General features: G+C 43.0%; 4 protein-coding genes across 8 annotated transcripts in view; 3 read left to right on the plus strand and 1 right to left on the minus strand.

Annotated features, from left to right (window-relative positions):
• The first annotated feature begins 7,443 nt into the window (after nt 1-7,443).
• On the plus strand, nt 7,444-113,646 carry LOC308112483 (low-density lipoprotein receptor-related protein 8-like). 2 transcript variants are annotated; one of them, XM_080468036.1, is made up of 18 exons: nt 7,444-7,611; nt 8,263-8,379; nt 57,360-57,482; nt 68,349-68,477; nt 83,025-83,414; nt 86,194-86,316; nt 87,967-88,089; nt 92,371-92,490; nt 93,451-93,576; nt 99,295-99,466; nt 101,595-101,822; nt 104,043-104,161; nt 104,581-104,720; nt 106,920-107,061; nt 107,735-107,887; nt 109,423-109,713; nt 110,593-110,661; nt 112,366-113,646. In XM_080468036.1, the coding sequence occupies exons 1-18, from the start codon at nt 7,545-7,547 to the stop codon at nt 112,704-112,706; spliced, it is 2,973 nt and encodes a 990-aa protein (XP_080324162.1). In that variant the 5' UTR covers nt 7,444-7,544; the 3' UTR covers nt 112,707-113,646. The 2 variants fall into 2 exon arrangements, with proteins under 2 accessions (XP_080324162.1, XP_080324163.1); XM_080468037.1 differs by having other exon boundaries at nt 112,384-113,646.
• Nucleotides 113,647-118,300: 4,654 nt separating this feature from the next.
• LOC308111055 (KN motif and ankyrin repeat domain-containing protein 4-like) lies at nt 118,301-130,578 on the minus strand. Of its 4 annotated transcripts, none has more exons than XM_080465776.1 (11): nt 130,118-130,321; nt 125,173-125,251; nt 123,860-125,092; nt 123,647-123,778; nt 122,709-122,784; nt 121,698-122,030; nt 121,470-121,554; nt 120,745-120,964; nt 120,514-120,656; nt 119,777-119,977; nt 118,348-118,901 (listed from the first exon to the last, which is right to left on the minus strand). In XM_080465776.1, exons 2-11 carry the CDS (start codon nt 125,189-125,191, stop codon nt 118,809-118,811), a joined length of 2,535 nt encoding a protein of 844 aa, XP_080321902.1. In that variant the 5' UTR covers nt 125,192-125,251; nt 130,118-130,321; the 3' UTR covers nt 118,348-118,808. The 4 variants fall into 4 exon arrangements, with proteins under 4 accessions (XP_080321899.1, XP_080321902.1, XP_080321901.1 ...); XM_080465775.1 differs by having other exon boundaries at nt 123,620-123,778; XM_080465773.1 differs by having other exon boundaries at nt 118,301-118,901; nt 123,620-125,092; nt 130,118-130,578.
• A 5,195-nt stretch (nt 130,579-135,773) lies between these two features.
• Nucleotides 135,774-141,182, plus strand: LOC308106532 (angiopoietin-related protein 3-like). The gene is made up of 7 exons (XM_080458340.1): nt 135,774-136,360; nt 136,562-136,672; nt 137,286-137,394; nt 137,736-137,849; nt 138,381-138,476; nt 138,621-138,893; nt 138,989-141,182. Exons 1-7 carry the CDS (start codon nt 135,854-135,856, stop codon nt 139,207-139,209), a joined length of 1,431 nt encoding a protein of 476 aa, XP_080314466.1. The 5' UTR covers nt 135,774-135,853; the 3' UTR covers nt 139,210-141,182.
• A 710-nt stretch (nt 141,183-141,892) lies between these two features.
• LOC308108218 (phosphoglucomutase-1-like) overlaps nt 141,893-144,179 on the plus strand; it is a 6,827-nt gene continuing 4,540 nt past the window's right edge. The window contains exons 1-2 of the mRNA XM_080461009.1: nt 141,893-142,234; nt 143,952-144,114. Coding sequence (XP_080317135.1) covers nt 141,977-142,234; nt 143,952-144,114 — 421 coding nt within the window. The 5' untranslated portion in view covers nt 141,893-141,976. The remainder of the gene's footprint in view (nt 142,235-143,951; nt 144,115-144,179) is intronic.

A 144,179-nucleotide genomic window follows, 5' to 3' on the forward strand; every position in this document is an offset into this window, starting at 1 on the left:
TAGTTACAGAAAGTCTGAAAGATCCCATAGCTTGTTTTGCTTCCTCATTTTGTAGAAGAGATCAAATTAGTCCAGTTTGTGGGAAAAACAATCAAACAACAAAAAAATTATTCCAATTAAAAAGTTGTACAACTCCACTACTGTAGTTAGCAGAAGTATCTTCACTCAGACTGGAGGCAGAAAAAGAGCAAGGCAGGGTCTCCCTCAGAGTCCCACTGGTGGGAAGCAGAGAAGTGATGACGTTGTTGACGTAGCCTTGTGCAAGCATCTTTTTTTTCCACGCCTTCATCACCACATTGACAGTGCTGGTGTCACAGGTTGACCCTCTTTGCAATCTCTACCCCAGTGCCAGGCAGAACAGATACTCCGCCCTGCTCTTCTCATCCCTCGGGAACGCCATCTTATCTGGTAGAGCGGGAAAACCACAGGGCACAATGGCAGCTTTAGATCACGGTTCGGAAAGAGATTGGTGACATTGTTCACCGTGTTCCAACTCAGACAATGGGATGACCAATAAACACAATGACTGTGCTACAGAAGGCGGGTGGTGGTGTGCTGAGAGGACTTGGAGGTTTGTTACATTGCTGCCTTGGAGGGCTGAGTGATGTCAGTGTGCACTGATAAAGGAGTTTCTGTGACCCTCCGGATGGCGTCATTCACTCAGTGAGCAGGCCTCAAACGATTGGCCACAACAGAGACTGGATCTACTCAGTGAGACTCACATGAGGAGGCCATGTCAGAAACAAGCCTGCAAATGCTGTCATTAAAGAAAACAAACAAACAAAAAGAAAACATGACCAATTTGATGTGCTTGAATGGATATATGTATTCATTGTGTTGAAGATGTTACTTTTTTATAACAAAACAAATACCTATTAAACCTCCAAGATGTGGATTTAACACTTTATGAGGCAACTGATCAGACTGTAACATGTTTCACATTTTTCATTCCATAAGCGCACATGGATGTATGTCAGTTTTCATGGATTAAGTCTTGATGTAGCTTTCAATAATATTCTAACGTTTTAGTTTTCTATTTTAGACTATTTTCATGAGAGTTGTGGCTGCTTTGAACTACACTAGAATGAACAATTTGGAAGCCGTGTGTAAAACTCCTTTTTTTCCTTGAAAAGAAAATGATAAGGAAATATAAATTTTTGACTAATTGCCAATATGTTTTGTATTATTTTGTATATTATTGTCAAGACGCACACTCCCATTGTACATATACATATTTTGAAGATATTTCTTGGCTGAAAGTGCGAGTAAGACGCCTGATAACTAACTTTTAAGTGCGGCTTTCAGTGAAGAACTCTTTTACTCGTAAGTCAACTCTTAGCAGGGTTCTTAGGAGTAATTCTAAGAAGCTTGATGAATACGGGCCCTGATGTAATAGTTTACCTATGTGACCAGTGCAGGGCTGATTATTTACACTTCTCGTGTCTCCTCCAACGTCAATGTCCACATCAGTGTGAGTCCTCCACAAGCTGGTGTTTACTGCTGCACAATCACTCAAACGAAAGCCCCGGGGCAGGACACATTGACTTACAAAAATCCCTATAATCATTGACTACTTTTTGATGCACCATAAATACAGGGCAGAGCTTTTTATTTTCCAGTCAAACACAAACTATTCGTCATGATTGCTGTGAACTAAAAATGTTGCAGGGAAACAGCAAAAAAAGCAATTGAGACAGTGTGGACCAATTATTGTGACAAGCTGTATGTGTTTTTGTGAGATTTCTCTTTTCTTGTGTGGTCTGCTGGTGATTGTGTGAAATCATCTGGCTGTAAGACTTTGAGACACAACAGAAAGCCATTTACCTTTCCTTCTGGGAAAATGTTCAAAAAAATACATCAGAATTAGAAGAAATGCTGAAACCTCATTGACAAATGAGTTTGTAGAAGGGAAAATCATCTTGGTTGTATTATTTGGTTCCGCTTTTTTGTGTGAGTTTACAAAAAGAAACTGTGGACATTCAGTGTGTTGTTCATCTGAGTTTTTGCATTTAACACCACTGCACCAATATAAGCTGCACCAAAGAGTAGGTCTATTTCCATACATATTCAGAGAAGACATTTTATGATTAAAAGAAAACTGTTAAAGTGTGGACTTTTATTTTATGTATACTTCAGGAGTCCCACACTATGTAATAGGTTGACTGTCTTTTGAGAGTCTACACAATTAGTTTAAATTATTCATAATCTGAGAGCCAGTTCTATAAAAATGTAATAAAAAAAAGAAAAAAAAGAAAGAAAGAAAAAAAGCAATCCGCCTGCAGAGGGCAGCAGCCTCTAAGTTTAGAAAACGGCTGGAAAAATATTTTAAATGTAGAGGTAAAAGAAGCGCCCACGCCTTTTTAATGTATTTGTTCTTGTGACATAGAATTTCGTTACAATAAAAGTCTTGACATCAAAATTGTCCTTACATTTTTTTTTTTTAATAACTATCATGATCTCTAAATGTCTGTATAAATCTTGGCTGCTGTGAGCCTCATATTATCATATATTTATATAGGCCGTCTTCTGTCGTCTTCTATTTATTCTTTTTGTAACATACCATTTGTTGCCGGACCCCATGTTCTTAAAGATATGACTTTGCTCCAGGTCACTTTAATGCTGCATAATGAGTCTCAAATCAGTCTCTGATGATATTGATGATGATTGGTGAGGGCATCTGATGATCACCTTTAAAACATATTTCATTTTAACCTTAGCTAGAAAATCCTTACATCATTACAAATGACTATTAAGAGCTATGTTGATTTTACAACTTCCATCATAAACAAGAGTGTAAACAAGTTGTAGCCCTCTTACTTCACGTAGAGAGTATATCACGTTCGAGCTTAGAGTTTGCATGTTCTCCCTGTGAGGGAACATGTTTTGCTTGAGTACGCTGTCTCGCTCCCACATTCCAAACACATGCATTTGAAAGAAATTGTCAACATGTGATGGATGTCTGTGTGCCTGTTTGCAGGATACATCCTTCACCCAGCCTCAGCTGGATAGAGCAGAGGAGACGATGGATGGTCTGAAACATGGAAATTGTTCTATTAATGAGGACAATTACTATAATTGTGCGGGGAGAAGAGTGATCACTGTTTACAGGATTAGAGGAGGGATACGCTATGAATGTTAGAGAGCAACCATGATGTCCAACCTGCATCAGTATGTGACTCCAAACCAGTGGATGTCCAAACAGAAATGTTCCCGTTCATATTCGACTTGCCAGGTGCTGACTTAACTCACCGGTGCAACTTCAGCCAGACAGGATGAACTAATCTCACAGTTGCAGACCAGTGGATTAAACAAACAGGGTGTGTGACCAGAGCATTGCTGCTCCCTGCACCTGCTGGTGAAAGGTGGAGAGAAATACTAGCAAATGCAGCTCTCAGTCAGTGGATTGTCACACTATTACTATATATAACTATGAAGCCACAAACAGGAACCACTCCAATTAAAACAAAAACCTCACTAAAGGCTAATGTCCCCGAGCGGTAACTTAACATAACACATGACCAAAGTCACACTATTTACAAAAGAAAAAAACATTCACACAAAGCACAGTAGATGTTTTTCTTTTTCTTTTTTTTTTAAATGCAGTGGTCCAGTGTGAGGATGATGGAGGTTTCACTTGAATTAATGTCGTTTCAGTGATGGGGTACATCATCCTGACTGGCTGCTGTGACAGATGTAAATGGAATGCTGTCAGTTCTCTGTCAACCTGTGACAAACCATCAAACTCAGCCAAACCAAACTTGGGGTTTCGTACCACTCGCTTACTTATGGACCTTGGCACCGAGATAATGTTGACAGTCGCAGCACGAATAATCCTGGGAGATGAAGGTTGACATCCCTGATCTTTAGATGATAAACTGCAGAAGCTTTTGTTATCCACATGTCACATTTTGTAAACTTGTTCATCTTGTAACAAACACTTTAAAAAAAAAATAAAAAAAATTATGAAGTGATGAAGATGAAACAAAATTTTAAATACGAATAAAAGAAAAAGGAAAGAATATCAGAATTATCAAGTCATAATTACTATTTGCAACTGTGGTATGTCCAGTCACATGAAGACAAACCAACTGTGACGTCAGTTTGAGTGGCAAACAAAGCAAAGACTGTAGAAAAAGAGGCCCGGACATTAGAATCAACATGATGTGTGCTAAGATATGGAAATGCTGCACTCTGGTATTCTCATATTAGTCCTGATTGACAATCTCTCTCTCTCTCTCTCTCTCTCTCTCTCTCTCTCTCTCTCTCTCTCTCTCTCTCTCTCTCTCTCTCTCTCTCTCTCTCTCTCTCTCTCTCTCTCTCGCATGCACACATGGATATGCCCAGCCTCCAGCTTAATCCTCAGTCTGCTAAAAGCATTTTCATTTAGTCATGACTCACTCCTTCCAGCAAATTGACTGTAGACTCAATTTAGCCTTGCGCCATCTCTGATGCGTGTGAATCAGATTTGCAACTAATCCAAAAGTATGTCTCTTGTGTTTCAGTGCTGCCCATCGTCTTAATTTCTTCTCAAGCATAGCAGAGTATTACAGTACATACCAAACTACACGCCAGTTATAATAGGTGTGTGTGTGTGTGTGTGTGTGTGTGAGAGAGAAAGAGGGAGAGCAACTATCAATAATTTTGAAAACAAATGTGTTTGTTTCGGTCAGTTCTCATGTTTGAGGAAAATCGACACTTTATGCCTCGAAGTTGCAGAAGCAATCCTGAAACTGGAAGTTTACTGGTTGGAGTCACGCTGCTTAACATCAAGATGCTTCGGTCACAACATGATGCAGTGACCCTGGAAAGGAGCAGTGGAAATAGGAAGTCATTTATATTTCAATTATGGTCATTGTATAAGATTGATTCAAAACTAATAGGATGTATTCCTGGGTTGCAAGGAACCACTGCATACAGTATAAAGGTACTTTAAAGTGTGGCTGTATAAATGCCCCAGGCAGGAGCAATAAAATCCTTAAGTCACAAGCTGAGAACAACACGATCTGTGAAATATGCGGACGATGAAGAGGTGAAAATTATCCACAAATCACCAGATTTTTTGTTTTTTTTCTCTGAAAACAGCATATTTTTTGTATCAGCAATGGCTTTAGTATAAAAGTAAACATCTTACTGTATTGCACATCACTACTGCCCCCAGAGAATATTAAAAGTTCAACTTTTTTTTGTTTTGTGATTTCTGAATGACAGAAAACTCGAGCTACGTCGTGGGTTCATATATGTTTACAGAGACCAGGAAAGAACCAGTGCTGCCCTGGCCAGCATTGGTTCTAAAAGATTGGGACACCTGTTGATCGCCGACCATCTGAGTTCCATTCACTCTGCTCCTGGTGCTCCATCCTTACTAGAGAGTTGCTGTGCAACCATGACAACAGGCCCCAAGTGCTGTGATTTGCTCCTCAGGGCTGTGATTTTTATTGACCATGAATACCACTACTTGTACAAATATGTGTGCCAATGTCTCTTGTGCATTAACTATATATTTCGAGGATAGGAGGGATTAAGTTATCCTTCAGCTTATCTCCATTTAAAATGATTACGCTGCCAGCAATGGTCCTGGCCTATATTTGAAAGACAGCCCGTGTTTGATCTGGCCGGCAGCCACCAGACCTTGTAAATACCAGTGGAGCACTTTTATCTTCGGATGAGTATTACCTCATTGTGTTTAGTCAGAGTAATAACGCTGCAGTTTGGTTAATGAAAGAGGTACGGGGGGGCCTTTCCTGCTGTTGCTGCCATTGAGAAACCGTATAGCCTGCAGTTCACCCTAACATTCACATAATTTGCATATAGATGAGTCTCATATCACATTATTGCTTAGAGGGAATATTAATAATAGGGATGTTGAACAAGATACCGTACTGTACAAGAGAATCTAGTAAATAGTGAAACAGGTGGGGCCCAGAGCCGGGAGTTCTGAATCAGTGGCTTCACATTATTCCACACTTTTCACCTCCCTCTGCTTTCCATCATACATATCTTGTTTACTTCACCTCATTGTTTATGTTTGGAAGGGTTTTTAGTATTTGGTGAATCTTGTGTTACATTCATGAGCTTTGGGGGGATGCTCATGTGGCTGAAAAGCGCATATAAGTGAAATTAATTTACCATTTACCATGAGTATCAGTAGGGCTCATACTGCCTGAAACTCAACACAAAAAACATCACATTCAATTGATTGACCTCCCAACACCCTCCTATGTGCTTCTGCAAGCTGCTACCGCTGTATCACCATTACCTGTCCGTCACACTCTAAAATTGATTCCGCTGGCTCAGTGGGTGTGATATCAACAACTTGCAGACAACTCTCTTTCTCACTCTGTCTCATACTATCGTGATTAGTACTGACACTCAAAGGAAACACATCAGTGCTGCCTCAATAAACACATACTGGTTTCATCTTATGACATCTAATTCTCCTCAAATAGTTTTTTTTTGTTTACAATGTGAATTAAAAACCAAATGCAATCATTGAAGTTATGTCAGTCCAAGAATAGCTTAGAATGGTGAAAGGGTAAGTGATGAATTGCCAGAGATTAGGAAAGGTAAGCTTACTCAAGACAGAAATATTATGTACTTTTCAGAATTTTACCAAAAGGCCTTTCTCAGGAGACAAGAAATGTGTTTAAAACTTGAAGCTGTTCTGCAGCAACGGAGGCTGATCAGGCCTTGAAAGTTATTGCCACTAATTGACACAAAAATGTGAGGCCCTGGTGTATCTTGTCTTCACCATGGTTGAATGAGAAAGTGCTGAGGGTATTTTCTAGATATTGTTTCAGGCAGTCTAAGCAACTGGCAGCCAACTACCACAAATTCAGAAAAAGTTTTCACACGTAATGTTTAGGGTCAAGGTAATTTAAACTGCTGTCGGGTCTGAGGATGATCCAATGTCCAGGGCAATAATTCATCAAAATAAACCCAGTGCAATACTTTTCAGTGCAACCCTCAGTGCGGTATTAGGATGTATCTTGGCACTTCATCACTGTTTAATTTGTAAGTTTTTATACATTTTTGCTGTGTTTTTGTACTTTTTATTATTTTTTGTTTTTAGACACTTTTACAGCTTTGATGTTGGCAAAGTAATTTCGTTCACGTCTGCTCCTATGTTGTATATTTCTGAATGGCAATGAAGACCTATCTATCGAAACACACATCAATCGTGTATAAATTAAAAGTGCTATTGTAAAGTATATTTTAAGGGTAAAAGAAAATGAAATGCATGAGTCAATGACTATAGTTAGAGACATACAATTAATTATTTTCATTCAATTTGGTACATTAATTCTCATACATGGTCATAATTTGTCACTCTGGTCCGAGTAATCCTATTCTATTCTATTCTATTCTATTCTATTCTATTCTCTCGTGCTGGCCCCGCCCCCACGCCGGGCAGCCACTCAGGCGGAGGGGGGGGGGGGGGGGTTCAGGCGGTGAGGGAGGCAGCAGCAGCGTCGCAGAGCCACGAGCGGAGCGGCTCTCGGGCTTTGTTTTGTGGATGTGAATGAGCTCCGTCACCTCCTCCAGAAATGTATCCGGATTTAAGGACATTATCACTTTTCTGTTTCCTCGTCCTCAGGCTTCATTTTTCGAAAGGTCAGTAGGAGCGTTGCGTTTGTCTTTACTCCCCCAACAAAATGTAATATAATCAATAAGGTGTGAGGTGGGATGGAGCGCTCCTGGTACCCAACGCGTTCGTGTGTGCGCGTGGATGTATGTATGCATGTGTGTGTGTGTGCGCGCGCGCGCCTTTGATGCCATGAGACTAAAAACAGAAAATAATTTTGATAATCATTAATGCACATGTGATTTCAGTCACTGTGACTGTGTGTTTTCTGAACGCGTTTTTTGTAGATCCGGGATGGAGAAAAAATATATAAAAAATGCTTGTGCGTGTCATGTGTTTCCCGGCTGTGAGCATCCATACTGCATCGGGGGTAGTAAAATGTAGTAACCCACACTGGCTGACTGAATCTTTTTGTCCTCACCTCCCGTGCTACAGTCCTACCCCACACACTGTTAAATATCCCACATAAAGTAGATCAGTAACTGAAAGAGAAACACTGAGCCCCTCTGCGCCTCAGCCAATTGACCTGAATGAATGCTGAATATCAATGAGGCATTCATTTGCAAATGACAGTTGAACTACTAGTGGGTACTACCCCACCATGTCCGATTGTTGCGCGTCCATCTGGACTGTGATCTCCACTCATGTTGTTGTTTTTTTTCTTTTCTTGTTCCTTTCAGCCACTGAGGAGTGTGAGGATGGACAGTTTCAGTGCAACAACAAAAGGTGTATACCGACGATTTGGAGGTGTGACGACGATGACGACTGCTCAGACAACAGTGATGAAGAAAACTGTCGTAAGTCTTCAGGTCATGGCAGAAATTAAGACGAATCTAATCTGCTTGGTTCAGAAGAATGGGCGAGGTTGAGGAGATAAAAGAAAATCGATTAATTCCACGTGTAAAGAAATAAAAACAGGACAAAATCATTACTCCTATAATCATCATAATTAGATCTTATTTACACTTGGCTGCCCATCCAGCACAATACACTGTGGGAACATGCACAAAATAAAAAGAAAGAAGTTAGTACTTTTCTATCCAATACACCAGAAAACTCCACATTTATTATTTGGATTATTCTTATGCTGAAATCTTGGAACTGCTCCAGCCACATGTCAGAGCTTGACATAGTGCCCTGATCATTTCTGTAATGTGTGTTGCAGCACCTGTATCTCAATGAGCTCAATTTCCTCATAATACTTCTACTATTCGGACTGAAATGCACCCACGTCTCCTCTCACTCGCCTCATAATATGCTGTCACTTTTTATTTGCTATGTTATTAGCATTTTATGAGTTTTTTTCTACTCCATTTGCCTATTGTTTCTCTGTGATTCAAAATTTTTAGAGCAATAGAGTTTACACAGAGACTCAAATAACATCATGCTTTGACCGTAGATGTGAGTGTGTTCTTGCCTCCGGCTCAGCATGCATGCAGGTGATCCACCCCCCCCCCCCCCCCCCCCCCCCCCATGCTCCTATATATAGAAAGCTCAACAAGCAGTGCTTTCTATAAAATGTGCATTGATTGGGTGGAACCCTTTTCCAATCATCTTCAAATGAAAAGCTGTCCTGGTGAGAGACACATATGCGTGGTGCGTCGGTCTGCCGCTCAGAGCTCTGACAGGTACCTTGGATGTGTTGTTTCTGTTTGGAATAAATAGAATCCCAGTTTCCTTTTTGACTGTGAGCCAGTGGCCTATATTTTGAAAGAAGGCTTGTGCAGAAATCAGTGAAGTTGTGCCAGAGCTGAAGCCAAGCTCTGCATGTTTGCTGTGCTGCTACGTTCTTTTGTGTCTGGGTTAATTGTGGCTTGGGAGGAATTTCGGCACCTTCCCCATACACATGCATGCTCTCTTTTCTCTTTCCTCCTCATACCTGCTCCTGTCTTTGTTTCTGTCTTTCTATTGTGCGAACTCCCACACAAACACATACACAGACCTGTTGTATACAACTACAATCCGGTTCATGGGTGTCTGGAGGTTGTGCACGTCGTTTTCTCTGTGTCTGAGACCATCAGGAAGTGTCCTCGGGCATGCAAAAAAGAAAGCAGGTCATTTGGAACTTCTTTTCTCCTAAAATATTCATGTGTCATACAAGCGAAGACATGCAAACCCTGATGTTTGTAGAGCTCTATTTCCCTGTCAGGCTTCATTTCCTCTGTATTTTTTTCATGAATCAAATAGAACATTGTTAGTGGGGTTTGATTACCACCTGTGAGTTCTCCACCAGACAGAGCTTCTGCCACATTTAGGGTCTGAATGAAAACACGACTCCTGGAAGCCATTTAAGCTGTGACTTGCTGTCAGTTTCACAATTTCATGATAAAGACAGTCAAGTGTTGCTCGCAACCATATTAGGCTGGCCTCCAGACATTGTCCGCTTCCCTTCCTTGTGTGAGTAGATGGATGCAGAGGCTCTACTCTGGCGTCTGTGTAGCTGAAACAGGTTAAATATATCGGTGGGTAAACTCTAACTCTTGCAGACTCTTGTAATTCATTGAGACTCACTTATGTAGAAGAAAACAAAAGTAGTTCAAGAGTTTGTGTAAAGAAAAATCAATTCTTTTAATCTTATAAAATAATGACAAAAACAATGTGTTTTTGTGGTCCTCCACTTTTTGATCATTTAGATTTGACATTTTCGAGTATTTTTCAATTCTGTAATAGATCTCTATTGCACAAATTGCTCCTGCTATGGTTGAAAAGTAAGGAATGTTGATACCTTTATAAATGTGTAAAAGCTTGTTTTATGCTCACATTTTTCCTCTGTATACATAAATCACACACACACACACACACAAATTGCAATTTTGTCCTCTTTCACCTCACGAGTCTGTCATTGCCCCATTACTCACAATTTGATGAATAAATCATCTCAGAGTATGTCTACTAAAACCCTCATTTAGACCCATTGTATCTAAAGTGTGAAGTGTATGTTTTCAGTAGGAGGCTGTGATTACTGCTCTAAAATATGAAATAACATGTTACATGTTGACGTGATGTTTTCAGCTCAAAAAGGGCCCGTGAGTGTGACGAAGTGAGCAATTTTTTAAAATCTTGCTTTCTCCGCTGTGCACCTATGGGAATTATTGTAACAGGTGCTTGTGTTTGAAGACTCTCTTTCTCGGTCTATGAGCTTTCAAAGCCTGCTGTTGTGTCCTTGCTCAGCAGGACCTATGTACTACTAGCACATTGGTGCTGTACATTTCTATTTAAAATTGTCCCGATATCAGGATCATTCTCACAAGTTGCTTTTTTAAGCCTCTTTTCTGTGCCCATTTGTAAAAGACAGTGTAGCGCAGTGAAGTGCAAACCTGGGTGTCCATATGCTGCTCAGGGGGAGACGGTGGCGAGGATTTAACTTGTACACACAGCAAATCCTTAGCAGCAATGACACACTTAGTTTTCTTTTGTTGATGTTGAAGTGGTCGTGCTTTTTAAATTAAAGTTTCTGAATGGCTGAGTGAATAGGCTGCCTTCTTTTTTTTTTTTTTGTCCACAATACATTATTTGCCACAATGCCAAGCCACAGAATCCACTGACTGAATGTGTGCAACAGACCATGGTTGTGAAATATGCTGACAGGAAGAAACCTTTGCCGCAGCTCCTTATTTGTCATGCCAGTGCCACCTTCCCCCCCCCCCCCCCCCCCCAACCTGACTGGTGGTGGTAGTGGAGCCTCACGGAGCACTTGTTAAGCCCTTTATAACCAATATCCTTCATGCTAACATTGTATGCTTGATGCACTGTGATCTCCGTCCTCCACCCCGTCTCCATCGACCCCATCCCCCACCGGTCCACCCCCAGACTGCACTCCCATCTCCACATCCACCCCACCATCCCCCATCATCAAACTCTATCCCCCAATGACCAGTCAGTAGCCGCACGGGCCCAAACATTCATACACGCATCATTAGACTCATGAGTGTGGACCTGATGCGCACCAGCATCGCTGCATGCATACAAAGAGCACAGGTACAGTAACTGTTTGTATCCTGACGCTCCAGTTTTGAAGCAAAGAAGCTGATTCCACATAAACCATAACAGATGTGTTAAATATTGCTTACTGGTTGCATACGTTTTCAATGGCGATGCGAGTCAAAGCCACCCCTGGCACCCACCTCATCCCGAGTCGAGAGCAGTTGAGACAACAAAAGAGCTCTGCCTCCAATTCTCAGTCAGATTTGTGCCAACTCTGACACAGAGCAGCAGTTTAATCCTCATCCTGATTATAGCACCGTATCACCCAGTTTCAATCTACCCACATTACCTTCAAAGTCCAGAGTGTCCGCTTGACTTTCTTCTCAGCCTTGAATGTGATAAGGATCTGTTTCATCCTGCTTCATGAATTTAACATTTATACCTGCAGGGAGACATTTCACATTTCCACGAAGAGCTCAAAGTCTTCTTTTGTTTCCCCCTCGTGATGCCGAGTCAGCAACAAGCTGCGTGTCTCCTCTCTCTGTTCTTTTTACCTCAGAAATTTGTGCAATTTCAACTCCTTTAAACACAAACTGACTTTGCTGGTGCTCCTTGACTCCTGGTATAGTCATTACTTATTTCTTATGCCTTTTAGGTGTGCGCAGCCTCATCTGCTGCAGTGTTCAAACCTATAAAAAGACTCCCTACATCCTCAAATCTATAATTATTTATTATTCCAGCAAGGCTTCTGGTTGCTTCTGACAGCCAATGTAAAACTGTTTTGTCTCACAATCTGTCTGTTGCTCCGAGGTTAGAATTTGTGTTGCACGATACTAATTAAGCATTTTATACGTGATCATTTTGTTATTGCGGCATGCGGAAGTATATGATGTTAAAATCATTGTGCTTTGGGATTTATATTTATTTGTTTATAACAGTGCTCTTTCTCTTCTTGAGCCCAACTTTAACCAGACACTGCAACGCAGCATTTGTTTTTCACATACAGGGTTCATCAGTTCAATAATTTCATCTGCTTCAGATTTGTTATCACAAACTTAGTAATGCCTTGGATCTTTGCTTGACCCAGTCTTGGCCCAGTTACCATTAACAGCACATCTTCTTTCCAGCACTTGAAAAGCAGAACCAGATAAAACAGCTTAATCATGTGATACGTTGAAACTTGCATCTCCTGGCACCGATGGGTGGCTGCAGGCGAACTTCCACTTACTGGTGGCTGTGGTTTGATTACTCCAGCAGTGTATACGCCACCTACCCAGGCAAGTTGACAGCCATCTTTTGAAAATATAAATTATTCCAACTTGTTATAGATGAGGAGACACTCTTTTTCCCCGAGCCGAGATCGACTTGTAAGTACAGAAGAAAGTTTTAGCAAGAAGGGAAAAATGCATCGTGTTCCTTCACTTATCAGTGTTTAAAGCACATCTCCGTTTGTGTGTGAGTTTTTCCCCCCGCAGTCTCTCCGCATCTCTGCAGTCTGGAGCAATGTGGTTGACAGCACCGATGATGTTTGTCAGCGTTGTTGATGATCTGGAACAACAAAAGACATTCGGGTGAAAATGAATGAAGTTGAAGCGAAAAAGAAAATGGGGAGGGACGTTGATGTCCTGTGGGGTGAGTCGGGAAAGTTGTTTGTGTTCGCATCAAATTCTCTTCATAATCTCTCTGGCTGTTGACAGCCGCACACAGCGTGGAGAGGATTACGCTGTTATCCCTCTGCACGACGAGGATTGTTTTATGTTTGCGTCTGTGGTCAATTTGTTGTCTGTTGCTTGGAGTTCACAGGTGTCAAAGAGTCTTAATTAATCTTAACAATTTTTGATTGCTCTGATTAGGACAACTTTGTTTTGCAAAAATTGATGAGCTATAAAACCTACAGTAGTAGTTCAGCAAACACAATCGACGAGTTCACTATTATTTTGCCCTTTTCTCTGTTTTCCTTTAGACAGGGAATGGAAAGCCTGTTTCCAATGCATTAAAGGTTTATAGCATCTAACAGGTTGTTCAAAACAAGTTCAGACCTCTTTAATAAAAACGCTATCATTCGGTGAATAATCAGCGGGTTTTATTTGGTGAATAAAGTTTTGTATTTTGTGACAATGTGAGAAACTGGGCCTGGATCCAGGACAGTGGAGCCAGGATGTAGTCGAGGTATCATTCCTGTATTGTTCTAATTGTAGACTATCTCTCATGTCAGTTGGTGCTCAAACCTCAAGATCTCCACCTCAGGTGGCAAAGAGGGGAGTGGTAGAGACCCTTTGACCCCTCTTTGGCCTGATTTGGTGACTCCACCCAATTCCTCCTCTACAAGTGAAGGGCTAGAAGGAGTTTTAATCATTTGTCCCCTTTCACAAGCATATTCATCAGAAGGGGAATACGTCGACTCATCACCCGAGAAAATTACACCCTGGTGGGCTACTTCACATGAGTGTTAAAATCTGAGTGGCTGCATGAAAAACGGCTTAATACAATTGCGCTGGCTAAATAGATGACTTAGTAAACATTAATTTGCACGCTTGGCAGCATTACCAAGTATAATTCCACTCTCTGTAAGATGTACAATAAACAATCCCCCAAAACTCTGAACGCATGATAATTTGACAATGTTGTGAACATGTGGTTGCATGTAATCAGCTGCTGAGGTCTGCCGGACTGTTTTTATGTGACCTCTGCGTCTGTTGCCATGTGACACATTTCCAGCTAATGATGCTTTGCGGAGGGTGAGATATGAGGGATGTTTGTGTGGGAACAATGAGGATGATTGGCTTCGTGGTCAGTTAAGCCCACCCCGTGAGACGGTTTGTCAGTACTGATGGTGGGCACATTGTGAGCTGGGTCTGGATGTAGGATCCTATCATACATGGAGTGACTCTATCCGACGACAGAGAAACAATAGCCTTGTGGGAAAGGTGTGCAAGACACTCCTTCAATATTTGATCGTTTTCAGTCTCTGGTGTGATAAGCCGAGATTTCCCACCTGGCAACACCGGTGCTTGTAGATCTTTTTAGAGACATTTTATTTAGGGAGACTGAAGTTAATTATTTTCAGAATGATTATCATCAGTGGAGGTGCAATGGATGACAAGCCTCCTGATGCTTTCAAGGTTTTGAGTCATAGATGGCATCATTATCGGCAACAACAATGCGAGTCCAGATTTCTTTTCATGCAAATGTTCCTCACAGGGCTGTAATGAGTTCACCTCCCGTTCTTGGCTTATTGTGATGCACATAAAACCAAGCTCCGGCTGCCTGGTGTGCGAATTTTAACATCCGTGGCCCACCTGCAACTGAGATGTGACTGATGCACAAGGTGTAGGTTATCATCGGTGTGTATGTACTCGTGGTACTCCTGCTGTGCCCGTTCACACAGTCACATAGAAACCCCACCGAGCAGCCACCCTCGAATAAGATCTCAGAGCTTAGGCTCAAGCTGGTCTGGAGTGCTCATTCAGTTGGAAACAAATGCAGGAATGACTTTCTTAATCCGTAGCCGTAAGTGTCACAGTTCGGTGTTTATTGCAATGCGTGGTATTTGTTTCCTCTGCAGGGATTACAAATTGCTCAAAGAATAGCAAAGAAAAAAAAGCATTTGAAGCAAGTAAAGTGGATGTGTTGCATCAAACCGACAGGTCAGCAGGTCAACAGGTCTCCACATCTGATTTTAAATGAACTGCTCGTTATTAAGCCTTGCATTTATTTGAATCGGGTGTTGCAGCAGGGGAACATCCATGGCATGCAGGTCAGACATAAATTTGACATTTTCTTCAACTACAGTTGTCAATTTGTAGAATTCAGCCTCATCCATGTGTGTTTTATGTGCCACTGTGTTTGTTTGTTTGCTTGCTGGTCCTACTGGCCCCACTGCCCTGTGTCTGCATGTCTCAAAGCCTGCTTGCCCTAAGTGATCATTAAGAAGTCTGCGGCTGCAATTGAGCTATTATCTCAGATTAGTGTGTGCTGTTGCACAAAGTTGCACAGAGGAAGAGAGAAAGGGGGGGAGGAGGCGGATTAATCTGGGGATATAAAACATCACTTAGCCTCATCCTTATGCCATCATCTGCCATGTATTTATCTCCCACTCCACTCCGCTTTTTAATGCTCGATCCCTAAAAGAGAGGGGAAAAAAAAAAAAATGTTTGCAACATTTTAAAGATCACACCTCCCAGAAATCTCACTTCATTTCAAAGGATAAAAAGCACATATTTCTCCGGGGACGCTCTGAGCCGTGTGTTTTGCCTCGTGAAAAATACAGTTTCAGTTCAGTGGAACTATTGAAATACAGCGGAGGAATTAAAACAACAGAGTGAGATGAAGTTTGAGCAATGATGGTCTTTAAATGAAATTATTATTTCTTTGGTCCTATAATCAAATTTGAGTTTTTAAAGCTATGGAGACATAATTTTGCTGTTTTTTCTGAATAATGTCCTCATGATCTCGGCTGGGTTTAGATGCAGGGCTTGAATGGATCTGTCATATTTCTCTTGTATAATAAACCTTCTTTGCACAATTACAGCATTTTTGTTATCAAACAATCCATGAGAAAATTTCCTCAAAACACTACAAGGCACTCAACGCACTGTTGAAAATGTCAAGTTAAAAATGGAAGTCGTGGGTGTGGGCTTGTGGACAGGTGAAATCGTGAGCAGTCTGTTCGCAGTGGAGGATTTATTTTTTCATTGTTTTAGGCTGCTTTCGAGGTATAACTGTCCAGTTTACACAGAGATCTTCCAGATGAAATGATTGCTGCTAGACATCACTTTAGCTTTCGTCGAAGTGATTCAAGTTGTAGCGGTGAACCCAGGTTAGTTTGAAGATCGATAAGACACATGCTGCATGTTGGAGAGCGGCTGCCTGCTCTGTGAACTCAGGCCTTGAGGGGCCTCTGGCATCCAGGCAGACAGCGCCTTTCATCCAGAATCACTGTCAGGGAAAAACAAACCCGCGAGGAAGGCGGCTGGCACGCTTTGAGAGAACTGTGGCCCTTTGCAACTTGTGACTCATTTTGGTGAAAAATGCCACTTCATGTGAGTCAACGGACACGCGTGTGAATCTTCACCGACAGCTCTGGGGACGTGGAGATTGGCTGAGCGTGGCTGCGAGTGTCACTTTATTTTGATTTATTTGTTTGTGGATGAGTACACACACTCATCACAAAAGTACAGAGGACGTTCTGCCTCCCTGAAGTCAAGCCAGAGCAACAGTGAGCATCAGCCGTGTGCGTGGTAGTGAATTGGAGTGATGAGCAAATGGCTGTGACACAGCGACCAAAGCCCTCAGTCGCTTTCTTTTTATTTTTTACCTATTGATGATTCATTGCAGCCAGATGAATTATTAGTGTCACCTCGGCTCACACGGGCATCCTTGGCTTTTCCTCTTGCACAGCCATGTATTGACTCATAACACCGCCACCATCCCAGTGTTAGAGTGTCACGTGCAGCCTGTCACAGCCGCAGCATCGTCCCACCTGCAGACACGTCTCTACGTTCAGCGTGCCGGTCAGATTATTAATTTACTTTAAACTGTGGTGGTACAGAGATTAAAGGCATAGCATGGATTCGGTGGCACGGCGCTTATGTAAGAGCACAGCACTGTCTGAATTAAATCCTTTGAAAGTGCGGAACAGTGTGAAAATCTCACCAGCAAAACGTAATAAAAGTGCCAGAATAAGTACTCGTTTCTTTTTCTTCTTCTTTTTCTCTGTGGCTGTTAATTAAATTATGATATTATTTCAATGACGGTCATTGTGTAAGCAGCGTGTTACTGTATTAGCTGCTGGAGAAGGAGCTAATTGAACTGCTTCATTTCCTGTGAGCTATAGCTTCGTCCGATGGTTACCAGCCAAGGGCTCAGTCCCTTCCAGTCTTCAGACAGAAGTGGTGGCCCATTAAGTGGTTAACAGAAGCGGAAAGAAGGAAAAAACAGACCTTTTCTGTTTCATATTCTATGTATTTCCTTGTTTTTTTCTAATTGGACAATTTAAATATGAATCCACTCAGTCTATGTTGCCGGATGGATTGAAGGTTTCATTTTGTCTCGCTCGCATGGTGACGTAGTGGGAAGCACTTTACGCACAGTGAGAAGACACCGTTTCTATTCTTCAATTTAATACAGTCACTGTAAAAACCATGATATCTATTAATTCCATTATGTCGCTTATCTTCTCCTGTAATCTCACTCTTTAGTTTTTTTTTTCCTTCAGTTTATCCACTGATGATTTTCTTAAATATGTAATCATGCTCATACAATGTCAGAATATTGATTTAAAAATCTCCCTGCAGGTTTTTAAAAAAACAGCAAGGTCTCAGGATATCTTGTGTTGCTGGACCTTTTTTTTTTCTTTCTTCTTCCTAAGCAGTGATTTGCGAATTATTGTCTGCACAAATGCAGCATTTATGGGCTAAACCAAAGTTAAAAGGGGATTTAATAGTGTCAAGCATTGCATTACCTGAGCAATGATGGCAAATAAGAATCCGCCTTAAACCAATTTACTCAACAGTTGAGCCTTCAGTGTGAGAAGCCTTGAAGTCTTGAATCCGGCCTGATGGGGGCTTTCAAGTAGTTTCTTTACAAAGCCGGCTTTCCATTTACCAGCAGACCAATTTTACATGTGCTAATCAAATGTTTAGGCTACAGACTCATGGGGCTTCTTGTGGTGCAGACACAAATGGGACACGCTTCGACTCGAGGAGTTTAACATACCAGACTGACAACGTTTAAGAACAGAACTTAACTTTGGTATATGAAAGTGGATTTTTCCTTCTCGCATAAACTAGATTTTTTTTTTTTTACTTTAGCAGCGACAGTTTATTTTTTTAGTTTCCTTTAATTAGTGCTGTTATATATAAATGCTTGTATGCAGAGTTGCTGCTCTCTTCCCATAGTTTGATATGGATATGATTTTGCAAAAACACATAATGCTCCTGAATACATCACTTCTTTGTATGCTTTAATAGATTTTTTCAAATAAAAATTAGATCCCTTCTCAAAAAGGGTTATCCTGTTATACTTTTTAAGCTTAAATTTAAATCACTGACTGTATGAGAAATTAATGTTTTTGTACGATTCACACTTGCTGTGTGTTACCAACAAAGTTGCAAAGTTTTCCCTGGAAGCGGCTGGATATATAAGATGGGTAGTTGGAAACGTCCCCAAGCAGATTGTTTGCCTGTGTCGTGCCTGACGTTATGTGCTTTTGGAGAGACACAATATGATCAAAGCTCAGCAGCCAAGCTCTGCCTAGAGATAGATATATTTTAAATGCACAGCTATGGCCACGTACACACGCACACAAATAACCCCCCCCCCCCGCAACTCTGAAAGCCACACACAGTTAACGTGACTGTATGTGGACTGCTTGTGCGTACCTATTGTGCGTTGAAAATGGTCTAATCTCTTTTGACATGGATCACTAGAGAGAAAAAGAACAGGGAAGGTTGTGAGTGGGGGGAAAATAAAAGGGTGAAAAGAGAGGAGTGAGCGAGGAGGCGAGCTGAGGAGCGTGTTGGAGAGAGGGAGAGGGGGGGGGGGATGGAGAGTGCTGCAGTCTCATTGATTCAAGACTGCTTGTTTTGCCGTGTTATTGTTGTGATGTAGATCAGACAAAGTGCAGTTAGATAAGAAAGATGTCCGTTTTTTTTTGTTTTTTTTGAGTTTGAGGTTGTGTTTCCTGTCCCAACGCTGGGTAAATGTGCGCCGCAGGGTGTCGCCATGTTTGGTGTGAAGGCAGAAAACGGGACAGGAGCTGGCACAGCAGCAGAAACTAGTGAACAGGATGAGCAATAAGAACGGTGAAACTCTTGCTCGAGCCAGAACGCAGGCATGACTGCAATGGCGTCTTGGTTGGGTTTGAGTGAAAACAAGCGGCGCATCTCTGCGGAGGCTGCAACTCGCAGCAGAACATCTGCTCGTCCGATCAGACAGCCGGGCTGCCGGGAACACCTGGCACGTGTGCTGCTCTACTTACAGTGCCGTTTGAAGCTCATTTTCTGGGTTTACCTGTCAAACAGCATGGCTAAGCAGGCTTCTGCTTAGGAAGAAAAAAACTGTTGAAGAAACCAGTTATACAAACTAACATGAACTGTTTATGCATGTTTAATGTAATGAAACGACTTTGGTGAACTCAGGCCACTGAATCGTAACAGAGCTGAATGTACTGCACAGAGGCGTCATGGTATATTGCGCCTCTATTTATAAAGCTGACCTGCAATAACGAGTCAAAAACATTGTGTTTCTATTAGTTTATTCTTGTGTTTTTACAATTCGGGTTCAGCAGACAGTGAGGGGTGTTCCTAATTATCAACAGCTCTGTAATCACAATAATATATTCTTCGGTGGAAGTCTTCCTGATGATCTCAAGCAAAGCTGAGAAATAGCACACGATCACCTTTGTAAAGGAAGAACTTATGGCGGAGCTGTTGTACTGTATCACCTTGGATTGAAGAAGCGTACCCACCGGGTGATTTTGGTATGTGTGATTGGAGCAATTCCACAGTTGTGCAATGATTTTCTGACATTATTTGAAATTCGTCTGCCACCTGCAGCGACTCGCCAAACAATCAAAATATGACACAATGACAGAAGCTTCGTTTGCGCAATGTTTCATCCAGCTCCAATCATGACCGCCATATTATGGTGCTGCCATGTCATTGTCCTTCCATATCGAGCCATTCAGCCCGTTTCACTAGTTGTCTGAGGACATCAACGGAGGCAGACACCGTGCAGTGAACATGCTGTCGTACCCAAAAATTATGAAACTAGTGCTGCGCAGTGCGTTAAGTGGCGAGAGTGTATGTTGACGTTCTATTGTCACCCAGATTTTCCTAATTCTGGTTCAGTGTGTGTTAAACTTCCTATTCTTATTGCAATTCTGTTCACGTATTATCACAAATTTTATTGCTGTGTTCATTTAGACATGGTGGCTTTGCTTTAACTCAGATATAAATGAAAATACCTATATGGGCATCAGTTTTTCTAGCTTTTTTTCCTCATGTCTCGCTCACATCAGTTGTATTTTTATCTACAATAATGGTCATTTAAAGATTAATGACTTATTGTACAACCGCTCTTACGAACTGTCTTTGGCTCACGCTGCTATTCAAATTTGTCTTTAAGTACTGTTTTGTCTGAGAGACTCCAAGTGGCAGAAAAAACCCCCATAAAGTGCACTTATTGTACATTTCTTGTATGTAGCAGTCGGCAAGGTTAACTCTAAAGACGTCTGTCTTCACATATCCAGAGCCGCACTTTTGCATAAAGTATGACTCCACGTCCTACTTTGAATCTCAACACCACATATCTTACTAGGGGACAATAAAAAAGGGAAAAATGCCCCAGAGAAAGAAAAAAAAAAAAGAAAAGCTTTCATTAAATTTCTTCATGCAACTCAAAACTGCTATTGCGTCTTAGAGTTCCAACTCGTTTGTACGGTGCGGTGGAAAAAAAAAATGTCATGTTGACATTAATGTGCGAGCTTGCTTTAGTTTTGTGCTAGGGGCTTGTGATAGTAGCTTTGACTGTACTCATTTGAATAATGTTGTAGGACTTCCATCTGCTTCTCACTGAGTCCCTCACATTTTTTAATGTCGGTCGGTGTCAAACAAACCTCATGTTTGATTCTAAATCAGTGAGCTCTCTTGATTAGGCCAATCATTGCTGCATGAAAACAGTTTTGCGTTGTGACATTTTCTTCTTGAGGAACGCAGACCAATGCCGCAAAGATGTTCCCCAACCCATTAAAGCTTAAGTAAGATTTGATGAAAACAGCCAATGAATCACCGCTCTCATATTAGTTTAAACGAGGCCAACTGAAATGCTACATCTCTGATGTGTATCAAATGTACCATGCTTTTAATGGAGTCGTCTGAGCGCGCCATCCATGAAAGAAATTGCATTAAAGAGCCGTCACCTTCCGCTTTGACAAAGATACTGAAAATGTGGTGCATTTGCTGTTTGTCACAGATGCAGATATGGATTCTTGCATAAGGCGGAAGACAGACGTTCAGCTTTCCGACAGAAATATGTGGTGGTTGGATTTGACTATTAAATATTCATCCAGAGTCTTCACAACTCCAACTCATTTTATGTGCTGGGTTGCAAGCATCCAGACCTCATATCCCCTCATGATCCTCGGGGCTTCAAGGTGGATCCGGTCCTCATTGCATTTAAAGCGTTGCACAGTTGGTATGATATGCCTACCCTGTAGAGAAGCCGCTACTTTGCTAACATTGAACAGCTCTGGTGGGGAGAGGGAAGCGTTTAGTCACAGTTTGAGTAATCTGTTCGTGTGGTGGGTTGCTGCTGGATTCTTTGATTAGACAGTGTGTATGTGTTGGGCCCGCGTCGCAAAAATATCAACCCTCCTGGAGTCCATCAATGGCTGTCTGCGACTTGTTCCTTCTCCTGTGTGACTTGTGTTTGCTTTTTTGGGTTTGTGTGTGCGAGAAGAATAAAAACAACGCGACTGAAAGCTGAGACTTTTAAACTGGGAACAGAAGACCTCGTTGCACTTGTGCAGAAATGGGGGGAAAAGTGCATGTGCATGCGCGAGTGCTTGCGTGTTACTGTCGGGTTATGTTCAAACAGCAGCTGGGACTAAAATATGAGCGTGTTTTAATTACGCGCTGTTCTTGCTTGGGGCAGTTTTTTCTAGAACAAGAAACCTGACCTTAGGCAGTGTTACAGTTATGTTAATTCTCATCTGCACTGGGAAATGTAAAATGTGCTCTCAATGACTGGTCACAGCAAATCCAAGGTCTTCGTCCACAGGCCTGTGAGATTGCTCCTGAACATTTGGTCTACTGCACCATTGGTATAAATGTCTGCGTGAGAAAAAGACAGAAGAATTGAAAGGAAGGCGATTTAGCTCATTCTCAGCATAGCCTACAAGACTAATCTCCCAATTCCAATTACAGCTTCTCAGTTAGAAGACAGACACAATAATCCAGTGTGGCGTACATTTCCGTATACAGGAGTGAGTGCATTGTATGCTTTCCTGATGCGTTTGGCTACCGTGACTCAGAATGGCAGAACCGTTTTTAACAATTATTCCCATACCCACATCCATTGTAAACTGAAAATGCATAACACAAGGTTACTTCTGAGTAATGGGAGCAGACAACACAACGTCTGAAGGCTTTTAGAGACGTTCTGAAACTGGATTATAATGATATGCACTGCCCCGGAGCACTCACATAGATTAATTTATACAGTAGTGTTTAAGAACGGCAGTCACAACGTGAAACACCGCTCATAGCAGGGAGGTCTCTAACCTTTTTTTAAACAACTCATGTCGGTATAAAACCATGGTTATTACAGCACATGTCACAAACGCATTCGGTATAGTCAATTCTACATTTGTTGTTTTAATGTTTTTTAATGTTAACGTGATATGTGGTACAAGGTTGACATCTTCTCTAATGCTTTAAAATCAGTAGTTTCAAGTCCTTTGTTTAATCTTTGATCTGTTTGGAGTTAAAAACATCGTGCCAGCCGCATTGTGCTGTCAGGTTTGCATAGTTGGGTTATCATGCTCGAGACTAAAATGTTTTAAAATGTGGCCAAAATTATAGTATACTTGTCACAACCAAAATAACAATCCTGCTGTTGCGTGACAGTGAACTACAGTCGGTGTATGTGTTTGATAGTATCCTGCAGACGCCTACATCTTTACCAACACATAGCGAATCCACAGTACATCAGCAGCCAAAACCCCACAGACCTGTGTCAGTAGATACAGTACCTCATTGACAGCAGCTGTCTGTTTGAGCTGACGATCTAGTTTGGATGAGTACCGTCCAGTGCATCAATTCTATTAAACATTTAGAATTTACTGTTTGAACATTTGGAATAGCCATATCTCGCTGAATAATCAACTGATTCTTTTAACAAATGGTTGACATATCGATAATTATAGCAAAAAGTTAGAAGTTCCTCACCATAATTTGTCGCTTGATTAAGACAATATACTAACAAAACGTTACACAGTGTAACAGGACCGCGATGGATGGTTTATTTAGCCACTTGTTTCACGTCGGAGTCTTTGTTACTGACTGTCTCCACAAATCGCTCTGACCTGGTTACACTTTGAAGGAGTAAGATTATGTGTGAAAGTGGGGGAGTTGGGAGGATTCACACCTTTTCAATATCTGCCAAGAAAGTGTGTCATTTTCACCTTAGATGTTTTACCCAAACCTCTCTGGCCCAAGGGATGACAGAGCCACTTTATCTTTTCGTCGGACGCGTTTCCTCAAATGTCTGTTGAAACATTCATCCTCTGAGGGGCTATATACAGCTCATGTTGCTCTCTAAGATAATAAGGTACCACTAATGACTCCAAATATCTTCCTTTAGTTTTAATTTGTTACATCCTGAAATGTTTAAAGAACTACTTTTTACAAAAACTTCAAAGTTTTGATCTGCCAGAATTTTTAACCAGATTAATGGTGCCTATTTCTGCAGCCTTCAAAGATGGTCTTTGATTATAATGCTATTTTGCTGGCTCACATTGCTGTGTTAATAGGGGCATGGCTGCCATTCATCTCAGTTCTGGGTCTCACTGGTGCGTTATGTCCCTTTGCACTACTTTTGTAAATACTTATTCATTCCTCCTAGGCTTCGTTTTTAATATTTCATACTGTGCATTTTTATTGCTGTTACTGAGGTTGCTGTTACATTTCACGACTTTCACTGTTTTAACATGGCTACAGATAGACAATGAAAGATCATTCTATTCTATTCTATTCTATTCTATTCTATTCTATTCTATTCTATTCACCCAGTGGGCTGGAAACCGTTTTACTGAAAAATTGCAGATAATATTGTCTTTGTAGCTTTTGCAATATGCAAGGAACAGATTTGACCTTCACGCAGGCCGGTTTGTCAAAAATATGACACACGAGTCGTGTATCACATTTTTTGACGTCCATGATATAGCAGGTAATGGATGATTGCCGTGCGGGCTGTGATCAACAACTGTTAGCTCTGGCTGTGTGAGCATCCTAGCAGGATAGCATGTAAATATAAATTTTTCATACGTACAACTCCACAGAGCTTTGGTCATGCAGACTTGGGTTATGAAATCTTTCCATCACCTAAACTGTCTTACAGTGATAAGCCTGTGCAGCTATTGCATTGTGTCACACTTTATGGATTATGCCAGTCAGGTCTTAATAGAGAATGATGACATTTGGTCCAGGAGTTGTAATTACTTTTGACAGATGGATAATGATTGTTTAAAAGGGTGTCTCCTGTGTTTCGGCTACATTGGAGCACAGAGAGGAGGTTGTTAAAGTGAAAAGAGAGTTCGCCGTAGGATTCCCTTTTATTAATTTTGATTCATCTGATCTCTCAGCAGTGCAGAAATTCATTCGTGTTATACTTTCTTTCAAATCGCTATAAAAGGGGGATTCAGTCGTTTTATCGACGCTGTAAAAGCTGATAGATGAATGGAGAGGAGTGTGTGTGCCAAAAATCCAGTTTTTGCTGTGTGCTGCAGCTTGCACACACTTGAGATGTTGTTTGTAAACTCCGAGATTTGGATTATTGTGCTTAATATAATTGTGATTTCCGCTTCGAAAACTTCTAACAAAGTGCTGAGAACTCTGCTTTTACTGCATGCATTTTCCACATGGTCATTAAAGGTTTGCTTTGAAAATTCAAGCTCAACATAATAAGCTGTGATTTTGGATATCTGCTATCTGAAGGAGAAAATGTGATAAGCTGCTCTTCTCTTTTCGGAGGTATCTTTGAACCTCAAGCTAAGCAACTTGCTGTCGTGCCATTAGTTGCTGATAGTTAAAGAGTGTGTTGTTTTGCTGAACACCGTCTGGGTGAAGCTGCCGTGACTCCATGCAGTACGTGAAGAGGACCTTTGTAGTGGATGGGCACGTGTGTGTTACGTGCAGGCAATCGTTCCCAAACCATTAAAGGATAAAAACAGCAAGGCTGATCAATGCATCTCTGAGGAAAAGGTCTTGGAAGTGTGCAATGATTGCACTGAGAATTACAAGACCCCATGACTCAAAAATAAAACACCAAACAGAGCTGAAGCGTGTAAAATGTGCAAAAATATCAGCGGTCTGTTTTTCAGGACCTTACTTTGAACTCTGCACTGCAGACTGCCGTTCCAGGCTATAAGGAAGGAGCATCTGGCTCTTACTTTGATTTGACTTCATTTCCACTGAGGCGTGCAGGAGAGGCTCTGGAGGGAAGAGCAGTGGTTAAGGTGGCACCCCCACACTGTGTGTCTTATGTTGTCAAGGCCAGGATAGTTTTTATTTTACCAAAAGGTGTGAGGCAGGTGACAAACTGTACTGCCTTTCATTTGAAAGGTCCTCATTGGGAAAGTTTCAGATTCTAGATCTGATTTACATTTTGAGTTGAACAAAACATTGCTTTTGTTTAATTCTGCAAGTTGATGTTTTTTTTTTGTTTTATTTTATCAAACAGTCAAAAAATTATCCATCTGATCACAATCAAGCTGTTAATGTTTTATGTTAGCATCAAAGGCCTTTCTTTGTCTTTAAGAGGATTGATTTTATTTAGAAGGTTCCTGTTTTTGTGTTATTTTCTGATAAATGCTGAATTTTGGGTTGTATTTATCCCTTCCAACTGTGAAAAAAAAGAGCACACTATCTGACCCTTGTCATGGATTTAGAAACAGCGGCAAGGACGAGATCCTGGAAACAGCTCCTCTTTAAAACCTTGCCTGTTTCCGCCACTGTCCACTGGAATTGTATTTTGTTGCTGAATAGCTTAATATCACTTCAAATACAGGTTTGGCAATAAAAGGTTCAGTAAATGCTTTGGCTCTTTATTGCAGCTGCTTTGAATGTTTCCTAAAAGGCTCTGCCTTTTTTTTTGCAGGTGAATCACAGAGATGCTGATCCTGTTAAGGCAGGACACATTAGCCATTGCTGTCACATTAACCACACTTTCAGCTGATGTAATGCAAAATCACATCCAACACATGAAACAAAGCCGTTCATCTAAGGTGCGCCCCCGTGGTTTCTACCTGATATGCAGCTCAGGACTTTTCATTCCCTCCATCACACATTCCCCCTGTGTGGCTCCTGCCATCTGTATCTTGCGGCATTCGTCTTGAAGCCATGTTTTCTGTATTGATCTATCACCGATGTCTGCTGGGCCCTGTGGGTGTGATTGTTCTTCCCCCCGAATGATTAGCTGGTTGCAGAAATTCATACAAGAAAGGGGGAGCCTGATAGCAGAACCCGAACCACCAAATATGAGCGTTTAACCACTTCGACAATTATCTTAACTCTGTAATGAGATGCAAACTTCCTGGCTGAATCTGGGTTGCACTTTCCAGTAGAAGGGGTAATTACATAGCACTGAATGACATTACAGCTGGGTTTCATCGCCGGTACAGCTTTAGAATCATTGTGTGTGACCTGTAAAGGAGGTACAGTACATTCTCTATCCAGAATCACCTTTGGCTGTTTTCCTCTCTATTCAGACGTGAATCTCTATTAACCCAGAATGTATATATTCAGGTGGGTCCTATATCTGGACGACTGGGTAACTCATTCTAGTATTAATCTCCTTCTGCACACTGACATTATTAAAAAAAAAAAAAAAAAAAAAGAAAAGTTACATAATTTTAATGCCCGTTACGTTCAGTGGCTTTGTGCTGGATTGAGAGTTGAGCATGGTTAAAGAAGCAGCTGGAGTGGAATTAAACTTACTATTGTCAGCTAATATAGGTCAGGTTCATTATCTGACTGGCAACACTCTCACTCAGCAGCCTATCATTCATATGCAAACCCTTATGCAGTCCCATGCAAAGAAAGACAATGCCACTACTTTTGTCCTTTTCGTCATGCTTAAGTTACACCTGCCTGATTAATGTCTTCCGTGCCACCACATCAGCTCTGAACCATCGAGTCACAGACTCCATAAAGCCTGGCACCTTTGGTAACAAGAACCAATTTCAAACTAAAAGTTGTGATTTGTTCCTTAGTGGATGTACACGGAGGCCATATGTGGCCCATGAATCACAATTGATTTGGGGAACTTTATTTGCAGCATTGCAGTTCACTGTCATGCTTTATTATAAGATATGTCAAAGAGGAATAGTGTTTAACAGTTAATGTTACAGTGAAATCTTTGTGGGATGAAAACAAATGGCTCATTCTTTGGTCTTCTCAGTCCTGCTGCTCATGGTGCTTTGGCAGTCCTTCTTCTGATCACTTTCTGGACTAACTGCTGCATTAATTTTAGCTCAGCTTACACTGCAATTTCAATAGAAGCTTCTGTGGACAGAAGTCTGTCTTATTTTGTGTGATTATGAATAAATCACACAGGATGAATGTGTGACGTGACATCAGCTCAACTGCTGTTACTTACATTTCTCAAAGCATTACAAATCGTGACACGTTCAACTGGAGTGTAAAACTGGAGGAATGTGCTACCGGTACAGAATGCAGTTAAAATGTACGACACACATAATCTAAATTTTAGGTCGAGCTTGGTTGTTTAGGATATACAGTATGTTCAGTTCCCTGTAGATCTGTCCTTCCCTGTGGCTGCTTTAATGGTACAGTGTGTTGCAGTGAAGATGCCAAGTTACACGATGAAAATGTAGACATATGGCTTCAGTGAAACATATTGTGCTTCTCTAAAGCAGGAATCACTGGAATAACGGGAGTGGAACAGAAGGTCAGGCACATGGAGAAGGCAACATGCAGAGAAGTGCAGGGATGTGTGTGTGCGTGTGTGTGTGTGTGTGTGTGTGTGTGTGTGTGTGTGTGCACACATTCAGAGCTTAGACGAGCTTTTCTTGCAAGCAATGTCTATTTTTCATGAAGAGTTTGATTTCAGCGCTCAGTGGTTGCCATGTATTCTTTGTATCCACTCCTATGAATCGCCCCTATGATCATGTACCATAGAGCAAAAGTGTAAGTCAACGATCAAAACAGTCCAAATGATAAAAAATAAAAAATAGAGAAATACAGTCCAGCTTACAAACTTCTTGATAAACCAAGAATCAAGCGAGATATGGCTTTGTCCTTCTGCTGCCTGAGCAATGTCTGTACACCCTGGTTTGACTTTACAGGCTTCAACGTAAACCACTGGGGATTTAGCCAAACGCAACTTTAAACATTCTTAGTTAAAAGAAACCCAACAAAAAAAAACAACATTCATATTTCTTCAACGCAATTTCGACGCCTCAGTTGCTGAGGGTACCGAGGCTCATGTTGGCGAGGAGGTGTTTGTGCCAATGTGACCTGACAGGCAGGGAGAAAATCTGTCGTTTCGGAGGCTGAGGGTTATAATTAGCGCAGTATGTGTCTTTGAGCAGTACACAAGGTCAGAGGAAATACAGGGAACAGCTTCGAGTTGCCTCCCATACCTCTGGCGTCCTGCAGTTGTGATTGCAGGCTGCACTAGTAATTATATTAGTGAGTGTTAGTGAGCTTTAAATAATTCATGCCTTACTTTCTTGTATTCCTTTTGTATCTGCCTCATCTAAAATCAATAGTACAATCAAATATTTCTGTGTCGTTGATAATTCTTGTGGACCAAACAGTGGAGTAGTGTTTAGCAGTCTGGCCACACGTGGAGAAGACTCTCTTTGTTTCTTGTAAGAATGTAGGGTGTCTTTTTTGTCGCAACACCATCTTTGTCCCACTTTCCAAAGACATGCTTGTTGGCTTTGGTTAATTGGGGACTCTGAATTGGCTCTGTTAGTGTTCGTGTTAGTGTTAATGTTAGTGTTTGTGTGTGTGTGTATGTGTCTTTTCTTGTTAACCCTGTAATGGAATTGCACCTGCCTTAAGCCCAGTCTGGCTCCAGCTCTCAGAAAACTTTAATTGGATGAAGCGGATATGGAAGGTGGATCATGAATTCTAAGCAAAAGTGTAGAGTCTTTGATATTTGTTGTTTTTGCACCTCATCTACAGTATTTTAAATATTGAGTTTGTCTGTGCTCTCATCGTATCATCACCAGATTCATCTCTTCACACAAACAGCTTTTGCTGTAACTGTCTGCAGTTGACTGTCAGCATCACCAAACCAACAATGGGAGCAAGCTGTTGCCTAGTAACAGCCACGGCGGTCCACGTGCGTCTGTTCATATATGTTCTTTTAATTCCTTCCATGTCTCTTTCGTCAGAGTTCTCAACTTTCTGTCATGTTCTCGTTTGATTTCTTGGATCCATAACTTTTGTCCTCCAGTTGTCCTTTTGCACATTTGAAGAAAATAAATCTTGTTGGTCACAGAATAGTTGCTGCTTTGCTGTTGGATTAACACAAATGATGCAGGTCATAGATCTAAATAATCCTGTGTTTGATTAACAAACGGCTATATGCTGCTCAGTGACAGTAATCAGGTATTCCATTTTCATCTTGAAACCTTCTGGATATGAAATGGCCCATATGTCGCTGCAAATGATCAAAAATGGCATATGAGCTCATTGGGTGTATGAGGAAGGGTGGCGCAAGTTGTAAGGGTTCACTCTGGCTAATCCTGGGAAAGAGAGCAGTTGTGTAAAAACTCATTGAAACATTTCATTCAAAAATATGTGATTCAACTTTGCTCTTGGTATTCAACTGCTGCAGTGTTAAGAGTAAATAAAAATGTTATATATATGAGGCCACACAGCTGAGATATGTGTTTATAAATCTTGAAACAAGGACAGACGCATTTCTGATAGAAAAAAATATGTTGAAAATGTAAAGTGTCTATTTTTTGTGGATTTGCTCTCATGATAAGCAATGTGTGTTTTGCCAAAGAATCCTTCTTGTTATCATGTTTTGGTTAAATCTATGAGACTTGGCTGCATTGTTACTTGCTGAACACTGTTGGTCAACTTCTATTACAGACAGGAAGGAAGCAATAGGATTCACTCTCTTAACAATAAATGAGTTTTCTACTACTTTATTTTTTAGTTTTTTTTAAGAGTTGTTCATAGTTACGCCTCAGTAGTTGGATAGCCCCCTTTTCCAGTCCCAACCCCTCATTGTGAGACATTTTAGAGAAATCAAGCACAACAAAAGTTAAAGTGTGCAGCAATTGAGGGAACAAAAAGGAGATGTAATCTTAGGATGTCACCAGAGCGGCTCGGTGTTTTTGGATCAATACTCTATCAACCGGCGCTGAGGCAGAGCTCAGCCCTGTGAAACTTTTGGTGGTTCACTGCAAAGCACACAGACCTGCCCTCGAGCAAGACTATGCATACGGTTTGTTTGTTTCGTTTGCTTGGATAAACAGATAAGTTAATGAGGAAGGATGAATACTGCCTGATTTAAGTTTCGTGTGAGAGTCACCTTCGTGACTGTCTGCTACAACAAAGTTATCGCTTCAAAAATAAACAACAAGAATCACTTAACTTTCTGTATGTGTTTTGGGTACTTTGAGAGAAGCCCCAGTGCTCAATTTAGTCTGATTTGCTAAAATGATTTCCGGAAGAGCTTGTCTCCAGTCTTGTCGATGCCTTGCTATATTTTGTTTCCTCCCATGGTATCCCATTAATTATGAAAAGCTTTAATCATTTGCGTTCTGGTTTAGGCCAGTACAATACAACGAGATACATAATGTTTCTTGCTTTGACAACACTCCCCTACTTCAGTCTGGGCTAATGAGGCCATTTGTCTTCTGATGCCCAGGAGAATGTGCTTATCACTGCATTACCTATTAAACATCTCATGGCCTCCAAAATGAAAGAGCTATCATTAATATCACTCATGGAAAAAAAAAAAGAAAGAAAAATCCTCAAGGGGTTGTGTGTGTGTGTATGTGTGTGAGATGACCTAAGGCTGTCTGCTACTTTGCTCTCGAACATCACTGAATGATTGAGTGAGTTCACTTCCTGATGGGTTGCATTAAGATGTTCATCTCGTGGCTCCACATGGGCACATGCATATTTACAGAGACCCGACAAATCGGTGCTTTTACTGTTGGATTTTGTGCTCATTTGTATTCCCCTAATCTACGGGGGAAAAAAAAAAAAGGCTTGGACAATGCATAAAATAAGGATGTGCCCAGGATCTTGTTGGAGCCAAAATCCTTTGTTCACTCACCCTCATGAGGAAGGGGGGGGGGGGCGAGGAGGGGGGTGAGCCACGTTTCTTTGAGAACAAAGAAACCATGTGCTCAACCCTGGAAAATTCGCCATTGATCACATGACCCCCCCCTGGGGGGCCCCCGGGTCCCCCCTCCTCTAGCTGCGGCACTGCAGCTCGACGGCAGGGGGACCCAAAATCCCGTCATCACCGGGTCACCGGCCCGGTGACGCGCAAGCCAACCCCGCGTGGATTGGCTGAACCACGGCCAACGCCGCGGGGAGCCCGGAAGACATCATAACGGTATAAATTCAGGCCCGGGAAGAGATCCAGCCTCTTCCAAAACGAAATCGCGTCAACCCAGACGCACCTTTTCGTAAGGAGACAAAGCGCCTCGTGTTAACGCACCTGGACCGGGCCTGAATTTTCTTCACCTCGCTGGACGAGCTCAAGAAAAGCGGGAATTCCCTTTATTTTTGGTTTCCCCTTTTTTTTTTCTTCCTTTTTTTTGTTTGCATCCTCCGGACCCCGAGCGCGCGCTGCAACCGCACGCTCGTCTGCAGACCGACCTGAGCATCGCTTCTTCACTCCCCCCCTCATCGCAAGAAGCTGCTGATCGCCCCTCGGATCACACTACGGGTTTCCCCTCCGTAGTCCACGTCAGGTCTCTATTTTCTGGGACGCCAGAGAACCGCCCGCGGCCACAAATCGACGGATTTCACCTGGCCACGGAAGCACGTTTCCCCCTCGTCCAACCAAGTAAGGCTTAGAGTCTGGGCAGGAATTAGAATAACGTGATATTATTATTGCTGTGTGTTTATTGTTGGTACTTGTAACTTTGGGACGCCGATCCCTGTTTCTGAGTACTTTTGTGTCTACGCGTGGACGGCCATCCACGCGAATCATCGCACGCACGCGCGAGCCTCCTCATCCTCAGCTCACGCTTCTGCTCCCAGAGTCCATATCTGCCTGAACAGCCGTTTTTGGACTCTGTACGTGTAAGCTGAGGCGGTCGCGTCAGCGTACACAGTCAGACACCCCCTCCTCTCTCCTCTCTCTCTCTCCTCTTCTCCTCTGTTTCCCTGTTCACTAACCAGCGCACGGTACGGCCGCCGCTGCCTCCAAGCGCCTCCTTTCAGTGCGTCCCTGGGACCGTGTGTAGTTCACTGCGGCTCGGATTTCTCGGCCACAAGGAATCCGGCGCGCTCCCGACGGCTACGGCCCGTGCGGAGCTCAGTGACGTCACGCTATCCCAGGCAGAGCACGCCGAGCGCCTCTGGTGACCGGGTGGGTAATCACATCGATTTCCTCGCCGGGTCGCCGAGCCGTTTGGCGCCCTCTGGTAGTCGCGTGGGTAATTGCAACCGCTCGTACCGCCATCTGGTGGTTGCATTAAGTCATCACAACTGCCCCGCGCGCCGACGCGCACCTAGTGGCCAGATCGGGTGATTACACCGGACCGCCGACGTCTACCTCCCTCTGGTGGACGTTCGTGGTCATTACCCTCTCACCAAGTCACGCCCCTTTCGCTCCACAAACCCGCACACACACACACACACATCGCTCCCCACACTCGAACACACACACACCCACTCACACACATCGCTCCCCCACACTCGAACACACACACACACACACACACACACTCCCACACACACACACACACTTTATTAGCTGGCTTTGTTTTGTATTGTGTTGTTTTATGAGATCTTGCTTGATGTTTATTGATTAGATGTGATTCATAGATTGATGATTTAGGAATAGACGTTTGTTAATAAACACTTAATAGTTGAATTGAACGATTCTTGGTGGTTTTTGTGTGCTTTTCAGCGACAACTGCTGGTTGTAACAGTCAGTGCTCGGATTTACAGCCTTCCTTTCCTGCTTCAGTTAAATTGCGATTATCATTTCAATCAGAAATAATAATTTAAACATTTTAATTGAACTTTCTTTTTTTAAGACTGATGTTTCGTTTAAGACCCTAACTTCAGCTGGTGCCCCGACTTTGATTAAGTAACGGTAATATTCAATTGATTAATAGTTTGAATGGTTTAAATCAATTTCAATGATTTTAACGCTTTGGGTAATTTAACACACCTAGGAGGCGTTGGCGAATGAATGCAGGTTTTCCACGGGAATAACCCGCATTGCTTTTAAATAATTTTAAGTGTTCCATCGCATTTTCTGTGGTTAATTACCCGCACTATTATTGATTGATCTGTTACCCAGTTAACCTAATCACAACTTGAATTGTCTCTAAGCTATTGTTCATTTATTTTTGTTGCAGATAGATAATTTGTATGCTTTATTAATTAATAAATTAGTCAATTTATTCAATTAATACTCAAGAGTGCTTTTAATCATTTTTAAGTGGTTTTCGTGCATCTCAGCATCCAATTATCCAGTATTATTAATTCATAAAGCGCAAGTTTATCCAATTAATAATCCTAACTGCATTTAATTCAATTTCAATGGTTTAGCTCATTCAAATAACTCATTGTATTTAATTAGTAAACCCCGACTTTACTTAATTAATTCCAACTCCTCCTTGATTACTCCCGATTGTTATTAGATAAATAACCAAACTTGTTTGATTAACAATCCATTCTAAATTACTTGCAGATCACCTTCGGTGGTCCACTCCACCGAAGTAATTCAGCCTCCCCTCAGTTATTGACTTACAAATCGCAGGTTTGTTTCATTGATAACTTGAATCATAGGTTGCTCTCCGTAATTTAATCATCACTCGTAATCAAGTACCGTTGTTCATTGATAGGTCAATAGCCATTTGTGACGCCTTCGCAGCTTGAGCTTTTCCCCGGTTACTCCAGCGAGTCGCCTCCTGTGGGTCCACAGGCGCTTCGGTAGGTCACGCCACTGACCCGCAGTTGTCAACAAAGGAGTGACCCGTCACGCCTGTTGACCGGTCGTGCCACTGGTGGACCGCCTTCGCGATTGGACCCCGCGGAGGTTCCTCCCGTCAGGCGACCCTTTTTAGCTCAAAGCTGTTGGCCGATAACTGACTATTTACTCCAATCAACCTTTATAGCTTTGCATAACTTACACTTGGTACATTACCTTAGTAATCTATTACTCCAGTAATCCATTACTTTGGTGGCCTACCGCTAGTGATCAGTAATTGTCAACCCGTAAATAACAATTTACTTCTGTTTGGCGATTCGTTTATATGTAAATTACCTCTGACAGGGTAGAACCTTCCGGTAGCCTACCACTAGGGTAATTTGCATATTCTGATCACACGCTGACCCCAACATAATGGTGCCCCGTGTGAGGCTGTTGTAAACCAGCATTGTTACGAATAACTGCACAAAATAATCCTGAATCGTTCACTTAAGGTGTAGCCGTTAACTTTATTCTCCCAGAATTGGTTTTCAAGATACACTTTTTCAGCACTGTCGAACAAAGTCACTTGTGGTGTGAAATCAGTTGTGGAGTGGTTAGTGCCTTGCTTTCCCTGCATTCTACGCATGATTAACACGCTGTGTTAAGATTTCTGACTACGATTAATAGACACTAACAATATTGCTCGCCAAGGTGTTAGACGCATCTGACTAACTTGGATAGGGTGCAGCTCGAGCAATTAACGAAACCGAGAGGTTTGTAAGACACAGGTACAGCCGTTACCTGTGCAGTAGCAAAGCTAATTTGCCGTTAACCACAGCTAACGTTGTTGACTTCGGGCGTAAATCTCAACCACTCAATGGAGGGTAAGAGTTCCCGGGCACAGGGAGCCGAGGCTCCGCCGGTGCTAACTGAGCCGGCCATACGAGACGTGGTGTCCCACCTCGTCCGTCTCTCCTTGGAGGAGAAAGCAAATCTCGAACGCTACAGCGTTGAGATTTGCGAAGAAAAGATCCGAGAGCTGGTAAGTTTTGTCAACAACCCAGGGGACAAGCCGGCACGTACAGTGCCGGACGTCCTGGGCCAGATCAGCCTGCTCTACCAGCGTAGAGCAGAGCTACAGTCAAAGGAGGCGGAGGAGCGTACGGATCGGCTGCGTCTGGACAACCAGAGGCTATCCAAGGACAACGCTCGCCTCCGACAGGAGCTGGACGCCTCCAAGGACGAGGATCAGCCTTCAGAGCCCGAGAAGCAACGGGCTCTGCCTCCTCATAAGGAGACGAAGGTCGATGAGTGCACACTAGAGAGTGAGCCTCAGATCCAGGAGTTAAAGGAAAACCTAGAAGAAGCTCAGTCGCTAATCGCGATGGGCATGGAGAGGGAAGAAAATCTCCGACACCAGCTTTACACTGCCACCCTAGGTGCGCAACGTGACCCTAATTGGGGTCGTCGTAATCTGGCTTCGCCAGAGAGGTCTGGCACTATCGACTCCTCATGCGCCACAACGCAGAGGTATGACGCCTCATATAGCTTAGATGGTGATTCTTTTCAGCCCACGCGCAGCCGCAGCACGGTGCGCTTCGACGACTCCGCCACTCCTTCCCATCTGCAGCCCCCACGCGACGCTAGCAGTCGGGAGCAGGGGTCCAGGAGGGTGCCTCTACACCCCAGTAGACCTCCCTTGTATGGCCCTAGCGGCCCCGACCCGCGTCAGACAGCAGTCCACGGGGAACTGTCGTCAGAGGACTCTGACGGCCCCAGTCCCGTGAGGGGGTGGGATGTCCGGACCCGCCAGCTCGAATCCCTCGCAAAGGACATCGAACGCTTTGACCCGAGCAACAAGGACGCGAGTATCGAGGACTACCTCCGTGAGGTTGAACGCTGCCTCCTCGACATCGCACGTCCTTCCATGCGGGAGAAGCTAAAGCTTCTCTGGAAAACAACGTCCAGAACAGTCCATGTTTTCATGGAATCCCTGCCGCCAGACACCCGAGACCGGTACTCCACCCTCTGCCAGGCTCTCCGGGAAGAGTATTCATTGTACAATGACCCTGCTTCGGCAACGTTTGGTGCATTCGCGATCACCCAACGGAAGTCTGAACCTCCAAAGGAGTATTACAGGCGCCTACGAGTGGCCTACTTCCAAGGCCGCAATGCACCGGGGTTGGAGGAAGATCACGCCTTCAAGTCTCTGTTTGTCAACAACCTCCACGACAGTGGGAGGTTCGATGTGGCTCTATTTTGCAGGACCGCCAAACCCACCATGAAGGAACTGCGCCAGCACACGCAGATGGTGTGGGAATTGCGTCAATGCCCGGGTAAGAAGCCTGACATTGACCAGAGGGTCCTGGAAATGGAGCCAAGGGAAAACACGGATTTGAGGCTTGAGGGCGATGAGTTGCCGACACCCAGAACGAATGCTGGAGGAGGGTCTGGTACACCCTCTCCGTCTGAGCAGAAAGGCGCACAACCAAATCAAAAGGGGGGACAACAGAGCCAGAAGGGTATTCCACCGAATCAAAAGGGTGGAAAATGGGCCAGGTCAGAACAAAACTTCCAACCGAAGAAAGGGCCCGACCCGAATTCAAAGTGGAAAATGAAAGGTTCGGAAAGGGACCACGGTCGCTACAGAGCTGACCAGTTAAAGACTGAGCTACAGCAGTGGGTTCAAACCTGCATCAAAGAGGCTGTACAGAACTTGGACCTGTCCAACCAAAGGGGGCGCCACCCCCCCTCAAGGGGACGGGGACGTAGGCCCCCTCCCTCCTGACTAGAGCGGCGGCCCCGACCCACCACAAACAAGGTTTACCTTGTCGGGTGGGGGGGAGAAACAGGTGAGGCGGGAGAACGTTCAAGAACGACAGCTTCCCAGTCCACCGATTTGCCGTTCCTGACTTTCTTAGGCAATCTCGTGCACCGAGAGAACGCCAACCGCATCTACACATCCGTGGTGGTGGGAGGATGTGTAAACGCCCTCGCGCTGTTAGATTCCGGGTCCGAAATAAGCCTAATGTGTTCAGCCACCTTCGCCGAGCTTGCGAGAGCTCTGCTGTCTCTTGGAAAGCCACTGCAGGTCGAAGCTTGCAGCATTAACATCAGAAGCTTCACTCAGGACACTTCACCCATCACCCAACGCGTCTGGGTGGATGTCACTTTCCAAGAGATGTCTTTGGTGCATCCCATCTATGTCACCACGCTGGACACAGAACCATTACTCATTGGCCAAGATCTCCTTAACCGATTAGCCCCACTGATCGATTGCCGTCGCGGGTACCTTTGGGCCCAAGTACGCAACCCGACTCGAATCGGTCCAGACATGGACCCTCCCTCTTCTGACAGCATGAACGCTGCCATCGAGTCCAGAAGTTCTAATCCCATGTGTACGCCTTCCAAAGAATCTGGCTCAAACACCCCTCTTGTCATGCTCCCTGACGGCCAGCAGTCGCGGCAGTCTAGGAGCTATCAGTCTCTGAGAGAGCATCCATCATTCCTATGCGCACTGGCGAACGATGGATCTCCACTATACAATCCCCACATCGTGGGGGGGGTACACCTGAATGGGACCTTGGTCCCAGAGACACTCTTGGCTCTGTGGTCAGAGAAATCTGCCATTGATGCCGATCTTCTAAAGGATCTGTGCCAACACAACGCACTCCTTGTCCAAGTGCAGCACAGCCATCGCCTGCTTGCTGCAGGGTCGCCGCAGACACTAATCACCCGGTGCGGCTTATACACCCAGAGGTTCTACGTGCGCCTAGACCCCTGGGATGTATACCGCAACCACATCCGCAAGCCCCCCCAGCTGACTGAGGGAAGGCTAAGCGGAATCCAGACCACCGACACCATCGAGCATGCGAAACAGGCAACGGTTCACATGCTTGAACAGTTGGACAAATTCATGGTCACTGAGAAAGACCTCAGCGACGGTAAGCGACCCAAGCGGTTCCTCGGTGCACTGCTCTCCGCAGCAGCAGGCATCGGCTCGCTGTTCTCGATTGGCCTCTCCGCAGCCAACTCGGTCAGCCTGAAGGCCCTTCAGAGACATGTCGGGGAACTCGAAGAAGAAATGCCGGAAATCCAACAGAGACTCCTAATACAGAGTGAACAGTTACAAGGCTTGACCAAAACGGTTCAGGGAACCATACTCACTGTAAACTTGCATTCTGCTTTAATCAATAACACCTTGCATGCCTTAACAACCTTGTCAAGTATCGTCAGTGAGGACATAACGTATGTGCGAATAGTCAGGGATCTTATGCAAGATCTCCTTAGAGAAGTCAGTTCCTCCGTGAGTAGCCTCAGTACCGGGAAGATCCCCACGTACTTAGTTCCACTAACACTGGTTGAACAGATTCTCAAGACCACTACCACCACTGTTGTACAACCTTCACAGGTACATCTGGCATATAGTCTCGGCAGTGCTATTCCGATCTCTGTGAACCCACAGAACCTAGAGTTAGGATTTATCCTAAACCTACCAATCATTGAAAAGCAGAATGTGTACCGTTTAAAAACCGTATTGAATGTGGGATTCTGGGAGGGTAACACACACGTACACCTCCGAACGCCACCCACACTCGCCTACCACGACGACAACCCCTCACTCTACCTGGTCCCCAATCTCAGCATGTGCACAAACACCAAAGACATTCACTGGATCTGTCCCAGCAACCCTTTCATTAGAGATGTCACCAACTATCTATGTGGGCTGAGGGCAGACGCCCCGGAGCAGAAATGTCAAGGTAGTTTGTCCATCAAAGATGAAGGAACCGAGACCAGAGTAGAGAGAGCAGGTAGTCGATGGCTCGTCAACACACCTCATTCTGAAGCGACCATGTCCTACGACCGCCATGATATAGCCACCAAGCTCACCCTGCCCAATCAAACAATATTCCTCAATGTCCCACCAGGGGCTACAGTACACATTGACGACATAATCCTCCATCATCTCGATGCCGACCGACACGAGGTGGAGATTGAGATGATGGATGCATTCGTCGGGCACAATTTCACAATTGATGCCACCCTCCAAAGCCAGCTTCTGGCTGAGGGAACCAAATTGATTAAATTCAATTTAAAGCCCACAGGGCTCTCAGCCACTTTCCCTAGGCGGGCAGGTGGACACCCATACCAAGACCATCCCATCAGCATGGCAGCGCTCGGAATGTTGCTCAGTGGCTGGATCATCACGGCCGTAGTGGCGTACGCGATGTACAAGTACATCCAGAAACTACAGGCCCGACTGGATTCCCTGACCCTGGTCTCGCCACGTTTTGTGGGCCCATCCACAAACACACAATAGGCCAGCCCTCACCCAACCAAGAGGTGAAGGCACGGCCTACTAACCCTTTTCCTAACCACCCGTTCCCTTCCTATTTCTCACTCTCCTGTCCCTTTCCTACCTCTTTCATGTTCACTGGTGACGACCCTTAAGAAATGAAATGTATGTGTGCTTAGATAGTTAGAATAGAAATAGTAAGTCTGCCCAGACTAGCCTTAGCCTGCCCAGACTAGCCCAGCCTGCTCAGGAAATAACCTCACATGTGAACTGGTGGACAGAGAAGGACAGTATGTTTCACAGGACATGGGGACGTTCACAGATTCTATGGATTGTTCGGCCCAGGTTTGCTCCAAAGACTGTGACCTGCATCCCACTCTTCGGAACAAAGGGGGGATGTTGGAGCCAAAATCCTTTGTTCACTCACCCTCATGAGGAAGGGGGGGGGGGCGAGGAGGGGGGTGAGCCACGTTTCTTTGAGAACAAAGAAACCATGTGCTCAACCCTGGAAAATTCGCCATTGATCACATGACCCCCCCCTGGGGGGCCCCCGGGTCCCCCCTCCTCTAGCTGCGGCACTGCAGCTCGACGGCAGGGGGACCCAAAATCCCGTCATCACCGGGTCACCGGCCCGGTGACGCGCAAGCCAACCCCGCGTGGATTGGCTGAACCACGGCCAACGCCGCGGGGAGCCCGGAAGACATCATAACGGTATAAATTCAGGCCCGGGAAGAGATCCAGCCTCTTCCAAAACGAAATCGCGTCAACCCAGACGCACCTTTTCGTAAGGAGACAAAGCGCCTCGTGTTAACGCACCTGGACCGGGCCTGAATTTTCTTCACCTCGCTGGACGAGCTCAAGAAAAGCGGGAATTCCCTTTATTTTTGGTTTCCCCTTTTTTTTTTCTTCCTTTTTTTTGTTTGCATCCTCCGGACCCCGAGCGCGCGCTGCAACCGCACGCTCGTCTGCAGACCGACCTGAGCATCGCTTCTTCACTCCCCCCCTCATCGCAAGAAGCTGCTGATCGCCCCTCGGATCACACTACGGGTTTCCCCTCCGTAGTCCACGTCAGGTCTCTATTTTCTGGGACGCCAGAGAACCGCCCGCGGCCACAAATCGACGGATTTCACCTGGCCACGGAAGCACGTTTCCCCCTCGTCCAACCAAGTAAGGCTTAGAGTCTGGGCAGGAATTAGAATAACGTGATATTATTATTGCTGTGTGTTTATTGTTGGTACTTGTAACTTTGGGACGCCGATCCCTGTTTCTGAGTACTTTTGTGTCTACGCGTGGACGGCCATCCACGCGAATCATCGCACGCACGCGCGAGCCTCCTCATCCTCAGCTCACGCTTCTGCTCCCAGAGTCCATATCTGCCTGAACAGCCGTTTTTGGACTCTGTACGTGTAAGCTGAGGCGGTCGCGTCAGCGTACACAGTCAGACACCCCCTCCTCTCTCCTCTCTCTCTCTCCTCTTCTCCTCTGTTTCCCTGTTCACTAACCAGCGCACGGTACGGCCGCCGCTGCCTCCAAGCGCCTCCTTTCAGTGCGTCCCTGGGACCGTGTGTAGTTCACTGCGGCTCGGATTTCTCGGCCACAAGGAATCCGGCGCGCTCCCGACGGCTACGGCCCGTGCGGAGCTCAGTGACGTCACGCTATCCCAGGCAGAGCACGCCGAGCGCCTCTGGTGACCGGGTGGGTAATCACATCGATTTCCTCGCCGGGTCGCCGAGCCGTTTGGCGCCCTCTGGTAGTCGCGTGGGTAATTGCAACCGCTCGTACCGCCATCTGGTGGTTGCATTAAGTCATCACAACTGCCCCGCGCGCCGACGCGCACCTAGTGGCCAGATCGGGTGATTACACCGGACCGCCGACGTCTACCTCCCTCTGGTGGACGTTCGTGGTCATTACCCTCTCACCAAGTCACGCCCCTTTCGCTCCACAAACCCGCACACACACACACACACATCGCTCCCCACACTCGAACACACACACACCCACTCACACACATCGCTCCCCCACACTCGAACACACACACACACACACACACACACTCCCACACACACACACACACTTTATTAGCTGGCTTTGTTTTGTATTGTGTTGTTTTATGAGATCTTGCTTGATGTTTATTGATTAGATGTGATTCATAGATTGATGATTTAGGAATAGACGTTTGTTAATAAACACTTAATAGTTGAATTGAACGATTCTTGGTGGTTTTTGTGTGCTTTTCAGCGACAACTGCTGGTTGTAACAGTCAGTGCTCGGATTTACAGCCTTCCTTTCCTGCTTCAGTTAAATTGCGATTATCATTTCAATCAGAAATAATAATTTAAACATTTTAATTGAACTTTCTTTTTTTAAGACTGATGTTTCGTTTAAGACCCTAACTTCAGCTGGTGCCCCGACTTTGATTAAGTAACGGTAATATTCAATTGATTAATAGTTTGAATGGTTTAAATCAATTTCAATGATTTTAACGCTTTGGGTAATTTAACACACCTAGGAGGCGTTGGCGAATGAATGCAGGTTTTCCACGGGAATAACCCGCATTGCTTTTAAATAATTTTAAGTGTTCCATCGCATTTTCTGTGGTTAATTACCCGCACTATTATTGATTGATCTGTTACCCAGTTAACCTAATCACAACTTGAATTGTCTCTAAGCTATTGTTCATTTATTTTTGTTGCAGATAGATAATTTGTATGCTTTATTAATTAATAAATTAGTCAATTTATTCAATTAATACTCAAGAGTGCTTTTAATCATTTTTAAGTGGTTTTCGTGCATCTCAGCATCCAATTATCCAGTATTATTAATTCATAAAGCGCAAGTTTATCCAATTAATAATCCTAACTGCATTTAATTCAATTTCAATGGTTTAGCTCATTCAAATAACTCATTGTATTTAATTAGTAAACCCCGACTTTACTTAATTAATTCCAACTCCTCCTTGATTACTCCCGATTGTTATTAGATAAATAACCAAACTTGTTTGATTAACAATCCATTCTAAATTACTTGCAGATCACCTTCGGTGGTCCACTCCACCGAAGTAATTCAGCCTCCCCTCAGTTATTGACTTACAAATCGCAGGTTTGTTTCATTGATAACTTGAATCATAGGTTGCTCTCCGTAATTTAATCATCACTCGTAATCAAGTACCGTTGTTCATTGATAGGTCAATAGCCATTTGTGACGCCTTCGCAGCTTGAGCTTTTCCCCGGTTACTCCAGCGAGTCGCCTCCTGTGGGTCCACAGGCGCTTCGGTAGGTCACGCCACTGACCCGCAGTTGTCAACAAAGGAGTGACCCGTCACGCCTGTTGACCGGTCGTGCCACTGGTGGACCGCCTTCGCGATTGGACCCCGCGGAGGTTCCTCCCGTCAGGCGACCCTTTTTAGCTCAAAGCTGTTGGCCGATAACTGACTATTTACTCCAATCAACCTTTATAGCTTTGCATAACTTACACTTGGTACATTACCTTAGTAATCTATTACTCCAGTAATCCATTACTTTGGTGGCCTACCGCTAGTGATCAGTAATTGTCAACCCGTAAATAACAATTTACTTCTGTTTGGCGATTCGTTTATATGTAAATTACCTCTGACAGGGTAGAACCTTCCGGTAGCCTACCACTAGGGTAATTTGCATATTCTGATCACACGCTGACCCCAACATAATGGTGCCCCGTGTGAGGCTGTTGTAAACCAGCATTGTTACGAATAACTGCACAAAATAATCCTGAATCGTTCACTTAAGGTGTAGCCGTTAACTTTATTCTCCCAGAATTGGTTTTCAAGATACACTTTTTCAGCACTGTCGAACAAAGTCACTTGTGGTGTGAAATCAGTTGTGGAGTGGTTAGTGCCTTGCTTTCCCTGCATTCTACGCATGATTAACACGCTGTGTTAAGATTTCTGACTACGATTAATAGACACTAACAATATTGCTCGCCAAGGTGTTAGACGCATCTGACTAACTTGGATAGGGTGCAGCTCGAGCAATTAACGAAACCGAGAGGTTTGTAAGACACAGGTACAGCCGTTACCTGTGCAGTAGCAAAGCTAATTTGCCGTTAACCACAGCTAACGTTGTTGACTTCGGGCGTAAATCTCAACCACTCAATGGAGGGTAAGAGTTCCCGGGCACAGGGAGCCGAGGCTCCGCCGGTGCTAACTGAGCCGGCCATACGAGACGTGGTGTCCCACCTCGTCCGTCTCTCCTTGGAGGAGAAAGCAAATCTCGAACGCTACAGCGTTGAGATTTGCGAAGAAAAGATCCGAGAGCTGGTAAGTTTTGTCAACAACCCAGGGGACAAGCCGGCACGTACAGTGCCGGACGTCCTGGGCCAGATCAGCCTGCTCTACCAGCGTAGAGCAGAGCTACAGTCAAAGGAGGCGGAGGAGCGTACGGATCGGCTGCGTCTGGACAACCAGAGGCTATCCAAGGACAACGCTCGCCTCCGACAGGAGCTGGACGCCTCCAAGGACGAGGATCAGCCTTCAGAGCCCGAGAAGCAACGGGCTCTGCCTCCTCATAAGGAGACGAAGGTCGATGAGTGCACACTAGAGAGTGAGCCTCAGATCCAGGAGTTAAAGGAAAACCTAGAAGAAGCTCAGTCGCTAATCGCGATGGGCATGGAGAGGGAAGAAAATCTCCGACACCAGCTTTACACTGCCACCCTAGGTGCGCAACGTGACCCTAATTGGGGTCGTCGTAATCTGGCTTCGCCAGAGAGGTCTGGCACTATCGACTCCTCATGCGCCACAACGCAGAGGTATGACGCCTCATATAGCTTAGATGGTGATTCTTTTCAGCCCACGCGCAGCCGCAGCACGGTGCGCTTCGACGACTCCGCCACTCCTTCCCATCTGCAGCCCCCACGCGACGCTAGCAGTCGGGAGCAGGGGTCCAGGAGGGTGCCTCTACACCCCAGTAGACCTCCCTTGTATGGCCCTAGCGGCCCCGACCCGCGTCAGACAGCAGTCCACGGGGAACTGTCGTCAGAGGACTCTGACGGCCCCAGTCCCGTGAGGGGGTGGGATGTCCGGACCCGCCAGCTCGAATCCCTCGCAAAGGACATCGAACGCTTTGACCCGAGCAACAAGGACGCGAGTATCGAGGACTACCTCCGTGAGGTTGAACGCTGCCTCCTCGACATCGCACGTCCTTCCATGCGGGAGAAGCTAAAGCTTCTCTGGAAAACAACGTCCAGAACAGTCCATGTTTTCATGGAATCCCTGCCGCCAGACACCCGAGACCGGTACTCCACCCTCTGCCAGGCTCTCCGGGAAGAGTATTCATTGTACAATGACCCTGCTTCGGCAACGTTTGGTGCATTCGCGATCACCCAACGGAAGTCTGAACCTCCAAAGGAGTATTACAGGCGCCTACGAGTGGCCTACTTCCAAGGCCGCAATGCACCGGGGTTGGAGGAAGATCACGCCTTCAAGTCTCTGTTTGTCAACAACCTCCACGACAGTGGGAGGTTCGATGTGGCTCTATTTTGCAGGACCGCCAAACCCACCATGAAGGAACTGCGCCAGCACACGCAGATGGTGTGGGAATTGCGTCAATGCCCGGGTAAGAAGCCTGACATTGACCAGAGGGTCCTGGAAATGGAGCCAAGGGAAAACACGGATTTGAGGCTTGAGGGCGATGAGTTGCCGACACCCAGAACGAATGCTGGAGGAGGGTCTGGTACACCCTCTCCGTCTGAGCAGAAAGGCGCACAACCAAATCAAAAGGGGGGACAACAGAGCCAGAAGGGTATTCCACCGAATCAAAAGGGTGGAAAATGGGCCAGGTCAGAACAAAACTTCCAACCGAAGAAAGGGCCCGACCCGAATTCAAAGTGGAAAATGAAAGGTTCGGAAAGGGACCACGGTCGCTACAGAGCTGACCAGTTAAAGACTGAGCTACAGCAGTGGGTTCAAACCTGCATCAAAGAGGCTGTACAGAACTTGGACCTGTCCAACCAAAGGGGGCGCCACCCCCCCTCAAGGGGACGGGGACGTAGGCCCCCTCCCTCCTGACTAGAGCGGCGGCCCCGACCCACCACAAACAAGGTTTACCTTGTCGGGTGGGGGGGAGAAACAGGTGAGGCGGGAGAACGTTCAAGAACGACAGCTTCCCAGTCCACCGATTTGCCGTTCCTGACTTTCTTAGGCAATCTCGTGCACCGAGAGAACGCCAACCGCATCTACACATCCGTGGTGGTGGGAGGATGTGTAAACGCCCTCGCGCTGTTAGATTCCGGGTCCGAAATAAGCCTAATGTGTTCAGCCACCTTCGCCGAGCTTGCGAGAGCTCTGCTGTCTCTTGGAAAGCCACTGCAGGTCGAAGCTTGCAGCATTAACATCAGAAGCTTCACTCAGGACACTTCACCCATCACCCAACGCGTCTGGGTGGATGTCACTTTCCAAGAGATGTCTTTGGTGCATCCCATCTATGTCACCACGCTGGACACAGAACCATTACTCATTGGCCAAGATCTCCTTAACCGATTAGCCCCACTGATCGATTGCCGTCGCGGGTACCTTTGGGCCCAAGTACGCAACCCGACTCGAATCGGTCCAGACATGGACCCTCCCTCTTCTGACAGCATGAACGCTGCCATCGAGTCCAGAAGTTCTAATCCCATGTGTACGCCTTCCAAAGAATCTGGCTCAAACACCCCTCTTGTCATGCTCCCTGACGGCCAGCAGTCGCGGCAGTCTAGGAGCTATCAGTCTCTGAGAGAGCATCCATCATTCCTATGCGCACTGGCGAACGATGGATCTCCACTATACAATCCCCACATCGTGGGGGGGGTACACCTGAATGGGACCTTGGTCCCAGAGACACTCTTGGCTCTGTGGTCAGAGAAATCTGCCATTGATGCCGATCTTCTAAAGGATCTGTGCCAACACAACGCACTCCTTGTCCAAGTGCAGCACAGCCATCGCCTGCTTGCTGCAGGGTCGCCGCAGACACTAATCACCCGGTGCGGCTTATACACCCAGAGGTTCTACGTGCGCCTAGACCCCTGGGATGTATACCGCAACCACATCCGCAAGCCCCCCCAGCTGACTGAGGGAAGGCTAAGCGGAATCCAGACCACCGACACCATCGAGCATGCGAAACAGGCAACGGTTCACATGCTTGAACAGTTGGACAAATTCATGGTCACTGAGAAAGACCTCAGCGACGGTAAGCGACCCAAGCGGTTCCTCGGTGCACTGCTCTCCGCAGCAGCAGGCATCGGCTCGCTGTTCTCGATTGGCCTCTCCGCAGCCAACTCGGTCAGCCTGAAGGCCCTTCAGAGACATGTCGGGGAACTCGAAGAAGAAATGCCGGAAATCCAACAGAGACTCCTAATACAGAGTGAACAGTTACAAGGCTTGACCAAAACGGTTCAGGGAACCATACTCACTGTAAACTTGCATTCTGCTTTAATCAATAACACCTTGCATGCCTTAACAACCTTGTCAAGTATCGTCAGTGAGGACATAACGTATGTGCGAATAGTCAGGGATCTTATGCAAGATCTCCTTAGAGAAGTCAGTTCCTCCGTGAGTAGCCTCAGTACCGGGAAGATCCCCACGTACTTAGTTCCACTAACACTGGTTGAACAGATTCTCAAGACCACTACCACCACTGTTGTACAACCTTCACAGGTACATCTGGCATATAGTCTCGGCAGTGCTATTCCGATCTCTGTGAACCCACAGAACCTAGAGTTAGGATTTATCCTAAACCTACCAATCATTGAAAAGCAGAATGTGTACCGTTTAAAAACCGTATTGAATGTGGGATTCTGGGAGGGTAACACACACGTACACCTCCGAACGCCACCCACACTCGCCTACCACGACGACAACCCCTCACTCTACCTGGTCCCCAATCTCAGCATGTGCACAAACACCAAAGACATTCACTGGATCTGTCCCAGCAACCCTTTCATTAGAGATGTCACCAACTATCTATGTGGGCTGAGGGCAGACGCCCCGGAGCAGAAATGTCAAGGTAGTTTGTCCATCAAAGATGAAGGAACCGAGACCAGAGTAGAGAGAGCAGGTAGTCGATGGCTCGTCAACACACCTCATTCTGAAGCGACCATGTCCTACGACCGCCATGATATAGCCACCAAGCTCACCCTGCCCAATCAAACAATATTCCTCAATGTCCCACCAGGGGCTACAGTACACATTGACGACATAATCCTCCATCATCTCGATGCCGACCGACACGAGGTGGAGATTGAGATGATGGATGCATTCGTCGGGCACAATTTCACAATTGATGCCACCCTCCAAAGCCAGCTTCTGGCTGAGGGAACCAAATTGATTAAATTCAATTTAAAGCCCACAGGGCTCTCAGCCACTTTCCCTAGGCGGGCAGGTGGACACCCATACCAAGACCATCCCATCAGCATGGCAGCGCTCGGAATGTTGCTCAGTGGCTGGATCATCACGGCCGTAGTGGCGTACGCGATGTACAAGTACATCCAGAAACTACAGGCCCGACTGGATTCCCTGACCCTGGTCTCGCCACGTTTTGTGGGCCCATCCACAAACACACAATAGGCCAGCCCTCACCCAACCAAGAGGTGAAGGCACGGCCTACTAACCCTTTTCCTAACCACCCGTTCCCTTCCTATTTCTCACTCTCCTGTCCCTTTCCTACCTCTTTCATGTTCACTGGTGACGACCCTTAAGAAATGAAATGTATGTGTGCTTAGATAGTTAGAATAGAAATAGTAAGTCTGCCCAGACTAGCCTTAGCCTGCCCAGACTAGCCCAGCCTGCTCAGGAAATAACCTCACATGTGAACTGGTGGACAGAGAAGGACAGTATGTTTCACAGGACATGGGGACGTTCACAGATTCTATGGATTGTTCGGCCCAGGTTTGCTCCAAAGACTGTGACCTGCATCCCACTCTTCGGAACAAAGGGGGGATGTTGGAGCCAAAATCCTTTGTTCACTCACCCTCATGAGGAAGGGGGGGGGGGCGAGGAGGGGGGTGAGCCACGTTTCTTTGAGAACAAAGAAACCATGTGCTCAACCCTGGAAAATTCGCCATTGATCACATGACCCCCCCCTGGGGGGCCCCCGGGTCCCCCCTCCTCTAGCTGCGGCACTGCAGCTCGACGGCAGGGGGACCCAAAATCCCGTCATCACCGGGTCACCGGCCCGGTGACGCGCAAGCCAACCCCGCGTGGATTGGCTGAACCACGGCCAACGCCGCGGGGAGCCCGGAAGACATCATAACGGTATAAATTCAGGCCCGGGAAGAGATCCAGCCTCTTCCAAAACGAAATCGCGTCAACCCAGACGCACCTTTTCGTAAGGAGACAAAGCGCCTCGTGTTAACGCACCTGGACCGGGCCTGAATTTTCTTCACCTCGCTGGACGAGCTCAAGAAAAGCGGGAATTCCCTTTATTTTTGGTTTCCCCTTTTTTTTTTCTTCCTTTTTTTTGTTTGCATCCTCCGGACCCCGAGCGCGCGCTGCAACCGCACGCTCGTCTGCAGACCGACCTGAGCATCGCTTCTTCACTCCCCCCCTCATCGCAAGAAGCTGCTGATCGCCCCTCGGATCACACTACGGGTTTCCCCTCCGTAGTCCACGTCAGGTCTCTATTTTCTGGGACGCCAGAGAACCGCCCGCGGCCACAAATCGACGGATTTCACCTGGCCACGGAAGCACGTTTCCCCCTCGTCCAACCAAGTAAGGCTTAGAGTCTGGGCAGGAATTAGAATAACGTGATATTATTATTGCTGTGTGTTTATTGTTGGTACTTGTAACTTTGGGACGCCGATCCCTGTTTCTGAGTACTTTTGTGTCTACGCGTGGACGGCCATCCACGCGAATCATCGCACGCACGCGCGAGCCTCCTCATCCTCAGCTCACGCTTCTGCTCCCAGAGTCCATATCTGCCTGAACAGCCGTTTTTGGACTCTGTACGTGTAAGCTGAGGCGGTCGCGTCAGCGTACACAGTCAGACACCCCCTCCTCTCTCCTCTCTCTCTCTCCTCTTCTCCTCTGTTTCCCTGTTCACTAACCAGCGCACGGTACGGCCGCCGCTGCCTCCAAGCGCCTCCTTTCAGTGCGTCCCTGGGACCGTGTGTAGTTCACTGCGGCTCGGATTTCTCGGCCACAAGGAATCCGGCGCGCTCCCGACGGCTACGGCCCGTGCGGAGCTCAGTGACGTCACGCTATCCCAGGCAGAGCACGCCGAGCGCCTCTGGTGACCGGGTGGGTAATCACATCGATTTCCTCGCCGGGTCGCCGAGCCGTTTGGCGCCCTCTGGTAGTCGCGTGGGTAATTGCAACCGCTCGTACCGCCATCTGGTGGTTGCATTAAGTCATCACAACTGCCCCGCGCGCCGACGCGCACCTAGTGGCCAGATCGGGTGATTACACCGGACCGCCGACGTCTACCTCCCTCTGGTGGACGTTCGTGGTCATTACCCTCTCACCAAGTCACGCCCCTTTCGCTCCACAAACCCGCACACACACACACACACATCGCTCCCCACACTCGAACACACACACACCCACTCACACACATCGCTCCCCCACACTCGAACACACACACACACACACACACACACTCCCACACACACACACACACTTTATTAGCTGGCTTTGTTTTGTATTGTGTTGTTTTATGAGATCTTGCTTGATGTTTATTGATTAGATGTGATTCATAGATTGATGATTTAGGAATAGACGTTTGTTAATAAACACTTAATAGTTGAATTGAACGATTCTTGGTGGTTTTTGTGTGCTTTTCAGCGACAACTGCTGGTTGTAACAGTCAGTGCTCGGATTTACAGCCTTCCTTTCCTGCTTCAGTTAAATTGCGATTATCATTTCAATCAGAAATAATAATTTAAACATTTTAATTGAACTTTCTTTTTTTAAGACTGATGTTTCGTTTAAGACCCTAACTTCAGCTGGTGCCCCGACTTTGATTAAGTAACGGTAATATTCAATTGATTAATAGTTTGAATGGTTTAAATCAATTTCAATGATTTTAACGCTTTGGGTAATTTAACACACCTAGGAGGCGTTGGCGAATGAATGCAGGTTTTCCACGGGAATAACCCGCATTGCTTTTAAATAATTTTAAGTGTTCCATCGCATTTTCTGTGGTTAATTACCCGCACTATTATTGATTGATCTGTTACCCAGTTAACCTAATCACAACTTGAATTGTCTCTAAGCTATTGTTCATTTATTTTTGTTGCAGATAGATAATTTGTATGCTTTATTAATTAATAAATTAGTCAATTTATTCAATTAATACTCAAGAGTGCTTTTAATCATTTTTAAGTGGTTTTCGTGCATCTCAGCATCCAATTATCCAGTATTATTAATTCATAAAGCGCAAGTTTATCCAATTAATAATCCTAACTGCATTTAATTCAATTTCAATGGTTTAGCTCATTCAAATAACTCATTGTATTTAATTAGTAAACCCCGACTTTACTTAATTAATTCCAACTCCTCCTTGATTACTCCCGATTGTTATTAGATAAATAACCAAACTTGTTTGATTAACAATCCATTCTAAATTACTTGCAGATCACCTTCGGTGGTCCACTCCACCGAAGTAATTCAGCCTCCCCTCAGTTATTGACTTACAAATCGCAGGTTTGTTTCATTGATAACTTGAATCATAGGTTGCTCTCCGTAATTTAATCATCACTCGTAATCAAGTACCGTTGTTCATTGATAGGTCAATAGCCATTTGTGACGCCTTCGCAGCTTGAGCTTTTCCCCGGTTACTCCAGCGAGTCGCCTCCTGTGGGTCCACAGGCGCTTCGGTAGGTCACGCCACTGACCCGCAGTTGTCAACAAAGGAGTGACCCGTCACGCCTGTTGACCGGTCGTGCCACTGGTGGACCGCCTTCGCGATTGGACCCCGCGGAGGTTCCTCCCGTCAGGCGACCCTTTTTAGCTCAAAGCTGTTGGCCGATAACTGACTATTTACTCCAATCAACCTTTATAGCTTTGCATAACTTACACTTGGTACATTACCTTAGTAATCTATTACTCCAGTAATCCATTACTTTGGTGGCCTACCGCTAGTGATCAGTAATTGTCAACCCGTAAATAACAATTTACTTCTGTTTGGCGATTCGTTTATATGTAAATTACCTCTGACAGGGTAGAACCTTCCGGTAGCCTACCACTAGGGTAATTTGCATATTCTGATCACACGCTGACCCCAACAATCTTCAGGGGAGAAAAGAAGCTCAGACATGGTGTCCCCTGCAAATTCATTTAGCTCTTATGGGTGAACTGCAAGAAAAAAGAAAAAAGAGATGTTGGATGGACCCACTCCTCATTTGTTCACTTCATCCTTTGATGAAGAAGCACAGTTGCACATCATTGCATTTGCATTTGACAGAAGCATAACTAATAACACTTACTGACATCTAAATCCCCAGAAATCATCATTTATAACTTTATTTAAAATGTATACAGAAAACACAGGCAAAATTTTAAATATCATATTTGAGCCATACTTTGCTTCTTGGTGCCCATACCAGCATTACACTTGAGATTACCACGGTAACAAGTATCTTTTGTAATGTTTACCATCTCACTTTGTACTGTCAACCTGCTAGTATTTGGTCATTTGTATTATGTACTATGGGTACTATGAAAAGGATCTGTATACTTATTGGTCCAGGCATTTAACATAAATCGGAATATTATGTTTTCGTATACTGGATTATTATTAGGATCAGTTAGAATTTTTGGTAGTGAGATGATAAATCTGTCGACTTTATTTTGCATATTATATTATCAGGATTGTGCCAACACACAGTCCAACCTTACACAATTTGAAGTTGTTATCTTTGCAGGTGAGGGTCTTGACCTGAGGAAGTTTTTACTGGTGCCTTGGAGATTAAAAGCAAACGGATCATATTAAAAGAAATTATGAAACTGGAGTTAAGGAAAGAAACGACCTAAAGATGAAAGTGGCTGACCAGATATGCACTGCCATCGCTGGAGCCACAACTGTCTTGGAAAAAAAAAAACTGCTTAAGGCTGGTTGGAAGCTCCTCGAGGCAGGATAAGGCACATTTCATTACAATGTTTCTACCCTGACACCTCTGCTGCTGCTGAGGAACTGATATATCAGTCAGAATCAGCGGTGAGCAAAACTGGCTTCTCTATATCAAACATTCACAGCTCTCAGCCTCAGCCCAAAGTAACGGCAAAGCCATACCTAATGTGGGGCTGTGCAAAGCACATCCAAGTGAATGCTGTTTAAGAAAGATGAAAAGGAGTAGAAGCAGCGGCGTGTTGACAACATCAGCCCCAGAGGAGAAGGCTCCAGGTGGGGTTGACGGAGCGTGGAGCTCCTCCAAATGTACCTCCTCCAGGAGACATAACATGGCCGGGTGAACTCCCCTATACACAGCCCTCATTCTGTCGGTGTCACGTCCCATTTGTAATGCTCACGGTAGGCGATACACACAACACGTGGAATTGCTATTTTCTTTCCTCCAACTTTAACTCTTTGTACTGTGTGTACTTGGTACTGTGTGTGTGTGTGTGTGTGTGTCCACGCTCATGGTAATCTTTACATGTGTGCACACGCTAGAAGAATTTACATCCATTCAGTGCAATCTCTTGACATTCGCGCTGCAGTGATATTACAGGTTTTTATTCACCGTCACACTCATCATTAGGATTCCATAAAGCATTATTACTGTGTGTCACTACCCATCTCTGCCACTATTACTCACCTCAGTTATTTCTCGGCTTTGTAATGCCTCGCCCTCCTTCGATTCTCTTTCCGCTTTTACCCGTCAGCCCACCCTTGCGCCCACCCCTCCGCCATCGGCCTCACATTTTTAAAACTTCTCCTAATTAAAACAGAAAGTCATTCCAAGCAGATGGCATGAGCTGGCCTGGGTAATTATTGCCAAGTGAACCGTGGCCCCTGTAGACCTTGACTGAAATGAGTAGCGAGCTCAGATGGGTCGGTTAAGAAGAAGCTCAGGTCTCTCGGAGAGAAAACTGCACGTCGTGGGCACATTTGACCTGCGGGGGCAGCGCACTGGATCAGCAGGAGATTCTCAAAGACTTTGTCATGCGATCAAATAAAGTCTTAAGCACAGTGTGCACCAGCATACCGCAGCGCCTTCGGTTCTCAGCTCTGCCCTCATCTCTCTTTTTGTGCGTCTCTTGGGAGTCAGATTAATTAACACAATATTAATACCCATGCATGGATTTGGATATACAGGAGTGAAAGGTTTATTTGGAAACCTAAAATGTTCAGTTTGCCTCCCAATAAGAATTTTAATGTGCTTTGCTGAGGATTTGTGTGGAAGATTTTAGAGATCTAATGATTGTGTCACGGGAGGTGGGTTGACTTTGAAGCTTGAATTATGCCTGCGGATTTCTGAGTGCAACCCCGGCTCTCTGATGCTGCCAAACCCACATGACCGATCAATGTATTTTAATGTTATGCATGCAGTGTGAACGTGTGAGGTACTTTCTTTCATAATGTGAGCATGCGACTAATGAGTTAGGCACTTAAGGGAGGTGTTGGTTAAAAGGATGTCACAATCCCTGTTTGTTGTTAATCGCACGTCTTCACCTTTAACAAAGGCCCCCGCTCCCGCTCCCTAATGAGCACACAAGTGGCACTTGAGCGTCACACCACAAGAAAAACCCACGCGCCTTATGTGACAGAAGAAAAATAACCGATGCTAATACGTTGTGGTCGTAAGCAGACGCACTGGGTTTTCCACAAAGAGAGGGAGAGAAAAAGAGAGAGAGCGGATTGAAGAACAAAGAATGGGAGGGGGCGAAGTGACGGGAAGGGAGTGTTTTTCTGAGTCGCGTAATGGGGTCAGCTCATGGTGTTTTGCAAAAAAAAAAAGGCGGGGAAGTGTGTTAATTGGCAATTTTGAAGCTAATGAAACAAGGGTTGGGGATAAACAGATTATTAGGGCAACCTTAAAACAATATCTGTAGGAGATGAGTCACTATTGTCTAATAGTTGTGCTTTCTATAGGCTGGAATAACAGGACCACAGCATCGCTGCTATTCACATGTAGCTGCTATTTACATGACCTATATATTGTAAATCGGAGGTGGGGGGGGGGGGATCACTTCAATACAGTAACTTGCCTGAAATCATGATATGAAAAGACGGATGCCAAGTTATTCCCCAAATTATTGTATTATGACAGTTATTTTTCTATAAGCATTTCTAAATGTGAGGTGCTTGTGACTTTAGTGATCACGTTTCATCAACTGCATTAAAAAGAGCACACAATCTGCAGCATGTCTTTTTGTGCATTTTAAGTGCTTTATATAAGTATATGTATATAAGTAATGCACATACATCAACAAAATGAAAAGAACACACAGAGCCTGTTTCATTCACTGTTCGAATTTATGCAAAAGGGTTGCCTACTTAATTACACAATTCTACATTTGCATAATTGAACTTAACATTTCAAAGAACAATTTTCGTAATGTAAGTAATCAGCTTGGTAAGTATCATGGTGACATTTAGTAGTTAAAAGGTTTAGCCTATTTTGCCCACTGTCTTTAGTCTTCAGCTTTCCCATGATATTCTATTGAGTGTCCTGTGGGGTTTTCTACCTTGACTCGAGATAAGAACATGTCCTGGGCATACAGTAAGGACATTCAAAAGTACATTTTATGGTAAGAAATATTCCACAAAGTCTGTGTTGAGAAAAGCACTGTAAGGTACATGTGATTCATTCAAAAATAATGTACAGTTTTCTGCACGTAAATGTCAGAGATGTTTTTGATCTGAAGTTGAAGTGTGTTTGTGAACTACAAACTTAAATGTTAAGATAAAAGATGAGATACGCGTCATTGGAAAGTGCACTATCGACCCAGAAAATAATTCTGTGCCACAATCAATGAAACTAATGAAGGACAATAGCACTTGCGTTTGTGTGTTGTCTTGTAGTAATCATTTGATGAAAAATTAGAAAATGTCCGTGAATGGAAACAGGAATGCAGTGTTGAGCTCCGGAATGCAATCTGTCACAGCAAACTTTCTTCTTCTAGTGCAATTTCCATCCATCACTAACAATTTACTTCTCATGAATAGATTCAAGGTAACAGGTAATTCATAGCTGCATCTGTGCTTTTCTGATCTTATCTCTACTATTAGTTGAATTCCAACTAATTGTTTGGCATTATGTCTTTATCCTCTTTACTCAATTCAGGGTTGGACAAGTATTCAGAGCTGGAGTTGATCCAAGAGGCCGCCACACACACTCACTCACTCATATGGGCAATTTTACAGTCTTATATTAACCTCAAATACATGTTTTGGAGAAAACCAGAGTATAGGGTGAATGTGCAAACTCAAACCTAGACTCAATCTTGGGATTTACTTGATTATCTGCTAAAATTTCCACATAGACATAAGAAAATCGACTTTATGGGGACATTCCTGATCTTTGATGCCCCTACCACCAAGGTGGATAATCATTGTAGAATGAGCACAGCAAAGAAATATCATTTGCCACCATTTGCTCTCATATTTTTCAGCCCCTCAGCTAAGCTTAAGCTCCCTGCACATCTCTAAACACTAAATCTAATTTGAAGTATCAGAGCCAAGATGGGGCCACCTTACGAACAGCTGTGGTTGTGTAACAACAGCAGAGAACTCAGCGGAGGGCTTTTAGCAGGTGATTTATTAGACGCTACTGTGGGACCTGCCGGAGTAACAGGCTGAGGAAATTGAATCGTCTGACCTATGCTTGTGTCTGGCTCCCTGGCAGCCGGCAGGAGATGCTACAGGTGGAGAATACATGGTATTTTGTGTCCAAGTGTCTGTTTTCATGTGTTATCTGAAGGTTTAAACACAGACACCCACTTTTCAGAGTCGACTGTGATAAGCTCTGGGCTGTTGGTGAAACTTTTCTCCGTGCTGCCTCAAAATGGCCCGTCTCTGACATGTTTCTTTGATTTTCAATTCTCTGCACGCCTGACATGTTTATCAGCCCGTGGCCTTGCTGGCTTGTAGCTTTCTGCATTAAACAGGTTAGGAAGGTAAAAGGTTTAACCTCCCTGAGCTGGCGGTGTTCAGCATCCATTTCACCGCTCTGTGATGGAAAAACCTGAAGGAGAGATTGGATCGCTGTCATTTTTTATTTTTTTCTGAAGAGCAGATGAAGGGAGAAGAGATGGGCGGAGAGGGCGAGACAGCACAATGAATTAGAGTAGAGAAAATTGGGAAAGTAGAGATAATTAGTGAAGGATATCAGGACGGAGAGCGTTGTAGAGGGCCGCAAAGGAATAATGTGAGAAATGATGGAAGTGATCTCTTGCGATGAGAGGGATGATTGCTCCAATTCAGATAAGCGGTGCGGCGCCCGTTCAAAATGTGGCCGTTTGGAACGAGCGGAGTTCTGCTTGCAGGTGTTTCAAGAACCGCTCATCCAAAGGTTATGAGCACTGCTACTCCAGATGACTGCACACTAGGCTTTCTTTCTCGGATCCCCAGCGTGAAGTCGAATAAAAAGTTGTCAAAGAAGATCCCCACAGATGTATATTTCTACCTTTACAGTTTCACTCTTCAATCGTATGTGAGCAGTTTTAATGCGAGCGTATAAATTCCCGTCCTCAGCCTGTCTTTCCCGGTGTGCTTCTCTGTCTCCGAGCAGCCAGGAAAACCTGTGCCCCTGCTGAGTTTGCCTGTTTGAACGGACAGTGCGTGCCGGGACGCTGGCGATGCGACGGGGAACCGGAGTGCCCGGACGGCTCTGACGAAGCGGAGGAGACCTGCAGTAAGTGTGAAACCATTCAGCCGCTTACATCAAGGACGTCGTAGTGGCACACTTCAGGTCTGGTTCAACTTTCACAGTTGCGGCCATGACGTCTATAGCAAAGCAGCCAGACTCGATAGGCAACACAAGTGGCGAGAAAACAAGTTCTTCACAACTTGGCCATGAGATGGATCCTGTATGCTTAGATAGAAAAAAAAGTAAAAAGAAAAATCAAAAAGTATTACGCTGTCACTCACAAAGAAATTGATGAAAAGCACATTACCCAGTGTCAAACTGACATCAGTCATCTCTCAGTGGCCTGAGCTGCAAAAACATTGCACGGTAATCTCCAAATGGCGACAACTCCAAACATTTATCCTGATTTAAGCTTGAAGAAGTGCCACTACATTCTGTTTGTATTGATAAAGGCCTGGTTCTTTCTTAATACTTTCTGCAGCCTTCAGCCTGCATGAGTTTGGGGACCCTTCTTGAAGGAGCTTGCATTTTCTCTTGTGTGTGTGTGTGTGTGTGTGTGTGTGTGTGTGTGTGTGTGTGTGTGTGTGTGTGTGTGTGTGTGTGTGTGTGTGTGTGTGTGTGTGTCTCTCCGGGGTCACCACTGCTGGGATCAGCTCCAGAACCTTGTCCCCCTGAGTTGGCATTTGGCTTATAAACAAAGATGGATAAGCATTAAAACATTGTTAAGTAATGAGCAATGCATGAAAATACCATGCGCAACCTGCCACAATTCTATACTAGCTTTTAAAATCATGATTTCTGGAGGTCTTGGATTATTTTCGGACCGATTTTGTTTGCAGTTGTGAGTCATATCATGGCTTTTCGGTTATGCCACTGCGATAGTTGTGGTAAAACCTACACAAAAGAATACCAGGTCATGCAAAACTGGAATTCCCCCTCTCTTTATGTCTTCTAAGCACAACTTTTTTTTTTTTTTTTTTTAATCCTCTTTATTTATCTCAACTGGAGCATCTGACAACAACCTGCTGTCACGGTTGGTCAGTTTGTTTGTAGTAAAAGGAGAAAAGTGGCTGTGGCCGCTTAATTACATCGCCGTTTCATTTGCTGCAACTGGATTTTCTGTCACGCCTTCATCTCAGTCCTTTTAGACAAGATTTAATTTGGCTCTCCTAGAGCCCCATTCAGATTGCTAATTTCCCTTGTTATCTGGGCTGCGGTGGCAGTTCAGCCGTCTCGCCTGCCTCCACTCACCCACGCACTTCAATACTCAATGCTGTCTGATGGAGAGGAGAGGAGAGAGAGAGAAGAGAGAGAGAGAGAGAGAGAGAGAGAGAGAGAGAGAGAGAGAGAGAGAGAGAGAGAGACTCAATTATCTCTCTGCCAAGCTGTTAGAGCCGAGGATCGCTGGCTGGCTCACTTTTCGCCGATGCCAGGCTCGCACTCCCACACACTGGTCCTGATAGGGTTGAGGTGAGTTGACTCCACAACCAGGAAGCCACTCCAGCGTGGGAGGATTGGATCCGGCATTAATTGTTTTCTTCCTTTAAATGCTCATTTTCTTTTCTTCAATGGCTGCTCAGGTCTCTCTTGGGGTTAGAGATAACAGACATAGCTCAAGGCATTCCACTAATAAACAACAATATCTCAGGGAACACACACACACACACACACACACACAAATCCAATATTGTACTCCACAGTGTCGTGTGGCACAATATAACAAGACTAAACTCCAAAGAGGCAGTGTGGTTGTACAGTATCATGTCAGCTGTGACATCATAGTGTCTTAGAAAGGTCTCGGATTGACACCAATTACAAGTTATTGGCTAATCTGGACTGATATCTGGGTGTAGACATTGGTCAAGTGAGAAACTATATTCAGTAATTCAAGCGCCACAAGAAAGATCTGAAGAGTTAGTGTAATGTTGAATGTAAGGCAAGTTGAATATGGTTGGTGCTGATCCTGCCAATGATATCACGTTTTGAAAGTTTTACTTTGGTTTTAAATGTCCTTTGCACCCGTAAACTGTCCCTTAAAGTTATTGGGCATTAAAATACATCCAGCTGAGCGAGAAATTAGTCAAGAAAAAGCGGAATGAATGTTTGAGACGATACTCATTCCGGTTTTGTTACATTTTATTGGCTGTGGATGTACGGGCTGGTTCGATGAATAATGTAGCAGCCCAGCAAACCTTCTCATGTCACTTGCTGAAAAGTTGAATGCGGGGGGGAGGGGGATGGGTGCATAAAGGGACCTCTGAAGGATAACAAGTTTAGATTGGAAATCCAATTAAAGATAAATGAAGGACGGATTCATCTCTTGGCTGCAGAATAAAAGGATCGAGATCTGGGTTGAGAAGAAAGTCATTTATGTGAAAAATCCCTTATGTATTCACACGGCGTTGCAATGTAGAAAAAAAAACATTCAGAACACCAACAGTGGAATATTTGGTGTATTTATGTCTTTCTAAAAACAAAAATGAGTTCACGCTGACAGTTTGTCAGACATATGGCGGTTTTGGTTTCATCAGTTATTTCTTCAGACGCGGATCAATACTTTCCGCTGTGCGGCCGGCAAAAGGGAAATATCCTTTTCCCAGATAGTCGGGAGAAAGTGCAGCACAGGTACTTTTCACCCTGCGGGCAGTTGGCCTCCTGATTATATGTTCAGATGATGGAGGCTGCATCCTGAGCAGAAGGACCGCTAATGATATCCACTTCATCACAGCCGTCTTTCTGTTTGAGTGAATGCAGCTGTGCCGTAATCACGGCGAAGACACGAGACGCAAGGAAGCCTCAGGAATGGACATTGTATGGATATGTACACCGCATTTAAAAGTGTGCCAGTCAGCCAGCTCTTGAGTGGCACTGTTATCTTCTCTCCTTCTGCTCTCGTTTCATTGGTAAATGACCTGTCTGTGCTAATCACCTGAGTCAGATTACAAAGCCACTGTGGGAGCTGCGCATCTGTCGGCGTAAAACCTCATTGTGTATAAGAATGTCTGATCAGAGTGAAGAGGCAACTTATCTGAGACGCTGGTTTCACTCTCGTTTTGGGAACCTTTCTGTGTGGAGTTTGCATGTTCCCACTGTGGGTTAATTCCCTCTCTCTGTGTCTGCCCTGTGATGGATTGCTGACGAGCCCAGGGTGTATCCTGCACTCCATCGTCAGCGAGGATGAGCTGCCGCCCCTCCCTGCCACCCTAACTTGTATAACAACTAGAAGATCGATGCCACCTTATCGATGACATGTTACTCGACTGGAGCGGGGCTCGTTCTGCTGTTTCAACAGTGAAACCCGACGCTGAATTTCAAAGAGGCTGCATCCAATCTTTAATGTGACAGAGATTTCAAGTTTACGATTATGTAAATGGGGGAGACCGGTGACAGCATTATTGTTTTACACAGGCTGATTACATACATTGCAGCATAACACATATTAATGCGTTATGCTCCGCATGCCTGATAAGCCTCAACTTGTATTTTACTCACGGCCTCTCCATGATTCATCTGCACTTTATGTCTATTTAAGTTTCACATGCACACAAAACATACATGCACACACACAGAGCAGACATTTTGGACCCGGTGCTGCAGACATCTGCGCCACAATCATTCTGGCTCACTGACTGGATTCCCAATTACACGCTGGAGTAGCGTTACATTGCTGTATTAAGAATTCAAGCTCCGGCCGCACGGAGTGAGTTACTCGTGAGCTCTGAAAAATGGATGACTCTTTGGAGTAGCATGTGAGGTGCCCAGACCTCATAGTTTTTCTATCCAAATAAGGTGTAATCAAGGAGGAACTGGGCCACCGCAGCCAGCTGTGCAGCAGCTTCTCGGCTCTCTCGCAAATGCATCGCCACTTCTATACAATCCAGACCTGCCCGTGTCACGGCGAAAGCTAAAACTGGAAGAGGGAAATTGCTCGGTCCTGAATGTTTCCGAAAGTGTAGCTGTCAGTTTTTTTCTTCCTGCTTTTAAAGTCGTTTCTTGGGGTTGACAAGCATTTAAAAAAAACTTCAGTGGTTGTTCTTCCTTACAGTGATTTTCATTTTGTGAGGACATAACCCTGGATTGGTGTATGTTCCAAAAAATATTCAGAGATGAAGCTATGCCTCCTCGATCCCCTCTGTTGTGTCTCTAATTTGGTTTTATGATGTTATGTAAGTCATTGTGGATTATAGATATTTCTCTGAGGGAGGGTTTGATGGAATTTCCTTTTATAAACTCCTCTCCAGATATTAAGCTTCAAAACCTGCTGAGCCTTTTTTCCGGGACAGTTTGTAATAAAGCCTTGCTTTCGTATTGACCCCATAATGGGGAAGGATTTTTCTTTTAAATATATCGAACTGCAATTATTAGACTGAGCACTTGAGTTTTAAGTGTTTGTTTCATCTTAGAGATGTGAATTGTCTTCCAAAGAACAATTTACAGGTACGTTAACTGCAGACAGATTATATCAGGACAACCAAGCAGAGAAAGAAATGCACAGAGTAATTATAATGGAAGCAATGCAAAAACAGGACATATTGAGACATATGTTATGAAGTTGACCTAAATCATGTGCACAACTCAACTTAAATGACCCTTTTGCTAAACCTGACCAACCTGTGACAGTTTAACTGTGACAGCCGGATATTGCTCGCAGTTTCTCAACATTGGCTTCTCAAACGAAGCATAGAACCCGACTCAGGCTTTTTTTTTTTTTTTTAAGGTTTTCTAAATGCTCGCACAACAGAGTTGCAGCAGGGTTGGATGGGAGGTCGCTGAATCAAACCTGTGGCCTAATTATTTTTACTGCAGGGGGTAATTAAAACTACTTCACCAGAGGATTGGATACTACACATTGAATAAACGTCTTTCAAGCAGGGTACTTGAAAGGGTTAATTTCAATTCAATTATTCATCAAAAAAAAGAAAACACTTTCAATAGACATGGAACATTTGGCAGTGCACCTGGGAAATGCTCCTTTTACTGTAGTTATTGTCATCGAAGCAATTCAAGTCTTTGGTTTTGCAACAAAGTAGAATTATGCGGCCACAAGCACTGACTTTGTTCCTGATGTTATATTTAAGCAACGCACAACTGCTATATGTTCAAAAAAAAAAAATTATTTATATATATATATATATGATTTAGTTGAGTGAACATACATAAATCTGTTCATAATATAATCTAAAATATTGTATCAAATACTGAGATGTGATAAAAATGGGGATGATTATGATTAATGAATTACATTTTTGTAAATTGAGTACACAAATTTTACAATGCAAGTCCATCGGAGTAGTTACCGTTGCATGATTAAGTCTAATCTCATCACATTAACACACAACTTGTCTCACACTAAGTGCCGGCCTCATGCTTTATTCATTTCAATTACATCATCACATGAATGTTCATTAAAGCATGAATTTATGATGAAGTTGTAAAGCTTTGTATTGTATTTAAGTATGATTAATCATTATTTCCACATTCTCGTCATTGGTCTTAGAACTTTAATAATAACATTAGTTTGTGTGTGTTTTGACCTCGCGATGTTGCTCCTTTGTGGAGACTATGTGAAAGCGCTAGTCGCACTGACAGAGACTTCACAGAGGATGAGAATGTCATTTCATCATTGACCTCCATGTCATTCACACACAGTAGGATATAATCTTCAGAAAATGCCATTGTAAAAGGAGATGCCGCCATTACAGCGAGGAACTGGTGTTCCTGCTCTGCTTTCTTCAACAGTCAAATTCTATATTTCTATCATGGATGAGTTGGTTCGAGCAGGTATTTATATTAGAAAGCACTGGTCTTATTGACAACTGCAAAATTCAATGGGCAGGTCTATTTTGACAAGCATGGAAAGTGAAAAAAAAAGAAATATTTCCTCTTTTAATGCGACATTTTAATCAGTTTTCCTCTTCTTGTCTATTTCTTGTGAAATGCATGAATAAGGTGTTCAGCCAGGGACTGTGATTGCTTTTTTATTAATGTTTTTCCCATTAACTTTTTGTTGCGGTAATTATTAACGGTTTTGATGGAAAACAGGCTCACCGTGGGTTGGCTCACACCATAGAGCCTTTCCTCTTACATCTTGTTTGAGCCACTTCAGCGTGAGCTTTTACTTTCCCCTCAGATTTGACCTTTTCATATATTTTTTTTATTTATTTATTTTTTTGTTTTTTTCAGTCCACCCACCAGTGTTAATGCACTGTTAGCTATTTGCGGAGTATCGTGGACTGAAAGATGTGAATTATTTTGACACATCATGGTTGTTTGTGAACGTGCAGGCCGTGTTGGTCGTGGAGTGCCTCTCTGAGTGCCCAGGCCTGTCATTACTGCTGAACAGCATAATTTTTGGGAGTCATGGGTCAGGGGTGGGTGGGACCTATTTTTGTATAAGGATGTGTTGAAATCGGTTTACCTTTGTTTCGCTTTGTGTTGCGTATAAAAGTCTTTTCATTTTGATATTGTGCAGTAGTGGTTCAAACCTGGTTCAGGGTCTTTCTCTATGGAGTTTGCTTGTTTCCACGCTCTCCAAAACACCTGTCACCTTTAGTCGGGATAGTCACCCGGGATGGGTTCGGGCTTCCGCCATTCTGATTTGGATGAAGCAGTTTAGAAGACGGATGTGTCGCGTGTGTGAAGTTTTACGTCTCATCTTTGAAACTTTGTTTGGTTTTCCTTTCGTTTGCCGAGCTCCTATGTGGGTTAGTTCAGTAACAATAAGAAAGAAAACAACCAACGGCAGAGCCCGACAGTGTTGGATTGATTTTTAATGATATTCACATTGTACAGCTTCTCTCTAAGTTACACAGAGTTCAAGTGAGGTAATGGGTAGATGTCTCGTACTTTTTAATAAGATAACTTGGATTTGTTGATTTCTACAAAAGCAAAGTCATTATATATTATTATATTATAACCTTATACCTTTCCAGTTCTGATGAAAAAATATCAAATATTATTCTGATAGATCTTATATTTTTAAAAAATGTATATATTCCCAGTAATAGTCTACTTTTTTTTTTTTTTTTTTAAATATCCACGCTATCAGTCTATCTCAGATCTCAGATCCTCTGGAAAGTTTGTCCTTTATGATTTGGACAATAATGATTACAAGTAGCATCACTATATGTTTTTATTTGTAGATTTAAGGGACAATTAAAAGTGAGAAATCAAATTATATCTCCATTAGGTCCTTCATAATTATTGAAGCCACTGGATGTTGGCCTGTGCACGACAGAAGTTGCTGAGATACTTGTTTGGGAGATGTGCAGCTCATAAAGTATATAACATTTTAGGAGCTGAGGGAAACACCAACTATAAGTCAGAAGTGCATGCTGTAGTGCATTACTTAAAATACAAAATGTCCCGTCTTGTAGCGTGTAAGCAATAACGTGTTCCCTCTGTAACAGATGTATAATTTAAAGAGGAGGACATGGCTATGTTAACCCGGTTTAATGAAGCCGAGAATATGAGAATGACTCATGTTTTGAAGCAATTGTGTCTTTTTTTAGCTCCCAGCCAAAGTGTCTGAGTTATTCCCTCCACCATGAGAACCTCAACACGATTGTAAACGACGTTGGAGAGCCCAACTTGCAGCGTGAACCCCGAAGGACTCTTACATAGACCAGCGGATGTAAAAGCGTTTTAGCTGCAGCAGTCGGAGAAATCCATTACGACTCAGAAAAAAAGTTGTTTTTGATCAATCAGAATATGATTATGAATAATGATTTGAGGTGTTTAATGGAAGCATGTGTTGGATCAGTTGTGTAGAGAAGGCAGGCCGTCACAGTAAGCTGTGCTCAATTTCAAATCCGCTGAAAGCTGGCATGACCTGGCTGTTGGATGAATCACCACTCTTCCATGTCTATTATTCATCATAAAAAAAAAGCCAAAATAGACAATGATTTATTCAACTAGGTGGCAAATGATCAATCCCATGGGATGTTGTGGTGTAATATTACATCTGTTACAAAGCCACAATTCATTACAGGAATCGGTTTAACAAACGTTTATCATCCACATACTCATTAGGGTTTACGCTGTCCTCAGACTACAAGCTCACTGACAGCTGAAGATTTAAATGGTTTCTGCATTTTGTCAGTGAAAGCTAAATTGGAAAATAAAAAACAGCAAAATCCAGGTGATCATCAAATGAAAACTAAAGCTCTTACATCATAGCTGTGATGAGTGCTGCCTCCAGTCTTGTAGCAGGTGATGAATTCTCCACTGATCTCCTGCCAGAGACGCCACTGTACTGACGAACCCGCATTTTTCACCCCGATGGTAAGCAACAGCATGGCAGTCAGTTTGTCTGTGAGTAATTGGCTTTTATTAAGTTGCATCCTTTTCAAGCAAAAACCCATTACCCATGTCTTTCTAAAGTCTGGGGTTTAAGTAATCAGTGGCTGTCAGAATGAGCAGTGAGTCGCACTATACGCTGTTGTAGTGAAGTCTGGTTTCTTTGTTTGAATCCGAGGGGAAGAGAGCTCACGCTTCATTAAGGAGTCATCAGTTAAAATAGCAGGACAGCTCGCCCCTTCGCTGGGCGGATTCAGATCGTGCTCTACACTGTGCTCAGGCTGCCTTTCCTCCTTCATCTCCTTCCACTTGCCAGGGGTGTCTTTGATTTTGCTTTAGGATAAGAATCAGAAAGGTCACGCTGCGGTTTTGTCTCTTCTTCCCTTCCCCGTTACAGCATCTCGCTCTCTGCGTCTCCCTCCTTATGGATTCCCTTTCGCTCTGAAGTTGCCCTCTGAATTTCCTTTTTCTCTGCTCCTCTTTCTCTGTCTCCGCCACCATTTACTTTTTCTTTTTTTGTCTGTCCGAGTCTTGTTTTCTGTCAGGTTATCCATGAGCGTGAAATGCATGGCGCTTCTTCCTTCAGGGACTCCACCTCCTCGTTTCTTTCATCCTTTCATGTTTCCAGACCCGCCAGACGTTACTCAACTTCAGTCGTTTTAGTTCAACACTTCTCCTCTGTCACTCATGTCGTCAAATTCCCATGAATAATGTCTACGCTACTTAACATTTTAATGTTTCATTTTGCTTGCTTTGGTGTTAAATTTCCACACCCGGACTTGTTTTCCCAATTGATAATCGCATTTTCCAAACCTCACGTAAGCTGCCAGGTGGAGTAAATTAACTGTGGCTATATATGACCATAATGGTATGCTATTCCCTTTTTGTGCTGTATTTCACCTGTTGTGAATGTTGACTGAAGGAGCATAAATTACGGAAGGCTTTTGTTCACTCACCCTGTAATTTCCAGCAAAATTAAATAAACTGAAAAGAGGTGCATGTGATATTATCATATATAACACTGTCATGGGGAGTTTTCTGATGTTCACTGCTGAAGAAACTGCCTTCACTGCAGTGGACTTTATTTATTTATTTTTTCCTGTGGGGTCAGGGCCTGGCTGCATCAGCCATTCTCACTCCTCGCTCTCTCCCCAGACACCGGCTGCCTCTCCCTCCTCTCACTGTCACCTCTCTATATTCCAGGGACTGTCACAAATGAAAGGCTGAACGTAAACCTTCAGTTCGAACTCAGATCTGTCAGCTGTGTCTTGTGTGAGAGGCTAGAGCAGTCCATCCTGTGGTATTAGTAAACCAGTGGTCTCTTATGAGTGTGCGTTGTTGTTTGATGGTAAATCCGGATCCTAAATTGCTGGATGCATGCATATCACACCGCTTTTCTCCGTCACCCTCGCATCAGGACACTGAAAGGAACGAAAGGAGATTTATGCGTGCGATATAAACGATACTGGCACTAGTTCAATAGAACATAAATTTATAGTGTAGGTGTTTAAATGATAATAAAAATAAACATAAAACACATTCAGACCCGAGAAGGATCACAAATAAATGTTTGCCTGTTTTCAAAGCTCTTTTTGAATTATAATGGAAGCTGTACCAAGTTTTTTTTTTATTTTTATGATGAATAACAAACAGAAACTCAGTTGAAACAACTAACAACAAGAAGTACGTGCAAATAATGAGGCTCCATATTCCAAATGTACAATGTCTGGAGAGATGGCTTGGCGGGCTTTCTCCCTGTCTTGTGTAATTATCTGCGGTGGAGTTCACACCTAACGTTGCAAGTGACTGCATCTGATATTGTGTTGTAACCTCATAATGGTTTTCATTATGAAGCCTGCTCTCATTCATCATAACACAAATGATCCTCTTACAGCATTGTTTATCAGTACATTGTTAGCGATCCTGTGAAAGACAACCTTGATATGGAGTGTTATGAGTTGCAGAAACTTTGTAATAAGTGTGGAATTGACAGGAAGCTCTTATTCTGGTGGGTAGAAGTTAGGATCACAGTCATTAAAAGTGATTAAAACCACCAAAATGTATAAAAACCTAAATGAAAACATACATTGGAAAACACAGTGGTAGAGACCATTGAGAGTGTGAGATATAGCTCCCAAATCTTTTTAATAATAAAAAAGCTAAATGATTTGTCATGTACTCTGACCTCTTGATTTCCTTTTTGATTTCAGACCTTTTGATTTCATTCCTGAAGGCAAAAGGCTGCACTGGAAGCAAAGACATATAATTAACTGCATGCTTCATATTAAACTCACTGTAATCTGGATCAAACCAACTCTGTGCCAACTCGACCAGATTGGCAGGAAAAGGAGGAGAAATCCAGCAAGCGCCAACTGTGCATTTGCTGTATTTCATGATCTTCCCGCACGTCTCTTTAGAGGCAGCCCAGACAGTTAAATCAATTGGCCAGAGTTGTGGAGTTTTGGATGAGCTTTAACTGCATCATGGGTGTGATAGAAATCGAGTCCAACGGTGGCGTGTAGATTCATTTTTTTTCATGTTGTTGTTGCTGCCTTTATGTGGCCATAAACCCACTGCAGTAATCCCCCGTATCTCTTTTATCTCTGCCCACAGGCAAACAGACATGCCCTCCAGAGAAATTTGACTGTGGGGGATCCACCAACAAGTGCGTCTCTTTGTCATGGAGATGTGATGGAGAGAAAGATTGTGAGAATGGGGCGGACGAGGAGGACTGCGCATCCGGTGAGTTTGTGGAAATCCTTATAGTGATGTTACTTTCAGTTAAAGCCATTTTAATGAGACGTGTGGAATAGAGGACAAAGAAGAACTGTGTTTTCTTTAGTTCCTCAGGTTTGATCCCTTCTGATCTCACCATACAGGTGTTTTAGACATTAAAGCACAGCAGGGAGCACTCTATTTAATTAGGCAGATTTGAGGTTTGGTTTGAATCTGCTGCACTCCACAATGAAGTTCCTTTTGATGCAAAAGGATTTTTGCTGCGAGACAGTTGACATTTGCAGCTTTCGTATGATGTCTGGAGTTTTGTCACCGTTCGATTTTGAACCTCGAGTCTTTAGTCTCCTCCTCAGACCCATCAAAAATGACATCACCTCCCAACCAGCCAATCAGACAACTCAGCAGTGCGGCTACCCCCACTCCCAGGCCCCTGCAGGGACTATCCTTGCCCTACTTCTGAGGAGCCGTGAAGAATCGGCTTCTTCTTCTTCGACTCTTCTCTCTGCCTTGCTTCTTTGCATGAAGAAAATTTGATTGAGGCAACAGAGCTGTGTGCGTGCGTGTGTGTGTGTGTGGGGGGGGGGGGAGGGGGGGGGGGGGGGGGGGTGGTGAAGAAAAAAATGGCATTTGCACAGAGAGAAAGAATAAAAGCCATCTTCATATCATCCCGTATTAATGACGAGGTAAATCTTTCCAGCTCCTGCTCACTAGTTAATTTGTGTGTGGGTGTTCAGATTGTGTAAAGCTACTGAAGCGATGTATGTCGATTTGCTAAGACTAAAGACAACTTTGACAGGTTATTGGCAGCGGTCAGAGCTAAGCTGAGAATATGTTTTTCTTGGAAACACATGAACCCTTTTCTCTCTGAAATACAGTTGGGTTACGCCGTTTTAATTTGTGGTGCCACGATTATCCAGTAAACGACTCATCGAGGTCGCCCCGGCCTCGAAGTGGCCCCACACACTCGCACTGAGTAAGGGTGTAGTAGTGATTAAATCGACTTACGATCTAATGCCTTCTTAGCTTAGATGGCTTTTCACTACGTTGTCCATTGAGACCCAGTCTAGCCCGAGCTAATCCTTCTTTCATTCTAATGTCCGTATTGATGCGGCAGTCTTAAGCCTCGGAGTAGTGACACGGGGGCAGGCCACTGCCCGCCCAAGAAAAGGCCCAATTCCTCCAGTCGTAAACGCCGCTCGGCGTGTCTGTTTAGAAGTTGACTTCTGCAGCGAGCCAGATAACATCACAAATTAGACCTATTAAGTGTTTATTAGGTCAGTTTATCTGAAGACCGACTGGGCCCGACGCCAGCTTGATAGATGATGGAAATCAAAGGGCAAGAGGCTTTCTAATATCACCGTTTCGGTAACGGTCACGAACAATGTGTGGTGTGGGTTTGATTCAGCTCAGGGACTCCATGCCCATGTTACACAAATGTGATGCTCGATTATAGTCTGACTTCAACAGTAAGTTCACTCAGTCTGATTTTCACACAGCTCAGCAAATCTGATTTCCCCACTTTCACCTTCAAAAGCAGAAGCTTTGTAAACAATTGCATTAATTTTACCCAGTTTCCTACTTAATATTTGTGTTAAAGGGTTTTATGGCTTTTCCTCTTTGTGCGTTGATGTTTGGTTTCCTCTCAAAGTTCCCTCGACAGATTCCAGGAGCACTTGTTTTTTTCCCTCTCAATCAATACAGTTGTGTACCTTTAAAACAGAGCAACAACAAACACCACCCACTCTTGTGGCCACTTGTGGGCTCTAAATCAAACACAACCTTCCTCCCGTTGGCATGCAGACAATAAACAATAGACCAGATGGAGGATAGATTTATGATGCAAGGTGAGTCAGAGAGATGCGTTTCATCCAAAGATACTCACCGAGCACAGCCCCTCAAAGAATTACTTGATTGTTAGCCCTTGAAGATGAGTCTGATATGTTTAGATACTTTTATTTTCAGCAGAGATCACATTTTCTGCTGAATTACAGTTTAGCTGGAAGGAACCTCCCCGGGATGTACTATGTATTTGGTAAGCTCTTTCTTTACCAAACGTTTAAGATCACACGTTTTTAGAGGATTATCATCACCGGAAAACCACGATTTTGGAACCAGTTGTCGCAGAAATAATCTGCTGTGTTTGAATAAAATTGCTTTGTTGAAAATAGCTGCAATCGGTGAATTTGTGTTGTTCTCAAGTAACTGCACCATATGATCAAGTGTAATCAAAATCTTGACAAGTTGAATTACTGTTTGATCAGACCAAAGGTCCCTTTGACTTATTGATCAAAAGTTTATGTAAGAATGACGTAAAATTAGTTATTAGAAAGGTCAAAAGAAAGTTAAAGAAAATATAACTTTGAAAATTATTAACAAAACAGGGATTCACAAATTCTCAAGTAGGCAAAACAATGTATAGTACAGGCAGATTCTGTAATGGAGGAAACTGTTACTGACTCATTGATATTTGGATGTAGAATTTGTAAGAAATTGAGTGACAATGAGATTTTAACAGTCAGCAATTCATCTGGGATGATTTTTTAAAATACTACTACAGCTAGTACTACGAATACTAATAATAATATATGATATGTATCAGCTTGAGATAAATTGTAGGAAATAACTGTAATTGCACGTTTTGAATATACTTTCAGCAGTTAATGTGAGTTTATCGCAGTGGACTCTCTTAGGAAGAAACTGTCCCTGAATGTGGACGTCCTTGTTTCCACAGCCAGATGGTAGTTGTTGACATAGTTCATATCTGAAGTATGTGGACTGTGGGGTCTTCAAATGTGCTTGATACGATCTTACTTTTAGAAAGTGACCACAATCTGGCTTTTCTGAATGGATGTCAAAGTAGCAGGGTGCACGGACAGAATTGTTGATGAGTTAAATGTCTTAGTTTAGAACCCCTGACTCATTGATCTATTATCTGAATGAGGCTTGTGTATGTACATTTTTTGGGGGGCTCTGATTGGGGCTTAAACTGCTAGTATTCTCACTGTGTTGAGCATTAATAGATATTCCCTTTGGAGCTATTAAAAGATCACAGATGACTAAGTGACTGCAGCCCGAACACTGAACAGCCGAGATTGATGGTGAAGTTTAAAGTGTGTTCAAATCGCTCAGACTTGTAAATACAACAGCAAAAAAGCCCAAGCTTTCTTCTTGCTTGTAAAGTTTGGAATATTGTCTCAATTAATGCTGCATAGTTGTCTTTGCACTACATATTAATCCAGCATCAAGCACAAGCGGGTCCATCTCTGCTATCATTTTAGAGTATTAAGTTTGAAAAACAAATAAATGAATAACTAAACGAGCTCTACATTTGTCTTACATGTCATTAACACTGTGAGCTACAGACTGAAGGCTTCAGATCATTAACATGAAGCGAGGTCAGGGAGGAGCGCTGGAAATTACCAGCTGGTGTGTGTATGTTTCCATGTGTCTATTCATTGTGGGCGAGCTATTGGCATCGCAGCAGCTGGAGGATCGACTTCAAAGCAGCATTAATGCAGTTGTATATCTAGGTTTGGGGGTGGATTGAATGAACATATGTCAAATGATGCAGCAGGACATGCGCAAAATTGAAAGTCAAACTTCCTAATGAGCAGGAAGTGTTTTCAGTAGCATTTCACTCCTGCCAGCGGAGGCTCAGCTGTGAACTTCAGCTCGCAGTGGTGCAGCTCCAAATCATCTCTGGGTGCAGTTATGGAAATCCAAAACATTAAAGCATGAAGTGAAAGTCTGAAAAGCCTCCAGCGGCACTCAGCAGCTAAAGTTGAAGAGACTCAGAGTCTAAATATGAAGTAGAAATGCTGCCGTCGCTACGGTCCACGTCCAGGAAAACCTTATCTCAAGTGGGTCAGCGTCTCTGTCTTTTCTTTGTCTCACTCAGAACGGTTGTGTGGGACAGTGGGACAGCTTCTGACATATTTGACCGTTTAAATGATGGTCTGGAGTCTGCATCGCTTGTTTCATGTAACTTCTGCATTGATTCACCAGGTATCCACACCCACTATAGAATCTTTTCAGAACTCAGAGCATGGTCATTACCTCAAAATCCCTTTTCCCAAAGTGATGCATCGTGTCACACCAGAGTGTCTCCTTGTTGAGAGAAATGGTTTGGCTGCCTGCATTATGAACACTAATAGCCTGCATGTTTTTGAGTTGCACTGCCAGTATTTCCTCCTCATGAGAGTTGGATGGATAGTGGAATAGTTTCTGTAACTCCCTCCTAGCATCAGGTGTTAGACTATTTCTGGAATTTTCAGAAAGTGACCATCCAACATTTTGCACCCACTTAATGTCGCGATTGGCCGGCTGTATGGAGGTGAGGAAGAGAGGCAAGTCTGATCAAAAATAGAAGATGTTTTTGCTGTTGATGCCGCTATACTGTTTCGCACTTTCTGCATATAAAACCATCAATAATGTCCTGGACAAACTGTCTGCACACACATCTACAAAGCTGCCCTAATGTTTCTTACTTTTGTCTGCTCCCCCCATCTTGTGAAATATGCCCTTCTTGGTCCTGGCATTGTTTTTAGTCCGTGTTTCCTTTCCTACAAGTATGAAGACTATTGCATAGTTGTGGTGTACACATCACCCCTCTCATAACCTCCCACGGTACAATACACCAGCACATGCAGCTGACCTGGTTTCGGTTTAGGCTAATTTATTATTGAATTGTAGACATGAACTCCGACTGACTGACAGGTGAATCATTTATTGGACACTGCAGCCCTTTGTAGGCACGCTTCAGGGAAAACAAACTTTATTCTAGTGACTGGCAAATGAAATCCAGCTCCACTTCATTTCACAGCGAGGCTTTATTCGTTCTTTCTGCTTGTCAGTAAAAATCTGCAAAATGAGCATTAGGACACTGAAAGAGCTCTTTAACGCAATCAATAAAAGTAAATGGAAAAAATGGCAGAGGCCCCAGGAGGCATCTTGTCAGTATAAGGATGGCTCCTGTTGTACAGAGTGTTTCTGTTGGATCTTAGTGGACGTATATGAGCTACCTTTTCAGAGTTGCTGAAATTGACAGGTTTTTGATTTTCCAGACGCAGACTGAAGCGAAGCAAAAAGGTATAGTGTAACCGCCTGAAGGTCAGCTAACATATATACATAAATGTCAGGTCAAGTGTATTAGCTGCCAATTTTCTGAGAAGAAAACTAATTGTGGCTGGCAGAACACAAGGAATGGTGCTGTAACAATGCTTCAATCAATCCAACAAGCCGTGTTTTGTATGAGGCACAATAACGTGAATGAAAAAGCTGCCTGATGTTGAGGGGGGAAAAAAAGCCGTGGAAATTTTCCAAGACTACTGTATACCTAAACTGTATTGATCTTTCAAGTGAGAGTTTCTTTCAGCAGGCTGGAAAATGAGTCGCTGCTATAGTTGATCTCTTTTCTTATATGCTGGCTCAGCAGTCTACGAACTCCCGTTGACTTCGCCTTCGCCATTAAGCTTCATACATCTCCACATAACTATCAGTGAGTCATACTTGTTTTAAAATTGCTGCCCATTTTTACCTTTCAAATACCGGATGAAGACTATTGTAGTCGGTGAAACCAGCAATAAGGAATCACACAGCTTTGTTGAATTGAGCAACAGAAGTCGTCGATCATTATGATGCCCATACATCTTTCAGCCGTCCCCTCCCGTCAGTCTGGATAGTTTTCTCTTTTTGGTTGCGGGTCAGCTCTGCCTGGGGAGTCCAATGTTTAATAGTGATCATTCGACTAATCGGACCGCCATCAAGCTTCACAAACTCTTCTACAACCTGGTTCCTTTCCTTTCTCTACTGCCTGCAGCAGTTGGCCAGGACTTCAGGAATTTAGTTGTTTCGGGACGTTAGCTGTGGTTGGCTCAGGCTAAGTTAATAATTTGGTATCTTCTGACTAAATCAATATGTGTCACCTTCAAATTGTCATTCAAATGCTCGGTGAGCAAAGTGAGGCATTCCAGTGTGATGGTCTGTTTGAGCTTGAATCAAGAGGCTGCTTTCCGGCTTTCCTCTCTTCGCTCAGTTGGCCTATTTGAGAACTGGAGGCAGAGGCAGTTGTAAGTAGTGTTGCAGCCAGGCAACCATTAGATCAGGGTCATAACGCCACAACACACCACTTGACTGCTAACACTCAGACCATCCCAAACAATAAGTATCCCAAACAAACGAGATTCAGTTGGATTTTTGTTGAACCAGTGGCTTGTGAGAGGCACCTTTTGGCTTTTGTAGCTTTTGTGAGCACGCTCATGCTTAATCCTTCTCACAGTGAGCATTGAGTTCAAGCTCACTTTACTCTTACTCAACTACGACTAGAGCAGTAGTGCATCCACGCTGACTGAGCTGGAACCTATCCAGTTAGCTTCAGCATGTTCTGCTATTAGTGGGAATTTACAGCGTGCATAGACCGCTGTGGAGCGGAATAAGTAAATCTTGCTGAGGTATCCCGCTAATTAAGTCATCCACATGTTGAATTATGTATCAAGTAGAATCTAACCCTCACAAGAGAAAGCTTTCCCTGATCAACATTACATTAAGCGGCAGCTTTGGAGAGACTGCAGGAGGAAGTTGAACTGTGTCCTCTTCCCTCAGCAATGAGGAGATTAATGTGCACTTCATCTCTGGGTGTTTTCTTTCGAGCGTGTCTGTCTCCTGGGAACTATTGCAAGACACAGGGACCAGTCTGGGGTTGTGTGTTTTTTGAGTGCACGTGTGTGTGTTTTTCAGCAGCACTTAAGGTCGGCCTGAGTTGACGGCTTGCTGAGTGCATATGATATTTGTGTGAGGTTGTATTGTTCCTTGTTTTCCGTATTCATATTTAACGCTGCATGGGTAGTACGAGGCAAACAATTACAACCTGCACTCCTCACAGCTGTCTGCCTCTTCATGTGGTGAAAATCAACCAGCTAATGCCGTGCATTAGCAGTGATAAAGCTTTCACAGAGGACTGTTTTACAGCTCTCGACTGCTTTTGCTGACAAGCTTCTCTTTGAGTTTCACTCTGCTAATCGAAATCTTGACAGGCCCTCAGTTCAACTAAATAGTAGTTACTTTGTCTCGCCCCAGCAGTCATTGGACCCCCTCCTTTGTTCCCAACAATTGGCCTTTAGCTAGTTGAAGTTTTCAGGCAGTAGTGGTATCAGTCAGACTTTGACTCCTGCCTTGTCCTCTATTATCTTGTCCTGGTTTTTACCTTAGATGGGAGAGTTGTCTTGTCTCTGTAACCGCTGTGTTTGCTCAGTAGATGTGTGTGAAGCATCACAGGAAAGGGCAGCCACTTTGCTATTTCCCTGGTGAGATACTGTGACCTGTCTGAACTGGCCGGCAGCGGGTATGTGTGTTTTCTCTTTCGTAGGACTGTCATTGGTGGATGTCCCGTGTGCTTGTGTGTGAATGACCTTGCTTTAGCGGCTGTGGCTGCAGAAGACCTCAGCTCTGGGACTCGCGCAGATCGGTATGAGCTGCAACCTTAAGCTTACATGTAGGAATATATATTTGACCAGTGCTTTCCAAATTGTAGGGTAGAAGAGGCACAGCAACAGAGAAATAATCTTTAAAAATAACTACAATCATCTGGCTGTTTTACTTCAGTTCTGCCATGGCCAAAATGCTTTTCGGTTTTTTACAGTGGGAGTCTGACAGAGTCTGGAATGAGCAAAGAGCAGAAGATGTACAATTTATCTAAGAGGGCCGTAGGAGTTAATCCCAACTGACAATAGGTGAAAATTGTCAATAACAGGACAATCACACTCCTCACATTCTCACCTAGGTATGATTTATAACCACAACCACACTGAACCAGGGGGTTTTCTCGCTGTGAGGCGAGAGTCCTGCCCACTAAGACCCAGCACCAACAGTGGAGGTGTTACGATAATGATCTAAATTTGGGATTTTCACTGAGTAACGAACTCAAAGGGCTTCACACAAGAACAAAATCAAGATTTTTTTTGCACAAATCATAAAAACATGATCCGAGCCACAGCAACGGAAGGTAAATCCCACAATACCGGTGGAGTGGAGCACAGTGTTTAGTGGGGAAAGGAAACCCTTATAATGCTCTATACTTTGATGACTCCTGTCATGGACTGTGGACAGAAAGATCTAAATCTCTCTTTTTGCATTCTTACACGCAACATCGTCTGCATTCGCCGTTCCTTCCTCCTCTACACCCAATTTTGTCTTAACCTTTCATGCTTTATTTGTTTCTGGGTTATGCCTCGCTTCATGCATTCAAACTGCGTACACACAGTCCACACTCATCAGCTGTAATGCTAATGTGAGCAGAACAACCAGTCATCGCTTGCCTCTACATCTGAGCTGGTTGCTGCTGGCAACAATCTGCTATCATCAAAGCGGCTTGTGAAAGTAAAATGGGTTATGATGCCAGCTTCTGACGAGCACGGCAGCAATCACAGAAGAGGTTCTCCCACCGAAGGAATAACAAAAGAAATTGGTGCCATGTGACTCCGATGTAAAGCTCTCACACATTTAGTAATAGAGTTTTTATTAGTTCACACTTGGGCTTGGTGATTGGACGAATATATTGGCTGTTGCCAGTTGGCTGACTGGCTGCTTGGCTTTTTGACAATATTTTGTTAATTTGCCACTTTAATGGTCTGCTTCCTACAGAGTTCAACTCGATAAATCATTAACCTGTAAATCCCAATTCAAAGCATGCCCGTGTGAATGGGAGCTACAGAGTTGGGCCATGCGCGCGTAAGTTTCACCCCAAATCTGCCGTTCAGAGGCTGAAAGTGGCGGCGTCCTTCATTTGACTCAATAGGACTCTCGAACAGCTGCTCAGGCAGTGTTTATATCTAATTGCTTCGTAAAGATTTCAAGGTAATTTATTTTATTTAATTAAACAAGTTCAGCCTATAGGCAATAGCGCAGCAGCATTTCAGTTTCGCCTCAGTCAGCAAACGCTTGTGCAACGTCAAGGTTGTGCCATTTATCTGTGAACTTCAGTTAGGTTCCGTCTGATCACCATAAACTACAGTCATGTTTATCCGTTCTGGAAAGATGATGCATAATCTGCGAGCACCGACACATTTGTTCTGTTTCTTGAGGTGGCAAGAACAATGATGAGGCATTTCAAACTTCAGAAAACAGCAAACGTAGGTGGCTTGATCACATTTTAATAATAATCATGCTCACTTCAATCAAGCTGCCAGAAAGTTTAAACCTAGAAAAAAAAAAATGCAGTTCTCTGATCTTGCAAAGTATTTATAAACCTTTGAGGCCTGAAATTTAAAGGGGGCATGATTAATTTGGAAAATGCTGCTGGGGGCCTTAGTAGGACTTCCCAAGTGTGCTGCACTTGAGGTTTTCATGCTGTATCAAATGTTGTGGCGAGAACGGACTTGGAGAAAGTATGTTTAGTACATTGACGTGGGCCTGTTCTCCTCTTCTGTTCTGAATAATTCTGCCCCTGATTGTTCCAGCAGTGTCTAATTTTCCTCTCCTTATGAGACCAGTGGTCTGGTGCCTACCACTGAACTGGTTTCAGTACACCAACACGGCGACCATTGGTCAAATCAACTCCACTTTAAGTTTCCTTGGTGCATCACAATGCATGAGAGGAGATGGACAACAGCTTGTTTCATCAAAATGTAATAGTCACTCAGAAAACTATAGAGAGATAATCCTGTATAAATTACTATCAAACGATAAAAAATGAATTGTTGCTGCTGCTGTACTTTGTAATTTCTTTTGCCAGTTCTGTCATTCCCAGATGACTAATTTCTGTTCTGGCTTGTCGACTTCTTGTGAATTGATGTACTTTTTCTTCACTATCTGAAATGAATGCGATTTGCTCTTTACATTGTGGAAACTAAATTCCCTTTCTCCACAGTCCACTTTGCATTGAACTACAGCCGTTGCAAAATCACCCCGAGTCTCCTCCCATTCCTGCCTGTCTAAATGCGGTGCTATGGTCCTCCTTTGAGCTGATTAACCCGGTCCCTGATTGTTCTAACTGTGTCTAATTTCCCTCTCCTCGTCTGTGCAAAGAAGTCTGTGAGTGTCTTTGTCAGTCCATCTGTTTCCATTCCTGGAAAACCTGTTTTCTCTCAGTGAGTCTGGCTTTTTGTCTGTGCAACCTGGTCCCCCAACATTTGTTGGAGTTTGAGTGCTTTGTTTTATCCACGACTTAACTATTTTGTGTTCCACTCTTGGGTTCGCGTCACATGAACCTATCACATGCCAGGTTGATAATTATTAGTTGGGAGATTTTGCACATCACACAACCCCTATAACCCAGCAGTCTGTAGTGGCTGGAGACGATTCTGAGAACGTTTTGAAATCACGGCTTTTAGAAATAATGAACTGACAAATGTTTCTCCTCAACAGAACATTTCTCAGATCAATTTCTCAGCAAATCCAGAAAGAAAGTCTGTTCGGTGGGCTTTATGCCATGAAAAATCTTCAGTTAGACGTCATCGCCACCTGATGAAATATGCTCTGAAGGCAGCTCCAGGCCCCGCTTATTGAGCTATCATGTAAAATATAAAAAAATTTCTCCACTGGAGTTACCAGATGCTCAGGGATAGCGCCACTCAGATAAAAAGTGGTCTTGCTCCTCTTGTAGATTTGAAGCGATCTCTTAAGTGAATGAAATGAAACACGTTTTCCGAAATTTCATCTCACCTTTGTTTCACTCTAATTAAAGGAAATCAAACTAGTCGATAATAATAAAATGTGTTAACAGTTTGCGGTTTGCCCACAGTTATGTCTTTACTATTGCATGCTTTCTTGCTTGCTGCTGTGTATCGTGTAGAGATTCATTTTCTGCAAAGGATGAATAATGCTCAGGTTGGTGATGTTTTGTCTTCAAGTGCTTCTATAACTTTAACTCAATTATGTTGCCATATATAATCACGTTGCCTTTAGCACTGTCAGAACTTTCTATTTTTTCAGTCCATTTAGCATCATTATTGGGGGGAAAAAAAGCTCTTTCCAGCTCATTTCCCACCCTAACTTGCATCTATTGCTAATTAAAAACGCTGCTCTCTTAACATCCCGGAGTCGTGCTCAGTTCTCTCTCACCACATAGTGAGTCAGGGTTTGGGGACATAAACCTTTCCATGTATAGATTTTCTCCCAAATTCCCAAAACATGCATTTCATGAGAAATGTTATCTCTAAATAGTTTGCAGGTGTCAATGCGAGTATGTGTGAATCGCTCTCTCTCTCTGTCTCTGTGTTTGCCTTGTTAGGGACTTGCGACCTTTCCACTGTGTAAACTGCCTTCACCACGAGACAGCAGGGGTATTCTTGAGTGCCGGATTTCATTATACTCCGAAGATTTTCACAAAATCTTGAGTCACTCTGGCCACAGGGCCACATGGTGGTGCAGTGGTTAGTGAGCTTTCCTCACACTGAGATGGCTTTGAATCTGGACAGGGCCTTTCACTGGAGTTGGCATGAACTCTCGGCGCTTGCTTGGGTTTTTCTCCAGGTAGTCTAGTCCCTTCCCACAGTACAAAAACATGCATATGGGGTTAATTTTGAAGTCCAAATGTTGTTAGTTTGGGTGTATTTGACTTTCTGTCTCTCTGTGTTTCGTCTGCGATGCACTGCTACCCTGCCCAGAGAACTGACGTTCCCTGCAGTTGTTCAAACAATTACAGATAATTGTGTCAAGAAACATCTATTTACATGCACCAACAACCCACTGTGTGAAATGCCAAGTTACACCATGACGTGCTTATCTTCCAAAACTGTCTCACTGGCTCAACACCATCATCAGATGGTCTGTGGGCTCATATTTGCTCTAGAGTCCTGAAATTCATTTAGCTGGTGCCCCCATTGCAACGCCAAGTCTCTCTGCAGTGTAACCAGGCCACTCATGTACATTACTAATGCCCTTCCCCTTGTGTAATAATGCACATGCTTATTGAATCTCCTTAATTATTTAAAGCCAAATTAGTATAGAGTGTGAGTAGAGACATATCAGGAGCAGTAGTTATCAAATGCATCAGCTTCACATGCAGCTTGTTTAATATTGATGAGTAAAAGCCTTTTTTTTTTTTTTTACTGCTGTCCCTGTGCTTCTGTGGTATTCATGTTGTTACTAAAGAAGTAATTAAACACAGATTTTTGCAAAGAAAAAGCAGTGGCTGTAACATATGGTGTAATTACACAGGATTGTAAGTAGGACAGTATCTTATTTTATGAGTTTAGAACACATTCACCCAGTTTTAGTTGGCTGAAAAGTCCCAAGTTCTTTTCAGCAAAGCTGATCATTTACTGATTTTTTTTTTCTTTACCACTGATTTCATTTTGAAGCTCTTGATTTGAATGCAGGAAAGTTTTTGGGGTTTTTTTGCGTGCTTGTTTTCTTCCGTGTTTGATCTGTAACATTAAAACAAAGAAAACGCGAAGGTGCTTCTGCAGAGATTGTAGGACTTCCACTGCAGGTCTGTGACAATATGCTCCTGCATTCAAATGCGCTGACTGTGTAAAAAGCTGCATAACAGCAATCCCATCCTGTAACCAGCCGTAGCAGCCGAAGGCAGCATCGTTTGAGCCCAACTCCCCGTGGTTTGTGTAAATATCAAATTCTTCCTCTCCCTGCGCTGGCCTCTGTGCTGCTGTGGGCGCACAGTGGGGGCCCTGAATCTGTTCACGAGGTGACTGCTGTTAGAAAGACATGGCTGCACAGAGGAAAACCTGGAAAAGATACGGAGGACAAGACAATGATTAAGACACCTTTGTGTTTCATTTGAGAGCTACAGAAGTTTTCAACAAGGAAGCTCAACAAATTGAAAATGCAGTAACGACTAACTGAACAGGATAGGCTTGGACTTTTGGAAGTGACATAAATTCAGATAGCATGGATTTCAAATGTGTGATTTCAACTTACAGATTTTACATGCATGATATTGAATTTGCTGAATAGCTAGAAAAGATCTTCACAGCTCATTTTTAAACGCAGACATACACATATGAAACCCCAACATCAGATTAATTTCATTAAACCGCTTCAATAGAGGTTGGTTGTTTTGTTCTTACAGCTCCAGATAAACTAGTCCTGTCATCGGCCTAATTCAGCAGAGTGGCAATAATTTAATCTCTGTTGCGTCTTTCGTTTACCGTCTCAATATCCAGAAATTATTTTGGGTTTATTTTCAGTAGCATTTCCAATATAGTTTTACATTATTCCTGAGTTTCTGTTTAAACACCTCCGACAATTAGGCAGTTAGTTTCTGTGTTTTAATGGCTCATTAGCTGTGTTTACACAGTCTCTTTTTCATCAATGTGATTGAATTGTCTCGAATCAAGAGATCGGATTGCCCCGTTTACATGAACACTGGATAAAGGTATCAGATTGATTTGTGGGTTTATATTCACCGAGAACATTGTCTGGTTTAGTTAATGGCTCAATCCCATAATGCTTTGCACTGTGATCTTGGCTGTTTGTGACATGCACACACAATCCCAGATCCGACTTCAGCATTAAACCTGCCGCTATTGAAGATTGATTTGTTTGCTAGATTAATCCAGCTTGTGGTTTTCCTTTAACCTGCGACACCTGAGAAACGTTTTCCTTGTTCAGAGTGGAATCAGGAGGAAACAATGCCACATTTAGGAGCTGTGTTGTCTTTTGCATTGTGTGGTTATGATGTCCCTTTACAAACACACAAAGTTCCACAAATGATAAACCGGATTGCACAACCTCCTAATTTCAATCAGATAGGCCAAATCTAATCAGTTACAAGTCTTTAGAAAAAGCAATTTTGATCTGATCGGACTTTAATCAGATTACTTACGGTCCATGTAGTGATGTTCCATTTTTTTCCTTCCCTCTGAATAATCATCCAGAAAGCTGGGCTGCACAAGAGGTCAATGTTCTGCTCCAGCAGTCTGCCTCCTTGCAGCATTATTCTAGCATTGATCACTTCAAGCAAACATGGTTAATACAAATGATATTGTAGTATATTGCATTTATTGTAATAGAGCAGCAGATTACGAGCTATCATAGTTTGACTTCCAAGCACAACCAATTTAGCTTGTGAGAGTATAAAGAAAAAAAGAGTAGAAACCGGCTTTATATGTAGAACCTACATTACTAATGATACGTAAGCATGAAACTATCGGATTTATTTATTTTTTTCTGCTGTAGACCTGAGAGTAAGTAAAGACACTGGAAACACAAAGAGGCTTTGAGAGAGGATGAAGTGCCAACATGGAGAGCCATCAGAGGGAGGACGAGGACCGGCTAATGGCAAAGAGAGCTCTCTCACCCGCCACTGCTGGAGACAGAAAGCCTTTCACCTGCTTCTTGTGACAACCACCGCCATGCTGTCTTGTTGTCTGGGTTATGATACCACTATTGACTTTCAGCCTATCTTATCTCATCAACCTACAGCTCCAGCCTGTTCTGAAACTTCTTTACGTAAACAATACTCTAAGAACGGACAGTCTGCGAGTTCAATAACTCGACACTCGCTCAGCAAATTAATTACATTGTACTGACCTAAAGATTTGTTTGTTTGCTCTTCAAACTTTGGTCTGAGATTTGCTGTTTCTGTTGGTTCTCTAGATGCCAAAGCATGTCCCAGTGGAGAGTTCATGTGCGCCAACCGTAAGTGCTTGGCCCTCGTCTACGTGTGCGACGGCGACGACGACTGTGGAGACGGCAGCGACGAGCTCAAGTGCAGCTCCCCTCTGACCTGCGGGCCCAACCATCTCCGCTGCAACACCTCAGAGTGTGTGCCGCTCATGTGGAGCTGCGACGGAGACCCCGACTGCTCCGACAGCTCGGATGAAGGGCCCGAGCGCTGCGGTGGCGATGGGGCCCCTTACCTGCTGAACCGCCGGGCTAACTGCACCGCTGGCGAGTTCCGCTGTGCCAATGGGGAGTGTGTGCGTCTAACGTGGAAGTGCGATGGCGATCCGGACTGCAAGGACAAGTCTGATGAGTTAGACTGCCGTGAGTTTTTCCTTTTTTTTCTTTCTACTGCATCCAATTCCTGCCTCCTCATATACTCCACTCTCAAAATGAATTCAGCATACATTTAGAATATATGTTTGGCGTGTGCATACTGAGAGTTGTTAGTGCCTTCAAGGACCTTTAAATGTGACACAGTAGAGCTCAGTGGATACAAACGTGACATTACAGGGACTAAATAGCACTGGGTTTGACAAAAGTAGGCCTGCGGGGAGCAGGTGGCTACAGATTGTGCTTACAAATGGAATTACACATGCACATTCTGATACACACATACATGTCTGAGTACACTCAAACAATTTCCATTACACATTCACAAATATCAGTACACATACCAATTCCAAATACACCCCATAAACCTTATTACACTTTATTAATGACATGTAAACAATGTGAGCCTGCCAGTCTACATAGAACAAAAAAACGATTCCTATTCAATAGTAAAATCCACTTGTAAATAATTGAGCTGACAATTAAAGGTCTTCACAAAGCTCTAATATGCAAACAAAACATTATAAAATACGAACTGTTGTTATCAACCACACATTACAGACTCACAAAAAAGGGACATACAGTTTTATATTCAAGTCTTTGTGCAGCTATAATACACCCATGCAGGCGACAACTCTTGTGGACTGCTAATGTTTGTTCTCTTGGAAATCAATTGCACAAAGAACTTTGTATATTTACAAAACACGCTAAAACATGAATGACAATAAAGAACAGGAAATTTGCTAAATTAGCTCCATTTTGCAAAACTCCAGTGTGATTGAATTGCTGCATTAGAATATTGTACTCATAGATCACAGTAAAGTCCGTCTCTAGATTGTGCAGTGATATGGGCTATGCCGCTGACTTCAGTGGAAGCCTTAATATAACACCTTTCTATCTCAGTGTTGCTCACAGAGCCATGGTTACGAATATAACACTTTCCATACACTGCTGCTCAGTTTCCACGTCTTTTTTCAACATTGAAAGGTCAGGCTAAATCTAAATTAGGCGGTACTCTATTTAAGATTCTTTTATTTGCACTGCTGTGCATACTTCATGTATTGCGACGACCACAAATTCAAAAAACTGATTATGCTTCGGGTCAAATTTATTTTGCATTATTGTTGTTTGGAAGGAAAGTTCAGGCAGCTGTCTGCTTCGGGAATACAGAATAAAGAGAGTGTCCAAAAACAAAATTAATTTCCACTACTGAGGTGTTACTTTGGCATTTAGCATATTTTGCTCCCCACTGGGAGTTTGGGTAGGACACTTTTCTTTCTTTTTTTTTCTCTTTAAATGTGTTTCTGTTGATAAACGTGGCGCAGCGATGGGGCCGTCTGATAAAACAGGTTTTCCTATTAGCTGGTCATGGATGGGGGAGCCCTGAAGCTTTTGTCACGCTAAGCCAGAGTGTGAAGCCCAGATAGTCGTACTATTCATTATCAAGATGTGCAGTGCTCACATCAAACATACCTCTCGCACTGTGCGCTGGTGTCATATGAGCAGCACTTAAAAGAGATTGATGTTTCATTAGACCACTGGATCCCTGTGTAAAGGAGGAAAGCCTCAGGCGGTGAGGGGTACAAACTTTATCCAGAAGCTGGGAACCTATTTAACTCCACGTTCGCCGCCTTGGAAATATTCTCATACTTTAATGTTTATCTGAGGTTTGGCTTTTCTGTAAAATTTAATTTTCTGCCTCTTCGTCAGCAAAAGACAAACTCTTTTAACTCTGTTACAGGGATTGGTCCGTGTTTATGAATCCTTTCTTATGAATCCACAACACGTTCATGTAAGTGGGATGCTATGGGCCAATCAGATCTCCAGACTGATCTTCAAGATACAGAGAAACACTATAGAGGCCGAATAACCCATGTGCATGTGTCCAGTCAACAAAGGGCCCATGTTCATGACATTTCCTTCATCCTGCTCCTCGCGTGATAGCACAAAATCATATCACCTCCAGTCATACATATTGCTTTTTTTTAGGGTGGTTTAGAGAGGAGATATATGAGCGCGCTGCTGTTGAAAAGCTCGTCTGTGCTTGGGATATTAATGAAATTTGGCGTGGCTTCACACAGCCTCCATCTTTGTGTTTTTGTATTAAAGAGCGTTCATATCGCCCCTTAGGCTGAGGAGTCAGTCTCTGTCCTCGGCAACACAAACCGTGAAATAATACAAGTCACAATCTTCTAATTTTATGCCTCAATGTTTTTGTTTTTCCATTACCCTATCTTCTTCTATAAATGTGTCACTTTTACTAGAGTTCCCTTTCATTTTTATTCCATTCCCTAACTTTTGTAGGGTTTTTATTCATTTACTTTTACTACGCATTTATATATAGTCACATTTAGATAAGTCTGTATATTTTTACTCTCTCACAGTTATTGTTCTTCACATTTTTGTTTATTTCTGTGTCTATCATTTGTGAATCACTTTGAGATGCATTCAGTGTCTAAAAGGAGGTATAGGAATAAAGATTACCTGATTGTTTGAGAGGTGCAGCACATGTTATTGCTCACTAATTGTGACTCTGCGCTTGCCTCTGCACAGACAAGAATCCTTTTTGTACTAGTGAGGCAAACAGAGTAAAAACTTCATATGTAACGAAAAAGGTCTTGGCTTGGATTTGACCTCAGGATGTTCCTCTTGAAGCGATTAAAGGGGATTTAAAAGTCCAATTTTGTGTGTGTGTGTGTGTGTGTGTGTGTGTGTGTGTGTGTGTGTGTGTGTGTGTGTGTGTGTGTGTGTGTGTGTGTGTCTCTTGCAGCTCTGCTGACGTGCCGTCCAGACGAGTTCCAGTGTGGAGACGGTTCCTGCATCCACGGCACCAAGCAGTGTAACAAGGTCCACGACTGTCCTGACCACAGCGATGAGTCTGGTTGTGTAAATGGTGAGCTTTCCCGGCTGCCACAAGCTGCCCTCCTTTTTTTTTTTTCACAACACATTTATACCAAAAAAAAAGCAATCGTTTTTGGATGCTGTGTTTCTGATATTGATATTGCACTCAGTTCGCTTGGAGCAGGAAATTTAAGATAAAAGTGTCAGGACATGTTCTTCAGGCCACAACAGCGTCCCATGTAAATAACTTCTTAGCTTGTGGTTTGAGTTGAATTATTAACATCAGTTTATTTAGTAATAAGTTAAAAAGGCTGCACAGAGCTTAAACTTTAGACATGTTATCCTTAAATGACTCACGCAGTGATGCATTACGGCATTTAAAATGTTTTTGTTTTGAATAATGAATAATGTCTCTCGTGGTTTTCTTCAGAAATCTTAAGTTTACTGCAAAGATATCACACACGCACACATGCCCGCACACACACACACACACACACACACACACACACACACACACACACACACACACACACACACACACACACACACACACACACACACACACACACACACACACACACACACACACACACACACACTTAAGTTAAAGGAGTCTTTTAGTTTTGTTTTCGGCTGCGTGTCCGTGTCCTGGCCAGGTTTGCATGTTGACACAGTTTGAAGTGAATAAAGGACATAATTACGTGCGTGCTATTTTGAAATTAGATTGGATTTTGTCAGGAAATAAAACAGGCCAGTTTGTACATTTGTTAACGCCACAGTGAAAACAACTTTTGACTCATAAATGAAAAATCATTAAAACAAATATAATTGCACTGCAGTTGGCTCTCACATTGTGCACACCGAGAGTGTTTCCCACATAACAGCATGGAAGGGTAAACTGAGCAGGCCACCTTGCTGAGATAGAGGATGTGTGCAGCTTGTTGCATGCAGCTCTTTATCTTCAGCTCACCATGGCTGCTTCTTCCTGCTCCATTGCTCTCCTCAATATTTGAAACCAACCTGCTGTCAGCAACGTGCCGAAAATCTTTATCTTGTTTTGATAACCGACTCTGGTTGTAACCAAACCATTTGATATTAATACAGCATAAAGGGCAGCACGGCTGATATTTATCACACAAAACTCAGTAGTTCCCTCTGAATCCAGGTGAATTTGATGACAATAGGAAGTACTGTTTAATGAAGTAGTAAGTCTAAAAACCTCCACTGGCTGAGTAATGGTGATCATTGTGGGAAAATAATGTTAAATTTTATTATGAAATGATTTGCATTGTAAGAAGAATGACCTTGATTACAAATGATATTATGTTGAGTGGATACAACCCAGTCTCTTTTCATATCGAAATCTTTTTTTTACCTTTTTTATTTACGTGTAATGAATAATTTATTGGACTAAGCAAAGATTATTTTTGCAGGAAAGTAAGCCTTAGCAGTATGAAAGAAGACCAGAGTTAAAATTTGTTTTATTACACAGGCATTTTCTCTTTGGTGAGATGAACGCCTTGATGGAAAGTCTGTTGTTCTGCCACTTGTTTTGTCTGAGCCTTTGGTTATTTGTCAAACCGCTGAAGATGTGCCGTCTGAATTCACACATCCGTGACTAGCTGCGGCAAAGAAAAGTTCAGTGAAGTTGATGGTGTAAATGCTGATGTGTTTCTGTTGTGTGGGATTGTTGTTGTTACAGCTACCAGATGTGAAGGACCCCTGAAATTTCTGTGCAAGAACGGAGAGTGTATCGACAGCTCCAAGGTGTGCGATTCAGTCAAAGACTGCAAGGACAGATCGGATGAGCCCAAGAAAGAGTGTGGTAAGGTGTTTTTGTAAAAAACATTTTTTTTTTAATGAGATTGCTTGTGTTTTGGCTGGGATCACCACAGTTCACCATGTAATCGCAGTGGCTTTCAAACCATTAAGATTCTAGCCACTGGATTGCTTCTCTAATATTTAAGCCGTAATGTGTTTTCCCGCATAAATCAGTATTATGATATACAATATTTGCATTCTTATGTAAGTGTTTAGAAAAAGTTTTTTTTCCCATAAAGAATAATTGTATTATCACACTTTCTGATTATAAGTAAAAGCTTTGACTTTATTTCTCATTGCTTTGAAGTAATGGAAAGCTCAGATACACAATCGGAGTCCATTACTGTTTGTGTCGGCGCTGCTTCAGTCTCTGCCGCGAGGGAGCGAGTGCGCAGCTATTGTAAATGGATTCACGCGGTTAATGTAGCTGCGTAATCGTGTTTGCCATAACAAAATGCAACTACCTCCCTCCCATTACCTTGCATTTCAAAGGGTGCGGAGACACACTTAAATTAGCAGCAGCCTCTGTTGATCAGCACAAAAGCCTGCGTGTACTAATTACCATCAAACGGATGAAGAAAATCTTTTTCCGCTCTCCTGTAATCGCTCCGTTCTCTATCTCTCTTCATGTGGCCACACACCTTAACATAGTTACAGACCATGACTAATGAAACAAATGTTAGAAGGCAAGCCATGGGGCTTCTTTATTTGTTTCCTTTGGAAAGACATAAGACAAAGAGTCTCCAGCATGGGAACGTGAGGCACATGCAGATGCTGTCATACTGAGAGGAACTTGGGGTTGAGTGGGGAAACGCGACAGCTGGCAGGGCAAACTGACCTGTGCCAGGGATGTAAATTACAGTACTGAAACAGGTATTCCAGGGAGTAACGCTGCACGCTGTCCTCCTCTACCTTCATCTCTTCCTCCGTCTCTCCTTCAGCTCAGGTCTTGTTCGCAGCTCATTAAAAGCGTGTCCACACACACACCTCGCTCATCGAATTGCTCGCTCAACCGTCACCTCGCAAGATGTTCCCCGGCCAAAACACACACACACACACACACACACACACACACACACACACACACACACACACACACACACACACACACACACACACACACACACACACACGCGCGCGCGCGCGAGCGAAATAACACAAGGAGAGACAAAAAAAAAACGAACCCTCCGCATTGCTCTGAAACAGATACGTGGATGTGGGATGACAGAGTGATTGCATTTTGCCACATCAGCCTTACATCAGGGAAAATGAAGACGATGCATATCTCTCCGTGCTCAAGTTAATGTTTTTCTGCGTTTCCCATCTCATTAGAAATAATGACACGTTACCACGGTGCCGATCCATTCCTCATTGTGCCATTCTCTGTGTATGTTGCACCATCGTTTTCATTTAGACGAACGGGCGGCAAGAAGCAGGGTTGTGAGCGCGACTATGGCAAGAGAGATGAAGGTGGAGCACAGAAGCAGAGACGTCATGTTCGTTTGCCTCGTGGGAAAAAACAAGTGACCTCTAAATCATGGCTGTCCTTGGAAACGATCTGCAAGAAGTGCTGCATTTTTCCACAGTCTCTCTTGAGGCTTCTTTGTTGGCCACACTGGCCATGGCAAAGGAACGAGGCAGAGTGAGACCTCAGATCCAGCTACAGCTTGGGTTTTTTTTTTTTTTCCTCTGTCTCAGTCAGTTGCGAACCGAAGGAAACGGAGAGGGAGCTGCTTTGACTGGCACATTGCTGTCGCCCGTCCAGCTGAAGGAGAGATGGGAATTACAGGCTGGCAGATGCATAGCTCAAAGTCTGCTGGCACTTATACAAAGCAAAGATGATTTTCTTTTCCTCTACATGAAACTTCAGTTCGCCTCAAGAGAATTTAACTTTTCTATCTTTGCCATAATAAAGCATATTGATCCATAGCTTTGAAAGATCTTTGCTTAGTACTCCGTCAATGAAGCAAAACCAGATATCAATGATCCCTGCTTACTTTACATTGCGTTTGATTGTCAGAAATGGCTGCACGTTGACTCATTTTCAGCTGTATTCTTTTGAATCAGGGAGTTGTTTAACAAGGTTGTTCTTCCACAGAGCACTTCTATGTATTGCAGCTCCTTGCTTGGATTTATTTGTTCTGAATCATCCATCTGGCATACTGCTATTTTCAATCCATATTTGTGAGGCACTGGAGCCGATTCAAGCCGACTATTGGCGGTGGCGGGTTTCACAGGGCCGCAGTCAATCACAAGCTAGACAAAGCGAGACTGCCACTCACACACTCACATCTACAGATGGTTTGGACCAGTGGCCGGTTCATGACCTCGACGGCACAGTCTGGATTGTGCAATAACTAGTGCTTATTTTGGAAGGTATATTACCTGGTAAATCAAGCATCAAGTATTGCACATGTTTCAGAAATCCCTACATTAGTTGTACTTACAGTTTCATCTCTCACTCTTTCTTAAGAGCCATCGGCGCGTCGCCAATATGATACTAGAATTGCAGAATAGTGGAAACAAGGGCTCTTTCTGCAGAGGAAATCAATCGTGCACAAAGTGAAAGCCACAGCTGGGATGGAGCGCAGAACTGAAAACATGCGCTCTGTGTACCAAATAGACCAAGTTCACAGCAAGTGGATGAATGCACTGGAATCGTGCATCAGTCTTCAGAAAAAAGTCACGGCCAATTACAGAACTAAATGAAGAAATGAGGTGAATATCTGAGATACATTTACCAGTATAACATTGAATTTACTCTACAGTTTACTGTTTCGTTCTCTTGCTAAAACACATGAGTGACTAAAAATATGAAAACATATTCACTCACTTAAAAACATACCAACACATAAGCCTGTTATTTCACACCATGTTAGGTTCTTCCAAATGAAATTCTTCACAAAATCCACATAGGATTTTATTATGATGCATGAAATAGGCTGTTGCAAGCTTAGCTCAACACTATGCAAACTATTGCCCAGGCACATTTTCACAAACAGAAAGTGTCGCAAAATGTGAAAAAGAGACAGCAAAGTGCTCAGTAATGAAGATGAGTAATAAAAGGGGGCTATTTCTCTTTTGTGGGAACATATTTAGCTTTATCTTCAAAACATTTGTTGTCTTAATCAGGATTTATCTGATGCTCCACTACAACTTTTCACTTAACGCACACACATACAGTAGCTCTGTTTTCTGTGACTGATGATATTAAGCTTCTTGGATATTGACAAATGTGCAAAGCTATATTTGATAAGCATATTTTTAACTGTAATAAACACAATTTCATATCGAGGAGCCATTTTTTTTCTCTTTATCACCTCTTACCAGTGCTCCATCCTTCATCGCTAAGCCTTTTATTGTCTCTAAATAAAAGAGGTTGTTTGCCACTGAATGAAATATTTTTCTTTCCCGTCGTTTGTATCATTTGCTTAGTTTTCTTTCTCTGACTTACTTAGACAGCGGGCAATTTTTCAAACTGAGCATAGACCAAAATAAGTTTGTAAAATACCGTTATGAATGGCTTGATAAATTGTAGATTCGTAGGGAATGTGACTTGACAAAAAGGCTGTTTCTCTATGCGACTCTATGATACTCTGCCCTCAACTGTGTTGAACACATCTGTAAGGAGATTGATAAGCGTGTGTGACTCCTTCATGCACTGTACAATGCACACTAAAGTCAATTTATGTGGCACAATCAAATCTCCATCTCCATCGTTTTTTATTGTCTTCCAGCCTTGTGCCAGCTGACCTAGTTTTATGAGCGAGTGTCTTGTTGTTTGTGTATTCATGTCTTAGTTTTTCATTGGTTCTGTCATTTTTAGGATCGCTCTGCCTCCAATGGAGCAGCAGACTTGTTGAATGTAGATGTGCTTCCTCAAATCTGTAATAGATCCTCACAGGACACCTCACAATCTCAGTTCACAGCAGTAATCCCCTTCTACACATGTACTTCATTTCCTCGCACATGGACCAGAGTGTCAGTTGTGCTGTGGGTCTGTTGCTGCGATTCATTTGAGAGGGCCTGACAAGCATTCAAGAAGGATGGAAAGTGCCAAACGTAAAAGTGGTGATAAATGCAAAGATGATTTCTTTTTCCCACCTATATGCCACACATATTTATACCTCTTTAAAATATATCACAAACCAATACTCTACAGGGTAATGACACAGGGATAAAAGGACTTTTTCTAAATCAGATTTTGACCCACTGGGTGACCATAATGCCCCTGCCTCGTCTGTGATTGCTGCATTTGACCACTATTCTTTTCATTATCTCCCAGGGCTGAATGAGTGTATGATCAATAACGGCGGCTGCTCCCACGTCTGCATGGACCGACCGATTGGCTTTGAGTGTCAATGCCCCGCTGGCTACCAGCTGCTGGACAAAAAGACTTGTGGAGGTAAATGAGGAACGTTATATTCCAAATACACAAATATGGAGTTGCAAGCTGGCTGCTGAGCAAGTGAGGATGAGTCTGTGCTTCTGTGTGTGTGTGTGTGTGTGTGTGTGTGTGTGTGTGTGTGTGTGTGTGTGTGTGTGTGTGTGTGTGTGTGTGTGTGTGTGTGTGTGTGTGTGTGTGTGTGTGTGTGTGTGTGTGTGTGTGTGTGTGTGTGTGTGTGTGTGTGTGTGTGTGTGTGCGCGTGCAGCGAAACACACACAGCGAAAGACTGCTGCAATTTACAGGCTCCGTAGTAATTCTGCCAAGGATGCAGTGTGTGGTTCAGAGAATTCAGGGGTGCATGAGGTATTTGCTCGGCATTCTTAAAGTGTCTATATTCACACAAAGGTACGGACGTTTTAACAACACACCCAAAATGTAACACTGCAGTCTGTGTCTGTAATGTTCCACCTGATAGCATTTCTCTATTAAAACAACAACAGCCTTGCTGCACTTGTCCACGAGTTCTACGCTGTTTTATGATGTGCTCTCACAATACTAGAAAACAGTGTTGCTGAGCTTCTGAAAGACCTGGCTTGAAAAGGGAGTCACCCCCCCACCCCCCTGCATTTTAACACTAACGATTCCACATCGCGCCCAAAGGAATACGCTGGCTGTAAGAAAGCAGGTCAGGAGAAGTCGACAGAGACACACCCCGTCTCCTTGTGGACTGTTTCCCAGTGATCTGCCACTTGCCACTGCGACTTGTTTCTCCAACACTTTGAGTTATAAATGTGCATTTTTACCGTACCATTACGGCTGTCATTTCACTGAAATCCATCGCAGTGTTTACGCTTTCAGAATTTAGTTTCCTGCCGCGTTTGTCACGTCTCATGAGGGGAAATTAGTCACTTGCTGTCTGACTGACTCTCTCTGTCTCTGAGCTGATGGAGAGCCTCTCTTCCTCTCTCCTCCCTGCAGACATTGATGAGTGTGAGAACCCTGATGCTTGTAGCCAGAGCTGCATAAACTATAAGGGAGACTTCAAGTGCGAATGCCACGAAGGATATGAGATGGACCCTGTGACTAAGACCTGCAAGGCCGAAGGTGAGTTATGATAATGATGATATCTTTGTTCGTGTCTTTAAAAGTGAATTCAATAAAGTGATTTATCAGAGAACAACAATAAAATAAGAACATTAAGAAAAAGAATGAAGTAATGCTAAGAACATATAAACTTTGAACAAAATAGGAAATATAATTGAAATGAACTATACGAAGTTTACTAAAATGATGCATAAGATGAATATCACTGATTCTTCTCGCCTCGTCTCCTCAGGCAGGTAGTTCCTTATCCAAGAGGCCCAAATAGCAGAAGCTCAGTCAAGGACGAATTAAACTTTGTCTTCTTTTTCTGTTTAGCGGTGCTGTTGAACCAGTCTTGTGTTTAACAAGCAGTGTTGTCGATAACAAGACATTCTGTCAGATACCACGTAGCCTCATTAGTGCAACACTTCACTCTCCGGTGTCAAACCCTCCTTTTTTTCCCATAATCACAAACATCTTTTCGCTCACATGGTGCTTATCGTGGCTCCACAGTTGTTTGCGTGCCAAGCTGGTAAAGCACACACAAAAAGACAAACATCACCAAGGCAACCACTTTGTTTCTCGCAGGCCAAATCTGTCCTCTGGGTCCCTTCCCATTCCACATTTCCATGAGTGACAGACTGATGTGTTTAGCCATGCAGAACATTCATAATTGGGTGTAACAACTCTTCAGGGGTACCTGGCTGCATCGTGGTGGAGGGTAATTAGTTAGTGGATTGGAGTAATTAGTGTTAGGCTTGTTGATAACAGTTGTCTGACTAGTGAAGAACAAAGTGAACTGCTAAGAGGACAACTAATTTTCTCTGACCTCCGAGTATGGCCGAAAGCTGTCAGCAAAAAGGATTTTGCACAGACGCCATTTTATGTGTTTGCACTTCATTTCCCCCCAAAACTTTCATTATTTAATTGGCAGTAAACAGCGAGTCAAATGAAATGTGTTGATTTGGTCCCTGTGGCTGTCAAACGCTGCGATTTAATTTCCCTCAATTAGACTAAACTAATATCAAAGCCGAGCATTTGAGCGTGTGTAGTTGCATTTGTGCACACCGTATGTATGTGGGTGTCGCCTCTGCCCCCTCGCCTCTGTCTACACTTGTGTACTTGTTTCTGCATGGCTGCCCAATGCGTTCACTATTAGTTTATTGTGGCCAAGAGAGAGCGGTATGTCTGGCTGGGTGTCAAAAGCAGAATTACGGAAAATGCAACAGTTGAACAGCTTTGTTTTTTGAAAGCAGTGAAAACTGCTGCTGCTGCTGTGACAGCCCATAAAACCAGCAGGGGAGCATTTTCCTCTTTAGAAGGGGTTAGAAATTGTGTCACTCTAATGGCCAGTTTTGGAGAGCACTTAGTCTGGAACAGCACTGTCATCATTCAGACTCTGGGGCTGTGGAGAGGAAGGAAGGAGCACAAAGAGACGGTGCAGGAGTACAAAACTACAACCAGGCTATGACTCAGAGTGTCAAAAGAAAAACCGAGGCAAGCGAGCTATTAATGAGAGAATTTCGTATCTGCCCCTGGAGATGGCTGGCTGCAGCTGCCATCCTATTACCATAGAGTGTCAAAAGGAAATAGGCTCAGCATAGACGTTACAAGACAAAGGTGGGCTGGAGTTGCGAGCCATACAGATTTTAGCTTCCCTGCCGGTGCATGCTGCGACTGCCTGTTACCCACTTGACTTCTCTGCAACAATTATGAGGCAGTAGATTTAAAGACATGAGCATATAAACAAATCTGAGTCCCTGGTCTGATGTGATGCTGTTTAAAATGCATCCTGGGTGACCTTATAAAGGGCAGACGGCTTTAAGAATAGGCCTGAGTGCAGTTAAAAAAGGAAAAATAAACACAAAGGACTCATTGCACTCTGCGCTAATGGTGTGACGACCAAACAAATCTTTGTGTGAAGTCAGTGGTCTGTCTGCCACATGCATGTATCAACTCACTGATCCTCTGTGATAGTGTCATTTTATACTGTGATATCAGTTTGGGTATTTCTCTCTGTATCCACTGCAGTCATCTTCTTTTTTTCTTTTTTTTTTTTGTTGTTGTCATTTTAGCAGTCTGACTTAAGGAAAGGCAGTGCCGGGCGGTCAGCCTGGCCAGCTTAAGATTACAGTTACAGTTTTTCTCCAGAATCTCCATCTCAGCAGCAGAAAAGTGGGATTGCCATGATGTCCTCTGTGCTGTGTGTTTTGTTGAAATAGCACTTTTTATTTATTGAATTTTTTTTCATCGTACTTCATTTGTAAACGACAACAATTCTGCTGCATGTCTGCTTCATGTCTTTTGTCAACTGACACCAATTTTTGACAGAGTGATCGAGAGCAGCAAAAAGAAACCCAGTGAGAGATGCTGACAACCGAAAACAAACTAAATGATTGAATGTGTAAAATCAACCTGGGATATCTGGAATAGAATTAGCTCAAATGTGGCTGGAATATGAAAGAAATCCTACACCCATTGTCTATAATGTTAATCCAACTCGTTGGGGACCGATTATTGGTAAAGACACGTCACCAGTCCACAGGGCAAACACACTGAGCCAGACAACTGCAGACCCTCAAATTCACACCGGTGGCCAATATAATCACTAATTGCCCTCATTTGCATGTTTCTGAACTCTGGGAGAAAACAGGGGTTTCTGGAAAAGAGAGAAAAATATTCAAATACCACACAGAAAGGCTGCAAAGCAAAATGAGGAACAAAAGAGTTGCCATGAGGCAAAGGTGCCGACCACTATATCATATATCATACAAGGGTGTTGTTATGCCCCCGGTCTCGGTGCACGAGTGCAACATAGGAGTCCGTGCCAACCACAAAGCAATTTATTCCAAAAACAATTTGTGAACATATACCAAATAATAGGTGTAGGTGCAACAAATAAATGGCAGGAAAACTTTCAGAGTGAGCCAAAACAACAAACAAAAACAACAAAAGAAGAGCAAAAATAAATTCATTATCCCAGTTTTCGTTAACCTAAGTTAACAAAGCGGGAGAAAAATGGTTAAAAATCAAATCGCAGCCCTCCCCGACAGCTCTAAACTGAACTACATTTTCTACACTACTCATCCATATTCAACTCACAAACTAATCAACAAAAACACACTATTATCTGATAAATTCTTTTAGGTCTTTTCTAACCAAGGGAAGTAGTGAGAGTTGAGTCTGAGGTAAAAATGTTAACTGCTTGCAGTTTAAATGAGCCCACTTCTAATAAAACCTGAAGCCATTGAAGGCAGCATCTAGCTGACCTGCTGAAAAACTCAGGGTTTTTATATTGACGGAGAGATGCATGCACACACACACACACACACACACACACACACACACACACACACACACACACACACACACACACACACACACACACACACACACACACACTCTGCCTGAAAAATATCTTTGTCTCTGTGTTTTTCCTGTAAGCTGTTAGCAGCACCCGACAACCATGGAGGATCGGAATTAGAAGTATTAGAAATTCTTGGTGAAGAGATCGAGATCATGAAAATGATTGCTTTTTCTTGAGCAGCAGCAGCAGCAGCTTTACCATTTAGGATGTTATAAAATCAAAAGATTTACCTATTGACATTACTCAGCTCTGGAGGTCACAACAAACACGGAGACCACGTTATGTCAAGGATTCAAAACATAATTTATTGAACAAAATCAGATCAAAAACACAGCAACAACGTACAACACAATGTGTGTAAATCAGTTAAGTTAGTGGTTCAACTGCAGCGGAATGAGTGACCACTGTACACTGAGCCCAAGTGTGCTGAGTTTGTTGTGAGTACCAAACAAGTAGTGAGTGCTCAGAGAGTAGTGAAAGTCTTGATGAGACCACTGAGGCGATCTCACCATCTTCACCAGCGCGCTTGTTTAGCAGCAGCGTCTTAGCATCACCATTGTGATCCTGTTCACATGCAGATCCTCACACGCTTTCGGTCTCAAGCCACCCAGAAGCTCCATGGCCGTGGACACATAACCCTAGGTACCAGTGGTCACGGTTTCTCCGCTGATAAGATCAAATAGGGAATGGAAAATCTAATCACAGGTGATCGCTTAGATTGCTTTCGAGATGCATTCTGCCAGTTGAGTCCTGCGCGGCACAGCTGCTCACATAAACACCCCTCAGGATGGAATAAATATAAAAGTTGTTTGTTAACATCTTTCTCTTGCATGAGGGCTAACTTTCGCTGTCACTGCAGCGTGTGTGCATAAACCACAGTGGCTTATTGTGAATGTTCTGTATTAGACAGCCACGACAAGGGCAAAATAGCCACCTAATTTAAATGTATACGATGTTTTTTATTTGCCCTCGGTGAGATTTTGTGCCTTTTTGTGTGTACACACTGGTGTCTGTTCAGTTCTGCTGACTGTAGAAGTCGACAGCTTGTTGCAGCCAGATGCAAAGGTACCTCTGATCTATATTTGCAAGGAGAGGATAATAAGGGGCGAACAGCTTAATGATGCATACAGACACTCTGATCAATACATCAGCAATTTAGCTGTTTTTAATGAAGGATTATCTTCCCTGCATTCTCATTACAGGAGGATATTGAGCAGTATCATGTTCACTTTGCTCTGTTATCTTTCTTTTTGTGAAATGATGATGTTTAGAGTATTGACTATAAATGTGCAGTGGCACATCAAGCTCCATTGCTTTTTTTTTTGACACTGTGGTGAAGCCTCAGCGTTACTGCTGTGGAGGAATGTCTAAATCATTTTCTGACAAGCTGCATCCCCCATCTGGGTCAACACTTCTACCACAGAGGCATTTTGGTCCTGGGCTGAAAGCATTTCACTGCTTTTTTTTACTGTGTCGTGTCTAACCATCCCGCAAGTTGTATCACATATCAAGTGTATGTCATATTATCCGAGTTTGATATACAGCATCCTGTACATGCCAGCATTTAAATGACAATAATACAGGGGCCTCACAGACATGAGGAACATACTAAAGCTGATGTTTAAACATGCTGAGCCGTCAGAGAATGGTGATTTGATGATCACCAGAATGAAGACAAACAAGCTAAAAGTGCTTCATAATGTTGTTAACAAGTCATTCAAATGCTTCAAAATGCTGCATCTTTGAATGGTTGTTTGAGACATAGAGAGTGAGAGGACAACCAGAGAGGCAGAAGATCTGTGCAAACTGATAATAATACAAATACAAATGTTTAGAACAGGGATCACTAATTCAGCATGTGTGCAGGCTGTATCTGCAAACTGTTTATAGTGGTAAAAAAAACTGCTCAGCTAGACCATTCTTTCAAACATGAGCCTTGTTAAACAAGGGGTTGTGCTGTAATCAGGTTACATATCATGTGTTTTGCATTTGAATACTGACAAAAGAGCAGGTACAGCAATTGATACATTCAATTTAGACTACTGAGCTCACTTAAAAGGTTACATTACTTTAATACACTGCTTTTGCTGCCTCATTCAAATCATATTATTAGTGCTTTGTATACATGACCTGTGATAGACACTGAGTTGAACCCTTTGTGTCAGACCGAACTCTAAGTGTGCATTAATGAAGGTGATTTAATCTCCGATGTATTCCTCCTACTAATGCTCATTTACTATTTGTCCATGTTCTGGCACTAAAAACTGGATTTACATTCTGATCAGCCCCTTTCTGACCCCGACTTGCTGCTTCCATTTTTACATTTTTACACTTCTAAACAATAATTTCCTCCTTCGTTCCTCTTGATGCAGGGAAGAGCCCTTACTTACTGTTCACCAACCGGCACGAGATTCGACGCATCGACTTGGTGAAGAGGGACTACAGCCAGGTGGTGTCCACGCAGAAGAACGCTGTAGCTCTGGACCTGGACATGGCCAACAATCGTGTTTTCTGGTGTGATCGATTTCACCGCAAAATCTACAGGTAAACAGAAGAGAGAAGGTGGTTCGGACTGCCAACCTTGTATCGTTTTAGAAACGGTCTCACAAAAACCAAAGCATCATAGTTCTTTCATTTTCGTGCATGCGCAACACAGACATGATGAAACATTCCTTTTTGTTAGTGCAATATCCCGGGAACAATTTGTGAAATGTTCCCTACATTTGGCACACGGGTTTATATTGAATTTTAAAAAAAATACGTTTCTGTGGTTTTCTCAAAAACAGTCCTGTCAGTGTCTTTGAAGCTACAGACTGTTTTGTTCACGTCCATGTTCACTGCCAGCGTCTCCTTCTCCTAATCTAGTTCATGTCAGTCACCGGTGAAACCAACATCAAATACTACAGAGATCCACTTTTTGGGCTGCTATCAGCCACTTTGGCCGCCTCAGATGAAAGATGTGGTTTGAAATTAGCGTTCCATCACAATCAGAGGGGTTCACTGCAGCGTGGCCACAGAACAACCTGAGAAGATCTTCTGGCAGTGTCACACATTTCTTCTGTCTCACTACACCACGCAGTGGGACTGCTGTTACAAGCTCCAGCTGCCAACAACCAATAGGAATGCAGCAGAAAATGATTTGGCAATCAAAGAGACAGCAACGGAGGTAAAATTCTGGACCACATTGTCTGACTGGTTTATTTCCTGAAGTCACCAGTGACATGTGTTGATGACACATAGCAGGAATGTGAAAGTGTGAGTATTTCCAGTTGCCACCTGATGGAGCCTTTAAAGAAATGCTCTGCAGTGTTACTATTGGCCTTTAATTGAGATCACAAGTTTATATCAGAGCCCGAGGCTTGGCACAGAAATGGAGGTTTCATTTTTCTTTAATGAACCTCAAATGTGGGAACACAACGCACCTGATTTCATATTAGTCTCTCGAGGAGCTTTTAAACAGGCTCAACAACAATTTGACTTCTATGTCACTTGTTACTCGTAATACGCTTCAAGTGCTTCAGCTGCCTCGAGGACTTCCAATGCTTTCTATTTAATGGACTCCTGGAGTTCCATGTGTATGCACATCAACTATAAATGTTACGCACCTCTCATGTACTTACACATATTCCCTCATCTCTTTTGTGTTCTTTACGGGTTTCAGTGTGAATATGCTTGCTCTGTGTAAGTGTCATTTTTCCAAAGATGAAGCACTTAAATATGACAAGTTCATCTGTTTCTCCTCTGCATTTGAGCCTCTTTAAAAACAAAGATTATGTCACTGGGAGTTTCCAGAGACACCATTTGACAGATGCTGCATTCTTGCCGTCTGATGTAAGTCATCCCGTATTTGATGTACCAAAAAAATGTAATCTTTTGATGTTCTTGAAATTTAATCAGCGGAGCTGAGGGCTCGGTCCTGCTATTATTTTAGAATGATTTCACCCTTGCTATTGTTATCCCAACTACGTGTACTCCCCAGAGCCAGCTCTAATTGGAGCACTCTGTTCTCTTTATAAAATGGAAGTTAAGAGGAAAAAGTCTCAGGGGGAAGTGAAATTGAAATTCCTGTTCGGGAGCACGGATGCCCTGCCCTCGCCTCACACCTCTGGTGGGGCCAAACCATTAGTGAGAGGGGCAAACCCTGAGTGAGGCCTTGTCTATTCTGATAAGTGGCGCTCCTAAGAAGGGCACTAACCCCCAGATGAACCTGCTTAGCGTGTGGCCCAAGGCCTTAGCTCCTGTACCGGTACCATTCGCTCTTCTCTGCAGTCACTTTCCAGCACAGTGGAGAATTTCTACACACATCAGTCGTTTGCTCGTCTTTAGTTTGCCGCTCACAATTCATCAAGTCAATGTACTCTGTGGACTATCTGCTCTCCTTAAGCAAACACCCAAACTGATCTCAAGATAAATCTAGTCATTGCTAAATGTTATTTTATAAAAACTGTTTTCAAATCATAATGTCATCTCTAAAAATCAGTTTTTTAAATTGATAAAGTTACGGTGCCATTCGCTGAGAAAATAGTGCACATGAAGCCATTAGGACAAAATGATGCTCTCCAGATAGTCATCACCTCCAATTCGCCTAGATTTTTACAATATTTGACCACTCACATCTGACAATACCACGCACCTTCTATTTATCTCTTTTCCCCCTCCGGTTGCTTTGCAGTGCCTTCATCCATGAAGCCAGCGACCCCGCACAGCAGGTGCTTCTGGTGGATTCATCCCTGAAGACCCCCGTTGGCCTGGCTCTGGACTGGCTCCAGCACAATCTGTACTGGACCGACTCTGGGGACAAATCCATCTCCGTGGCCTCAGTTGACGGCACCAAAAGACGTGTGCTCATCAACACTGACCTGAGCGAGCCCCGCGCCATAGCATTGGACCCTCACTATGGGTAAGGATGGATAAGAAGAGTGTGTGATTCTTTGCACTGAAGCACAATTTGACCTTATTATGCCATACTTAGTATTAGACTGCTTTGAACAGCTCAATCAATACCTCTCATCAGTAAACGCTTCTATATTTTGATCAGTGTCATGTGAGGAATCAATGACTCACACTTCCATTTTTACAAACTGTGCTAATTGCTCCTTTGGCTTTAGAGTACGTCAGAATTAAATAGTGTCAGCCTGAGATTATGTGAGACACTCTCCTTTACATAATGCAATGACCTCAAACATTTTCTATGAAGGGATTTCTGCTCGGAACTCATAAATTGAATAAACATAATCTTCTCCTGAGACCACATCGATTAGCATACAGTAAGTAAACTCGAGCTGTATGGAGGAATCAAGAGAAACAAGCCTCGTGACCCATTTATCATCCTGACTCAATAGTTTTTCAAATTCTGTTGTACGTGATTGCTGATAATCTGAGAGGCTTTATGAATCTGTTCTGGCTTGTGCTTCTGCAGCTTTTGTATTGGGCAGATGAAAACAAACAAGAACAAATTTAAACTCAAATGAACAGGCATTATAGACTCAATCATAACGGCATCCGCAGGACTCCAGCACATGCAGAACGTTCACAATGATGCATGATAACAGTTATATAAGCGGGAAAACTCAATTGATGTTTGTCTTAAGCATTTACATACAAATGAAAGTAAGACATGGCTTATTTTGCTGTTTTGATTGCTCACTCATGTTGCCCAATAACCATTCACATTATGCCGGAGTCAAACCGCTTTTGAATTTCAATGCAACGCTTGTTTTATTTCTTTTCCTTTTTTTAGCCTACCACAAATCACTGCTACTGCCGTACAGTTTAATATAATTTCCATTTGACAAAGTATCCACAAACACTGAATAGATGAATGATAACAACCACACAGCTAAATGTGATGCACAGTTACAAATCAGGACATAATGTATTTAAATTGTTATCACACACAACTCTGCTTAGAAGTTGATAAATAAATTGTCAGGAAGGTCAATAACCGAATTAAATATGTTAATAGATGTATTTGAAGTAAGCCAATTTATCAGAGCACTATAAAAAACAAAGCACTACAGCTGTCATAATAACAATGTGAGTTTAATATGCTGAATTGGCTGAAAAATCCAAGGACACGAAAAGTCTCGCAAGAGCTACGTGGAAGATACTTGAAGTTTATCAAATCTAAAATAACCACAAGTTGTTTTGGTTTTGTGGTGCTGAATGGACAGCTCCTGAGTGCACTTGACAGTGGTAAAGCAGACGTAAAGTACCTTTTAGGTGTGCACCTTTTAAGAGCACCAATTTTTTTTCTTTCCGTTATTTTCTAAAGTAATCCACACCTGTTCCATTTTTTTTCTGTTCATCCTTTGCCCTTTAAACACGTACCAGTGTTTCTTTTTCACTTATCAAAACTGTATTACGACTTGTTTTGTGCAACACGTAGTGAAAATACAGTTTTTGACTTGCATTAAAGGAGCAGATCCTTATGTTGTGTTGGCATTTTGCCATGGCTGCTTTTAGCGGCACCACTTTATTAGTCTACATGCCGGTCAGAGTCGTTCTCGGGTTGTCTATCCAACTCCAGTTAACACCGCATCCTAAGAGGAAATACCTCTAGGAAATGTGGGAACTTAAATAGGTTAAATAGTTCTGGTTCAAGAGTGGCAATAATCCCTGGTATTTTTTTATTCCAAGAGTCCATATTGGGTTTAATTTATTTTAACATAAACCAATCAGCCATAACATTAAACCCTCATGTTGTGTAGATCCATCTTTTGGAGCCTAAAGATCAGGGCTGGACCTCTGAAAGGGTGTTGTAGTTGATGGCAAGAAGATGTCAGTAGTAGATCCAGTCCTATAGGTTGTATTTGTTGAATTATTTAGTATTTCTAGGATTTGTTTTTTCTGCCATCAACTCAGAAGAACTGTGATTAAAATGTGTTCTGATGTCAGTAAAATATTCAATCTTTGATACTATTAAAACGGCTGAAGTGTAATTCACCAAAATGGAGATGTACCCAATAAAACTTTTCCTAGATGCAAGGTCAATTACTGCACAACAATGTCAACAGAACCAGAACTATATTACGAAAAGAATACTGTATTGAGTTCACCCTTTATCACATCTTCTACATTTCCTACTGAAGATCTATCTCAATGTTTGTCTTTGTTCCAGCTTTATGTACTGGTCTGACTGGGGCACACGAGCCAAAATAGAAAAGGCCGGGATGAATGGAGTGGACCGACAGGTCCTGGTGGCTGATAACATTGAGTGGCCCAACGGCATCACACTGGGTGAGAGAGCAGCTTTTTCCATGCATATGCATTGTGCTATATAGCAATTATACTCTATAAATGTGCCAAGAGAACAGTCCTGAGAAGAAGAAAGCGAATGCACCTAATCAGCACGTTGTAGTTAAAGGTCAAAAATAATTGAAATAGCATGGACTAATGGTGAATGTAATGGAAAAAGGAAATAGGTTAATGACGTTATTATGGTTACTTTGAAATCATATTCGAAATGTTTCAGAAACTATAGATTGACATGGAAAAGTTGTGGTTGTGAAACGGTGAAAATCTGACATTTTAAACAGTGATCAATATCACCTTAAGGGATTTGTTCGACAGAGAGCAAGAGTGCTTGCTTACCACAAAGAGAATCAATGTCTGCTCAGCTTGGGAAAGTCCTTTTTATGTGTGTGCATGCTCCCCAGATGGAGCCAACAGACGGCTGTACTGGGTGGATTCGAAACTCCACCTGGTAGCGAGCGTGGACCTGAACGGAGCTCACCGCAGAACGCATATGTCGTCCGCGGAGAAGCTGGGACACCCCTTCGCTCTGGCCGTGTTCGAGGTTTGTATGTCTGTTGCCTCTCGTGTTCATCCCAGGCCCTTGTAAAGCACTCAGGAAGGATGTTGGACAGTTGTCCATGATATCATCCTGCCTCCCACATCTCATCAGATCTCCATCTCGCTTATTAAGCCTCACTGGAGTCTGCAGAGTGACGGAGTCTGACTGTAATGACTGTTGAATTCAATTTATTGCACGCTCAGTCGGTGGTTGTCCTTGTGTTTGTTTTCCCCTGTGGAATTGACTTCCTGAGCATACGAAGCAGCAACAGCTCGAAGGAGTATAGAGCAGTCTAAAGCAACACACACACTTAAATGCGTTTGGAAGCCAGCCAGTTTCCCTGTGTGTGTGTGTGTGTGTGTGTGTGTGTGTGTGTGTGTGTGTGTGTGTGTGTGTGTGTGTGTGTGTGTGTGTGTGTGTGTGTGTGTGTGTGTGTGTGTGTGTGTGTGTGTGTGTGTGTGTGTGTGTGTGTGTGTGTGTGTGTGTGTGTGTGCAATGTTGGGGTCTTCAGAGAACTTACATCTGGTCTGGTCCTGCAGGTCTTCTGCCACGTGGTTTCAAATTCAAGCATACCTGTGCCTGTGTAAGATGGTGATTTTGAAATATTCCCATTGTTTTCACTCTCGTCAATTTAAAAAAAACTTGGTAATAGCATCAACCTCGTGGTTTATTTCTCTTCGGGACTCCTCACGCAGACTTGGTCGCCGCAGGATCTGCAGCCAACCATTTATAAGCAAAAATCTTTGACATTATACTTCTGAGCTGAACAATGGCTAAACTTGCACTGGGGCTTTTTAGGTTTGAACTCCAACAGTTCTTTTAATTGGATGCAGAAGGAGCAAAGAAACCTCCACTCTCCATTGCTCATGTTTGATCTCAGAAGAAGAGTTGGAGATGAGAGTATTATGCTCCGACTGTTGCAGAAGCAAATATCACAGAATGGACACAAAAGTAAAGTATGAAAAGTGCAATGCATGGCTAAATTAGGAACAATTGAACTGGTTCCTGCCCCATCTACACATTTTCTAAACTGGAGCAATACATTTCTTAGTGTTAACCTTCCCACAGTGAAACATGGACAGTGGTTTTCTGCACTCTGAACCTTTGCCGTACTGCAACTCAGAAAAACGATGATAAATTCCCACGGGTGTAATACACAATCGATCGGAGACTTCTCTGCTCTCTGAACCTTGTGACTACAAGGTGACCTTCTTGTTGTGCATGTCGAAGTACAGCAGCTCACTGGTACTGCATGGGGGTTTACTGTAGTGTACATCAAATTACCATCGCTCTCTGACTCCTTGACTGATACCCACACACACATACCCACACACACACACACACACCCACACCCGTATGCACTCGTGTGATTAGGCCCATTGTCTTGTTGGAGCCTTAGTTTCTAAGGCAACAGCAAAAAAAAAAAAAAAAAAAGTCATTTCCTGTCTGAACCTGTCTATTTTAAACTTCACTCTGAGAGCAAACAGGGGAAGCAAAACAAAAATTCATTTAATAAACAACACAGGGATTTGGATGAGCTGCTATATTCGCAACCTAATAGAATATATTTTAATCATTCAAGCTCTTACACTGCTACCAAAGGGGATGTGCCAAACACATGAAATCTTGGGAGAATTGATGAACTCTTCTTCCACGAGAAAGTTTGTCGCTTTTGTGTGGCGTCTCTGATGTTTACTGCTCCACTGTGGCTCAACTAAATAAAACACTCTCAATTACAATTAATTACTGGTGCATTTCCCTGACGCAATTTTCTCATAATAGTTGCATCCTCAGCCAAATTAGCAATACTCTCTTGTGCAAATAATGACTTAGACTGTCAAGAGTGTGTCAACAAATGTTTGTCAGCCCATATTTCACTCCCTCTCATTTTCATGTAATGTTTCCTCAGCGTCCCTCTTCTGTCTCTACTCTCGGTGCCATTTTCTGTCTCTGTCATTTCTATCCAACATGTCAAGAACATTTCAGCACAATCTTCTTTTAAAAGTTAAAGAAACACCAAATTAGAAAAGAGAGACACGCCTGATCAAAAATATATATATATAAAAAAAAAATTCACTGGTGATATTTCTAAACTGAGCTGCAGCTTCATGAATTGACAATATGCGCTTTTGTATTCAAGTCCAACACAACAGACTTGCTCTGTGTTTGACCCCAAACTGATCTTCATCCTCTGCGTCTCAGGATCGCATCTACTGGACAGACAGAGACAGAGCGGCGGTCTTCATGGCCAACAGGCTCACTGGACAAGATATCCACGCTCTGGCCGAAAACCTCAATGACCCCCACGACATTGTCGTTTTCCACCAGCTCCGGCAACCTCAGGGTACGTGTGCTGTCACTGCGTGTGTCTCTCACATCAGATTCCTCACCTGGCTATGATCATCGTACCTCCAGGGCCAGTTTCCTTACGCGTGTCCACGACAGCCCAGGCACATGAATAAATGATGACGAGACGTGTTGCTGTGTTTAAGTGACCACAGAATTAGGAGCCCTGATGCTTTCACACATCTGTTCGCCAGATTTGAATTGAACTGAACAGAGCTCTTAATCATAGACGTGACAGTAGTCTTATTTTCTTTTTTTGCTGAAGGTTTCCATTTCTGTCTTTGTCTTTCTTTATATTTTCCCCAGTTTCAGAAACGTATGTATGCCCACATATATTTTAGTCTTCGCTCATGTTTCATCGCTGTCAGTTGGATGTCGGTAGATTGTATCTGCACCCGGCAGAGTCGCAGAGAAGTGGGTTCATATTTACAGCCATGTCTCAGTATGTTGTCAGCTTTTATTATTTGTCTTCTACAACAAGTTGTTTACAGAAAGTAATGAGCTTTGTTTAAAGATAATTCAACAGTACCCACAGCAGGGGACGAGAAAGCACAACAGTTATCTTCTGTGTCTCTCAGAGTTGCATTAATTATCGTCTCTTTTTTTTTTCCTGTAACCAAAAGTGTAAAAACTCTTTGTTTTTCTCTCTTTGTGTTTGTTACCGTCTCCAGGCCCTGACAGCTGTAATCTGGGCAGTGTGGCAAATGGAGGTTGTGAGTATTTGTGTCTCAAAGCTCCACAGATCACGGAGCACTCGCCTAAATACACTTGCGCCTGCCCTGATGGACAGGACCTGGGCCCTGACATGAGGGCCTGTGTGCCAGGTGAGAGGCTTTAAAACTTGGGGGGCGGTGGGGGCGGCTAAACTGCCTAATGAGAGTATTTATAATCCTTAGCACCGGGAGAAGATTTATCAACTACTGGACTTTCTTTGTGGAAAAATCTGATTCTGCTTCAAACGAGGAAGGCTTCTGCCTCCAGGCCAATTTTAATTATAAAGCGTTCTTCAAGATTGGGTTAATACAATGTTGTACAGTTAAGAAAACAAGGGAGGAATAGGATAGGAAAAAAACTAATTGGAAAAACTACGATTCAAGGCCAGATAGATTATTCATGGAATTAAGTTGCTAATGGAATTAACCTGGCAAATATGTGCTAATCCTATATATCAGAGGTGTATGACATTTTTTCTACTCAAGCTCATATACAGAGAAATATACAATTGGACAGTCCACTGTATCTCGTGTTATCATTAAAACCTTGATAATTGCTGCAGGCCAATTAAAAATAGATCACGCTACGCAGTTGACCCTCGTTGTAGTTCAAACATCTCTGTACTGTAATATAACTCTGACTAAAACTATTGTAACATTCAGTGTTAACATGCAGGTGTACCTTAAAGTATTTCATACACATAATAAATCATCAAATGCTTGCATTATTCCCAGCAACACACTGATGAAACCTATAAAAAAAAAAAGTTTATAAACAATTCACAAGATATTACAATAGAGTACATTAAAATGTGTGTTATGTAACATAACATAGCGTAGGTAGGCAACATCCATGGGAATTGCAAAACTGTATTTACTGCTTTACTTTTCAAAAAATTAAGTTGAGGGGCCTCTATTCCACATAGTTTTAAAAAAAAGTTTTTCACATGATCCACTAAAACAGCCTTTCACAAACTCTTGCTGCAAAAATAAATTGTATTTATTCCAGCTTTTCAATTCATTCACTCCTGTCTCTTCGACCAGTGCTTGTCGATAATGAGCGGCAAGTATGTGTAAATTCACACCGGCCTCAACGTACAGCCTGCTAAAACAGGAGATGTTCAGACAAAGAAACATGACAAGCTCATGTCATCTTATCCAAACTTTGGTGTTTTCGAAACTGAAAACTTACTTACTTAAACATGCATTTAACCTGTCCATATTTTATATGAAAATGTATTGAGTTTTTTTTTTTTTTTTTTTTTGGCTTCCTAAGTACACATGACAACATTTGTTTGTTTCTGCTGCAATCTGTGCCAACAAATGCTGAAAATGTTGGCAGTTTTGGGGTTGTGTTAAAAGGCCACGTCAATCAACTGAAGCACACCCACCCACACAGTTCTAATGAAGCAAGCTGAGAGGATTTTCCTTTCTCCAAGTATTAATAAATAATAATTGTGGATTTTCCATTGCAGGCTTGAACAGTGCGGGTTGTTCATTCAAACATGAATATTTAAACTTATAGATAATATACACTGCACGTAGTTTGAAACCTCATTCTTGGATGATTTAACACGTCACAATGACTTCGTTTCCTGAGATATTCATGTACTCTTTTTTTTTTTTTTTTTTTTTTTACTTTGTAGGAGCTCCAAGAAGCGACATGACAGCAACGTCCTCGCCTCCCACTGGGTATACACCTGTCACACGACTGACCTTGGCAGAAGTTTTCCCTGCACCCTCAGGGGGAGTGTCACAGGCGGACGCCGCCCCCCATGTAACCACCGCTCCCTCCGGCTCCCCCGAGCCTCTCACACCCCTCAGCACGCTCAAGCCCGTGTCGTCCCAGGAGTCAAAGGCGCTGGGCTCCCAGTCCACCGCCACAGCCATGGTGGTCTCCACCACGCCCGCAGGGGACAGCAGCGTCTCGCAGCACTGTACGTAGATCGTGGAGGAGAAGTGGTGTTTTGTTTCCGCTGCTTTGGGTTCCTTGGTGCAGAATGGCTCACATTGAGATTGTAAGATCTCTCACTCTCGAGCTGCAGCATCTCCCAGTTCTTACAGTCCCCAAGGTCTTCCGCATGACTTGGAAAGGGCAGAGAGACTCAATGGAGTGTTGGCGGCAGATAGGACAGTGTTTTGACAAAGTGGCACTCTCACCTGGGCAGCCTCATCTCCTGCCAAGTAGCACATTCGATGATTCTGCTCACACTCATAATGTGACTAACGGCCCCTTCCTCACAGTAATGATGACAGTAAAGTGACGTATCTGTGAGCCCCAGCAACCACAGTCAGCTGGCGTTCACATGAGTGATGAATGGAACCACGTCACCTTGGAACTGTTGTTGCTTCCTCTATAAGTTGGTCTGTGTGTGGGTTGCTGTATGTCTGTGAATGCACTTGTGAAACCGTCGAGGCTCATAAAACAGTGGCGGCGTATGAAAATGAGCTACGAGGTGACATTGGAGCCTCACAGAGCTTTGATAGACGGAGTGCCGAAGGTCAGGGCCAGTGTCAAGGTCACGCTGAGGCAAATGCCAAGAAGCGCATAATTTCCCCTCCCCCTTTCATTGCCACCCTCTGTGGTCGTATACCTTTTCTCCCTTTATAAAACACTCACGGCTGTGCATGCATGATCACCCATTCCCCGCCTTGCTGTTTTATCTCCGCTCTCTTCCAGCCACCTCGCCCTCCCTGAATGCCCTGCTTATCTTTCATTCTTTTTCTCACACATTGTTCATCCCGCACCCTGCCTCACTCCTCTGTCTTTCCGTCCTCTGGCTCTAACGCCTTTCTCCTGTTTCCTCTCCCAACAGCCGGAAGCGAGCATTTCCTCCTGGGCGAGAACCTGACGGTGGCTGTTTTGGGAGTGGTCATCCCCATCGGTAAGACACCTGCAGCTTCCTTGTCTCCATTTGTCTGTCCACAGCAGAAGGCCTTGCAGGGCTGCGATAAAGCTGCTGTCCACCAGCTGCCCGTGGCCACTGTTTGTAGTCCATCCACACTGACCCTGCTGTGGCAGGATGAGAGAAGCCTGGCCTGCAGGTCTTCCTTGCTGAGCTTTCTCAGGAGTCATTTTCTGTCCGTCTGACATCGCTGCCACGCCGCATTTTTTCACTTCACACACTGTTGTTGTGTTGGGTTCTGCAATAGCAAAGACCTCGTGCCCCTTCACTCTTTGTTTTCAGTTACAATACTATTTTACAATTCTACAAAAGTACATTAGTGTGATGTTTGAAAGGTAGTTGAAACATTAAAGCCTAGATTACTAATTCAGTTTTCATATATGTAATACCAATTACAACATAGCCATCCTATGGCACTTTACATTCATACAAATGCACATGAGCAGACGTATGGGACAGATAAGAGGAGCTTTCTTTTATGAGGAAGAACTCTGCAGCTGATTCTCAGGCGTTTGAACCAATGGGATTTAATAAGAGAGAACAGAATAGAACAGAGAGCAACAAACAAACAAGTTGACATCAGACAGCAAGCCAATCAACTCGCAGACTTGTCTGGGTTGAAGCACCGATCAAGAACGTCCAGTGCCAGAGTTAAAAGGAATCTATAGCAGCTTTACTAAAAAAGGCCCAGAGTTATTCCCTGAATTTGATACTTTATTGTCATCAAATTATCGATAATGAGTGTTCAGAATGTGAGCATCATGTTACTGTTGTGGCTGCGGACCACGTCTTTGATTTCAGCTCATTTATATACGGTTTAATCTAAAAGTAACAACAGTTAGTTTTGTAAATTCAAAAAGGGTTAGGAGGTATTGGATACATCATTAACACTAGATTTGATTGTTGGACATCAACATTGGATGCACTAGGGTTGTAATATGTTAATATATATTCCCCTTCGTCATTTCAAGAAAGAAAGAAAAACCTCCTTCAACAAGCAAAACACAGTTAAACTCTCCTCAGTATTTTCACTGGATTAAAGCAGCTACTGTTCTGTTTTGACACCACTGGTTTCATATATATATATAAACCCTAATCTGCAGTAAAATAAAGAATGAGAAAGTTTTACTGCAGACTGTCCATCTATTATCACTGTAACACTAATACATGATGCTGAAGTAAATGAACCTGAACAAAATGAGTACGCCAATTATTTCTAATGGGCTATTCTCATTATATTCTTAATAAGGTGAACATCCAGTACTGAGCAAAAAAAAAAGATGATGCCAGTAAGGCACGAGAGCTTTATTGGTGTAATTTAATAAAGTGAGATTGAATTAAAATGCTTATTCAAGGACAGATTTGCTGAGCTGAGTTGCCAAGAGATTGCGCGATAATGTCATAGTTCAGGTCTGTGCTCCCCGAGGAGAGTTTAAATCTAATTGACTTCAAACCTGGGCATTTCCCATAAATGTTTCAGAGCCAGTCAAAATCGGTATTTTTGGGGTATAACCTACACCCACACACAACCTCGGTATCGCTGCCCCCCTGCCCTCTCTGTCCCCCCGCATGCCTGGTCTGCTCCTCTCTGTGCCTGTCATCTCATGCCATGGACTCGTGATGCCTCATTAATGACCGCCCCCCCTTCCCGTGTCCCTGCCGCTGTGTGTTAAACGCATGCAGTTCCTATCGTTGCCACAGTGGTGTTCGGCCTGGTCTGCGCCGGAGTTTACCTGGTGTGGCGCAACTGGAGGCGCAACTCCACCAAGAGCATGAACTTCGACAACCCCGTCTACCGCAAGACCACCGGCGAGGGCGAGGAGGACGAGATCCACATTGGGCGGACTGACGCAATGGGACACCACGCGCACCACCACCCGTACCCTCAGGGTGTCGGCATGGGGGTTGTCGGCGCAGGCGGCGGCACCTGCCCACAGTTCATCGCACTGCCTCTTGGTGGGAGCATGCCGGATCCAGGGACTCACTGGTACACGGAGCAGCCCATGCTCGCCACTGCAAAGTGACCCCCAGGGGCGACCTCCGGAGAAAAAAGGGCCGCGCAGGAAAACGCACACACAGTGAGGCCAGACGCGACATGGACTGAGATTTGAAGGGACGGACAGCATATCTTCATGTCTTACATGCAGCCATTCACAGCCATGCGCTCGGCCAATTCCCATTTCAAAAACACCAGTGTTAGTGTGGCAGACATGATTCCCCCAAACTATATATTTTTTTCCTTTTCAATGCACTGGAAGTGAATCTATTTTCTTCTCCAGTAAAAGCTGAGAGATAACAGTATTATTAAGGTGTGGTACTGTGACCTAAGCTGGGATATGGAGTTATACCGGTTTGTCTTTTGAATATTTTCCATTGATAGTTCAGTGCAGTGTGAGCTGTGTGTTTTTATATTTCGTGATGGAGCTCGTGAGAGTTCCCTTTTCATCCTTGTTGTATAAGTTGGGGCCTGGCGTTATTGCTGGTTGGCTGTGGAGCTCTGGAATCAACTTTCTAGAAGGAGGAGCTCTGAAACTAGGACAGCCCATGCTTTGATGGGGCAATCTGTACAGATTCATGTTAGAGTCAATCACTAATGTTCTTACTGAAGTTGTGTACTTACCATTTTCATTATATTATTTTTTCCTTTGGAAAGATTCTCTCTATTCTGTAATTGATGATGAAGGTTACCAGCTATATTTAGTGCTGCCTCTCGAGTTCAGAGGCAAACTGTTCAGGGTGACAGGTCTTGACCATGTAGTCGAAACACGGTCGATAAGAAGTTACGTTTTTATTTGACCTTCAACACCTTACATTTCGTTGAGCAGGGAGGACTTGAGGATAGAGAGAAGTTGATTTTCCATGTGAGTTCTGTCTTTTTCATTGTGGCTTGTTTGGATGTTCAATGGTTCGAGAAAAGCAATAGACTGCAGCTTTTAACCAGCCGCACACTTATTGTGCTTGATGAAAAAGAAAAAAAAAATTCTCAAGTGTTATTTGATCACCTGCTTTTGACTGTGACAAATGCACACATATTTACACGCGGGTGCAGTGGGAGCGAATTTACACTGTTCTCTGGAGGATGAAGACAATGTGCACTTGCCCTTCGAAAAACACAAACAGCATGCATAATTGCTCACCAGCCAACAGTGCACCCAGTCATTTTCAGGCACGTGATTGCACACACACACACCCACACACACACACACACACACACACACACACACACACACACACACACACACACACACACACACACACACACACACACACACACACACACACACACACGCGCGCACGCACACACGCCCACTCTCCTCCTCCTGAGATGGCCGATATCTGAGCAGACAGTTTTGGTTGCTGCTACGTGGGAGGGCTCAGCTGGTGGTTGCATGAGGAGAAAAACCCGCCATGTGAGGTAAACACAAAAAAAATGTGATGTAATGAGGTTGAGACTGACTTCTTGTGTCAGTAAATATTTTTCATGCTGGTTTAACTCCATGATCAACACTGTTCCTCAATTCATAAACCTTACGTGTGTGTATGTGTGTGTGCATGTGTGCGTGCGTGCGTGCGTGCGTGTGCGTCGAGATATGCATGTGTGCCGATGTTCATCCCACAGCCATATTGGAAATGTTTTGTATGCTCTTTGTTGCACAACCCTCTTAGAATGCCTTCTGTATTGTGTATTGCATGGGAGAAAACTGTGAATGGAAGAGTAGAGTGTGGATGCAGAGGCGTGTGTGTGTGTGTGTGTGTGTGTGTGTGTGTGTGTGTGTGTGTACACACACACTAAGTGTGTGACAAAGGAAGAGCTTTGAGGGTGCTTTTTGATTCATTGGTTTGTAAATATGTTTTCATAAAGGTTTTTGATAATGTATTATATAATTATGTAAAAGAAAAACTGTACATAAGATTTTAGATAAAGTGTCGACAGGTATATTAATTTATTTGTATAAAGGAGAGCACTGCATTCCCTGATTGTAAAGAAATCTGAATTACCCACCAAAGTTGTTTGTGTTGTTTCTCCGGTGTGCATCAGTTAACACTCTTTCTGTGTACAACCTTTTCTTTCTCTGTTAATTCACACCAGACACAGAAACTCTTCCCAAACACACCCTCGTCTTTGTAATATTTCCCAACCTTGATGTTACTGAGATAATTGATTTTTTGTTTTTTTGTTTTTTTGTGCCTTTTAGTTTCCTTTTTTTTTTCTACTCTCGTGGTTTTTAATCAAAAGGACAGGGATCTGCCAACCGCTGTACATGCAATGCTGAACTGTGTTTAGACCAAACTGATTCCACTTTTTTGATTTTCTGTTATGAATTACTTTGGAATATCTCTATATATTGGTATATAAAATCTGACAGAAAACTTCCGTAAGTCTCTGCTCTTGTGTTTTATGTAGCAAAATATAACTTCACATTTACAGGATGTTGTGCAATCATAAATGCACTTTTCACGGAGGACTGTTTATCCCAGGACAGATTAACCAGATTTCACCTGATTATTTCCTTATCTTTTTAAGCTGATGTCATCATGTATATACTGCATTGATCGATATTTTGTAACTCAAATATCTCAGGTGTGTGTGATGGTTGGACAAATAGATTCTGTTTCACTATGTTTTCCTGTGCTTGTTATGCCGTGTGTGAGCAGCAGATCTATCCGTTTTGCTAAATATCTGAGGTGCGGGGAAAAGAGTAGAGAATATTGCCAATGTTAGGGTGTGGGAGGAAGACTGCAACCCCACAGGAACGCCCTGTTTAAAGGATGACGGGCTCTACTTGGTGACAGTCTGATCACTTCCTGCACTGATGTTTTTATCCACTTGAAGACTAGATTTCATTTTTTTTCTTGTCGCACTAATGCATTAGCCTCGCAGTCTTCAAATTTGCCGTCAGCTACAATTTCCAACCCTATTTACTGACGGCAGCTCTAAATATACATGTCACTTTAGTCAATGCTTTCAGTGAAACAGCCGGTTGAGCGATCTCCCTGAGCGAAGCTCCCGCTAATTTTGTCTTTTTCTTTTGTCGTCTCGTGGCGAAAAGCAGAATTATCTGGCCTCATTCATGCTTATGCATGGGATTAGCAAATGTTGGGACGTTAACTAAATTGTTTCATCACACAGTACGTCTGCCGAACAATCTGTATTCACCGTTGGTTCACTTGATTCTCCCAAGTAGTTTCCCAATTTGGCACCAGTTTGTAGCTCAGGCTTTGAAGTAAAAAGTGATAATGCTGCGCAAGTACACACAAGTGAACAATTTTATCTTTTTAAACAGAGAAATTAGGAAGAGTTACCTTGAGTGACTCTTACTATTGGCTGACTGCTGATTCCAGATCAAATCAGGGTGTGTAATATGAATTGTGTTATTGGTAATGACTTAAAAAAAAAGATAACAACACAAAAAACGAGAGGATTACCCTCTGACCCCTTTAGGCTCACTCAACTCTTTTCAACTTGTAATGGCTGTTTTTCTCTCATTGTGTTTTTATGGTTCACATTTATCGATCTCACTGCAGCCTCTTTCAAGATACTGCAGGCAGATGTTATCAGCCTTGATATACTGACTTTTCAATAACTGGCAGATGAAGACCGAAGAGAACAGACAACAACCTCACAGGTGATGGTGTAAATGTTCAGAAGTGTCCGCAGAAATAGTGCAGCTACAACCGAGCGAGACGTAAACGTAATCTACAAGACCCTAAACAACAACAGTTATGTAATCAGAATAGAAAACCTAAACTATTGATCCTCTTGGAGAAATTATCTCTCTGCATTTAACCCATCCTATTCCTAGTTAACCTTAACTGTACCTGCTAAGAGTAGTGGGCTGCCACCGTACGGCGCCAAGGGAGCAGGCGCCCCAAAAGTGACTACATGTGACTAAAGTGCGTTTAAAAAGTTGTTGTGCTGGTTCAGATGAGGGATCGGGACAAGATGTATCCTGTCTTTGTCCAGGGTCAACTAAAGATCGGCTTCAGCCCTCCGGGACCGTGACTTGGATAAAGCAGCATTGAAGATGGAGAGATAGATGATCACAGAAGAACTGTGACTATCTCTGACAGTGTTTTGCGAATGTTGGGACTGGCTTCTTGCAGCTTTGGTGGACCTTTGCAAATAGGAGTCCTATTTGTTTTAGAATCCGGTGTATGATGCAGATGTATGATGTACTTCTGCTCATTCTGAAGCTCCTCAACGTTCTGCATGTTATCTTTCTCATTTAGCACCAATTGTCTCGCAGGCTTCTCCCACTGAGTCTTTCGGGTCAATATCCTGGAAGCAACTTCACAATCTGATGGCATTACAAGCTACTGCAATATAGATTTAATGTCTTCCAATAAGACATGCTGCATTTTAAAGGCTGCTTTACTCAAACATAAGCTCATATTCAATGCTTTGGTGTACCAGTTCAACCAGAACAAGTAATGCTGCAGCTGAAAAGCCCCTGAGTGTGTGCCCACGCTGACTGTGAAGTGTGTTTCACATCCATCCACAGGCAAAGTGATTCATCAGCAGACAGAAAAACACTGGCAGATAAATCCAGTCCATTACCGTTATTAAACCGTAGCAGGGCACATTCTTTCAAGCAACCGTCTATTTGTACCACACCCTGCGAGGATGTGGGTTAGTGTTTTGTTTTTTTTATTATTAGTTTACTGATGCCTGCAGCAGACATGAGGGTATCACAGATGGTCAGTGCTGCTCATAGCCTGAGATGAACACCTTTATTCATCGTGGCATGGTGGGGGGTGGAGAATTTACACCTGTGCATCTGTAGATCATGCATGGCCTCTCAGTATGGTTACTATGGACATTCTGCAAGTGAGCTCTTTTAAGCATTATGTGTCCACACTCACCTATTTATTATGGTGTTGATACTTTATATGTGACACTTGACTAATAGAAAAGACGCCTGTTCCATCTTTATCTAGCCATCTCGTTCTCTTTTCTAGGGATATATATTTGCTCAGGGTCGTTACTGCAGGATGGTCAGGCTGCTTGTCTGCAGGAAATCCTCGGGGGAAATGAGGTTGCTTTGCTCTGTCAAACAGAAATCCTGCGTCTTTCCCTTCTCTGCACTCAATCCTTTTTGCCTTATCTGACGAATATGATCTCAAGTCCATGCAGCAAAACTAAAGCTTTGTCTGTTATGGTTTGGGGGGGGGGGGGGGTCGGGTTGGGGGGATTTACAGGAACAAAGACCATTCAAATAAATCTGCTTCATGACCAGCTGGGTCTTCCTAACAGACGTGCAGGTGAACCTCTGTCTTCTCTCTGGGTGGGTGTCATGTTTATAATTGTAAGTCACACTTTAAAGGGATTTAATCTGATCCCTTGGATATGCTCAGTTTATAAATCTACATGTAAATATGTGTTGTTTGTGTGTGTGTGTGTGTGTGTTTGTGTGTGTGTGTGTGTGTGTGTGTGTGCGTGTGTGCGTGTGTGTTGTATTTGAGTTTGCTGAGATAATTGAAATGGAAGAGCTCTGCCACCTGCTGGTCAGGTCTGTCACTGCAAGCGAACAATGTTGACTAATGAGGTTTCAATATTTCCTGACAGTTCGACCAGCTCCCGACCATGTTTGCTTAAGTGCAACAATGCAGTTTGATTGCTTTCATTACAAAAACTCTTTTAATACATCAATTCAACAATTACTTGGGTGTAATCAAAATACTGCTTTATTGTCACCAGAGTCAGGTTTTATATATGATTTGCATGCAGAATGGAACAGATACTTTGCAGGCATTTTATCCAAAAAGTGCATAATATTTGGCAAATTACTATAAATCCTCTTTAAAACAGGTAGTAGCTTTAGGTCATTGTTGACATAATATCTTGTTCAATACAACAGCTGCATAAATAGGCGACTTGGATGTGCAAATACCAAAGATAACTACCAACAGAAACAAACCACAGCACATCCTCTGCACCAGTTACCATGACATTAGAGCCCTCATCTTTTCCTCAACCTTAACATACTCACTGATGTGGTACAAAATCAATAGAAAGGTGTGACTCTATTTTAAGCTTGATGTGCAGAAAAAGGCAGAAACATTATCACGATTAAGCTCAATTGTATATGTCTCAAACAGAAAAGACCTTCTGCCACCTTCCAGGACTACAGAGCTCGAGCTTTTGCATGGGCCTGCAGCAGGGCGGCAGTATCAGTGTGGGAACCTTGCATCGCAATAGAAAGGGCGGTTTGACCTTGCTGGAAGACAGGGGAATAAAAAAAAAAAAGGCATAAAATTAGCAAGTTCACTTTGGCAGTCAATCACGATAGCTCATCCACATCAATGTTTGTTGGGTTTACCAAACGACTTTGATATGTTTACTTTCTCAGTGTTGTCGGGCTGTCAAGGTGTCACATGTGTTTCAGCCCCCACAGTGTTAGTACCTCTGATGAAAAGTATTGATCCTAGCAGTGTGGCTGGAGGGCACAAATTCAATGAGTTAAGAAGGCATTCCAGCGGAGCTCATCATTCTAATTAAATCGGTTTCATGTTGAGAAAAAAATATTAGCTTCAGTTCAAGTAGACTGCTGATAGACAGACAGTCTTGTTTAACTCCTGAAGTCTTCTTCGGGAGAGGATTCTGTCAAAAGCAGAAGATACATTTGCAACATTTTTCTATACTTGCCCCAGACTGGCGGATAAGGTACTGTTGGCGGATTAGCTCATCTCAGCCAAGGGAGATTTGTCTTACTGTGGCCTTGATTAATCCTGGGGAAGCTCCATTCTGCTGCAACCAGACTGTCAGTCCACCCACGTCCACACAGTGTGAGTCAAAACATCTAAGCTTGCATACATCTAAGCTGCTTTTCTCGTTCAGTTTTATGAATACATCAGTCAATGTGCCATTTTGTTTACAAAATGTAACAGGGCTTTAGAGTCCTAAAAAACAAAAAATGCAGTTGAATAATGTGCAGTTGGAACAATATTGTTCGGTGAATTTGTTATTGCGTCAGTAAATATAACTGTAAACTGTTACGATGGCAGAAAGCAATTTCTTTAACAGTCTAACAGGATATTTCCCCCCCAGCGTCATAGTAAAATTGTTGATCTGGGTTTTAACCTGCAGTGTTACCTTGTCAGTGAGTGTGAGGTCACACTGACTCCTCTCCAGCAGCAGTCTAGCGATGTGTGTGTGGCCCTTTTCAGATGCAAACATCAGTGCCGTGGTTCCCTGGTTGTCCTGGATGTTAGTGTCTGCCCCAAAGCTCAGCAGCAGGCGGACCATCACACCCCGGCCGTGTCTCACTGCCAAGTGCAGAGCTGTTTGGCCCGTCTGTGTGCACAGGGACAAATGATGTGGCAAAAGATGGAGAACTGTTAAAAAACAGCATTTGTCCTACTTACATACCATTTGCGAACAAATGTCTTGCCGAAGGGACATTTGAAGTGGCTGTCGACCAATTCAATAATGTGCTCACAAAATTTTGGATGCTTCTCAATAGGCAAAAAAAGAAAAAGAAAAAACCCTCAATACTGAAGCAGCAGCAGATGAAGCTTCTGAATCACACACTACTACTAGTGCCTGCATGTTCTATAATTTGCCTGCTACATTGAAACTATGTCTTTAAAAGTACTGCAAGTGTGTAACACAGGGTTTCTGTTAATAATGTTAAATCTCATGTCTTTGTCGATCATCTTCATAACATCATTAATGTTATGACTACAAAAACCTCACGAAGCAACAGAATGTACTGTATTATACAGCTGTTTAAACGCTTCATTTCCATGTGTTGAATTAACTGTGGAACTCCTAAATGTTGTCTTTAATTCACCTTATCATGTCCCATTGGTTCACAATGGTTGCTTTACCTGTCTGGAGCGAATATTAATGCTGCCCAACTCCATTAGCTTGCGGACAACTTCCATTCCCCCAGGCCCATCAGGGGCTGTCAGCGAGGCCAGCATCGCTGCTGTATAGCCGGCATTGTTTTGAATGTTGATGTCAATCACACCTGTAGCAGGGAAAAGACGTTGATATTTTTAGTCCCTACGAGTCGGCCGCTCCCTCGTGTCCCACCTCTGCCAGTACAATTCAGTCACCTGTGTCCAGTAGCAGACTGACAATGTCATAGTTGCAATGAGAAACGCTGTAGTGCAGGACTGTGTTGCGGTTGTCATCTGCCAAGTTGACCAAAAAGGCCAGCAGTGCGGGAGCGGCTTTCTTCACCTCCTTCAGGTACAAAGACACTGTGCTGGGTACGGAAGCCTCTTCAGCTGCCACACCGAACCAGTGCTGGAACAAAACAATCAAGGCCTTCCTCTGGAAAATAGATCAGACATGTGAATGAGGTATACGATAGTCATTAAAATGACATAAAAGTCTGGCATTTGATTCAGCTTGAGATCACCATCCTGTCATCGTATAACCTTATGTGATGAAAGTATCGTTCCAACAACTCAATATATTTGTATGGAACATATGAAAAAGGTAGTAATGTGACAATATTTAAAATGGAATCTGCTATTATAGGTGCATAGTGTAGTTTTGAGTTATCTTTGGGGCTTTCAGAGCAGTTTGTTGTTCCTCTGCATGCCCGGGTTTTGTCTCACTTCCAATGTTTCATCCCACAATAAAACCAAACAATGTGCTTGAGATTATTGGTCATTGTCTCTCTGTGTTTTTCCAGCGACCTGTTTACTGTGTACCTTGCCTTCAACCATAGTCAGGTGGAATTGGTTCTTGCCACCTACAACCCTAAATTGTATAAAGTGGAGATAAAAGATTGATGAATGGATTATAGTTGTGACTTAACGTTTGCTCTTACCATGTCTTCATTAGGGTTATCCATGTTGTCCATGTGATCTTTGAGGAAGTGACAAGCAGCCATAAAATCTGCACTTATTCTCTCCCTGGGAAAGAGAGTGTGTTTATGTGCATTAAGAAAGAGCTTAGAGATAAAAGCAATAGATAAAGGAACACATTGGCGTGCTTCCTCTGGAATAGAATTTTACAAACAGACATTGCCCCAGTGTTTTTTTTCCAGCCCGCTCACCTGCCCCTGGTGCTTGTTTCTGAGTCAGAGGTCAACTCCATCTGTTCTCCTGCCGGCTGTGTTTTTGACTTGGCAGTTCTCTGCGTCGCATCAGCTTGCAGAAGCGCTGTGCATCTTTGTGTCTGACACGATCCTGTTCCTATCGGCATCATCGGTCTGTCTGGACCTGTTTGCCTCTCTCCCTCCTTCCCTCTCCTGTCTGGTTCTGCATCCATCTGGACGGCAGCCATCTCCTGAGGGCTACTGCTGCTCCCGCTCTGCCCCATATCACCACGGACATGCTGGGCCAAAGAGTCCTGTTTATTTAGACTCCCACGGTTGTGAATTTTGAATCTTTAAGAAAAATGAAAGGTAGGAAATGTGTATGAAATATCAAAAGCAATATCTTCTTAAATTGTGGTCGATGCTCAGAACGGTCAAAAAAGGAAAAGGTCAGTGAAATATGACAAATTAGCCAAGTGGTGATGCCAAACTGTGTGTTACTGCCAGAAAGAAATTCTCTTCTCCCATGTCCAGATGTAAATCATCAGACATAATTGTTCAAGCAAATTAATCGTTTTGCCTGTAATCTCATAGTTTGGTCATGTTGGCAAAATAAGTAGTTTCCTGTAGGAGAGTTCGGATGCATTATTCATGTTGTTTGGCTTGGGTTAATACAAGTCCAGTCATTTTAATGCCCCGGTGACTTGAAATTCAAGAACAAAGTCTCAGAATAAAGTCAAAGAATAAACATGAATACCGTCATTTTGAGAAAGACTCTTGCAACAATCGTAGTCAAATAGATTTCACAATGTGAATCGCTCCATTGAGCCACAAAATGTTATTCTCTGGCTATTCTCAGAAACAGTGACTCGGAGCCGGAGTCACCATTTCTCCTCTGTAAGGGAGTGGCATTCATCTTGCCACCCTAAATCATAATGTTTCTCGGCGCCCAAGACCATACAACAGTAAATTAAGTCACAGAACCAATAATCACAACTTTTAAAATTGCAAAAGTCAGTATTTACTAACCCATCATTAGCACCCTCAGAAAGCAGTGTGTTTGAGGTCTGGATGCAGCCGTCTGTCCGCAGGGCGGATCGAGAGGCTAAAGAGAAGACAAACACATCACATGTGATCAAGCAACAACATTACATCCTCCTGGTGAGATACATGTTTGTCGTGGTTTATGTTCTTTTACACAATGTTATTTCTGTAATCCTCTTTTTTTTTTTTCCCTAATACGGGAGCTTCTTATTCATCATGTAAACAGAAAGCTAAGCCAACAACAACAAGCCATCACGTTGCATTCAATCTAACAATCAGTAGCTTTTGCCTTTAAAACAGCGCTGTCTTATTTTATTATAAACTGTAACTGAATGTAAGTTCTCAAGAAAAAAAATTATCTGCAGCTAAAAAGACATCAGTGTTAGAATACAAACAAACATATTTGCATTGATTCATTACTGTGTCACTATATGACATCAGTGTGTGTTTAGGGCTTCAGTGACCCATCTCTCATTGTTAGATTCTGTTTAGGCTCATTGACTATGACTCAGTCACCTCCGTACGTCGTAAAACTGTGTCTCTGACTCATTAGACCCAAAGGTTGCTTTTGGGTTTTTTCAAAAGTTACCCATTGGTTTTAAAGGGGAATGTTTGGATTGCACATTGTAGCGTAACTTGATGTTCGGAGCTTCCGGGGAATCAATCTGGGTCTCTCTGTCTGTACACAAGATTCTCGCTTTCTCGTTGCCATGCAACACAAAGCCCTCAATGCATTTCAGTGTTCCTCTGCATTAACTTGTACGTGTCTATGTTCAGTCCTATAATTTGCTTTTTGTTGACTTTGTGGAGAAGATGCTAGAATAGTCAGCCAGTGTGTCTTTTCCCCTTACATACATTTTCACAATGCGGCACAAGCATGTGATTGAATTATATACCTCCATGCTGAATATGCTTCCCATCACCTTGTCCATGCTGTTTGTAGTAGGATGCAAGAATGTCAACAAGCCTCATCATCTCCTCTTGCAAAGAGTTGACTTTTGGATCTGGGTGTTTCAGCAGTGTACTCGGTTTACTCTCCTCTTCTGACTTGCTCTCTGCACACAAAATCCCCCACTGTTGATCCAAGAGACTCTTGATCTTCTGTATATGATGGACCGCCACCTTTGTCTCTGTACCCTCAATTGAAGTACTAGCAGGTTTCACCGACAGGAGTGGATTAGAAGAACTAACTCTAGAGTCTTGCTGTCCTTGACCATTTGTGTTTACAGTCCTTGAACAGGTGAAGGACACTTTGTTATAATCTGGGTCAATGGATCTCACCACTGTCTCTTTTCCACCCTGGTCCACCACCACTCTCTCTGCACGAACCCATACATCAGGATTCTTCATGAGGTGCTCTATCTTGTCGTTTTTTCTTCTGGTCTCCTCCTGCTGCTCCCTCAGCAGTGCGGTCACCCTCTGAAGCTCCAGGCCAGCCTCATGGAGCTTCTGCTCCAGCACAGCGACTTTGGCCTGCAGGGATGTCACTGTCAGCAGCTCATCCAGATCTGTGCTACTCCTCCACTCGTGTGTTGGATTAGAGTCATCTGAACTGTTGCAGTGATTTCTAGGAAACATTATGTGGCCTTCATGACGAGGCCTTTTAATGTCCACTTTGCTGTAGTGAGGGGATTTACAAGGGACTGTGGTTCCATTCAGGCCCAACCGCAGCCTTTCTCTTTCCTCCTGGAGGAAGCAGACCTGCGCTCTGAGCTCTGGAATAACCCTCACCTCCATCTCCAACTCCCCTACACGTTCCAGGGCCTCGGTCAGGCGCCTCAGCAACCCAGAGCAGTCCTGAGGGTAAGAGTTGTCTGCAGTGAGGAAGACATCTTCACACGAGATGTTTCTTCCTCTGAGGCTATCCCGTGAACTCCGAAGGCTGCCAGGATCGTCTGTGGACTCTGAACCTTGTCTTAATAACACAGTGAGAGGCAGACTAGAGGCACGAAGGAGATGAGGTCTGATGTGCTCCCCTAAAGGTTGTTCATCAAATTCCTTGATTCTGGCCTCCATTTCCACCAAAGATATGAGTCCTGTGGGAGAGAGCGGTGGCCTGTGATCATATGCCCAGGAGCCATGCTGATGGGCATCTGACACCCGAGACCTGGGGCCAAGAGCCCCAGTGGATCCCCAGGCATTGGGGCGATAGCCACTCCCTGAAGGGTTGAGGTGCCTCGGTAGAGTGCTTGCCCGGGGACCTTTGCTGCGGCGCTGAATGGGAACCCTTTTGATGGTGTTCCCTTTCTCAATGTCATCTACATATTTCAAGAAATCCAAATCAAGTTGGAAACCATACGGGGTTTCTACTGAATACGGTGGTTTCCCTTTAATTCCATTCTCTGCTGTTTTATGATGAGCAATATTTCCTGTAAACATAAAAAATAAAATTATAATATCAAACTTCATTTCAGTTTTTAACTCTGACATCTGACAAATATCTTTGTACCGTTTTGTCTTTCCATCATTGGTCGTCTTCAGTTCTCCAAAAAATTTGTTGTCACACTATCTGATTGGACTTTTGGTATCTGGCAAAGCAAACAAAATAGACGGAAAAACAAGATAGTGCATTAGTACAACTGGCAAAAGAGAACATATCCCTGATTTCCAATGGCAGAAAACTAATACATTTTGGTAACTGACATTTGTTCTAGGTTCACTTGTGGTACTTTAATGGTAGATATAGTTTCAAATTCATGATCAGTTAGAGCAGTTTTTTTGTCCAACTTACTTTTTATTCATTCACCCACATGTTTTACAAAGAATGAAACACTTCCAGTTACACTCCATTTGCTTTCTCCCTCAAATGGATTCCACCCTTTCCCATATTTCTCACACTCTTATTGCCTCATTTCTTCCATGAACCAAGTCAGCTATTATTCAACAGTGGCAGGCCTGATGTTCTCTTGATTACAGTCTTCCCATCCGGCATGAGGGCTTAAAATATCCTCAGACTGTTTAGCCCAGTAGCTATGGCCAGTGGTGCAAAATATACTCCTACAGACTTAAATACAGACAACCATTGTTCTGACTCACTACTTCCCTCTTTCCTCTCTCCCCGCTCTTTGCGAGCCTCCTACAGGGCCTGCAGTCTCCTAACAGATCATCAGTCTACTTTACCTCAACTCATATATTTCCTTTGTTCCCTGATGTATTTACTACAAGTATTTGACTGTCCGTTAATTTCAGATTTGCAGATTCTCATAATTTTTTTTTTTGGTCTGTCTAATGGAGAATCCACCCTATTCAGTCACTACTTTTTCCTGTCTCTGTCATACAGTCCCTCCCTTTTGGTGTCACCTCTTTTTCCCTTCCTGCTGACCACCAGCCTCTTTAGCAGCTTGCTATCCTCTTGAGCCACCGCAGCCACCAAGCCACAGCCCCAAACAATGTCAGCTATGTAGTAAACAGAAAGATACCACCAAATTGACTTCTACACATGTGCATGCATGCACACACACACACACACTGTAGCATGCCACCAGAGAGCTTTAGGGGCAGGCACAGCAAAACAGAGAATCCGGGTGTCAGGGGGATTCCTTTTCCCAGTCTATTTTGATTCTTTTTTATTTTTTGACATGATGCTATGATGAAAACAATTACTTTGAAGGTAAAACTGTATGTAGCACCTATATAAGTGAAATTGATTTTCCTAACAGGAGAATCAAAGCTATAAAATACACTTAAGTGTGACTACAGTCTGTATGTAAAGACCTACCAGATTTGAAATTCTGATTTGGGATTGTCGGATGTGGAGGAGGTGAGGGTTGGAGGAGTAAGATCATGGTGAAAGGTCAGAGTGTAGTTTATCCAGTCACATTATACAACCCATATTTGGTAGCATATTGAGTGTGATAATAGCTACACCTAGGTCTTTACCTCGGTGTTGCTATTGTCACCTTGGTGTTGGGAAGTAAAGCCGCGGTTCCACCGCGCAGTACGTGCTGGATCGGGGAAGAGCGGGAGGGTATGGTAAGGCAAAACGCACCCGGGCCCAACTCTGTCGCACGGTCCCACTACAGAATGGTTAAAATGTAGGCAGGGTTGTGAACGACGCAGGGACGCATCGGGCGAAGAACACGGAAGCGGCCGGCGGAGGCCAGCTTCACCCGGCTTCACCCGGCCGAAACTCCACGATCTTCCGAAAACGTTCTCTTTTTTGTCTGTTCTGCTTTTCTACAGAGCCGTTGTTATAAATAGTTTGGTCACTAAAGGGTCACATAAACCTTACTCTGAGTCACCAGGTTCAGTTGGATCATTTACAGTAATTCCATCTGTGGGACGGATCAAAGCTGACTTCCAGAACTATCTTTTGCTATTGATTATTTGTTAGTTTTTTTCTAAACAAAAACATCGAAGTTATGACATACATGCGCTAAAGGACAACTTACAGTCCACCATTGCTTACCATTTTTATTGAAGTACCATAAATAGCGGAGGATCGAGACTGTGTCATAGTTTGCATTCGAATGAGCAACTTCCTTAATCTTAATCAAAATAAATGCAGTAATTTCTTTTCCCCTATCTGGTTTTCACCATGAATGTCATTACCGTCTACTAGTTACTTCTGTTGCCTTCAGGAGAGTAACACTGAAACTGATATGGTACTGTATGCATGTTGTTTTGCCACAGTGGGGTTTTATGATGTTGAGAGGAATCTTTCAACCCTCCATCTGACGCGTCTAAGTTTAGCTCACATGTGTGGGTGTAAAGCTAACACACACATATCTTGTGAGAAGACCTAGATATGTCTCTCTCAAAGTGATTAAAGATCATTCAGGTGATTGGGCTCCAGGGAGACAGACAAACCGAATGATAGACAAGAAATACGTCCATGGAGATAGTGAAGCTTTGATATTCAGGGGGGGAAAATACCCGGTGTTGACTTTAAGTGGAAGCTGCATTCACCATTGACTCCGTCAATCAACTCTGCACTGCAGAGCACCTGTTACTGCAGACGTCTCAATCAGTCTCTGTTAGCTCAGTCATGCGGCTCAGGAGGCAGACGGCTGGCTCGCCTTCAGAGGAATGAAAACACATTCCCTTTTGTTCCTTTGACATTAATAAAAAAAAGCAAATGTTCAAGTTTCAATTTGAAAACTTCACAAAGTGAGATGATTGCGCGATACTCATTTCGTTTTGCATAATGCAAATTATGGAAGTGTTATTTGACCCTGAAGGCAGCAAAACCACTAATGCAGATTAAAGACAATTTCACAACCACAGGCTTAACAAAGTCAAAACTGTATTCTGCATTTCTTTTTTTTTTTTTTTACTTTTTTTTTACTTGCTTTCCTCAAACTGAGAATCAAACTGCTTTCTGTGTATTACCACTGTGTGACCCGCCCTCTAATTGTCATGCATGGATATAGACGTGCACGTTTCCCCCTGACCAGGTTGCCACAGGAAACAATACAGCAGATTTAGGGTTTGACAATTTCCCGGGAGCCATTCTCTGACTCCCTCCACATTCCCGTGGCACACGTTTTAATTGTGTGTGTGTGTGTGTGTTTGGAACCGTAGGCCCACCCCACAGGAAACCCAAGAAATGAAACGTAAAATATTTGCCTTCACCCCAAAATGGCCCCAGTCAAACAGCAATACACATACCGAACTCAGTCAAGCTTCAGGTTGAACTGGCTGGAATTTTATTTTTCAAGCTTCCAGAAATCAAAGTTTACTTCGCATTCACCAAACGGTCCAGTGTATTTCAGTCGAGGGAAATGTCAGAATTTGTAGTTATTGCCAGGTATTTTGTTTTGTTTATGCTCTTTTATGTCTTTTTGCACCCTTTCTTCTCTGCAGAATCGTATCCTTTCTCACACAGACCTTCATGGTTCTCCAAGCATCAGTGGAAACCACCTAATCACAACATGTCCAACCGCAGCATTCTTTACCAAAGCCACAAATCAAATATGCCCGTGTGACACAAGGGAGTGACCTCTCTGTATAGCAATGAGAGAGAAGATAGAAGTCATCACATGTTCAAGAGTTCAATAAATTGCTAACTGGACTTAGTTTAGTTGATGATAATCTCAGCGAATTCGTGTTGCAGGGGTTTTTTTTTTCTGACAATCTTTATGCCTGGGCTTTGGAAAAGGTCAGTCTTTGATTTGGTTGAGTTCTATAAAACAGAATAAAACACTGAAAACTTTTTCAATCACTTTCATGCACAGCATTTTGTGGTGTGTTCTTGCTAATGTTTTTTTCCCACCATCATGTGACTGACCAAGAGACTAATCAACACAGTGAAGATGGTTCAAATCACCAGACAGAGCTACTGCAGATTTTTCAATATAACTGGAGGAATCAGCCTATAAATTCTCCTGTGTTTGCATTTTCATGTGTTTACGTGGGCGTGAACTTGTGTTTACGCTGCCACCCACATAACTGTAATCTGTTTTAGACTATTACACGCTGCAGACGCTTGATTGTAATGTGTTTTAACACACTACTTAAACCTGACACACGTCCAGTGAGATTCAGAAAAACTTCATATTCCCTTTTCCCAGCAAATATTTGTCTCCACGGTGTATATACTGCATTTCCATGTCATGCTGTCTATGTTGTCTTCCCAGAAAAATCTTTCCTCTCCTTCACTTTCTGGCTGTACAGTCTGTGGTTTTTCCAGCGCATAACTCTAAACCTCCTCTTCTGTTTGAGGTTGATCTAAGAACTGAAGCCAACCATTTGGACTCGGGCTCCCTTTCCACCCCTCTGCTCAACTGTCTCCTACTTTTTGCAGCTCATTATTTTCACGCTCTGTCTCCATGAAGAAATCATAGAAATTCCCATCTCTATTTATCTATTTTTTATTTTTTTATTTTTTGTTTAGTCTTATTTTTACTTCTCTGGACTTCTTGGCCCAGTAGGTTTGGCCTGGTCCTACTCCAACTGCAACAGGGTCAGAGTTACCATGTGGCATCTAAAACTTCACCGCTGGTATGTGGAGCCAAAGCTCTTGGGATCAAACAGCTGCCAGGGGCTTCACGCAAGGAAGAAAGCAACAGTATGTTGACATGGTGAGGTTAAAATGGAAAGTGGGCTCCCTGGATGTTGACATGGATGTGTGTGTTTGTTTCATTTCAAGAGTATTGTTTACAACATGCGTAAGCAATAAGAATGTTAGTGTGATTCAATATTTCATCTTTTAAAGGCAAAGATTTTATACCGACTTAATGATTAGCATGCAGCCACGGCCCGCTGCTCCACTCCTCACAATTTCTTCAATCACTTTAGAGTCAAAAGCTTTTCTGACCCTGAATTTAGATCAGACAGTTCCTGATCAAAGACATCCAAGGTCAATGTTCAGCATCTCAGCTTTGATTAACTGTCCAATCCCACAGCCCTGCGCTGTCTGCAGAGATACAAGATTAATATTACATCAGACTTACCTTGTGACATGTTCAGCAGTTTCCCCCAACTGATTTTAGGGTGTGTTCTGCCAGACAGTCCAATACAGTCCTCTGTCAGCTAGTTGAGCCTGTCTGTCTCCTCGGGAGTCAGGGAGGTGCTGTCAGGGAGAGCGGCATGCCGCGCCTGTTTGGTAGATGCCAATAAACAGCCCCTGCCATAACAGAAGCTGGGATTGCTTGTGTGTAAAAGAGAGAGTAACGCTCAAGGAGGAGCTTGTGAGCATGCCTTTCTACAGGACCTCCTGTCCAACAGACTGACAAGTGGGAGGTTAGACGTCCAGAACCATGCCTACTCTTGCAGGCAGCGGCAGCCAATAGGAGCTCAGAGTTACAGCTGCCCAGGGATGACAGCAGCTTGTCTGAGGTCCTAGTGACAACATGTCAAAGTATGGAGCTTCTGGTGAGACACAAGAGAAAGTACTAGAGTCACTTTTTACTGTGAGCCTCCATCAGCCTCTCAAATAACACCAGTGACCGTGCAGTGATTCACACACATCCCTCCTTCAGAATGTGAAACACTATCCATTGTTATGTGGTCTGCGTCTCGGTGAGGGCCTGGTGCCACCCAAGGGGGTTAATTCTCTCGGTACATACCTCTCGTTCTTTTTGGATCCTCTTTCATCGTGTTACCAGCATCTTCCTCTAAAGCACAACCCTCATGCCAGGAACTTGCTTCTGCCCAGAGTCTGCTTTCATCATTTTATGTGCCGGGATTTGGGTTTTCACCAGAAGCAGAGTAACCACTCTGGACAAAAGCCTCCAAACATTAGATTCTCTTTCAAATTGTTCTTATCAATCAAATTTATGTCCTTAAACTTATCCAGTAAATAGTTTTTAACCTTTTTTTCCTGGTGAAACCAAGTGTATCATTAGTATTCGAAGACATGACCGACCAAACTCAAATAACTGAGGGTATTTTTTTTCAGTTGCTTACATTTCTGACCGCTCTTGAGCAAATTACCTTGCTTGTTTTGTCCATGTGAAATACCTCTCACAATTCTGAGTAACATATAATGAGGCCAAAAGAGGAGGGCTTTCTGCAGAAGTCCTGAAACAGTCAAGAGTCGACAGAGAAGACCTGGATCGCTTAGGAGGGACATTTGATGGAACGCAACAGGCAAACAAAACAAAACATGCATATGCTGAATGAAAAAAGACATCCGACCACTAAACTTCACAATGAAAAAGGTGAAGAAGAAAGCCTGGGCAAAGTCCCCCAAGAAGTGGAAGAAATAGAGGGTGGGGGGGGGGGTAGAGGTTAAAAAAAGAAGGAACAACATAAAGAGAGACTAAAAAAAGAAAAGAAACTGGGGAAACACTGCGTAGAGCACTGTCACCTTACAGGAAGTTTCCAGCCTGCAGAGTGTCAGACCTTTCTGTGCAGTCTGCATGTTCTCCCTGTGCCTGCATGGGTTTTCTCCAAGACCTCTGATTATTTCCTCCAACAGTCATAAGATATGCACAATAGGTTCAATAATGACAGTAAATTGTCCCTCTGTGTTCCTTATTTGAGCATCATCTCAATTTAAATGCCCTCCACAACCGAAATGAATCAGAATCTCATATTCATGTGATGTTTGATGTCACAGAAAAGTTAATTGGGTGACGATTGAGTTTTCAATTGTATACCCTCATTTTTGTCTTATTGAGACAGTCCTTTTTTTGTTACCAATCACATCTTTTTTTTAGCTAATTAGTAAATGCGAGAACTAGAATGTAATAATTTAGTGTAACTCACATGCTTGCCCATGCTGTTTTAAACTGGCAGCTTGCTAACGTGACGTTGTGCTTTTTTCTCTCTATACTTGTGATTTCTTTCAGCAAGAACTCTTTGTTATTCTTCCCACCTTCTTATTATGTTTTCACGTTTGTTTCTGAGGTAAAAATGTCTGACTTTATTTCCATGTGTGGAGAGAACGACGATTCGCAACATATGTAAACCGCAGTCTTTCCCTCAGTCAAAAAAAAAAGCGTGAGTCTAAGTTAGAAGTAAAATGAAAAAGTAGACGTTCATGAAAAGTTTATGACAAGAAACATTGCATGGAGCTTTTGACCACCGCCTTTTCCTCCATCAAGGATGGAAAAGAAATTAGAAAGAATTAGCAAGAAATTCTTCTTTTCCATTACACAAGCAGACAAGCGAGTCTGAGAGGGATTGTGGTTTGACTTGAGAGAAGGAGGAGGGGAAAGTCTTTATTGGACCAAATGACTGCTGACAGACTGACCACATACTATTAAAAGAAAAAAGAAAAAAAAGAAGCCTGGGCCATAATGCAGAACTGTTCTCAGAGGGAGTTTCACAGAAAGATTTAGACTTGCGTCATACAGCATTAGAGGAGAACTATGGTGTATAAATTAAGTTTGTAATTTGCAATATTGGTTGAAAAACGAGCTGTTAATCGTGACATTATACAAACAGATGTTTTTGGACCCACAGAGAAGAAAACGCATGAGGCCCGAGAATCGCTGGCTGCAGGGTTTTAATTTTCCTACCATTTGACTGTTATTACTCATGGATGCTGCCTCCTGGAGGAAAATTGTCAAGAGGCATGTCTTCCTAATAAAAATGATCATATCATCTTATTTGAGATTGACAGTCTTCCACAAAATATTTTGGTGATATTTCCCAATCATGTGAATAAATCCAATCAGGCACGATCAATACAAATGTTCTTTAGAAAAAATGTATTAGTGAGGCCTGTGTAAGCATTGACATTTCTAAAGAAGCTAAAGTACCACTGAACAGATGGAACGGTTTAAAGTGGTTTAGTTCACCTAAAGATCTGGAGTCTTTTCCCCAAGTTGAAGTCTTTTGTATAACTGTGGCTTGTGGTTGGTGGGGTTGCAGGTTTTGTGTTTGCCAAGTGGAACAGCGTAGTCATGCAATTGATTGGCCTCAATTTATTTTAACCTATGAATTGAGGCCAATCAATTGCCCAGAAGGCCACAGATCCTTGACAACATGAATAAGCTTATTTAAATTCTCAGCTGTGCATAAAGCTGTGTGGCTTTGGTGGTTTGTACAAATCTGTGTGTGGCAGATTGAAAAAATAACAGGGAATAATTTGTGAAGCCAGAGGCAGAAAGTAAAGGCAGCTATTGTATCAACTGAATCTTTGTATATTTTAACATTTATCTATTAAGATTACACATATTGCTTACACACACTCTATTCACACCTCTTTCTTGGGGAATAGATTATTAATAATTCTACATAGTCTGTGAAATACATGAATTCAATTGCAGGCACATCAGTGAAATATTGTACTTAATAGTATTGTCTATACAATATATTGATTAGCTGTCTCATGCGGTAAAGTGTTCTGTCTGTCCACCGTGGGTAATTCTCACAGCTCATAATGGTAAATAATATGTGTAAGAAATACTGGTGACAAATGAAAGCAAAATCCAACATGAAGTGTCGTGGGACATCTTGCACCACCTCATCCTTCCTTGAGAGCTTCAGTGTGGATTTTCTGACCTTTTGTTTCACCGCCAAAGAGATAGACGTCTTTTTTCTTTCAGAAGATTCACCAGATCTTTTACCGTGTTATGAATAGTGACAATAACACATCAGTCTAACACTTTCCACAGTTGTAAATAAATTCCAGTTGTCTCAGTTTAATTCAGATCTGATCTGTTAGAGCCACAGAATAATAATTACATAATTATCACATTGATCAATTCATTCATCTATTTTTCTTTACTGAACTGTCTCTCGATTGACCTACCTTGGTAAAAAAAAAAGGGAAAAAAAAACTTGAATAATTAAATAATAATAATAATCGGATACCACTCAACACATTCTGAAAAAGGCCACACCTATAAGGAAATAACTTTTGGCTCAAGATGAGGTAATTCACTCAGAAATAACTTTTTTAGTCTTCAGTGATCCCCATGGGGATGATTGAGAAATAAAAACGTTTGGTTTTAGATTTAGACAGTCTGTCAATATACTTGGCACTTACCACCCACATATGAGTGAGTTTCATCCTGAGTAAGACTGCATGGCTTACGAAGTATATGTGCGTGGGCCTCACAGTGTTGCAGTGGTTACTACTCTCGCCTCACAGCAATCCGAGCAGAGCCTTTCTGTGTGGAGTTTTCATGTTCCCCCATATGTGTATGGGCTTTTACCAGGTCTTCCAAATGCCTCCCACATTCCTAAAACATGAATGTGAGGTTATTTGGCGACCCTAAATTGCCTGTGTGTGAATGTGAGAATGTGTGGTCTTAGTGTCTGTGTTTGCAGTGGGATGGACTGACCTGCTGAGATTGACCCCAGTGCCCTGCGACCCAGAACTGGATTAAGCAGAAAAAGTATACAAGATGGATGAATAGATGATCATGGATGTTGTCAGCGGTGGCACTGAAGTTATTCACCCTCCAAGCTGAGGTACTGTACGAGAGGCTTCCTGTGCACTCTAATGGTTAGACATTTTGGATGTTTTCACTGAAATCTGCTGCCCAATTCCACCGTACAGCCTTTTGTGTCACACGTACCACTGATACCACACTTTTTACCTTTCCTCCTCTTTTTTTAGTTTCAGGTACTCTTCTCAAGGTCTCTCCTGTGTGCTTCGCTGCCTATCCACGACCCCCCCCCCCCCCCCCCCCCCCCCCCTCTCTCTCTATTGGCTGTTGGGCTGTTTCATAACTGTACACACATCCATTCCTGTGCATCAATACTTTTAACCCTCCCATGCTGACGTCTAGGCTGTGGATTGAGTTAGCTGTGTACACACCATGGGGCTCTTATAACCTTTATACAGATTTTCACTTTCAAGAATTATATCTCAGTTTGTCCTCTCAATAAAAATGAAGAAACTGGTCTTCATATTATTTGAGCTTGCACTATCTAGGTATTACTTATATTGTGGGGACTATAATCCTAAGTAATAAGATGGCGAGATGCTTCATCATGCATTGATTGTAACAGCACATGTTTGAATAAGCTGTAGTTTGGATCTTTAGGTAAAAGCATGCAAATCCAAATGTGCAGTTGAATCAGAAGAAGGCAAATCTGTGAGTTTGCAGCCGGTATAGTGTCCTAATATCTTACAATGCACACAATGACAACAACAGTGTGACCAATGTAAGGTATTTCTTTTGTAATAAATGCAGTAATACATCACAAATTCACAGGCTCGTAATTGATCCATCTTAACTGATCCTTCATGTAAACTGGGTCATTTTCCTGTTTAGAAACAAACTGGTAGCACAACGACATTAAATCAACCATGGCCCGCCGCTATAGTTCAGTTTAAAACATGGTCATACTGAGCTAACCAGAAGAAAACATCCTTCAGCCGATTAAATTGAACTCATCATTGTCACTTTGACTTCATATCAATACAGTGGCAATTGCTCGGGATTCAGATATCACTGAGAAAGTTTTCACTCCAACTGTTCCAGTCCCCAATCAAGATCATTATCTCACCTCAATCATCTTTATGTGTTCAACTAATTGTGATATCAAGGCTGTCTAGTGAAGGTAAAGTTTACCAAACTTTCAATGATCCGCCCAGGAGGAGGAAACTATCTGGTAAACAAGCGTTGATCGAATGAGCAGGTTAATTATTAACCGGACCCGAGACTGAGTATATATCCTGCAGCTTTTTTATCCCCTGCATCTTCATCCAGTCACAGGAGGAGGCGGAGGCTGCCAGTTTTTACATCTTTCATAAACAGCTGGAGAAACAATACCACAACAACATGAGAGCGCCACTGATTCCCATTATGTTTGTCCTGGCTGCCGCCTGTATCCCGGCCTTTCATGGCAAAGAGGAGCCTGTAGTTTCCCACCTCGAGGCTCCTGCTGACACCCCGTCCCGCTTTGCTGCACTGGATGACGTGCGTCTGCTGGCAAGCGGCCTCCTCCAGTTGGGTCAGAGCCTGCGGGACTTTGTGCAGAAGACCAAGGGACAGATAAACGACATCCTCCAGAAGCTCAACATCTTCGACCACTCTTTCTACAGACTGTCAGTGCTGGCCAGTGAAATCAAGGAGGAGGAAGAGGAGCTGAAGAAGACCACAGTGGTGCTGAAGGCAAACAATGAAGAGATCAAAGGCCTGTCTGAAGAGATCAACTCCAAGATGGACAGCATTCTGCAGGAGAAGAACAAACTCCAGACCAAGGTGGAAGGCCTGGAGGAGAAACTGAGCAGTTTGTCAAACGGCCTGGTAACGAGTGAACAAGTAGCAGAGATCAATAAACTTCGGGTAAGTGACCTCGGGTCGGAAAGGAACATTGATTGTTTTTCATGTTGTACTCATTGTACTGCCAGATAGAATGGAAACATATAATAGTAAATATCTTTATACCCATTTAATTCTCTACTGCTATTTAAAATTAATCATGTGTATTAATATATTAAAACGAATTAAATGTATGTTAAATATTCCACCTTTTTCCCCGATCAGGATGTGATCCTCAGTCAGGAGCAGAGCATTTTGGAATTGCTGAAAGCAGTGACTGAACAAAGTGACCAGCTCAACAACCAGAGGACCAAGATCAAAACTCTGGAGGAAAAGGTAAATAACTGGACTGCAGGAGCTTTATCAGACAACCAAATAATCATTGAACCCTTGGTGAGACATAATATAAAGCAAATACTTATATTATAATTCTAAAAGAGTTTGCTTATGCAAAAAAGAAATCGAAGACTCATACCCTCTTGCTCACCCCAATCATTTTCAGACATCCTCATTGATCTGATCTAAGTTCCACTTAAATTGACTTTGCATTTGTTGTTGAATTGACGAGAGGTTTTTTCTTCCCTCCTCTTTGAGTTGTGAGCTGTTGGAATCATGGCATCGCAATGGCTGTGCTGTTAAAAAAAAAAAAGAAACTTAATGGTGTCATGGTGTTGCATATTTTAATTGAGATTTTAAATCTTCGGAGGATGCCATAGCAAAGCGAGGCGAATTATTTACAAAATCTCAGACAGTGCTGTTTCTAAAAACAGTACTCCCCCTGATCCCAATAGCTGCTCCTTCACTTTAGTAACAAAATCCCCAGACAATAATGCAAACCAGCTGATTATTGGATTTATGTTTTCTTTTTCATACGTAGAGCCAGTTTGAGGATGTCTACAATGTTATTATCTATGACATTATCTTTGTTTCTCTAACACTTTCCTTCCAGCTAAAAGCCAATATGTTAGCCCAGGAAACTATTGAAAGGATGTCCGATAACTTCAACAGTGAAGCACCAACACTCACCCCCTATCTGACCTCAAGCTCTACCAACAGAGGTAAAGTGGCTGATAAAGCGTGATTTGGACGATGCTATTATATCTGCTGGCCTAAATGTTAAGCATTCAATCTCAGTGTGTCAATGCTTATAATTTATAAAGGTATCTGGAGAATTTCCAGTAATTTTTCACTTCACGTTCATGGACGTTTTCATAGTCAGAGCGGAGAGCTGTCAGCCCTCCACGAACAATCACTTATCACACATTTTCCATGTTAATGCGCATAACTTGAACTGCTGACCTTCATGTGCAAGTACACATTAGCTTCTCTGCTAGATTTAAGCACTTTATTTAGGACAGTTCCAAATTGAACATTGATTTTATGGCCCTCTTTCAAATAGATTTGCCGTCGGACTGCGATGAGCTGTTCAGCAGAGGGGAACATGTTAGTGGTCTCTACGCAATCAGGCCCAACGGATCAGAGCCATTCATGGCCTTCTGCGACATGAGCAAAGGTACTCTACCTTTTACGTTTTGTCTATTGCATTTGAGTAAATTTTTTTATTATCAAGCAGCAGTGTTACCATCACTGTTTGTTGTATCTGATTGTGGTGCTGCAGGAGAGAGAACAGTATAGGAGTGGGGAAAGTTGGCTAAAATGACCATAAATCATTCTCTATGAATTAATTCAGCACACATATTGCAAACGCTGCTATTACAAATAAATCCAGAGGATAAGGTTGAAACTTGTGATTACTTTCATTAATTATTAACTGATCATCAAATATTCCAAGAAATATTAAACTCTGAAAGACGGTAACCAGATTATCCAGCCATCTCTCCAGGAAAAGTGCACCCTGGCCAGTTGATCACAGGGCAAAGACAAAAAAACACACAGACTCATTTGTTTTAGATGAGCAAATCACATAATACACATATTTTCAGACATTGAAATTAGACCATTAGGGACTGTGAATGGCTGTTGCTGAGTAATTCCTTCAATAGGGGACCTAAACACATCCTGCAATCTCCTTTTCTCCATGTAGATCATGGAGCAACAATAATCCAGCGAAGGATGGATGGATCATTGAATTTTGACCAAACATGGGAGAAGTATGAACAGGGTTTTGGAGACTTTCAAGGTGAGATTTGTTGCACACTTGTCTGTCTAAGGCTCAATAAAAGCTTTCTAAATTCATATATAATCAACACTTTCCTGCACCTTTGTGTGCATCAGTTGCTTGTCAACCCATGTCGACTCAGCGATATCTCACCGTCTCTCACAGGGGAGTTTTGGCTGGGTCTCAGCAAGATTCACTCTCTTGTCTCTCAGGGAAACTCTGTCCTTCACATCCTACTGGAGGACTGGAAACAGAACAGACGTTTCATCGAATACAGATTTTACCTCGATGGCCCGGAGAACAGCTACAGAGTTCACCTCACGTATCTGTCCGGTAATCTGCCCGACCCCCTGACCAACCACACAGGCATCGTGTTTTCTACAAAAGACAGGAACAACGACAACCACCGAAACTTAAACTGCGCCCAGGAGCAAACAGGTAAAGAAGATTCACATGTGGTGGCTTTCTTTCTCTCATCGTTCTAACAATAGGATGAATAAATACCCCTCCCTCTAATGTATGTCCTCTACTAGGTGGATGGTGGTTTAATGCCTGTGGAGACATAAACCTGAATGGGAGATATTTCCACACGAGATCAAAGTGGCGTTCAGACCGAAGGAGAGGAATCCATTGCAGATCAGGCCGAAAGTCATCTTATTCCATCAAATTTACCCAGATCTCCATCCGCCCTGCATCATCCTTCAGCACTATCTCCTTGACATCAGCTTCCTCGGAGGCAGGCGCCTTTCTGTGAAGCAGCGTCTACAGTCTGGTAGAAGTTCTCGGTCCAAACCATCATTAAACAATGGCCTCTTAAGGAAAGCCCTGTCAGTGTGTGACATGGGTCACTGAGGTTTCAATAGCCTCAAACAGGAAGGACAATCCTGAAATCTGATCACCAGGACGCTATGTATGTACGTATATAGAGCATCAAACATGTTGACAAATGTAATACACAGTGAAATGGGGTTAGCTTCTTGTTAACAGCCTCATAATATGTCGAAAAAATATGTTTGCAAGCTGTGTCACAGACATCAAAGCTTATAGAGAAGACGCTCAAACAGGCAGTCATTACATGTGCAGTTTCCAGCTTCAGAAGACGCATGTTAGAACTCTCGGAAAACAAAAACAATCCCACTCTAAGGCGGTTTCTGAAGATGGATACACAGATGTACACAGAGATATATGAAAGATAGGAATGTCATTATATGATATTTCCATATCATGACTTTACTCTGAAAGTGCAAAACTGACTGAAATAATTCATTTTGCAACTATGTATACTTTAGAAATAATTCTAAACGGGATACATTTCTCAGTTAGATTCGAGTAAAATCGTATCACAACCTGTTTTAACATCCTTAAAGCTGCTGTGCAACAATAATCAATCAGTTATTAAAAGGACTAATAATGACTAAATGAGCACACTGGGAATATAATATCATTATTATCTTGTATTAAAATGCAAGCATATACTTATAAGTAGTATTGCAACTTATTACCTATCTGTTATTAACATACAGTTGTTTATTGGAAGAACAAACAGGCTTATTCAACTGACAAACAATTTAAGATCTTTGTTTTAAAAGGCACATTCTTGCTTTAAACCTGCACAAAGATTACCATGCAAATTAACTCTAGCAGTCAATAGAAACAATAAACAACAAATAACAACAAAAATAAATTTTTGAGCGAAGGCATGCTTTGATATTGCATGTTTTAATAAAGTATTTTTTTAAAAAAGGGTCCCTCGCAGTTTGTTGTGTTGTTACAACTTGCTAAATCTTGTACTCTAGATTTCATACAGAAAACCTTCTATAAAAATCACTGTTGGCACAACCTAAACTTCAAAAGGCAGCAAAAGTTGTGAACCACTGGTTTTAATGATGCGTATCTCTACTTTACATCTTCAGTTTTGATCTGTTTGTTTCATTGTATTATGAACTTTTAAAGAAGTATGGCAATAACTACAAATACATGAATGTTTCATGGAAATTATACTATACTACTTTATTAAATCCCTTTCTTACTAAGAACCCAAAAAGAAAGAAAAAATGTGGTTTGTACTTTGTTATTTGTACTTTGATATTTGGGGAAACACTCATGTGATGTTCTTGAGTAAACAACGTTTTTTGTTTGGTTTTTTTTTAAGTAAACAAAGATTTGTTCATTCAAACTCTTTGCTGTGATGCCAGAGCTTTGTTAATAAGTGAGTCATTAAGTTCCTACACACCAAAACTCTTTGAAACAAACATTTAGCCAGGGTAAAACCAAAGTGAGGTCAATCCAACCTTGCAGGGAAACTGTTATTCCCTATTCTTTCATGGGAGATTGCCTTGGTTTTGTGTTGTAGTGGACATAACTCAGCACTGTGACTTTAGCCAAAAGATCATTGCAAGCTAACAATAAACTCATGAGGGTGGATTTGTGGAAATGTGCACACTGAAGGCTCCAGAAATGTGTGTGTGGAGCGTCAGGTTTCACAAATACTAGTCTGGAACACTGTGGACGATACAATTTCAGATCTCTTGCTAGATTCGGAGTCAAATAAAGCACAGTTCGAATGCATTGCATTGTATTCTGCTGAAGGTGACATTGTTGACAAAGACATGAAGTGTGGGGATGCATCAGGTTTTCTGTAATGTTTTCAGTCATTTGCAGAACCCTTCTTTGTGTTTAAACACTTAAACAATAAAAGATGTTTGGAGCTGTCCTCACTGAAAGGTTATAAGCTATCATCTTCCTAATCCAGCCCACATGAGATCAAATTAGACTTTGTGTGGTCCATAAATATAATTTGTTGGAGACTCCAGTTCACGCCAGGGAGCTTGTATAGTTGTTTGTGGGGATGAACTCTAGAGGGCAGTGTTGATCCATCTCGTGCAGAGCCCACCACTGTGAAATGACTGTTGTGGGTCTAATTAAATTAAACAAATTGTTTGTTTTGAACACAGACACTCGCCTAAAAACACATATCCATGATTTGTAAGCATTTCTAATTGCTTTCTAATTGCTCCTCTTGCTGTCTGCTTTCACAATTAGTGTGAGGAAAGGATAAATTTGCCCTCCTAAAATAGCATCAAACACAACTTTGATGAGGGATGTCATCCTTCTTTCTGCATGTCATTACTCTGAGCACAGCTGCAGGCCTGCACAGATGGATAGATACCTCCCATAACAAGCACCTCAGGGCCTCTACACAGACACACCCAAATACACATGCCACTGTGGCTGGGCCCACGGTCTTGACAGTGATGTCCCTGCACATGTGTGAAAGCGCGTCTTTAGTTACCACCCTCTGCCTCTGCACACACATTAGTTAGAAAGGTTATTTTGGGCTGCAGGAGTACCACAGTAACCCTGTGCTTCCAGTAAAATAATAGGAGGAGTCAAGCTCTTGCCTTCCCATTCTGCTTGTCTGTACCCTTCCCCATGTCAACTGACAGGGGAATTCCCTCTAAATAACAGGCTCCCTGTGATCTCTGCTCAGCAGCATTACGTCGGATTCTGACTTTGGAACAATGGAGAACAGTCCTCTGCAGGTCGTGACTGTCCCAACAGCCCCCTACCCCGACCAGAGACCCGGCACCAACGGCCTGAGGAAGAGCGTCTATGTGTTTCAGTCCAGGAGAAACTATCTGCACAACTTTATCCAGAGTGTCCTCTCCTCTATTGACCTGCGTGACCGCCAGGGTTCAACCGTGGTGGTGGGGGGAGACGGACGCTTCTTCAACCAAACAGCTATTGAGGTCATTGTGCAGATGGCAGCTGCCAACGGGGTCAGTGTCACGATGTGTGGACTTGCTCACGTTATGTGTGTTTGTGTGTGCATTCCATTAAGTGTATGTGAGTGTGCTCGTGGCCAGATGTGACCCTGTGTCAGGTGACTGCTTTCTCCTGCCACTTCTTAATACTGTACTCTTTTGTTAGAACTGACTGGAGCGAGTTCATGTAGAAGATTATAAAAGTGCCCATGTGTGGCTTTAGTCAATGTCATGTTTAGAGTTATAAGAAATGTTAAGTTAAAGATGTAACCATCCATCCATTCATCCTTCTATCCATCCATCCGTCCAGGTGAACTCATCAATTTTGAACCATTTAGCATCACCAATTATCGCCAATGTTTGTTTATACACTACAGACAGTAGTCTGAGTACAGAGAGAAAATCAACATATGTACAGAGATAACGTGTTCTCCACAAACAAAAGCCCCCAGGCTCAACTCAGACTAGAACCAGAGACCCCACTTGTCATGAGCCAAGAGTGCCAACCACTAAGTCACTGTGCCGGAAAATCTGTGTTGCTCATTTCAATCGATGGCTGAAATTTTTCTGACTGACAAGGTTATCAAGTATCAATCCATAACAAAGCATCTAAGGGAATATTCAATGAGCTGAAAACGGACAGAATAAAACAATTTAGCAACATGTGCTCATAACTTTTTACTTTCAGGTTTTAAATTCTGGTGCTCCTTTAGTTGTCATTGATGCAGTGAATGTTAGTGAATTTGATAACAAAATCTAACGGAAGGTTCACTGTCCATGACTTCTGTATTAATTATGATAATATTTCTTTATTGTGACATGATCACTTTAAACTTTATGTGACAAACTAATCTGAGAGATGTATTCATCAATAACAGAAGTGTATCGTACGTTTGGATAGTTTTATCAACGTAGCATGTAGCCTTTAAGAAAAAAGGTCTGTGGTGCATTTATTACACTGCATATACCTGAACATTCCCAAAATAATGCTAGGTTCACACAGAATGTAATCTATAAGAATATTTTGTAACGTGACAGGCTACCTGTCAAGCGTTCGGCTGGATAGATGGATGGATGGATGGATGGATGGATGGATGGAAAAAGCACAACACCAGTAAATCTGAAATACATCCACTCATATTCTGCTATAGTTACAATAGCATATGGGAATAATATTTTTGAGATAATAAATATTTAATACCTGTTAAATTTCTTTTCCGGAAATAGATTAAATTCTCACATTTTATTTTCAATTTTAATTTGGAACTATTTAATTGGAAGTACCATGACTTAAAGCTTAGAATGTACTGATTTTGATAGTAATGAGAAAGGACGGTCCGAGCTGCTTGTAAAAAGTAAAAACTATTAGAGCAGAGCAGCTTCTGGCAGTGTCCGTCTTCAAATAGAAAGACATTAAACCTAGTCTGTTTTCAACCCATTTGCCAGCACTGGTAATGAGCTCTCTGTGGTCTGCAGGTTTGAATTACATAACCTTTGAGCTTCTGATGCTTTCTTGGTTGAATGATATTCCTGGGATTTAAAACACACTCACACATGAACGAACTTGCACTTGATGTGCCATAACTGTCGTTCATCAAGTGAAATTCTAGTCTCACTTACTTTAAGAAGCATGACACACCAAACCCGATCCCCAGCAGTGTTCCCACTCAGATATTTTCAGAAGCACACTCACCCTGGCCAACTCAAACACACCTGTGTGACATTTCCTCAGGTGGGTCGTCTGATTATCGGACACCACGGGATCATGTCCACGCCGGCCATCTCCTGTGTGATCAGAAAATACAAAGCTATCGGTGGCATCATCCTCACTGCCAGTCACAACCCCGGCGGACCTTATGGAGACTTTGGCATTAAGTTTAATACTGCAAATGGAGGTATGGTAACTTGAGAGGAGGAAGCATGCACACGAAACACCAAGTGCAAAATAGTGTTACTGGAG

The sequence above is a fragment of the Lipophrys pholis genome (genome assembly GCF_963383615.2).
Source record: "Lipophrys pholis genome assembly, chromosome: 1".
In the NCBI taxonomy this organism is placed as follows: domain Eukaryota; kingdom Metazoa; phylum Chordata; class Actinopteri; order Blenniiformes; family Blenniidae; genus Lipophrys; species Lipophrys pholis.

Excerpts from the sequence above, each read along its gene's own strand:
- LOC308112483 (XM_080468036.1), top strand. The coding sequence starts at position 7,545 with ATGTATCCGGATTTAAGGACATTATCACTTTTCTGTTTCCTCGTCCTC. Across the intron at positions 57,483-68,348 it reads CGAAGCGGAGGAGACCTGCA|GCAAACAGACATGCCCTCCA; the intron begins GTAAGTGTGAAA and ends CTCTGCCCACAG. Across the intron at positions 104,162-104,580 it reads GCCCAACGGCATCACACTGG|ATGGAGCCAACAGACGGCTG; the intron begins GTGAGAGAGCAG and ends CATGCTCCCCAG.
- LOC308111055 (XM_080465773.1), bottom strand. Across the intron at positions 121,555-121,697 it reads GAAACAAGCACCAGGGGCAG|GGAGAGAATAAGTGCAGATT; the intron begins GTGAGCGGGCTG and ends TCTCTTTCCCAG. Across the intron at positions 119,978-120,513 it reads TTAATATTCGCTCCAGACAG|ACGGGCCAAACAGCTCTGCA; the intron begins GTAAAGCAACCA and ends CTGTGCACACAG.
- LOC308106532 (XM_080458340.1), top strand. The coding sequence starts at position 135,854 with ATGAGAGCGCCACTGATTCCCATTATGTTTGTCCTGGCTGCCGCCTGT. Across the intron at positions 137,395-137,735 it reads CTCAAGCTCTACCAACAGAG|ATTTGCCGTCGGACTGCGAT; the intron begins GTAAAGTGGCTG and ends TCTTTCAAATAG. Across the intron at positions 138,477-138,620 it reads GGGTTTTGGAGACTTTCAAG|GGGAGTTTTGGCTGGGTCTC; the intron begins GTGAGATTTGTT and ends CGTCTCTCACAG.